This window comes from Myxine glutinosa, chromosome 1 (assembly GCF_964187855.1).
Source record: "Myxine glutinosa chromosome 1, kmMyxGlut1.1, whole genome shotgun sequence".
Lineage (NCBI taxonomy): Eukaryota > Metazoa > Chordata > Myxini > Myxiniformes > Myxinidae > Myxine > Myxine glutinosa.
In genome coordinates this window covers 289,370,341-289,477,840 of record NC_136261.1, presented here as the reverse complement: position 1 = coordinate 289,477,840, position 107,500 = coordinate 289,370,341, and the positions used below count along the sequence as shown (strand labels likewise).

Sequence of the window (107,500 nt, the reverse complement as noted above, 5' to 3'; positions counted from 1 at the left end):
GGCAAATGAAAAGAAAATATAGGATGGCTAAGGATAAGAGAGAAGGGGAAATAACCAACAAAACACACAACGCATTTGCCCCATTTCCCTGAAAACAACAGGTGGGGAATCTGTCCATAAACCAACGACATAACCGATTCCAAGTCGTACATGTTTGTGGAGATTCTCTCCCTGGGAGATGTACCATCACAATACACCAACACCGATCAGGTTATCATGTAACATAAACTCTCCAGTTAGCACTAATCACTTCAGTTATCGACAATCCTAAATGCAATAGATAAACCACAATTGCGCAGCAACGATTCTAAACATAAACTGCCAGGATGTATACAAGGACAAGGACAATTACAACTACCATTTTTGCCTGGGAAACGATGGCAATCCCCCCAGCATATTCCTGCTAATGGACATATTCCCACATCCACAGCCTTTATAGACGAGCACACACGGAGAGTTTTCTTTTTCTCATCTCAAGATTTGTCTTTTATCCCATCCACAGATTTGTACATTTGTTGCTTTTCCATTATTCCTGCATCCCAATGGCAGCAAAACAGTCCAGGATCACAGAAATATTTAATGTGGAGATATAATCAACACTCCCTTTCCCCAAAAAGATAAACTTTTTTTTTGTCTATCTGCTAGCCTGTCAAACAAAATTGAAAATCATTCTAAACAGGAAACCAAGTCAAACAGGTATGAAGAACGAATGTTAGATAAGGTGGTGTATAAAGAAATCAAGGTGGTAAATGGCCAGAATTTTTTTTTTTTTTTTTCTACAAACCTTCAAAATCTTTATTTTATTTCAATTAAATTAATGTACTTGAACACAAATCGCCTTTTTGGCACTTTTAAAACCCTTCCGTTTAGTAGTACTTGGACAAATTACGGCATTTTACATCTCTGGCAATCAAATTTGCCGCTCGTAGATCCCACCCACGTCCTTGTTTCTCAAGAATGTGTGGTAAGGTGTTCTATGAACTCAACTTTTGGAAGTGGAAAAGGTACTTCAAAATCCAAAAATATATTTTTTAGCCACGTCGCAGGCGCTGCTCATAGAGTGCCCTCTGCTGTTGTTCTTGTTCTTCTTGTTCGCCGCGTCGCAGACGCTGCTCATAGAGTGCCCTCTGCTGTTGTTCTTGTTCTTCTTATTCTTATTCTTATTCTTGTTGTTCTTGCAGAGAAGACAAAACCTCAAAGCTCCACCCATTCTGGGAACCATAGCTCCACCCATTGTGGGAGAGGCTTCATATAAACAAATATCCACCATTTTATTAACTCGCATAGCTTTGAGGCCTGTTTTGTAGGCCCGTGGTGTCTTGCTCTCTCACACAGTTTTCTTTCAAATCAAATTCGATATATCATTTCATTTTTCAGTCGCTAACATAGTTTTAGACTCGGTTGAAAAAAAACGGGAAGAAAATCCGATGAAAGTTGCCCTTTATAGAACGAAATGAATTCTCAAAGGCCTGTAACTTCAAGTCCATTGAGATTTTTTTTTTTTTTTTTTTAATCGCGGCATGGTCAGTCATACACCGCCCGAAATAACAGACGGGAAAATGCCGAGATATATATATTTTGTTTAAATCGCGTCATGGTCAGTCATACACCGCCTGAAATAACAGACGGGAAAATGCCGAGATATATTAAAAATTCGTCCATTTGACGACAATCGTCACGATGAAATATTTAATTTATACGTCATCACAATAATGTGGAGAGAGGAGCATAGCTTCGTTCACGTGTCGCCACACATGGGAAATTGCCGAGATATATATTTTTTTAAATCGCGGCATGGTCAATCATACACCGCCTGAAATAACAGACGGGAAAATGCCGAGATATATTAAAAATTCGTCGCCACACGGGAAATTGCCGAGATATATTTTCACTTTGCACAAAAATAACATCAAGTAATCGAATCAATAGGAATGTCCTGTGCCTATAACATCGACGTTATAGGCACAGCTGCATCTAGGCATTGTGTAACATCGACGCGGCTTTTGTTTTAATTAAAACTTTTTGTACTTGTTTTAAACAACAAATCTCTTAAAAAGTGTTGCCTGGGTCCAGAGACTTAAGAGCCCCAGAACCATGGAAAGTATATTTTGAACAAGACCAGAAAAACTTTTCGGTTAAAAACGGTTCCATTACATTAAACTGTCCTTGCCACAAATTTCGCACTTAATCCGATCAAGCCCATTGAAAATAGAAACCTTCAGTAACCATTAAACTCAAGCAAAAACTCCCAGCAACAGCTCAAAGATAAAAAGCATGATTCATCACAAAATCTGAAAAGGGAAATAAGAGTTGATAAGCATTTATTAATTCACAAGACATATATCAATTGAAGCTCGAGGTACAGAACTTTTACATCACCAGATAGTAAAGAAAATACAAGCTTCTGGTGTAAACGATGACCCCACGTCCAGGCAGTGTCAGTTAAAATGTTTGATTCTGTTACTGAACATTAATTGGGATTCCAAATGAGGAAGTAAACTAAAAATCCTACTCATTGGCAATCAGTTTGCATAGAATTATATATATTTAATGTAAACATTCAAACTATTTAAAAATAAATTTTATTTCACATTTCAGCTAAAACAGGATTTATGTAAGAATTGCATTTATGAGGGTGGGCCCTTTACTGCTGCTGCCTTCTTGGCCGCAGTCTTGGCTGGTTTCAACTCCAAATTGGCGGATGCCTTGGGGGGCTCCTTCGGGGCCCGACGGACAGTCCTTTTGGCAACTTCGACATCTGGATCTAGCTTTGCAACAGCATCAACTTTCTGCTGCTTGCTCACTCGTTTCAACTTCACCACAGGACCAGCTTTGACTTTTGCAGCCATTTTGTGATCCTAGGATTAAAGTTTGTCAATTACATGGGGAGTGCAAGGATGGTTATGGCATACACATGACCCGCATATAAAGCACTCACTTAAAGGTGATAAAAACCTTCAACCTGCTGGCCTCTGGTCCAAGCGGCATTATGCTGCCAGATATGAAACGCATGAACATTACAACTTCAACGCCAGTGACGTGTGAGGCGAGATCTTACCATGTCCTTCGTTGAAGCCACTGTCTTTTTCTTTTGCACAGTCTTGGTCTTTACACGTTTCGGACTCCCATTTTCTTTCTTCGCCTCTGGAAATGTTCAGTAAAATTGCAACCAATGTTTGACTTGACAAGTAAAAGCAGAAAATTTTGGAATAGAGTACATTTGTCCTCACCTGTAGTTTGTTTGCCTTCAGCCACATGAGGTTGCCGAGGTTTCTTCTCCGGAGGTGAGGGCTTGGCAAGCTATAGGGATGAATTTGATTTAGGACAGTAATAGTTCCAAAAGACTTAATATTTAGAGGATAATTGAACAGAACATTCACTCTGCCACTATTACAATTGGCAATCAAACTGTTTTAAACTTGGAGCAATCTAAGCAATACATCAACAACGAGAACACTCAATGTCATGAGATCCACCAAGAGATTTGCCTCCACCCACATTATAATAATTGTACCAAGTTTGATTTAAATCCATTCAGCTGTTCTCAAATTATCACATCGTTACCTGGCATGACCTTCGGCCTATTGATGCCATAATCCAATCAGTTCATCTTCACATCATATACAATATATTGTAACGGATTTGGGAAACCCTGCACTTGGTGTAATTATTGTAAATATCACCCTCTGTAAATAGTAATTCTTTGTAAATACCTCCATCAATTGGTAAAGGTCAAAGGTCATCCCTTTAGCTAGTCCATCGCATACACGTAGCAAATCATAGGCTTCCCTTAATAGTTATTTCTTTATTCTATGTTAGTATAAGGCTCTGTTTTTTCCACTAGTTCATTGCATTGCACCGAATCAAATAAGGTAGAATCCCTTTTTAATTGCCCAAGAAATTGTATTGCCAACCACAATTACCAACAGCATTACCTTTTCATTACCAACTGCATTCGCCGCCATGCCATGTGCTCTAACTCGGGGAAGAAGGGCGTGCCTGCCCATCGTCATCAGGGGGAGGAGTCAGCCAAGCGCCAGGAACAAGGCATGGCTTTGCCAACGCCTCATCAAGGGGCGGGATCGGTGACCCATCGCGACCAATCAAGGCCGAGGCGAGCTCACCGATGGGCGTTTCCAAAAGGCCGGCGGTTGGATCGCCACGCGCCTCATAAAAGGAGGTTGAGAGGGGCTGCTTCAAGAGGTGTGAAGGACGAGAGAATTGAAGGAGCCCGAATAGAGAGTCCTGTCACGAGACGCGCAACCTGCGGGAGTACGAGTTCAAGGGAGACGCTGTTCCAACCAGCCTTGCCACGACAAGCTCCGACGCGCTGCTGCGAGCATCCCAGTGGTGTGGACCCGAGGGTGGAGAGTCGGCGGCTGCTCGCTCCCGGCCCGGCCGTTCTGCAGTCCAACCTGAACCTTCCTCCCCTTCCAGCCATTCGTTCCTGCCTTCATTCCCCATTCGTGTAAGTCTGCCTGTCGTCTGTCTGTGTTGTCTGGGGTTTAAGTTAAGCTTGTTATAAGAATTGCACTGTGTCTTCTTCTTCTTCTGTAAGTTACTTTCGTTTCTTTCCTTCTCCCTTGGTTTCTTTGGTTTTGTACAATAATTAGTAATAAATACCTGTGTTCTTCCTACCTTTGCCTTCTTTCCTTCACATCTGTTCATTTTAGAGGTTTCCACATTGAGTTCCTGTGGTGCGATTTCGGCCAACGCTCAGGATCGGGTTTAGTCTGTTAATGGTTCGAACCACGGGCTGCTAAAACCGCTCGGCAAAATACCATCTTGTCCGCAGTTTCGAGCGGAGTTACCCACCTGCCTTGTGGAGGGATTGCCGGAGGTGTACGGGAATCCCTTGACCAATCACTTCGGGCAATCCCACCCCACAGGGGCGCGGGGTAGCTTCAGGATCGGAGACGGCCAGTGCAAATAGAAGGGGGATTAACCCCCCCTTGCTAAGGGGGAGCGCCGTCCCCGTTTCCATTATATATATATATATATATATATATATATATATATATATATATATATATATATATATACACTAAAAGGGTTGGCGTCAGGAAGGGCATCCGGCCATAAAAACTGCCTCAAAAAGAGAACCATGACAATTACATATGGGCAGGGTACAGCCCGAAGTGGAGATCGGTTTCTGAGGTTTGGGACATGGAATGTAGTGACAATGACAGGGAGATCAGGAGAAGTGGTGGAAGTATTGGTCAGAAGAAGAGTGGACATATGTTGTGTGCAGGAGACGAGATGGAAGGGAAGTGGTGTGAGAATGGTGAAGGGTAGGCAGGGACAGAAATACAGGTTTGTGTGGCAAGGGTGCCCAGAGGGCGTGAATGGTGTTGGTGTCCTGTTTTCTGAGGAGTTTGTAGAGTGTGGTGAGTGTGACTAGAGTGAGAGGTTGATGATGGTGAAAATGATGATTGGAAAGCTCTTGGTGAACGTCATCTCGGGATATGCTCCGCAAGTTGGTCGGAGCGATGAAGAGAAGGACAAGTTCTGGTGTGCGATAGAGAAGCTGATGGAAAACGTGAAAGATGAGGAAGTTGTTGTGGTTGGAGGAGACCTAAATGGACATGTGGGAAGGAGTATGGATGGTTTTGAGGGAGTTCATGGGGGTTACAGATATGGTGTGAGAAATGGAGAAGGTGAAAGGATTTTGGAGTTTGCTGATGGAGCTGATTTGTAATACTCAGTTGCAGAAAGGCGATAATAAGCTTGTTACATACACGTCAGGTGGGTTACGACGACAACCATTGACTACCTGCTGGTGCGTAGGCGAGATAGGGGGCACCTCCGGGACACAAAGGTGATCCCGGGGGAGGGGGCTGTTTCACAGCACCACTTGGTTGTCTGCGACATAAGGGTGAAAGGTGCGATGAGAGCTCGGCGGGTGAAGTACCAAGTGAGAATGAAGGTGTGGAGGTTGAAAGACGTGACTGAGGGAGGCATTAAAAGAGAGGCTGAGTATGGTGGAGGATGGTGTGTTTGAGCTTGAAAGTGGTTGGATGTCAATGAAAGATAGTCTGTTGGGAGCCATTGGTGAGGTATGTGGATGGAGAAAAGGACCACCGAGGCACTCGGAAACATGGTGGTGGGATGATGAAGTTGGAAAGAAGATTGACGAGAAGAGGAACAAGTTCAAGGAGTGGCAGAAAGCGAAGGGTATGGGGGCAGAAAAAGCAGAACATGAAAGTTAGAAGGCTGCAACGAAAGAGGTAGCAAAGGCGCAGGAGGCATGTAGGAAAATGTTCCGAGAACGCTTGGATTTGGAAGAGGGTGAGAGCGGTATTCAGGATTGCAAAGCAGATAGCGAAAGAGGTGTGTGATGTGATTGGGGTGAGTTGCTTGAAGGATGAAGTGGGACAAATCGTTGTGGACCCAGATGGAATTAAAGGAAGATGGAAGAGATATATGGAAATACTGTTGAATGAAGAGAATGAATGGGATGGCAACATAGAGAGTAACCCAGTTTTAGGACTAGCAGAGAAGATAACCGTGAAGGAAGTTGAGGAAGCGATAAAAGCAATGAAGAGTAGTAAAGCGGGATGGCCGACAGGAGTTGTGGAAGATATTTTGAAGGCAGCGGGAAATTGGGGTGTGAAGAGAATGACATATCTGCAATCTGGTGGTGAAAGAAGGCCGCATTCCAGTGGATTGGGAACTGAGTACCCTAGTCACTCTATGCAAGGGGAAAGGTGACCCTCTGGAGTTCTTGGGTTTGTTGATCTGGAGAAAGCATTCGATCGGGTTCCACATGAAGTAGTGACATGGGCATTGAGGAAGTTAGGAGTGGAGGAATGGTTGATCAGAGTAGTGATGGCAATGTACAAAAGAGCGCACACAGCTGTAAGGATGAAGGACGGGAACAGTGGTGAGTTTGAGGTGAAGGTTGGAGTGCATCAGGGGTCGGTACTAAGTCCACTACTATTTGTAGCTGTGATGGAGGTGCTGGCTCGGAACGCAAAGGATGGTTTACCGTGTGAGTTGTTGTATGCAGATGATCTGGTGTTGATTGCAGAAAGTATGGATGGACTGAAGGAGAAGATGAACAAGTGGAAGGAATGTATGGAGACAAAAGGTCTGAAGGTGAATATCAGAAAAACGAAGGTGATGGCAAGTGGTAAAGCATGTGGTGAGGTGGAAAGAACTGGGAAGTGGCCATGTGCTGTGTGCAGGGTGTCGGTGTGAACTCCATTCAATGTACAATGTGCGCTGAGTGGGATCATCAAAAATGTAGCGGTCTGAGAGGGTCATTAACCAGTGTGGCAGCTACATTCAAATGTAAGGTGTGCACAGAGGGAGCTGCAGATGGAGGAAATGTTGAGTTGGATCCTGGAGACAGCATGAAGCTGGAAGGTGTGAAAACATATCGTTACCGAAGAGACATGCTGAATGGAGAAGGTGGATCAGACTTGGCAACGGTTGCTTGAGTGAGATGTGCATGGAAGAAGTTTCGGGAACTGAGTGGTGTGCTGACGAGGAGGGGAGTGTCATTGAAGCTGAAGGGAAAGGTGTATGCTGCATGTGAGAAGTGTTATGATTTATGGGAGCGAGACATGGGTAATGAACGTAGAGCAGCAACGAAGGCTGGAAAGGGTGGAAATGCGAATGTTTCGGTGGATGTGTGGAGTATCGTTGAGAGAGAGGAAGACAAATGATGAATTGCAAAAGATTATGGGAATAGAGCCTGTGATGGATGCTGTGAAGAGAAACAGTTTGAGATGGTTTGGTCATGTGTTGAGGAAGGATGAAAGTGACTGGTTGAGAAGAGTGATGGAAATGAATGTAGAAGGAAGTAGAGGATGGGGAAGACCGAGAAAGACTTGGCTAAAGATGGTGGAAGAAGAAATGCAGGGTAAGGGGGTTAAAAACAAGGGATAATGCAGAAAATAGGGCAAAATGGAGAAGATAGTGATGGGGACCGCAAGGCTAACCCCCGCTCTTGCAGGGAAAATGGCCTGCAAATGACTGTTGTTGTGTGTGTGTATGTATATATATATATATATATATATATATATATATATATATATATATATATATATATATATCTATATCTATATCTATATCTATATATATATATATATCTATATATATCTATATATATATATATATATATATATATAATATGTACACACTACCTTGGCTCGGCTCGCTGCGCTCGCCTCACCATACGTCATTACTGAGGAACGGGCTTATTTTAGCTGTGGATAATGATTGTACCTGAGTTGCTGTGTTGTCATGATTTACACCAATCATAATACAAAGAAATATTTTGCAAAAATTTATTTGTAGTGTTTGTTATATCAGTTTTATAAGCAATTTAGGTTGAAAAAAACGATTCAAAAAACAGAAACCCTCAGCACATACATATGGGGGGTGCATGGGGGGAGGGTAGGTGCAGACTGGAAGTTTGGAACGATTGCACCTCACCACCACGTAATGAAAAACACCTCCCCGCCACGTAATTCAAAACACCTCCCCGCCACGTAATTCAAAACACCTCCCCGCCACGTAATTCAAAACACCTCCCCGCCACGTAATTCAAAACACCTCCCCGCCACGTAATTCAAAACACCTCCCCGCCACGTAATTCAAAACACCTCCCCACCACGTAATTCAAAACACCTCACCAAGTGATTCAAAATACCTCACCAAGTGATTCAAAATACCTCACCACCACGTAATTCAAAACACCTCCCCACCACGTAATTCAAAACACCTCCCCACCACGTAATTCAAAACACCTCACCACCACGTAATTCGAAACCTCAGCACCACGTGATTCAAAACACCTCAGCACCACGTGATTCAAAGCACCTCACCACCACGTAATTCAAAACACTTCACAACCACAGAAACAAAAGTTTAAGGGAGTAAGTAGGTCAGTGAGAACAGACACTGCCCAGATATGTAGATATCTATCTATAATTCCAGTAATGTGTGTGTGTGTGTGTGTGTGTGTGTGTGTGTGTGTGTGTGTGTGTGTGTGTGTGTGTGTGTGTGTGTGTGTGTGTGTGTGTTTGACCGCTGTTTCTCGACAACCACGGGTCCGATATACTTGAAACTTGCCAGGTATATTGCTGGGGACCCGAGGATGTGCCTTTTCAAGGTTTGAAATTAATCGGACAAGTGGTTCCCAAGGTATGGTCACCGTACTCGCAAGCCGTTCGCTTTGGCTTTGCGAATGGACCAAACCATTTCATGTAAATAGAGGGGGGGGTTCTACCGTACTCGCAAGTCGTTCGCTTTGGCTTTGCGAATGGACCAAACCATTTCATGTAAATAGAGGGGGGGGTTCTGTGGTCGTTACTGCCACGTGGTTTCAAAGTTTTTTTTTGTTGTTGTTGTTTGCACGCATGTTTTTTTGCACCCACGTACGGGCACGCCCTAGTATAGATAGATGACTGTACCGAGTTGCTGTTTTGTCATGGTTTACACCAATCATAATACAAACAATTATTTTGCACAAATGTATTTGTAATATACGTGATATTACATTTTATAAACAATTGCAGTTGAAGAAAAAAAAAATTCCAAGAAAATTAAATTACATTTTGTTAAACAAAATGATTCTATGATTTCTTTTTTATCTCCAATTGTTTATTTGTTCTATGCTTAATTTCAGAGTACATTGAGACATTGAACTGCATAAATTTCAATAAGAACTGGAAAAACTGAGGTGTTCTAAAACTTTTGACCGGTAGTATATATTGTTGCAGTTTTGAGATAAAGGCAAACCCCCCCCCCCCCCCCCCCCTCTTAGTTAGTTGCACCACAACATGGAGCCTCACTTAGTTCAGTTATATCTTATTGAATGATAAGTATCGTCTCCTTTACTGTGTTAGTATGCGTTGACAGGCCAGTAAGTGTAGGCCTCATTGGGTTGGAATACTATGTGCGAGGGCCTGGACAAGTCTGGGAGGCCCGAGGGAGGAGCTGAAGGGGAGTGGCCGGTAAGCGGAAAGCAGCCAATGGGAGCTAAATGGGAGTGGCCAGCGACAGCGGCCAGGGGAGGTGCTTCGAGCATTCGGGTGGGACTCCGGGAGGGGCTATAAAACCCTGCCCCGGTCTCACCACAAAGAGCGTTTTGAAACACTCGCTCTGTGGTTCGGTCTGCGCTGCTCTCTGTGGTAACGCTCGCTCTGTGGTTGAAGCTCTCTCTCTGCCCCCAGCTCTCTAGCCCAGGACTCCGGAGCACGAACGCTCTCCCCGTGGCCAAGCTCCCACCCAGCTGTCTCTGCGCTCTGTGATCGAAAGCACAAACTCTGTAGTCTGCGTTCTGCCCCTGCCCTGCGCTCTGCTGCCTGTTAATAGCGCTCTCGCAGGACGATCTCTCCCGGGGCCACAGACTCCAACGATCTCCCTGCCTCGGCCGCGAACATCAAGGGACACGCCCAGCATGCTGACTGGGGCGAACGGCACCAATGGCCGTGCTTTGAGCGCGTCCTTCTTCCTTCCTTTCCCCACGTGAGGGAAAGGGCCCTTGTCTGGAGAATTAAGTTAAGGCCGGTTAAGTTTCTACCGTGTCTCTTTGCCCTGATCACTGAACAAATTGTAATAATAAACCTGTGTTCTTTTGCTTACATTTGGCCATTCACGTCTTTTTCCACCATTGGCCTCGCGTTGTACGAAATAAAACCACTCAATCGGGTTCAGTAAGAATTAACGGCACGAGTCACGTGACACGCAAACCGCTCGGGCGTATCGGACTAGCACGACTCGTGCGAGCGTCAGCCCCCATCTTCGTGGCGGCGTGTGTATAGAAGGTACTTGGGAATTTGACCAGAGACCCTACCACACGCTCGCAACGGGGGTGGCGGCTGGAATTGCTCCGCAATCCGCCCCACGAGTGTAAAGTGGGTAGCGGCCTCCTGGACACGAAGACCTGAGGGGGAAAAGGGTTTAACCCCCCCTCTGTACGTCGACGGGCTCGAGATCCGCAACAATATATATAGATTTAGCTGAGGATAATGACTGTACCCGAGTTGCTGTGTTGTCATGATTTACACCAATCATAATACAAACAATTATTTTGCACAAATGTATTTGTTGCGTTTGTGATATTACATTTTTATAGGCAATTTCGGTTGAAGATTTAGGTTGAATGTTTTTTTTTTTTTCAAGAAAGAACCCCTCAGCACATAAATAGGGGAGGGTGAGGTGCAAACTGGAAGTTTGGGATGATTACACCTCACCACCACGTAATTTAAAACACCTCACCACCACGCAATTTAAAACACCTCACCACCACGCAATTTAAAACACCTCACCACCACGTAATTCAAAACACCACCACCACGTAATTCAAAACACCTTACCACCACGTAATTCAAAACACCTCACCACCACATAATTTAAAACCACCTCACCACGTAATTTAAAACACCTCACCACCAAGTAATTCAAAACCTCACCACCAACTAATTCAAAACACCTCACCACCAACTAATTCAAAACACCTCACCACCACGTAATTATAAATACCTCACCACCACATAATTATAAATACCTCACCACCACGTAATTCTAAATACCTCACCACCACGTGATTTAAAAACACCTCACCACCACGTGATTTAAAAACACCTCACCACCACGTGATTTAAAAACACCTCACCACCACAATTCAAAATACCTCACCACCACGTGATTCAAAACCACCACCACATTATTAAAAACACTTCACAACCACGTAAATAAAACTTTGAGGGAGTCGTTAAGTGAGAAAAGAGACACTGGCCAGATATGTAGATATATAGATGAATGACTGTACCCGAGTTGCTGTTTTGTCATGGTTTACACAAATCATAATTCAAACAATCATAATGCACAAATGTATTTGTAATATAATACGTGATATTACCTTTTATAAACAATTGAAGTTGAAAACTTGTTGGAAAAAAAAAAATTCCCAAAAAAATTCCCCCAAAAATAAAAAGAATTGGAAAATTTTTCAAACATGATACCCGGAGGACATACCGACGGGAGATATGTGCATACCATAAGTTTGGTACGATTTCAGAAAAGTTTGAGGGAGTAGTTCAGTGACAAAACAACAACACAACACACAACACTGCAGATGTATACTGAGACGCAATAGAAACTTATCACTTTTTCGATCTTAAATTACCAGTAATGACAATGCACAAATGTCATATGTGCACTTATTTTGGCAAGTCAGTGTACCCACTACAGACAAATCGGTCACACATGGTCACGTCACCTTTGAGTCGTTCTCTTCATGGCCCAGGTGCGTAACACCTGCTTTGACCATTAGCGATTGCTCAAGGGGTATGTGATGATTTTAATTAGCAGCACGTGATGTCTGGATATTGGCCTTATAAACGCCAGTGCAAAATGAACATTTCTGTCAACATGCCACGATCGTCAAGTCATCAACGGCAGCGTGCCCTGGGCATGCTGGAATGCAGACTGAGCTACCGTGAGGTGGCACGTCGCATTGGGTGCACACACCAGACGATATCGAACCTGGTGCACAGAAACACCCTCTACAACTCTGCTGATGAAATTGTTGTGTCCAAATTGTTGTGTTTTATTTTGAACCATGACAATTTTATGCTATTCCAAAACAAGTGGTAAGTTTCTATTGCGTCTCAGTATATATATATACTGTATATATATATAGAGATATATATAGAGATATATATATAGAGATATATATATAGAGATATATATATAGAGATATATATATATATATCTCTATATATCTCTATATATATATATAGAGATATATATATAGATATATATAGAGATATATATATAGATATATATAGAGATATATATATAGAGATATATATATAGAGATATATATATAGAGATATATATATAGAGATATATATATAGAGATATATATATATAGATATATATAGAGATATATAGAGATATATATATATACATACATATATATATATATATATATATATATATATATATATATATATATATATATATATATATATATATAATAATAATAATTCATTTATTTTGTATAGCGCTTTTCCAGAAGCCCAAAGGCGCTTTGACAGAGTGGAAAACATAATGCATAACAATACATGAAAACAACAATTGCAAAAAGACAAGAATCAATAGGGAAATATTTAAAGCAAAAGGAGGGAGAAGGAGAAGAGATAGTCAGGGGTTAAATGCTGTGGGTTGAATGTTGAATGCAGTGAACAGGTGGGTCTTTAGTGATGTTTTGAATGTGGTGAGTGAGGAGGAGTCTCTGATGGTGTGAGGTAGTGAGTTCCAGAGGGTGGGAGCAGCGATGGAGAAGGCCCTGTCCCCCCAGGATCTGAATTTGGTCCGGATGGAGGGGGTCAGGAGGTTGGTACCAGCAGAGCGGAGGTTGCAGGTGGGAGTGTGTCTGGAGAGGTCAGCCAGGTAGGATGGGGCCAGGTTATGGAGGGCTTTGTATGTCAAGATGAGGATTTTGTACTGGATTCTCTGGGGGATGGGGAGCCAGTGAAGCTTGTAAAGGACGGGCGTGATGTGGTCACGGGTCCGGGAATGGGTGAGTAGACGGGCAGCGGAGTTCTGAATGTATTGGAGTTTATTGGCGATTTTTGAGGGTGAACCATAGAGGAGGCTATTGCAGTAGTCCAGACGGGAGGTGATGAAGGCGTGGATGAGGGTTTCTGCAGCCGTGGAGGAGAGGGATGAGCGGAGACGGGCAATGTTTTTCAGGTGAAAGAAGGCTGACTTTGTGATCTGTTTAGTGTATTTGTCGAAGGAAAGGGTTTGGTCAAAGATGACGCCAAGATTCCGGATGTGAGGGGAGGTGGATACTGGGATACCGTCAATGTTGAGGGCAATGTTATGGGTGGATTTTGTGAGCGTTTTTGGGCCAATGATGATTATTTCAGATTTATCACAGTTAAGCTTGAGGAAGTTGATTTGAAGCCAGGATTTTATTTCAGTGATGCAGTTTGTCAGGATAGAGTGGGTGTCGGTGGAGATGGACTTGGTGGAGATGAAAAGCTGGATGTCATCGGCGAAGCAGTGGAATTGGAGACCATGATGGCGGATTAAGTGACCGAGGGGGGACAGGTAAAGGATGAAGAGGGGGCCAAGAACTGAACCTTGGGGGACACCTTGGGGGAGGGGAGCAGTGGGGGATTTGCAGTTATTGACGGAGATGAACTGGCGTCTGTCAGAGAGGTATGATTTAATCCAAGAGAAGGCAGTGCCGGTAACGTTAAAGGTGGATTCAAGTCGGGTGAGGAGGATGGTGTGATCGATGGTGTCAAAGGCAGCACTGAGGTCGAGGAGGACGAGAATGTTGAGGTTGCCAGCGTCAGAGGAGAGGAGAAGGTCGTTGGTGATTTTGAGGAGAGCAGTTTCAGTACTGTGGTTGGAGCGGAATCCGGATTGGAATGTTTCATACAGGTTATTGGCAGAGAGATGATGTTTGAGTTGAGTGGCTACAGCGCGTTCCAAAACTTTTGACAGAAAGGGTAGGTTGGAGATGGGTCTGAAGTTGTTTAGGGTGTCAGGATTTAGACCAGGTTTTTTTAGAATGGGGGTAACAGCAGCAATTTTGAGGGAAGGTGGGACGATGCCTGTAGACAGGGAGGAGTTTATTGTTGCAATGATAAGTGGAGAGAGAGCAGGGAGGGAGGCCTTGACAAAGCTGGAGGGGGTGGGTTCAAGAGTGCAGGTGGCAGTTTTCATTCCTATGAGGAGTTCAGAGAGGTCAGTAGGGGAGATTGGGGAGAACCGAGACAGGGGAAGGCAGGACAAGGGGGGGCAGGTGGTTGGAGGGGGAGCGGGTGTGGCGGTGGTCAAGCTGTTGTAGATGTTGTCAATTTTGCATTGGAACAAAGAGAGGAAGGAGATGCAGTTGTCTACTGTGAATGACTGGGTGGTGGTGTTCAGGGGGCGGAGGAGTTTGTTTATTGTCGAGAAGAGTGCTTTTGGGTTTCCGGAGCCAGAGTGGATAATTTGAGAGTAGTAGGCGGAGCGGGCATGGGAGAGGGCATCTTTGTAGTGTTGTAGGTGGTCCTTGTAGGCTTGGGAGTGAACTGTGAGACCCGTTTTATTGCGGAGTCTTTCAAGTTGGCGAGCACGAGTTCATCAGGCGGAGTTCAGGGGTAAACCAGGGAGCAGATGGGTGAAAAACTGTTTTGGTTTTTACAGGCGCAAGCTGGTCAAGGCAGGAGGAGAGTGTGATTGTAGTAGTCAGTGAGGTCGGAAGGGGTGTGGAGGTCAATGAAGGGAGAAGTGGACATTTTTTCAGAGAGGATGGATGAGAATGAGGTAGGTGAAAGAGCGTTTAGCTTACGGAAGTTGATGGTGCGATAATGTCTTGGTGTTGGGGTGGGGATGTTGATCGTCAGAGTGATGGCTAAGTGGTCAGAGAGGGTGAGGTCGGAGCCAGAGAGATGGTGCAAATTTAATCCAGTGGAGCAGACAAGGTCCAAAATGTGACCATGGATATGGGTAGGAAAGTCGACATGTTGAGGGAGGTTAAAGCAGGTGAGTAAATCAGTGAAGTCAGTGGTTATTGTGGAGTCAGTGGAGTCCATGTGGATATTGAAATCACCAAGGAGGAGGATTGAGGGGGAGAGGGAACATAGCTGGGTCAGAAAGTAGAAGTCAGACAGGAATGATGGGTGTGGTTTGGGAGGGCGGTAGACGACAGCCATGACTGACTGCGTGCGACCAGAGAGTTTAAAAGCCAGGTGTTCAAATGATGGAGCAGATGAGATGGAGATGAGGTTGGTCTTGATGTCTTGACGGTGGATAACGGCAATTCCACCACCTCGGCCCTCTGAGCATGGTTTATTGACGTCGGAATATCCATTGGGTGTGGTGAGGTTGAGTGTGTAGTAGTCGAGGTTGTTGCCAGGTTTCGGTGAGACAGAGAAAGTCCAGTTTGTTCTCCAGGGTGTAGTCGTTCAGGATGAGGCATTTGTTGTTGAGGGACCGGGTGTTGAACAGGGTGAGCTTGATGTTGTTTTGAACAGCGGGGATGAATTCAGGTGATTTAGCCAGGGTTCGCAGGCAGGAGGCGCGATTTTGTGCGTTGCCGTGACCAGGTGCGCTGGGACGAAGAGTGAGAGTGCGCTGAGCCGACCAGAGGACGGGGATGGAGTGACCTGATTGCAAATAAACAAACTTACGACTGGAGCCACGGTGAATGTACCTGGGTCGTCGGAGGAGTCCATTTGATTTGATGGCAGAGATGCATGATGGGGTGGAGCGGGTATTGAACAGAAGGAGCCTTGCGGCGGAGTACCGCAGAGCCATGCCAGGCAGGGGCAGAGAGACGAGACGGGGCCAAGGTTGAGGTGAAACAATGGTCCCAACGCACGGGAGCAGGCCCAAGGAGACGAAGGAGCCAGGTAGGTGAAGCCAGGAGCAGAGTCGGGACCAAGCAGAGGGCAGGCAGGAGCAAAGAGACGATCACGAGGCCAAGGTTGATCATGGCAAAGCGGGAAATGCAGCGGCAATCAACCGCCGCCGCTACAAATCTAGATCACGGCGGGAAACCGCCACCAAACCGCTGCGATGGTCACAACCCACGAGAGCGTGCCCGAGGAAACAGCGAGCAGGCGAAGGAGCGGGGCAGGCGAAGCAGGGAGCAGAGCCGGGGCTATGCGGAGGGCAGACTCAATGGCTAAAAAATCCGCACGACCACCAAAAAAGCAAGCCACAGACAGTGGCCCAGTCGAAGAAGCGGCGAGCATGTGACGCCTGCGTCCTCTTCAGACCGGACCGGAAGCGGAAGGATGATAATAAGCGGATGATAAATAAATATATATATATATTTATTTATATATATATATACACATACCAAATTTGCTCAAATTCATCACTTGTTCACAAGTTGTCATGGCAACAAATTATACTTAACATGACCTGACCTTTGACCTCGTGACCCCAAAATCTAATCAATTTATCTTTTCATCATCATACATACCTGCACCAAGTTTCACCAAGATCCCTTCAGCCATTCTCAAGTTATCACGGTAATGAAATAACTGCAACTTAACATGACCTCTGATATTTAACCTCTTGACCCCAAAATCGAAACAGTTCATCTTTGCATCATAATACATACCTGTGCCAAGTTTGAATTAGATCCCTTCAGCCGTTCAAGTTATAGACCTATTAGACTGGCCTTTGACCTCTTGCTCCCTAAATCCAATCAGGTAATCTTTGCATCAGAATACATATTTGTACCAACTTTGGTCAGAATCCCATTACTTGTTCACAAGTTACCGTGGTAACAGGATTTTTACCAAACATGACCTCTGACCTCTTGACCCCAAAATCGAATCAGTTCATCTTTACCTCATTATACATACCTGCACCAAGTTTGACTAAGATCCCTTCAGCATTTCTGAAGTCATCACGGAAACGAAAACCTGTCACGGACGGACAACCTTAAAAAAAAAAAAAACGCCTCTGGCATCTTCGTCGGTGGGTTAAACAAACATTATGCATTCCCTCACCAATACTCATTTCATCTCAATTTTCCACCACACCCAGGACCTTAACATCAGCAAATGTCAAAACTAAGGCACCACCAACCCTTACTGCTGTCCAATAGGACCTGTGCCCTGCTTACTGAGCAACTAGAGTATGGTAGCTGGTAGATTCAGGTTTGAATATTCCAATAGGACCTGTGCCTTGCTTACTGAGCAACTAGAGTATGATAGATGGTAGATTCAGGTTTGAATATTCCAATAGGACCTGTGCCTTGCTTACTGAGCAACTAGAGTATGGTAGATGGTAGATTCAGGTTTGAATATTCCAATAGGACCTGTGTCCTGCTTACTGAGCAACTAGAGTATGGTAGCTGGTAGATTCAGGTTTGAATATTCCAATAGGACCTGTACCCTGCTTACTGAGCAACTAGAGTATGGTAGATGGTAGATTCAGGTTTGAATATTCCAATAGGACCTGTGCCTTGCTTACTGAGCAACTAGAGTATGGTAGATGGTAGATTCAGGTTTGAATATTCCAATAGGACCTGTACCCTGCTTACTGAGCAACTGGAGTATGGTAGATGGTAGATTCAGGTTTGAATATTCCAATAGGACCTGTGCCCTGCTTACTGAGCAACTAGAGTATGGTAGATGGTAGATTCAGGTTTGAATATTCCAATAGGACCTGTGCCCTGCTTACTGAGCAACTAGAGTATGGTAGATGGTAGATTCAGGTTTGAATATCCCCCAACTACTAGTAGTTTTTTTTTTGTTTTTTTTTTCTTTGAGCAATAAGTTGCAAAAAAGGTTTGCAGATACAACCTGCTGAAACTTACAAAAGGAAAGCATGTTTAACCGTTTTTAAAAGAGCTCATGGAATGGAAAAGTAATGTTTGCCTGCACATTTGAAAGGAAACGACTGCAGGGAGCAAAGTTAACGCGGCGACATCACAACTTCAACACGGTGCTTTGGAAATGAGGTAATCCGCTTGAGAATGATCAGTGAACCTGCGCAAACATACCTCCGGGACGGCCCTGTCAACTGCTCTCAAGAGTGTGCGACAGGGTTTGTTACCTAAAATAGTTCAAAAAGCTTCTAAAATAAGCCAAAAATACTTGTAACCACTCAAAGTACTTTAGCGATAGTTGTCGTGTGCCTCTGCACAACGAAAGAGTTGGAGACGCCATATATGGTTTGGGTGCTTTTGAATGCAGATGGACAGATCATGTGGGGCTTGTGGATACACAGGATAGGTTAAGAATAAAAAAACACCAAATGATATTTACTATTACTGATGTTGGGAGTGTGGATGGGAGCAATTATAAATACAGGGCGTTTCTAAAATATTGATACAAATTTGACTTCCTGCCATTTTTGTTTTTTGACCCATACCATTTTCCTTTTCAGGGTTTGGTGGTGTTATCGTGGTATGTGTTCCCTGGAAACTCTAGCTCCGTAGCTCAACTATTCCATTGACAGTAGAGCAGAAGACAAAAGTGGTGGCTCTGTGTTATGAGACAATCAACAACCACAACAACATTTTCTGCGGGGGCAGAACCACCTGAGGGGATCACCGAGAGGTACCTGAAAGGGCCTAAGGTCACATGCTTCTGCACCTTCAATGCCAGATGGGGAATGCTAGGGCCTTACTGGTTTGAGAATGACAACAGCAGGACGGTGAGCGCTACCGGGCCGTGCTCCAGAAGTTCCATAATGATCTAGCCCCAAAGGTCACCCCAAACCAGCTCAGCATGACATGGTTTATGCAGGATGGTGCACCCCCACATACAGCTGGTGACACCATCACTTTCCTGCAGCAGCTTTTCAGAAACTGCCTCGTTGCCCTGGGAACCGCTCTGTCTACGTCAACCGCCCTACCACACTGGATGATCTGAAGCAGGAGGCGTCAGCCTACCTCCAGGCAGTGTGACATGAGACCTACAGGAAAGTTTGACAGAACTAGAGTCAGGATCAATGACTGTGAACCGTGTGACGTCAGAGTGTAACATCTGAGAGCTGGAGAAAGAAAGAGGGGGAAAAAAAAAAAACGCCTCTCCCCATCTTGGTGATTCTTTGGTGCTGGCGGTTGTTGGAGGCAGTCGCATTTGGCTCTGTCCTGGTGCTTGTTGGAGGCGGTTGCTTGGTTGTTTTGCATGGGAGGACGATGGGTGCTTGTGTGTGTGTGTGCACGCTGGAGAGATCAGAGCAGTGTTAGCAAAGAAGAATCCTGCCTGCTTGTCTCACGCCGGCGGCTGGCTATGGGTGCGATACCGCACCATATTGTGCAGGTGGTTCGAGGCGACGACCTGCAAAGCCTTACCAGCCATTTGGGGACGCAAAGCTAAGTGCTGGCCGGCTTGAAACGAAACTATTTTCTTTTATTTTCCTCCGTTTGTATACGAGTCTGAATGGAGACGTCTCAATTAGGAATTATAGTTTACCTCACCTTTCGTTGTCTTTTGCATTACTGTAAATACTTCTTTTTTTTTTTGGCAATTTTACTTTGTCCTGGTTCATTTCTTTGTTTTGTGGGTGCAGAATAACCCCGTGCGTTTCCGATCAGATAAGGCTTCAGGCCTTTCCCGCTCGCGCCAAAGAATCCCGTGAAGGGTTGAAATACGCCTCGGAGTTAAAGCTCATCCCGTCTATTCATCTGAAGCCTGTCTTCATCGGCCACGACAATATTTACGTCCACCATGGTGGACAAAGGTTATGTTTACACCCTTGTCTGTGAACACGATATCTGAAAAAGTTGTGGACAGATTCGGATGAAATTTGGTGGAAAATCTGGTGGTTAGGTGACTAGAACAAGCCGATTAGATTTTGATTCAGGTCTCGACCCAGATCCGGACCATCAGTGGGATACAAAATGTAAACTTTTCAGCCTGGTCGTGGTATGCACTCTAAAGAGTGCTGTTCTAGTTTTACATATTTCGCGAGTCGCATTCGCATCCAGAAAAACAATTGTTAACCATTATGAAATTGCCATATAAATGCTGAAATTTGTGTTAAGCCAATTACATTTGATGCGAGCAAAATTAGGTTCAACCAAATCATTGTAAACAAAGCGCCTTATTCAAAACTCGTGGGCAGTCTTCAGAACAAAGCAGTGCAGTAAAGGGACAGTTTTGGACTTGAAGGGCCATGTAACCCATTAAGTATACAATGTCACAAACCTGCAAGGTTTTCTCGATTGATCCGAAAGGGCAGACTGGAGATTATTTCAAATCTTCCAGACTTGAAACTGGAGATTATTTCAAAGCATAAACAAGGCAGTGATAAATAATTGCTTTGCATTACATGCCCCCGACCAGCCAAATAAATGTTCTTATTCCAAGCACTCATTTTGGCGTTGTATAATGCCGCGTTCGGTGTTAAAAATAATAAAAACTAGTCATGCGACTGCCACCAATATGCCTCCGCTTTGTCCCTGCCTGTGACACCAGGTAGATGCCTCATTCACTGTCCTAAAAATAAACTAGTTTGATTTAAATCCCTCCAGCTGTTTTCAAGTATCACATTTTCACCAGCCATAACAGGTTTCACATCGATCGGTGAAGCGGTTTCAGAGAAGGGATTTAAAAAGAAAAAGTATCGGCTTTCAAGCTAATATGGCTGCCAAACGTCGTGACATATGACATCAAAAATGTACACTCTGCGTATGTATGGGCAGGGGATCACGCTTGTGAAGTTTTGTGCTGATCGGATAAGGTTAGTTTTTCTATTCAAGGTCGCTTCCGAATCACGTGACCTACAATGTCATCATTTCAAACTATTTGTAGCAATGGTGTTAGATGATATTTGTAAACTTTGCATCAACAGAGTACACTTTAAGAAACAATTTAATATTTCCCTTCAGTCCAATATGGCTGCCACACCATGTGATCAATGACGTTTTCGTAATAAACTTTTAATCATCATGCCTCCTTGACACGTAAAGTTGAGTCGATCACTTTGGTGGTTTGGGAGATGTTTCTATGTTTGAGGTTAAATCCAATATGGCTGCCAAACAATGTGGCCCATGGTCATAAATTTAATATTTCAATACAAATGGGTCATTGATCATGTGCATGCAATTTCAGATTTTTAGGACAAGGCATTCGTTAAAAATATATATGGCTGGTATACCACTTCACGGATGATATGCTTTTATTACCCATTGGTGGAACCTGACAATGTGCCAAGTTTCAATTTTTCCCAATAAGCAGTTTCCGATATATATATTTTAATTATTTGACTTTACTCAAATGACATCACAATGATCATAACATTCGACACGGGTGTTGATCCTCCCCTCAGTTTCGTCTCAATTGGACATGTGGTTGCTGAGAGAAACTAGGTTTAGCCTGTCCAGATCACATTTTTGTACACCACTCCTTTCCTATGCAATCTCCAGGCACTGCATGACGTCATTGCCGGGCACCAAAGGGGGCCTGGCAATGATGCATGCTGAAAGGGAGTACTCAGTTTTCACTCCGGTTTCTTGTTTGTTTGTCCTGGCGATATATCAGCCATCCTTTGAGCTAGGAAGCTGAAATTTCGGCACAATAGTGAGCAAGTGCTTTGGCAAAAACCGCATTTTTTATTTTTTGAATAATCAATTGATTCATTATTATCGATTTATTAAGAACTTATTTATTTCCTGTCATCGGGGCATTATCTCACATCAGGCACATTGAGCTAGGAAGCTCATGGGACATGATGACAATGACCAAGTGATTTGGCTGTAAAGGCTATTTTTTATTTATTCATCAATTAATTGATAAATTTAATTATTCGATTAATGGGTTAATTTTTATTTTTTATTTTTTTTTAGTTAGATACGATATGAAACGGTGGTGGTTTCGGTATTCTATTAGCCAATTGGTTAAGAAAATATTGTATGATCATTATTTATTAGCTTTCCTACACAATTACATTCTATAGGAATACCTTTTGTTTTTCCAAGAGTTTTTCTTATTATTCTTCCACCCTATTTTTCACCTCCGAAAAACTAAAATTAATTTTCTCAGCAAACGTTGGTCCAATTGACAATTTTTCATCAAGTGATCGGCTAGGCACGTGTAATTTTTTACTGCTAATTATGACGTCACAGGGCATATGCTATGGGCGCCATCTTGGAAAACACCTTCGAATTTGCCCCGATATATCTCCGAAACAGCTCAATGGAAAAAAATTGAGTAATGGCTCATTCTAAAGAACTCTGCAATGGGACCAAAAAACATGTTTATTTAGTATTGTATATTAAAAGTGCGAACATTACGAGGTTAGAATTCATCAAACAGATCCCTTGTTCCCATGAAAATGATTTTTTTTTTTTGCAGAACCTTAGTTTAAAAAAAACTCAATGCAAAAATTTTCGAAGTCATACGTCACATGGTTTGGCCGCCATTTTTTCGTGAAAAACACGAAAACCTTTCTCCACAACGGCTGAACAGATCGAGCCTAAACTTGGCATGCATAATCGCATACCCATGACGAACAAAAAGTTCAGCAATGACGTCATGCATCACATGGTTTTGGAGTTATGACGTTTTAAAGCATAAACTTAGCATTCTATCTCCTCCATAATGTGAAGATATCAAGTGGAAACTTTACACAAATGTTCCCGATGGGGGTGGAAGTTATAACGTTACTTAAGAAGTTTTGATAAGTCACATGATTTGGCCGCAATAAATAATTGAAGGAAATGATAAAATGCTTCTATCTTTGTTACGTGCTCCTCCCCAAACCCCGCCCAAGCCCGAGCCCCAAAAGGAGTCACGGCAGAAAGATGTGCTATTATGTGCGCCAATGACCAATGGTGAAACCACAATCAATTGCTACAAAAACCAAGAATTGTATTAAAACCATACAATAATAACAGGTAACGCACATACAAGAAAACCTCACTTGCACAGCAAACACCATATAATTTCTATGATGGTATCACCAATTTCCTGAATCGATAACTCACGGTATTCCCACGTGAGCAATCGGTAACATCCCCCAAAGTCGATCCCCTTGGCTCTCGCAATCACAAGAAAAGGTCGTACTGAGACTTGAACCCAGAACAGCTAACAGTCGACGCTGCAGAAGAGCCGCTTGGTGAGGTGTCGGGCCGACGTCGGTCCGATAAAAGTTCACCCAAAAGGCGACTGGGAATTCTCACCTTCGGTTCACCAGACAATGACGCTGACATGAATGATCAGCGGCTCCCAAGCGGAGAACCGCGAAGAACCGCAAGTTCCCAAGCGAAATCCACGACACAGGAGAACCAGGCGAATGGCTGGTGCGAGGTGAAATGGCTGGTGCGAAGTGAAATGGCGGATGGGCCGGCAATGGAGGTGTACCTGCTCTCCAGCGATGATTCACTTTCGGAACCAAAAGCAAAATCCGTCACGCAGGTTTATTTGCCACAGCAATAACGACACTGTCACAGGAATCCCTTTCCTGGGGAAACCAATATCCGCTCGACCTCTCGAAGCAGATAGGCCTTCCTTTCCCGATCTGCCGCTTCTTCTTCTTCCGGTTTCGCCCTCACCCATCTCGTTTTCCTTCTGAGACATTATTTTTACCTTTGAAGACAGTTATCTCCATTTCACACTCAAACTAACAATAATAGTACATGAACTAAAAATGCTTCAAGTGAATGACAACCACAAAGACGGAAGTGACGAATCCGTAACACACCCTCCCTCAAGAAAGAAAGTTTGAACATAGTGAAAACTTTCTTTTCATGCAAAAACCCTCTAACAAACAAAAGTAAAACTCACACCCAAACACTACCAATCAACCGATGGCTGATCAACTCACGTGAGCAACAATAACTAATATTCCTCAGAAGAAAGCAACAAAACATCCAAACAACCTACAGGAATTTTTAAAGTTAGTTCACTCTGGATAAAGCATCGGCAACGACATTGTCCCTGCCCTTTACATGCTCAATTTCCAAGGTGAACTCCTGCCAAGACAAACTCCATCTCATCAACCTCTGATTTTTATTTTTGATTTTTTGAATGAAGGATAAGGGGTTGCGATTGGTGAAGACTTTTAACTCTGGATTCTCTTGCACCCCGTCTATAGGCACGACAGGACCCATTTTTTTCCGAGGCTTCCTCTCATAATATTTTTTCAGTCGGTTGACCTGACAGCTGCCGCTTTTTCTGGTCGGGAGTTGTCACCACATAATCTGTTTCATTAACCCTCCTTTCTATTGCATCGGGACCAAAATACCTCGCCTCGAGTGGCTGACTTAGAACAGGAAGCAACACTAACACCCGGTCCTCAGGACTGAAATTTATTATCTGAGATTTCTTGTCATGTCTCACTTTCATTATATCCCGTGTCACTTTCAAGTTTCCTCTCGCAACTTCACAAGCCTTTGCCAATCTGTGCCTAACCGTTGACACATACTCTACCACTGTTGACTGCGACTCCTCCTGTAGCCACTGTTCTTTCACCAATTTCAATGGTCCTCGAACTGCATGTCCAAACACAAGTTCAAAACGACTGAATCCCAATGACTCCTGAACATATTCCCTAGTAGCAAACAGCAATAAGGGTATTCCCTCATCCCAATCCTTGTCACATTCAAAACAGTACGTTCTGATCATATTCTTCAATGTCTGGTGAAACCTTTCCAAGGCCCCTTGGCTCTCGGGATGGTAAGTACTTGATCTTACTTGCTCCACTCCCAACAGGTGTACCACTTGCTGAAAAAGCGTTGACATGAAATTGGAACCCTGATCAGACTGGATGACCTTAGGTAGGCCAACCAAAGTGAAAAATTTAATCAAGGCCTTCGCAATAACTGCCGCAGTAATTTTCCTAAGAGGCACCGCTTCTGGGAATCTCGTGGAAGCGCACATGATGGTCAGCAAATACTGATGTCCAGCCTTAGTTTTAGGTAAAGGGCCTACACAGTCAATAATGACTTGGCTGAATGGTTCTTCAAAAGCTGGAATTGGTTTTAAAGGTGCAGAAGGGACTTTCTGATTAGGTTTTCCCACCAGCTGGCAAGAATGGCAAGATTTACAGAACTCCACCACATCACGTCGCACTCATGGCCAGAAAAAAATGTACAAAAATTGTCATGTCTTGTTCACTCCAAGGTGCCCGGCCAAAGGTGTCTCATGTGCCAAACTCAATATCTCCTTCCGGTACGGCAGTAGCACCACAATTTGGTAATGAACTTTCCACTCGTCATTTGCTGGCACCTCCGGTGGTCTCCATTTTCTCATGAGTATTTCCCCTTTCATGAAATAACCAACAGGTACCTTCATGGCCTCTTCCTCTGTGATGGCTTTACCAATCAAACTCTGGAGCTCCGAATCTCTGTTGTTCTTCAACAAGTCTCTTTCGGACCAGCACCGTCTGTTCAGCCTCATTCCCAGATGTCTACAACGGACACTCCATTTTCTCTTTTGGTCCAGATGCCACCTTTTCCTTAAGTTCCTTGATGTCACTCCCTTTCCTATTATCTCTTCCCGACTTTTCCTCCAATATCTCCATGGAACTCAAAGCCACATCACCTTCCTTCTCCTTCTCTTCAGAGCACCTCCTACCCATACCACGAGTCACTGCACAGGATGGAAAGACACCCGGAATTCTCCTGCTCTAACTGTGCTGTGTTATTTTCCATACTGGGCTTTTCAACCAACATCGGATTACCAGAAACTCGACCCCTGGCCAAATCATTCCCGATAATAAAAGAAATTCCCTCTACAAGAAGAGTGGCTCGTCACCCCACAGTGACCGGTCCTGACACCAACTCAGACTTTAAATGGATGACATGAAGAGGGGCTTTAACATAGCCACCAACCCCCTGTAAGAGAACAGTAACCCCCGTTGCCGTCTTCTCCGACAATGGCAAAATGCCCTCAAGCATCAAAGATTGATGTGCTCCTGTGTCCCTCAATACCCGAACAGGTCTCTGGTTAGTTAAATCCCTATCCAATGACACAAACCCCTCGGAAATAAAAGGTTTGTAACCCTCTTGGACAAGGTCGTTCTGTGATGCCATAACTTTGGCACGGGAACCTTCACAAGGCACTGTCTTCCAAGGACGATTTCTCGCATTGGCCAACGCATTCGGAGTTGCACTAGCCTGACTCCGATCCTGATTTTTCCTTTTCAGGGCGCAACATTGGGACATCAAATGCCCAGGTTTTTTGCAAAAAGCACAAGTAGGCCCGGAGGAAAAACCCATGGTCTGCCTCAAGCCCCCCGGAAGATAGGTATGTCTTGGAACTGCAGTCTTCTGATACCTAAAAGTCACGGTATCAAGTTACGGTAAATCAGATTTTTCCCCATAGTCCTCTCTAGGCCGCCTCCCTGAAAATTTGTTCTCCGAACCCGATTTAACTTAACTCCCCTGGCTAACTCGAGGCGGGAAGTTAGGTTTGTGGAACCCCATCCGGTGTGTCAAGGCATAGTCATCTGTCACTGTTGCTGCCTCATACAACTCCAGTACCTTTTTTTGCATCCAGATGCACTTTAATGTCCACGTGGACACTGTTTGAATTCCTCCACCAAGATCAATTGTCGTAAACGGTTGAAGTCTTTCCCAATCTCCTTCGAGTCACACCACCTATCAAACAGTTTCCTTCATTCTGGCAAACTCCACATGGATCCCTCTTCCTGGCATTCCTAAATTTTTGTCGGTAAGCTTCAGGAACCAAATCATTGGCTTTGAGAATGGCTTTCTTCACTATCTCAAACTGCACATTGGTCAATCGGTAAAGCCGAATAGATATCTTAAGCTTTACCCACCAGAACACTTTGTACTAACATAGTCCATAACCCCACAGGCTATTTTAACATTTGAGCCACCTTCTCAAAGTGTAAAAAGACCTTGGCTACCCCCTTTTCATTAAAGGGTGGAACGAGCCTCACATGCCTACCAACATCCCAAGAGTTCTGACTGGTTGTCAAACTAGCCGGCATGGATACTACTTCTCTCCGTTCCCCCAGTAATTCAAGCTCCTTGAGTTTAAGTTCCCTTTGATACTCCATGTCCCATTCCTTTAACTCCCTTTCGGCTCTCCTTTCCTCTGCCCTTCTCGAGTTCTCGTTCCTGTTCTGCTCTTTCCTTTCCTGCTTTCCATTCCAACTCTTTTAACCTTTCCTGGCTCTGCAGTTGCATCTCCATTTTCTGGAGCTCCATATTTCCTTTTTCCTCTGGTAACCAATCCAAGGCTACCTCTTCCCATGTTCCGTGTCCCACTAGAGATTCTACCACCAATGTCTGAATCTCTGCTTTCTTCATACTAACTCGGACCTCCAAGTTATAATATTTGGCCAATATCATAAGTTCCGATCTTTTTAACACCTGGAATTGTGCCTCGTTAGGGGACGTCGCAAACTTTTCTACTTCAAACACCATTGTGACTATTATTTAGCACCTGTTAACCATCACACAAAAAATCCCAAATTTTCAGAAATACAAATTTGGGAATGTTAGAAAATTCCAAATTTGGGAATTTTAGGAATGTTAGGGAATTCAATCCCAGATGAGCCCCCAATTTCTGTTACGTGCTCCTCTCCAAACCCCAGCCACGGTGTACCTCCGAGCCCCGAAAGGAGTCACGGCAGAAAGATGTGCTATTATGTGTGCCAATGACCAATGCTGAACCAACACCAATCAATTGTTACAAAAACCAAGTATTGTATTAAAACCACAATAATAACAAGTAACGCACGTACAAGAAAACCTCACTTACACAGCAAACACCATATAATTTCTATGATGGTCCCACCAATTTCCTGAATCAATAACTCGCGGTATTCCCACGAGCAATCGGTAACATCCCCCAAAGTCACTGTCACGATACCAGGCCAAAGTCGATCCCCTTGGCTCTCGCGATCACAAGAAAAGATCGTACTGAGACTTGAACCCAGAACGGCTAACAGTCGACGCTGCAGAAGAGCCGCTTGGTGAGGTGTCGGGCCGACGTCGGTCTGGTAAAGGTTCACCCAAAAGGCGACTGGGAATTCACACCTTCGGTTCACCAGACAATGACGCTGACATGAACGATCAGCGGCTCCCAAGCGGGGAACCGCGAAGAACCGCAAGTTCCCAAGCGAAATCCACAACACACAGGAGAACCAGGTGAATGGCTGGTGCGAGGTGAAATGGCTCGTGCGAGGTGAAATGGCGGACGGGCCGGTAATGGAGGCGTACCTGCTCTCCAGCGATGATTCACTTTCGGAACCAAAAGCAAAACCCGTCACGCAGGTTTATTTGCCACAGCAATAATAACTGTCACAGGAATCCCTTTCCCAGGGAAACCAATATTCGCTCGTGACCAATGTCCACTCGACACCTCGAAGCAGATAGGCCTTCCTTTCCCGATCTCACTCGATCCGCTCGCCCGCCACTTCTTCTTCTTCCGGTTTCACCCTCACCCATCTCATTTTCCTTCTGAGACATTATTTTTACCTTTGAAGACAGTTATCTCCATTTCACACTCAAACTGTAACAATAATAGTACATGAAACTAAAAATGCTTCAAGTGGATGACAACCACAAAGACGGAAGTGACGAATCTTACACTCTTGAACCGCTGCATTGCTCGACTTGAATTTTTAATGCAATGGAGCTCATCATGCGGAACAAGTGTTCAAAATTTCAACATGATTGGTTCTACTGTCTCGAAGCTAGAAGTCGTTATTGTTGAAAGAAACAAAACATTTTTTCTTGTCAGGCCATGTGACTCAATGGGCCACTGCCATTCTTCAGAATTGTTTCCTTTAAAAATCATTTTCGCTGCAATAATTAGACCGATTGAGATGAAATTTTGACCAAAGGAGCGACTCGATATGTAAAATATTTTAATGATAATTATGACGTCACAGGTCACGTGGTTATGGGCGCCATCTTGTAAAAAACAAAAAACTTTGCACCTCTATCTCCAAAAAAGCTGCACAGAAATAATTGAGGTTTTTTTGTTTTTTTTTTAATACAAGATCGAGGCTCGTGAAAGAGCGAACATTTATCACACAGAAAGACAAACCGACACAACCGACAAACCGACACATAAAACAAATAACATCAGGAGCGGTATACAAGATGGGGAGAGAGGGGGTAGGACACAAACACAACATTTGAGAGCAGGAACCGAGAGACATGGAGACATCGAGAGATCTGTGGGAGGGAGAGGGCTTTGGGGGGAGGCATGGGAAAGGGGGTGGGAGAGGCATAAAACATATGGACACTGCCAGGACTACCCAGGAAAGAAGTTGGAATTACAAACAAGGTGGGTCTGGGGTGAATTAGTGGGGGTAGAAAAGATCAAGGTTTTGGATGGGGGAAGATAAGAGATGGTGGTGAACAGCTGTTTTAAAGACCTGGAGGGAGGAGTGGGATTGAAGGGAGTGTGGGAGTTTGTTCCAGAGGCGGGAGAAAAGAGGAATGAAGGAGTGAAGGTGAGCAGAGAGCCGAGATTTCGGCAGTTTAACCATCAGAGGCTTGCTGGCAGATCTTGTGCGACCTGTAGGAATATTTGGGGGACAGAGCACAGAGAGAGCTGGGGCAGCAAGGCCGGAGAGGAGTCGGTAGAAGACAGAAAGACCACCTACCTGCCTGCGGTGAGTGAGTGAAAAGCCCTCAGAGATAGCTTCATCGCGGGAGATTCCAATGATTCTGAAAGCTTTGGTTTCAACAGCGTGAAGCCGAGCTAGGTGTGAGGCAGGAGCACCAGCCCATAGGGGAGAACAGTATTCCATTGAGCTGCGGATGAAAGCCTTGTATGTGGTGAGGAGCTCAGGTGTGCCTAGGAAGGACTTCGCACGACGGAGGATGCCCAGTCGGCGACTGGCTGTGCAGGCCAGCTTGGAAATGTGGTTTTCCCAAGAAAGATCATGGCAGATAGTGAGACCCAAAAGCTTGAGCGACAGAACTTCTTGGAGAGGATTGTTGAGAAAGTAGATGGGAGGGTTGTCCAGTCGATCTTTTCGGAGAGACATAGTAAGAGTGAGATTTGTCAGGATTGAAAGACATGTTCCACTTGTTTGACCAGTCTGTGATTTTGTCCAGGTCTTCAGAAAGTGAGGAGGCTGCAGACTGCCGATCTGAGGGAAGAGGAATGGAGCGGCAGAGAGTGGAGTCATCAGCAAAGAGATAGAGAGGATTTTCCAGAGAGTCGGAGAGATCATTGATAAAGACCAGAAAAAGCACTGGGACCAGCACACTGCCTTGGGGAACTCCAGCCTGAACAGGAAGGGGAGATGAGAGAAATCCATTCAGGGCCACACATTGACTACGACCAGAGAGGAAGTCCGCAAGCCATGCATGGAGATTTCCATGGATACCATAAGGAGTAGAGTTTGGTGAGCAGAGCTGGGTGCCAGACCGTATCGAAGGCACGTGATATGTCAAGGGAGGCAGCTCTGATTTCCTGTTTGGCATTGAGGACCTCCATCCATTGTTGAGACAGGAGAAGCAGCATGTCCAGAGTAGAGTGACCTGGTCTGAATCCAAATTGATGATCAGAGATCAAGCCATTGGAGAAGAGGAAAGATTTCATATCCGAAGCAATGATGGATTCCATGACTTTGCTGATAATTGGGAGCAGGCTGATTGGTCTGTAGTTAAAAGGATCTGTTTTTGCACCTTTTTTGTGTAAAGCGGTAATGTTTGCTGATTTCCAGGATGCTGGCAGATGACCTTGAGCAAAAGATAGGGTGAAAAGAACAGAGAGGGTGAGATAGAGCGGCAGAGCAGGATTTTAGGACCCGTGGGCTGATGCCATCTGGTCCAGTTGCAGAATCAGAGTCAAGGTTAGACAAAAACTCCTCCACCTTGTCAGGAGAGAAGGACACAGTCCAGGAGCAGTTGGGTTCGACTGGGAAAGGTGGGAACAGAGAGAGATGGGTTTGGGACTAAAGATTTTGAGGCAAACAGAGTTGAGGCATTCGGCTTTGTCACGTGTGATGTCAACTGTGTGGCCATTTGAGGTAAGGGAGGGGATGGAGGGGGAACAACCACCAGAAACGGATTTGACCAGACGCCACCAGGATTTGGAGGAAGGAGACAGGTTTGAGAGTTTGTTCTTGAGTGAGGAGAGATAGTGCTTCCTGGCACTCCTGAGGGTAGACACACACTTGTTCCGAGCTTGGTGGAAGGAACTGAGCTTGCCTTCAGTTGGATTAGCCTTCCAAGAGGCAAAGGAAAGTTGTTTCAGGGCAACTGCCTCACCACAAGATTCGGTGTACCATGGACGGGAGGAAGGGTAAGACAACTGAAGACGAGATGGGATAAATCTGTGCATGAGAGAGATCAGTTTGCTTTGGAAGAATTCCCAGGAAGAATTGATGTCAGAGGCAGTGGAGATGGGAGACCAATCCAGACGATTGATGGCTGCTTGAAGCCCGTCCCAGTCGGCCTGAGTGAAATGCCAGACTCTTCGACGCTGAGGAGGCTCTCTGAGAATGGCCAGAGAGATGTCCACTTTGACAAGCACATGATCAGAAGAACCGATTGGAGCAGAAGAAGAGCAGCAGACATTAGCAGGGAAGTTTGTCATAACCAAGTCTAGAAGAGAAGAAACTCCATTGGCTGAGATCCGGGTCAGGAAATTGACAGATTGTGTCAATCCCAGTGAGTCACAGAAGTCCTTTGCTGAGGTGCCATGACTGGTGAGAGAGGAACCCACACCCAACCAGGTGGCATGATGACAGTTGAAGTCACCACATATGAGGAAGAGAGAGTTGGGATGAGTGGATAGAAGTTGGTCCATGTTGTCAGAGAGTGAAATGTAAATTGAGTCATCACTGTTTGGGGGACGGTACAGAACACAAATGAACAAAAGGTGGGAGCGGAGAGGAAGCCGTAGCCAGAGGTACTCCTGGGGGTGAGGAGGAGAGAGGGCAGTGCAAGGAGAGTGAGGAAGAGAGTTTTTGATAAAGATAGCCACCCCACCACCAGGACGAGGCTCAGGTCTATCATACCAGAAGAGGGAGTAACCAGGATGAGATATTGAGGAATCAGAGACATCTTGAAGGAGGAAAGTCTCTGTTAAGCAGATCAAGTCTGGATTGTCAGAAGCAACCTGTATGGAGAGATCAGTCAGGTTTGAGCGAAGGCCCCAGATGTTTGAGGTCCATACCGTTAAAGAAGAGAGAGGGGGAGCATCGGGTACAGGACAGGGGAGGGGAGGAGTTGGGTAAGATGAAGGATGAGAGGGGGAGGTAGGGAGAGCAGTTGATAGTGTGTCAGAGATTACAGAAGAGTTCCAAGAAAGGGAAGGATGAGGAGGATGAAAGGTTTGGTGGTGAAGGGATGAGGCAGAGTGAGGGGTTGTTTGAGGGGGGGCATGGGACAGTAGAAGGTTGGGGGGGTGGAGGCATGAGATAGAAGGGAGACGAGGTGGGGAGAAGGCAACTTTGAGGAGGGGGGAGGAGGGAGAATTTGAGAGGAATGGTATGGGGGGGAGATTTGAATGGGAGGAGTTGGGGGGGAGTTTTGAAGGGGAGGAGTGAGGCGGGAGTTTAGGAGGGGAGGGGCAAGGGGGGAGTTTAGGAGGGGAGGGGCAAGGGGGATTTGGAGGGGAGGGGCAAGGGAGGAGTTTATGAGGGGAAGGGCAAGGGGGGAGTTTAAGAGTGGAGGGGAAAGGGTGGAGTTTAGGAGTGTAGGTGCAAGGGGGGGGATTTGGAGGGGAGGGGCAAGAGGGGAGTTTAGAAAGTGGATGATTAATGAAAGACGAACATTGATAACAAATTGGGTTTGTTGTGATTTTCAAGTTAGCAATCCGATTCAGAACGATGGAGGAGGGATGGAACGAATGTGAATTTAGACCATGTAGTGAGGGAGACGTATAAGATATTTAATTTCTTTTTTTTGACGTGGAATGAGTTGGAGAAGAAATTGAGAAAAGCCTTTTAAATAGGAAGAAAAACAGCGTGTTGTAATATACCACTGAATAAACCACTGAAGGGGAAAGGTTAAACATATTTAAAATAATATTTAAACAGAACCGTGAACAATCTTATATGCACAAAATACCAACGGGGGGAGGGCCGAGAGGGACCACCATGAGTCACGTGAACAGGGCAAAAGGTGGATGGCAAGGAGATAATGGGGGCAAGGAGATAATGGGGGCGGGGCGAAAAGCACCGTGATACACCTGGACAGAAAGTACAGGATGAGACAACGGCACACGTGGAGAAAGGAAAAATAAGTTGTTTTTTTTTGTTTTTTGTTTTTGGGGGGGGGGTGGGGTGGGGTGGGGATTTAAAACGTTAGACAGAGTATTACGTTCGGTGTAGAAGGGAAAACCAGAGCCAAGCAAAACACGATGTAGGGGACTTAAGTTAACAAACACCGACAGGGTTACAAGGTTGCACACGAGGCACAGAACAGGATTAATTAATTACGAGTTACAGGAAATTCAAACCAAAACTAACTATAAACAAACAATAAAGCATGGACGATAAAGTAACGAGTTGAAATTTGACAAACACACGAATGAAAAAATAACCACTTTGGATGCCCGGAGAGAAACCAAGCCTCCAGGTCGGAAGCTTCAACAACTAGGCCGCGTGGCCGCACGCGGCATGAGATACTCGACTATTTTTTTACAGGTATGAAAGATTAACCCCGATAAAACTTCCGAGGGACACTTAAAAGGTACACACACGTAAGATAAACAGTTTAGACAAGAATACAAATGTGACAATGACTTAGCTTCGAGCGTGCATGAAGATCGTGGAACAGCTTCGAAAATCCGTGACCGCCCCGATCCAAATGACCGGGGCGGTCACGGAAAATCCGTGACCGCCCCTGTCATTGCAAAGACCTCTCCATGCGGAATAACTAGACTACGGATTTTTATGTTCAGAAAATAGGCCTTTTATGTTTTGAAAAGCGAAAAAAAAAAAATTTTTATGTGAAAAAATCCCCAAAATTTTTTCCCCCGTTTTATTCATTTTTTATTATTACCAAGTTTTTCAGAAATCAGTCAAAAAAAGAACAAAAAATGGTAAGCTTTTTCCTGCACAACATTAAGCACTCTGGGCTAGTAAACAGGTAAAAAATGACGTTCAGGTACCTTTATTGTAACCGCATTGTTTGATAAGTAGAGCACTAGAAGAAATTGACAAGACCCTTTTAGGAACGGTTAAAGTAGGTGTTTGAAATCATTATCTTGGTCATGTTCTCCTTGGTGAGGCAGTGTCGGCGGTCGGTGAGGACGTTTCTGTAGACGGAGAAGGACCTTTCCACGTCGACGCTGACGATGGGGCAGTACCTCAAGAGGGGGATGTCGGCAAGCTTGACTCCAGCCGGCACACCAACCTCAGATCCGTGCTGATCTCCATCCAGGATCAAAGCCACTGTCCTCAGCACACCAATGTCGGGATTGCGCTGCAGCACCGCCTTGAACTTGGTGAGCAGGATCTCCTTACGGCAGCCTCGGATCTTTTCGAGCTCCTCCTTGGCCTGATCAAGGAGCTGGAAGGCCTTGGCCAGCTCCATGCCGGCCTCCTCCAGCTGCTTAAGGATCTTCGGGATGAACGACACGTGGGCATTTAAGAAGACCAAACTGCGCTTGATGTCCGCCTTTCCGAACAGGTCCTTGGCACTCCGGATTGCCATCGCGTCATCGTTCAGCTGGTCCACAATGTCCTTGACGGCCTCGAAGTGCTCGGCGTAAAACACCGCGGCGTCGATCCACGTCCCCCACCGAGTCAGAATGGGCTCCGGGGGGAGAGAAAGATTGGGCTGCTGCTCCTTCCAAAGGACAACACGCGACGGGGCTTTGACGAACACCTTCTTCGTCGTGGCAATCAGGTCGTTGACGTCCTTGAACATTTCTCGGAGTCTCGCAGACACGGTGGAGCGCGTGGGCAACGCAAGTCACATGCAGCAAGTCCGGGAAGAGTTCCTTCAGGGCATGGCCGGCCTTGATCATATAGGCCGCGGCATCGCTGACGAGGACCTTGAGGCACTCCGGCTTGAAATCAGGCCAAAGATAGCGCAGCGTGTCTGACTGCGTGCACGATCTCCCCGGAGTTGGTCTTCTCCAGAAACATGCACTGGACGAGGTGGGGACGAAAGTACCCCTCCTTGGACAAGCGTCCCGCGATGATGTTGGCCACATATCAACCTGCCGAAATCGGTCGTCTCGTCGACGGACAGCCAGATGGGCTGCTGTCCGAGGTCGGCACGGATCACCGCCAAGGCCTCGTCGTAGCACTTGTCGAGGTAGTGCTTTCGAATCCAGCTTTCATCGGGGATCTGGAGAGTGATGTGCTTCTCCAGGAACGACCGGAGTGCAGGGTTTTCCAATTTCGACCATGGGATGCCAGCGGCCAGCATGGCCTGGCACAGCTCGAGCCACGACGTCGCACGTGCCTCTTTCCGCCACCAAAGTCCTCCATGGTGGCTTGCGTGACCGTCCTTCTTCTTCAAGGCCAAGTTGCCCTTGTGGCGGTCTCCTCGGACATGTTGGGCCAGCTCAGACTTATGCTTCGCCCGGAAAGTCTTTTCACATGCTCGACAGAAAGCCGTGTCACTCGACACGTACTTGAAGGTGGCCCCATCGCCGCCAGCGGTGAATTCCTTCAGCCACTTGTCACAAAGAGCAGCACTCATCTTGATAGGAGACTTGTTCACACTGTGTACACTCTCACTGTAGTACACCGCCTCACTGCTGTACACGCTGGGGACACAACGCACGCAAGTGGACGCAACGTTTTGTTTTTGAGATCGATCGCAGTTAAAAATTTCGAACGTAGTTGAAAATTTCGATCGCAGTTAAAAATTTCGAAAAATTCCCTAATTTTTTTTAGCGTTGCCAGACATTTTCGACCAAACAGGGCATTTTATTTTATTTTCCCCGAAAAAGGGCGAAATATTTTTTTTCTCCGAAAATAGCAAAATAATTTTTTTGCGCGCAAAAAAGCCGTTTTATGTGAAAAATTATTTTTTATTTTTTCACATAAAAATCCAATGTGCAGGAATAACATGTGAATGATGTCATAGGTGCCGCCGTTATGACGTCATAATTCGACAAGTAAAAAAAACCTTAACCGATCAGGATGAAATTTCTTGAGCTTCTTCTTGAGCATCTCGGTATAAATTGATGCAGAAATAAAATTATGACGTAGGTCACGTGGTTCGGCCGCCATATTGTTTTGAGTGAAAAGCCTGAAAAACCCACTAAAAACCCATTTTCTCCAAAAGGACTGAACAGATCGAGGCCAAACTTTGCAGGCAGAATCGCAAACCCATGACGAACAAAAAAAGTCAGCGAGCATGAAGTCATAAGTCATGGTCTCGGAGTTATGTTTTGAAGCATAAACCTTTAAAATGTAGGTCCTCCCTCATTTTTGATACTATCAAGGGGAAACTTCAGATATCTTCTGCATATCAATGTGCTGAAACAACCTTTTGGAATTTGAGATAGGTCATGTAGTTTGGCAGAGATAAATAATTGAACGAAAATATTAAAAACAAATATCTCTTGAACTGCTTCATCGATCGACGTGAAACTTTATATTATAGTAGAAGTCATGAAGTGGAACAAGTGTGCAAAATTTCCAAGATTGGATGTACGGCCTGGAAGCTACAAGTTTTTTTGTGAAGAAGAAACGCAAGACCTTTTTTCTCAGGTCTTCGAGAGTGGGGAATGATTTAATTATCACAATGTACACGACCTACAGGCAGCGTACCGAGCGATCTCACGGGGTAATTTGAACCTCAAATATAATTCCGATTTCAGATTGGTCAATTGATGAGGTATATAAACACACGACCAAAACAGATTTGGCAAAATTCCGACTATTTTTGACGAAAATATGACAAGATCACATTTTAAATGGAGAAGCTGCAAGTTATTGTGTAAAGAAGAAACTACCTGGGCTTCTCAGGCCATAACGATTCTGGCTCTGCGATTTTTCAGGTTTATTTTCTTTAAATATCACTTTCTCTGCAGTCATTGCACCGATTGACAGGAAATTTTCACCATTGGTGCGCCTGGGCATGTATAATCTTCCAAGGATAATTATGACATCACAGATCACGTGGTACGGCCGCAATCTTGGAAAAACCGAAAATATTTGCATCTTTTTCTCAAAAAGTGCTACGTAGAAAAGATTGACACGTCTCATTGTAAAGAACTCTCCATGGAGAATAACCCATGAGAATGATGTCATAAGTGCCTCCATTATGTTTACTAGGACGTGCCCGTGCGTGCAAAAAAGCGTGCGTGCAAAAAAGCATGCGTGCAAACACCAACAACAAAAAAAAACTGAAACCACGTGGCAGTAACGACCACAGAACCCCCCCCTCTATTTACATGAAATGGTTTGGTCCATTCGCAACGACCACAGAACCCCCCCCCCCCCCGCCCCCCCCCCCTCTATTTACATGAAATGGTTTGGTCCAAAGCGAACGGCTTGCGGAGTTTGGTAAAGAAATCGCCATAGCTCGGTAACTACTTCTCCGATTAATATGAAACCTTGAAAAGGCACATCCTCGGGTCCCCAGCAATATACCTGGCAAGTTTCAAGTATATCGGACCCGTGGTTGTCGAGAAACAGCGGACACACACACACACACCACACACACCACACACACCACACACACCACACACACCACACACACCACACACACCACACACACACACACACACACACACACACACACACACACACACACACACACACACACACACACACACACACACACACACACACACACACACACACAACTGGAATTATAGATAGACTAGGGCATGCCCGTACTATATCTATATCTAAAATTATATCCCCCCCCCTCTATTTACATGAAATGGTTTGGTCCAAAGCGAACGGCTTGCGAGTACGGTGACAATCCCCCCCCCCCCCCCCTCTATTTACATGAAATGGTTTGGTCCAAAGCGAACGGCTTGCGAGTACGGTGACAATCCCCCCCCCTCTATTTACATGAAATGGTTTGGTCCAAAGCGAACGGCTTGCGAGTACGGTGACAATCCCCCCCCTCTATTTACATGAAATGGTTTGGTCCAAAGCGAACGGCTTGCGAGTACGGTGACAATCCCCCCCCTCTATTTACATGAAATGGTTTGGTCCAAAGCGAACGGCTTGCGGAGTTTGGTAAAGAAATCGCCATAGCATGCACAAACGCGCAGGAAAGCGAAAGAATCGCAAATTAGTTGTAATTAGTTTTAAAACATCGTTTAACGCCAACATAGCGGCAACATAGTTTGCCAACGTGAAATAAATGAATACGCTCTCAAATGTGCCGTCCGAGGCAGAGTCTGTTCGCCACGTTCGGCACACGTGATAGCTCGCTGCTCTCTGATTGGTTGAATCGTTTTTTGGACATAGCTCGGTAACTACTTCTCCGATTAATATGAAACCTTGAAAAGGCACATCCTCGGGTCCCCAGCAATATACCTGGCAAGTTTAAAGTATATCGGACCCGTGGTTGTCGAGAAACAGCGGTCACAGACATACAGACATACAAACATACAAACATACACACAGAGATTACTGGAATTATAGATAGATGACGTCATAATTCGACAAGTACAAAACTTCATCCTTCGAGGATGAAATTCCTTGAGCATCATAGAGGGATAAATTAGTGGAGAAAAACAATGACGATGACATAGGTGCCTCCATTTTGACGTCATAATTCGACAAGTACAAATCTTCATCCGATCAGGATGAAATTTCGTACGCATCATAAAGGGATAAAAATAATAATAATGTGAAAGCAGAGTTGTTATAAAGTTATAAAGTGTGGGGATGTGTATGTGCGTGCATATGTGGGGGCAGGGGGAGGGGGGAGGGGGTGTGTGTGTGTGGGAGGGGGATGTGTGTGTGTGTGTGTGTGTGTGTGTGTGTGTGTGTGTGTGTGTGTGTGTGTGTGTGTGTGTGTGTGTGTGTGTGTGTAGAGGGGGGGTGGATGTGTGTGTGTGTGGAGGGGGGGGTGGATGTGTGTGTGTGTGTGTGTGGAGGGGGGGGTGGATGTGTGTGTGTGTGTGGAGGGGGGGGGTGGATGTGTGTGTGTGTGTAGAGGGGGGGTGGATGTGTGTGTGTGTGTAGAGGGGGGGTGGATGTGTGTGTGTGTGGAGGGGGGGTGGATGTGTGTGTGTGTGTGTGTGGAGGGGGGGTGGATGTGTGTGTGTGTGTGGAGGGGGGGGTGGATGTGTGTGTGTGTATATATCCAAAGGGGGTTGTATCAAAGCATGTCCAATGAAAGTTGGGTTGTATCCAAGCGGGGTTGTTTGAAAGTGGGAAGGCGGAGGAAACCAGTCATCAGTGCCAGCAGTTGTAAAGTGGCAGTACTAGTTTATTTTAATTTTGCAATCAATTATTGTACACCTCTCCCTCCCAATACAGTCCGAGCTGCACAGTGCTATAGCTGGGCGCCACCCTGGCGACACCGCGCTGGATGATATCAATTTATTTGGCATTGGGGGCGGTGTACTGTGAATGTATCTGTACGGTACTTGTTAATATTAGGGTTTAGGCCCACTGCAGAGCAAGCCAATTTGGTCATGGTACCAACTAACAGGACCGAGGCCTAGGGCACTTCAAATATACCGTGGAAATCGGAATGCCGACAGGACAATCGGCTTAAAATACCATTCGAAGAAAACCATACTCCAACATGCAGCACCAGTGCAATGCACCAACAGTAACACCCACCAATTAAAAAGTTAATTCCTTCCATTCAGATGCGGTACTTTGTATCATCACAAACATCGAACCCCCAAACAACTAAAGTCGACCAAACCACAAGCACCTTGAATCGTCCCTTGATCGTGGTTGTTCCCAAAACAGAGCCGGCGGGCCGGACGATCGCTCCGCTGCCCAGAGAGTGCCGCAAACACCGCTGAAGTGGACCCCGGATCCGCGTCGGGCCGACCTCGGGGTACTTGGTCAAGATGTGTGCGCGGATCGCCTGGAGAGAAGCCCCCTTCCTCGAATGGACGCTCTGAATGGCTTCACTCATCATCTGCATGGTCGTGGGAGCCCGAGGGGCTGGGGCTCGGGCCGGGGCTCGGGCCGGGGCCGGGGCTGGGGCTGGGGGGTGCGATTTCTGCACACCCGGATTGGCACGCTTCCGGGACATATCGCGCGTACCTGTTAAAAATAAAAAAAATCCCCCACGTGTTAACCTCCACCAAACTTATTGATATCCACGCACCTTCAACGCCATCAATCACCTGGACCACCTTTAACACCGCAATGAAGACGCAGGTGTGCATGGTTACCTCCACGTGCACCACGTGACATTAATTAATTAATTAGACTATGGAGCGCACCTGCGGGGCAGGGGGCAAGACCTCCGTTGGTGAAGTTGAACGCTCACAGTCGGGGTGGTACGAGCATTGCAGACCCGGGAGCACAACCTGAGCCTCGTGATCTTGCACGACACGTCTTGTTTAATCTCGAATCACAAAAAGGTTCTTAATTGTTCGCTTTCATTTTTGACTTGTGACGTGGGGAATGTTTCCCATTTTTCTGTCACGTTTTATTAAAATATAAATCTAAACTGTGACACACCTGAGATCCGAAGTGTGAAATACCTGTTCATCATGTGCAGGTATATGACCACCTGGTTGGAGGTTCCATCCAGGGGTTCGGCCGACAATGATGAACCCGAATCCCCTCCATGTAAATACCAGGACGGCAGTTTATAGCAGGGTCGGGATTCGAACCTAGGCCAGAGAGCTGTCGGTCACGAAAGGGGTTTTTCGGTATCTTTCTGGGGGGAAGGAAGGAAGGAATGAATAATCAAAGCCGATGACGTCAAGGCACAAATCGAGGTCCTTGTTCTGAGAAGGTAACACGCTGAAACCAGACTTCAGGATTCTGACCTGGCAACCTTGGGCAACAAGCTGATGATAAATACCCAGCACAGTAAGACGGAATTTCGAGGGAGCGGTGTGCAATAATTGATTGATTAATTGCGTAATTAAACGAAATAAATCATAAGCGTAAAATAATTAATTTCTTAATCAATAATTGGCTGATAGCATACCGAAACCACCACCGTTTCATCCGAATCTGCAACTTTTTGAAAATTAAGTAATTAATCGAAAAATCAAATAATTAATCCAATCGATTCATTGACGAATCTATAAATCAGAGATACCCTCCATAGCTAAATCACTTGGTCATTGTTGTCCAAATATCAGCTTCCTCGCTCAAAAGGTGCCTGAGACATTGCCCAGATAAGAAAGGAAATAAATAAGTACTTAATAAATCGATAATAATTAAGTAATTAATCAATTGATTTATCAAAAAATATATATACTGCTTTGACAAAGGACTTGCTCACTATTGTGCCAAAATTTCAGCTTCCTAGCTCAAAGGATGGCTGATATCGCCCGGACAAACAAACAAGAAAACAAACAAGAAAACAAACAAACAAACAAGAAAACAAGCAAACAAACAAGACGGCATGCATGCCACTCGCAAAATCCACCCCCAGCCCCAAAAGAAAAGTTACCATGGAGACATCAAATTGTCCATTTCATTAAGATTCAAATGGACATCTTAATCACTGCTCTGACTATTCGGATGAAAATAGATTATTTTTCAGATGAAAATGGATAATTTTAGAAGTTTGACCTGAAGTTGACCTTTGACCTTAAAACTAGTTGGTTTCCCAATTTAGTGATGCACTCTACGATTGCTGTTTAACCCTAAAGTCGATCAGATGAAAATTGACGATTTTTCAGATAAAAATTGATGATTTGAGGTTTTAGAAGTTAAAATTGATACTCTTAATCAAGGCTCAGGTCAATCAAATTTAAATAGATTATTTTTCAGATGAAAATGGATGATTTTAGAAGTTAAAATTGATGCTCTTAATCAAGGCTCAGGTCAATCAAATTTAAATAGATTATTTTTCAGATGAAAATGGATGATTTTAGAAGTTAAAATTGATGCTCTTAATCAAGGCTCGGGTCAATCAAATTTAAATAGATTATTTTTCAGATGAAAATGGATGATTTTAGAAGTTAAAATTGATGCTCTTAATCAAGGCTCGGGTCAATCAAATTTAAATAGATTATTTTTCAGATGAAAATGGATGATTTTAGAAGTTAAAATTGATGCTCTTAATCAAGGCTCGGGTCAATCAAATTTAGATTATTTTTCAGATGAAAATGGATGATTTTAGAAGTTAAAATTGATGCTCTTAATCAAGGCTCGGGTCAATCCAATTTAAATAGATTATTTTTCAGATGAAAATGGATGATTTTAGAAGTTAAAATTGATGCTCTTAATCAAGGCTCAGGTCAATCAAATTTAAATAGATTATTTTTCAGATGAAAATGGATGATTTTAGAAGTTAAAATTGATGCTCTTAATCAAGGCTCGGGTCAATCCAATTTAAATAGATTATTTTTCAGATGAAAATGGATGATTTTAGAAGTTAAAATTGATGCTCTTAATCAAGGCTCGGGTCAATCAAATTTAAATAGATTATTTTTCAGATGAAAATGGATGATTTTAGAAGTTAAAATTGATGCTCTTAATCAAGGCTCGGGTCAATCAAATTTAAATAGATTATTTTTCAGATGAAAATGGATGATTTTAGAAGTTAAAATTGATGCTCTTAATCAAGGCTCGGGTCAATCCAATTTAAATAGATTATTTTTCAGATGAAAATGGATGATTTTAGAAGTTAAAATTGATGCTCTTAATCAAGGCTCGGGTCAATCCAATTTAAATAGATTATTTTTCAGATGAAAATGGATGATTTTAGAAGTTAAAATTGATGCTCTTAATCAAGGCTCGGGTCAGTCAAATTTAAATAGATTATTTTTCAGATGAAAATGGATGATTTTAGAAGTTAAAATTGATGCTCTTAATCAAGGCTCGGGTCAGTCAAATTTAAATAGATTATTTTTCAGATGAAAATGGATGATTTTAGAAGTTAAAATTGATGCTCTTAATCAAGGCTCGGGTCAGTCAAATTTAAATAGATTATTTTTCAGATGAAAATGGATGATTTTAGAAGTTAAAATTGATGCTCTTAATCAAGGCTCAGGTCAATCAAATTTAAATAGATTATTTTTCAGATGAAAATGGATGATTTTAGAAGTTAAAATTGATGCTCTTAATCAAGGCTCGGGTCAGTCAAATTTAAATAGATTATTTTTCAGATGAAAATGGATGATTTTAGAAGTTAAAATTGATGCTCTTAATCAAGGCTCGGGTCAGTCAAATTTAAATAGATTATTTTTCAGATGAAAATGGATGATTTTAGAAGTTAAAATTGATGCTCTTAATCAAGGCTCGGGTCAATCCAATTTAAATAGATTATTTTTCAGATGAAAATGGATGATTTTAGAAGTTAAAATTGATGCTCTTAATCAAGGCTCGGGTCAGTCAAATTTAAATAGATTATTTTTCAGATGAAAATGGATGATTTTAGAAGTTAAAATTGATGCTCTTAATCAAGGCTCGCGTCAATCAAATTTAAATAGATTATTTTTCAGATGAAAATGGATGATTTTAGAAGTTAAAATTGATGCTCTTAATCAAGGCTCGGGTCAGTCAAATTTAAATAGATTATTTTTCAGATGAAAATGGATGATTTTAGAAGTTAAAATTGATGCTCTTAATCAAGGCTCGGGTCAATCAAATTTAAATAGATTATTTTTCAGATGAAAATGGATGATTTTAGAAGTTAAAATTGATGCTCTTAATCAAGGCTCGGGTCAATCCAATTTAAATAGATTATTTTTCAGATGAAAATGGATGATTTTAGAAGTTAAAATTGATGCTCTTAATCAAGGCTCGGGTCAGTCAAATTTAAATAGATTATTTTTCAGATGAAAATGGATGATTTTAGAAGTTAAAATTGATGCTCTTAATCAAGGCTCGGGTCAATCCAATTTAAATAGATTATTTTTCAGATGAAAATGGATGATTTTAGAAGTTAAAATTGATGCTCTTAATCAAGGCTCGCGTCAATCAAATTTAAATAGATTATTTTTCAGATGAAAATGGATGATTTTAGAAGTTAAAATTGATGCTCTTAATCAAGGCTCGCGTCAATCAAATTTAAATAGATTATTTTTCAGATGAAAATGGATGATTTTAGAAGTTTGACCTTAAGTTGACCTTTGACCTCAAAAATAGTTGGTTTCCCAATTCAGTGATTCAATATGCAAATGCTGTTCAACTTTTAAATCGAATAAAAAATGACGATTTTAGAAATTTCCTGTCAAGATGACCTTTGACCTCAAAATCAATAGGCTTCTGAGGTGTGACTCCCTCTACAACTTGGCAAAGTTTCATGACTTTCAGTTTATAAGTGTGATCTGCAGGCGAGTGACAGACAGACAGAATAACAAAATCGACTGACCAATATACTTGAAAAATCTTCGATTTTGCAAGTCACAAACGGAGTGTAAACTGAGAACACCTCTCGGCGCACGTCATCGCCGGGTTCCGAAGCTTCAGCGCCCTGTGATGACGTCATGCAGCGCCTGAAGTTGGAATAGCGAGGGGTGGCGTACAATAGTCTAGAGGAGACCTCACTAAACTTCGATACATTATGAACACTACCTCTTGATGGATAATTCCCCCCCCCCCAAGTATACAACCGAAAATCCTTTTAGCTTTAACTATCTATAGCTACTTCATTGGCATTGTCCTGTCGGCTTACCTCCCTCAAACCTCCCTACCCTTCCCCTCAATATCTATTACCACCCCCAGATCCTTCTTCCACGTGACAGACTCCATTTTTATGATTCTAACCCATCGCCAGCACATTACATTTATTTACGTAAACTGCATCTGCCATTTTTTTGCCCAATCTATTAAATATCTCGACTTACCTGAATCCGATCACCACCCTCTCTGCTATCCACCTTATCTCCAAGCTTTGTGTCACCTGAAAATTTAGAGAGCCAACTCTTAACCCCACTATCCAAATGATTGATGTAAAATATGAATAGCAAGAGGGAGAATTGCTTTGCAATGCATGTCCCCTACTGGTCCTAATGAATGTTCTCGTTCCAAGCACTCATCGATTGTGAGCCATATACAGTGGAAGGCAGTTTGTTTTAGGTATGGAAAGCTACAGAATAAGTTGCAGTTTCTGTAACTTATCATAATAAAGTCATTTACCAAGTTTTAGTTCAATATGTTAAAGGGTAAGGGGAAAAATTCTGGAAAACTACAGGTGAGATGGACAGGTAGGTCGCTTAGAGTGTTGGTGTTGTCTGCTATGCAGAGCGTTGGTGCTGCCAAAGCAGTTACTCGGCCACAATCCTGGACGGGCTGCCACTCTGACTCAGGAAGTCTGGGCAGGAATTTGTTCAGTGTGCCAGCGATATCTTTCTTGCTCTTCATGACGGACACTGTGGGACCTCTAAAGTCCATCAACTACTGCTGGAAGCCAGGACACTCGGTTTAACATCCATTCGAAGGAGAACAAACATGCATGAATCACCAGCCCTGCCTGTGAAACACCAGGATAACAGTTTGTAGCTCCGTCGAGATTCGAACCCAGGCGAGACGGCTTGGAGTTAGGTTGAGTGTGCGTAGCACGAGGCCATCCGGCCAGACCACTTTGGCCTTGCACACCCTGATCAATACGACAAAGGAATACATTAAGAACACAGTTTCAAAATTTACTTTTCCCATTCCATTTACAACAGAATTAACAGGGACGGGGAGGGGGGGGGGGGGGGGGGGGGAGGGAATTAAACGAGACATGGGAACAACAACATTTCCACAAACATCTCAGCACCGCTCATCTTGGTAGCCAGAGGTCATTGCAAGGACCTCCTCACCCTCACAGTTGACACAACACCAATTTGCTGCATTCACAAGTTCAGCAAACACATAGAAAACACACACAAAAAAAAACATCTATTCAACACCTCAAAATGTGGACACATACTGTCGTGGCCAAAATTTCTTGGCACCCTTGCACTTTTTTCGAATAATGCACCATTTCTTCCAGAAAATTGTTGAACTAAAAAATATATTTTGGTATCCACATTTGTATTTCTTTGGTTTGCAGTGGAACAAAACAAAAAAAGCTGAAAAAAGTACTAAATCTTAGCTTATTCCACACAGAAATACTAAAATGGCCCGGACAATATCATTGGCACCTTTTAGAAGTTGAAAGAAATAATTCGATTTCAAGCAGGTGAATCTCCTTTACTTTTGAAATGAACTCACCTATGGTGAGTTGCAGGTGCCTGCAATATACAAATCACTCATCCGACCAGTTTAAATAGAGAAAAGGAGTCATTCTGCTGTTTTGTGTCACTGTGTGTGAAACATGGATTGAGCATGGAGAAAACAAATGAAAACAATGACCATGGAGAAAAGAAAGAAAACCAGTGAATTGTCTGAGGAGGTCAGACACAAGATTGTAGCCAAGCATGGACAATCTCGAGGCTACAAGTCCATCTCCAGAGACCTTGATGTTCCTGTGTCTACCGTACGCAATGTTATCAAGAAGTTTAAGGCCCATGGCACAGTAGCCAACCTCCTTGGACGTGGCCACAAGAGAAAACCTGATCGAAGATTGCAGTGCAGAATTGTTTGAATGGTGGAGGAAGCACCTCAATCAACTGCCAAACAGATTCAAGCTCACCTTCAGACACAAGGTAAGACAGTTTAAACTCACACCATCTGTCACCAACTCAATGAAAGGGGGTTGTTCTATAATAGGAGACCCAGGAGGACCCCACTGCTGAGAGAGAGACAAAAGAAATCCCGACTGGAGTTTGACAAAACACACCTGAACAAGCCAAAATCCTTCTGTGAGAATGTCCTGTGGACAGATGAGACCAAATTAAAGCCTTTTGGTAAAGCACATCATCCCTATGTTTACAGAAAACAAAAGGAAGCCTTCAAAGATAAGAACACCTTCGCTACCGTCAAACATGGAGGAGGTTCAGTGATGTTTTCGGGTTGCTGTGCTGCCTCTGCCACTGGGTGCATTTAATGTGTGCATGGCATCATGAAATCAGGAGATTACCAAGGCATTTTGGAGTGCAATGTTCAACCCAGTGTCAGAAAGGTGGGTCTCCGTCGAAGGTCAAGGGTCTTGCAGCAGGACAATGACCCCAAACACACTTCAAAAAGTACCCAGGAATGGTTCCAGACAAAACGCTGGACTGTTCTGAAGTGGCTAGCAATGAGTCCAGATCAAAATCCCATTGAACACCTGTGGGGAGATCTGAAAACAGCAGTTGGGAGAAGGCACCCTTCAAATCTGGGAGAACTGGAGCAGTTTGTACAAGAAGAGTTGGTCAAACTGCCAGTAGAGAGAGAGAGGTGTAGGAAGCCCATTCATGGCTGTAGGAAGTGCATCACTGGTTATTTTGTCTAAAGACTGTGCTACCAAATATTAAGTCTGGGGTGTCAATAATTTTGTCAATGCCATTTCTTTTTATTGTCAGATTTAAAACGAGATATTAAGTTCTGAATCAAAAACAAAGGTTCTGTAATATTAACAGTGAAACAAAGAATTGTGGAGACCAAATACTTTTGTCAATTTCAACTTATTTTTAGAGAAAATTGTGAGTTATTTGAAAAATGTGCAACGGTGCCAATATTTTTGGCCATGACTGTATAGCATTATTATAAATAATTTTAAAAGGAAACAATCCAGAGAAGTGTGGATAGCATTTTTAACCACAGCCCATTGAACAAATCCCTTGGAATTCACGGAATACATTGCACAAAACGGCATATGATGTGTAGCACCGCAATAATTGCCACAAAGTGAAAACGCTTACAAGTTATGTTAAAAAGTGCACTTAAAAACAATGCGTGCGTAAGTACGCGGCTCAAGGTATTTGCCCACACATCTCAAAACAGTTCAGTTGCAAAATATTTTGAGTGTGGGTATAGAATATACTTTAGTCCATCGGGGTCGTCAACATACTTTGTAGTTTGGACTTTCCTATGCTTTCTTCCTGCTAAGGACGAGTCACATTCCTGGAATTTGGTGCCGAGTCCTTCACTTGGACATTTACGCATCCTTGGAATCAGAATAACCCCACACGTTGACACTGTAATGTCAGACTTAAATTGTTAGCGATGGGTGGCTGGCGGGAATGGGTCGGGCGCTGGACCGGTGAGCTCCTGCAGCTGTAGCCTCTGGTTCCTCTCCACCTCTTCCAGTCGCTGTTTCAGCATCTTGACTTCATGTTGGTGCTGCCGTTCCTGTGGGCCAGTCACCGGTACACAGAATACTTATTTGCAACAGTTGCATCAAAAGCAATGTGCTCAGACAATTCACACCCACAATATACATTTAACTACAATAGTGGACGAAAATGTTGCATGGGCTTTACAAAGGGGGGCAAACCAGACTCGATGACGTAATGGTTAGTGTCCGCACTGCATCTGGGAGGTCGGTGGTTCAAATCAAACACTTAAACGATGGTACATGCTGCTTCCTTGCTTAATGCTCAGCATTTAAAAGGATATTGCATGGACAAACAACCCTAGCTTGACAACACTAGTGCAGGCTTGGATGGGCCTAATGGCTTCCTCCTGCGTTGAAGTTCCTGGAAAGGAAGCTCATATTATAACTTGCTGTTATCCCACAGAAAAAGAAGGGTGGTGGATCAACAATGATTTGAGGCTGTTTTCACAGGCAAAGAACAGGACAACGATACATTACAGTAGATCGTATGAATGTTGTTATACATCACGATTTGTTCCTCTTTTCTCTTGACTGTGGGGCCAACTTCCTCAGTCTGTTCAATCGCATACTTCCCTCCAGGGCTTCACGATTGCTGTTCATCTCTTCAGGCCACCACCCACCTCCCCCCATCCCCACTCATGGTCCTTTCTACCATCATTAACCCTTATCGACCCACCTCTTCCTTTCCAGGTTATTGTGTTTTCCCCCCTCTTCCCCTATTCACTTTTTAAAATAATGGTCTAAGCTTATGGAAGAGCTGGAACACAGAACATATTAGGACACAATATTACTAAAGGAACAGCAGGAGAAAGAGGAAAATCCAATTGCGGGGCAGAGGGATAAGGTAGACAGAGATGGGCAAACAAGGGATGCAGGTAATGATGAGGTGTCGGGGAGAACGCAAGGGGTGGACAAGATGGATACATCGGAAAAATTTGTGGAGGGGGTGGGGGTGGTTTAACGGGTGGAGAAAATGTTATGGCTTTGGATGGAGGGTGACCTGAGGCGGTGGTGAACAGCCGTCTTTAAGACCGGGAGGTAATAATTGGATCGAAGAGAGCGTGGAAGAATGAATGATCGTTTTAAGGCCATTTTTCCCCGCTAGAGTGGGGGTTAGCCTTGCGGGCCCCATGACAATCATGGTTCCCTGTTTAAGGCAATGTTTTTATGGCCGGATGCCCTTCCTGACGCCAACCCTTGGTCACGCTCTTACGATGCGCAGGGATACGGTGTACTTATTCTAAATCGGGGTACACACCGTGATCATTCATCCCAGCAAGCTGTTACTCAATTTGCCGACCTCGGAAGGATGACAGGCTGAGTCAACCCCCCTGGCGTTAATTCAGCGATCGACCGGGATTCGAACCCAGGATCCTAGGATCCCAAGCCGGCACCCTAACCGCTAAGCCAACACCAGGCTACGAAGAGGGCGTGGAAGGCAGTTTCATAAGTGGGAAAAGAGAGGAATAAATGAGTGGAGGTGGGCAGTGGTTCTGGTGGACCGCGTGCATCCTGCAGACGCGGGGGTTTCTGGTGGACCATGTACATCCTGTAGATACTTTGGGGAACAGAGCATGGAGAGGGCAGAGGGTACAAGACCATACATGAAGCAGAAAACAGACAGAGAGACAGACAGAGAGACAGACAGACCACCGACCTGTTGGCGATGGCGAAGTGATGGGCCCATAAACTCAGCTTCATCGCGAGGGACTACAATGATCTGATTCCATCATCATCTGATAGCTCACTGCTTATCTGATAGCTCACTGTTCGGAGTGAGTGTGTGGGATTTATCAGGATTGAAAGACATGTTCCAGGTGTTTGACCAGTTTGTGATTTTGTCAAGTTCTGCGGAGAGGGAAGAAGCTGCTGCTTGTCTGTCAGAAGGATGAGGGATGTCAAGGCAGAGGAGGCAGTCATCAGCAAAGAGATAAAGAGGATTTTCCAGAGAGTTAGTGAGATAATTGATGAAGATAAGGAATAGGATGGGGTTTAGAACACTGCATTGGGGTATTCCAGCCTTGAAGGGGAGAGGAGAAGAAAGGGTTCCATTGAGAGCCATACGTCGGCTACGAGAGTGGAGAAAGTCAGTAATCAAGAGTGGAGTTGCCCTTGGATACCGGTGAGCAGACAGTTTCTGGTGAGCAGGCAGACAGTTTGGAGAGCAATGAAGGATGCCAGATTGTGTAGAAAGCTCAATATATGTCAAGAAAGATGGCTCTTGTCTCACGACTGATATTGAGGGCCTCCATCGATAGTTGGGAGAGAAGACGCAGCATGTCCAAGGTAGACGGACCAGGTCTGAATCCAAATCGGTGATCTGAGATGAGGCTGTTGGAGAAATGGAATGATTTTATGCCAATTGTGATGATGGATTCCATGACCTTACTGATGATTGGAAGTAAGCTAATAGGTATGTGGTTAAGGGGAACTGTTTTTGCATATTTTGTAATGCTTTGGTGTTGGCTGATTTCCAAGCAGATTGAAGATGACCTTGGGTAAATGACAGGGTGAAAAGGGAAGAGAGGATGTGCAAGAGCAGAAGACAGATTTTTACGAAATGTGAGCTGATGCCGTCAGGTCCAGTTGCAGGGTCAGATTTGAGGGTTACCAGAAACTTTTCCACCTTCTCAGGTGTAAAAGACAGAATACAGGAGCACTTGGGAATGACTGGGAACAGTGGGTACAGAGAGAGGGGTTAGGGACAATATTTGGAAGCAAACACAGAATTGAGACATTCAGCCTCCTTTTCCATTTATTTGTTCCATTGCTCCTTTATACATGGTTTTCCCTTCCTGGTGTTTCAACCTCTTACTTGTGCTCGAGATTGTATCAAACTTGATCACCCACTATCTTCCTCCCCACTCACTCTCATTCTTCCCCTCGCCCCTTCTTCTTCTTCCTGTTCTCTTCCTACCCTCTGTTATGTCCCTCTACTTGTGTTTCCCCCTTTCCATTGTGTTCAATTCTGTTATGTGCTCTAGCTCTTCCATGAGCCTTGACTATGTATGTGATTTAAAAAAAATTAAGCACATGCTTCCTCCAGAAAGAAAGCTACAAGGGTTCAGTTATTTTTTTCCATCAAGACAATGACCCCAATCAAAAGGCCAAGTAAAGTAAAGCATTTATGTAGAGGAAAAAGGTCATGGTGCTCAAATGGCTTTTATGATCTCATCACCTCAAAATGATGAGGTACGTTTGAAGAAGTTTGCGGAGAACAAATATCCAAAGAACATGCAGCAGATAAAGAAATGTGGGGAGAAGAATCAAGGAAGACACAACGTGCCCCTCCCTTTATATAAGGGATCGTTTCTCTGTATGCAGCTTTAACATGGGGACGGATAATTCGTTTCTCGGCTTCTCTTGGACGAAATAAACTGCAAATTTCAGAAGTAAATGCTTTGTACGTCAAGGTAATATATTCCAAATTTCAGCAAAGTCTGTTTCCACATTCTTAAGTTGTATTAATGAAAACCCTCCAATCAACGTTGGTGTCTGTCAGTGTGTCCGTCCATCCGTCCTTCTGCCCAAAATGTGTTGGCGCTCATATCTCAAAAGCTATCTATCTATAATTCCAGCAATCTCTGTGTGTCTGTCTGTGTGTCTGTGTGTCTGTGTGTTTGTCTGTGACCGCTGTTTCTCGACAACCACGGGTCCGATATACTTGAAACTTGCCAGGTATATTGCTGGGGACCCGAGGATGTGCCTTTTCAAGGTTTGTAATTAATCGGACAAGTACCTACCGAGCTATGTCCAAAAAACGCTTCAACCAATCAGAGAGCAGCGAGCTATCACGTGTGCCGAACGTGGCGGGCACACTCTGCCTCGGATGGCACATTTGAGAGCGTATTCATTTATTTCACGTTTGCAAACTATGTTGGCGTTAAACTATGTTTTACAACTAATAAAAACGAATTTGCGATTCATTCGCTTTCCTGCGCGTTTGTGTACGCGATGGCGATTTCTTTACCAAACTCCGGAAGCCGTTCGCTTTGGACCGAACCATTTCATGTAAATAGAGGGGGGGGATTGTCACCACTCGCAAGCCGTTCGCTTTGGACCAAACCATTTCATGTAAATAGAGGGGGGGGGATATAATTTTAGATAGATATATAGTACGGGCATGCCCTAGTACATTAAAACTAGCTGAAACTTGGAATATACATCGGCCGATATGTCTAACTAATGGCTTTCAAAACAAATTCCACCTAAGTGCCATAGATTTTGCTTTAAAAGTTTGAGTCCCATCTGGGTCGAATGATTTTTCCCCCTTACTTTTCAAGTCTTTCATATCGTCTTGAATAAAGTCTGGTATGATGAACAAATGCATTTTGTTTGTATTTAAAACGTAATTATTCTTAAACCTGATTTTCCGCGTCATTACGAGTATTGTACCATATCAAATTGTTTATTGTTTGGAAATAAATATCAATCAATCAACCGATAAATACCAAATTCATTCACGGCAGATCAATTACCATTAAAGATATTTTACTTCTTATTTGTTTGGACCTTGTTTAAAACATTCGAAATTAAATTTATGTGACTGCAATAAATTCGAAAATATTTGAAGTCACAGGAAGACGTAAATTGTAAAAGCCCCAATCAGTCCGGTGTAAGGGCTGGCAGGGTGGCCTAGAGGTACACACACTCGTCTTTGAATTGTCTAGCCTAGGTTTGAATCCTGACCCAGCTAAAAACTGCCATCCTGGTGTTTTAAAGGCAGGGTAATTCATCAGTCTGTGTGCCGTCCATCAGATGGAAGTTAAACGGGCATCTCGCCTTCGGTGGACATTAAAGATCCAAAAAGCATGGGAATGGAACCAAAAACCAAGTAATGCTCTAGAAAAGTTCATATAAAGGGGTGCGCCCAATATATATCGGTTAAAATACATTTACTTCTTCATGCAGCTGTATGAATAAAATCGGCGCCCCTTTATTTCTAGAGCATTATTCTAGCTCATTATTCTAGAGCAAACTTATGCTTATTTCTTATGCTTATTTCTTATGCTTATGCTTATACTTATTTCGAGAGCATGGCATGAGCATTACTTGGTTCCTCCTAAGAACACAAGGGCAGTACAGCATGCACATGAGATTTTTTGAATGTCCCTTATTTTCTATCGTCTGGCATTTTCCACAAACCATGGAATGTCCCATGTTTTCTATAGTTTACCATATGGCACATACCATATAAAGGGGCCTTTTCTATGCCCCTGGCATTTTTCCCAAGTGACCCATTATCAACAAGCGTTATGCCTAGGTCCCCCGTCGGTGAAGTGATGCGAGTTGACAAAGTGGAAGACGCAAGGCGGCCATTTTGGGTTTTGACGTGGTGACCCAATTTTCAATAGCGTTCTCCCTTATGCGTAGATACACCCACACACCAGATTAGAAGTTGGTACTTCGCTTATTTTTCAAGATATTCCGCTCACAAGGTTCAGACATACATGGCGGTGGCCATCTTGGATTTTGACGTGGCGACCCAATTTTCAATGGCGTTTTTCCTTGTGCCGAGATACACCCACACACCAAATTACAAGTTGGTCCTTCGCTTATTTTTCAAGATATTCATCTCACAAGGTTCAGACATACATGGCGGCGGCCATCTTGGATTTTGACGTGGCCACCCAATTTTAAACAGCGTTCTTGCTTGTGCCTAGATACACCCACACACCAGATTAGAAGTTGGTACTTCGCTTATTTTTCAAGATATTCAGCTCACAAGGTTCAGACATACATGGCATCAGACATACATGGCGGCGACCATCTTGGATTTTGACGTGGGTTGCACCCACACACCAAATTCGAATGCGGTCCTTCGCTTACGCACGTACGCCCGCACGCACGCACGGACGGACGGACACACGGACGGAGGGGAAAACCATAGTCCCCCTTTCGCTCCGCGGTGCGATGGGGGACAATAAAAAGACCTGAATCAGTTTGACAAGCAAAGACAGGTCACATAAAGTACTAGTAATGTGTGAGTGCATATTGGCCTCGGGCTAAATATTTAAAGTCACAGGAAGATGTAAATTCCTGTGACTTACATACGTCCCTCCATATGTAAGCTCTGCCTCTTGCAAGGAGGAGAGAAGGAGAGAAGGGGGGCGGGGCAGGGAGGGAGGGATGCAAGCTTATGTCCACTAATGTAGTAAATCAATAGATTACAATCAATGTCTGGAGCAATGCTGCAACTGAAATACATACATCACGAGTGTAAGGGAGGACAGCAGAAGAAGTTAAATCTCTTGTTAAAGGTGTTACAGTACAAGTTTCAGACATATCATCACATCAACCTGGAGGGCAGCTCCGGAGGACTCAAAGCTGGGCATTAAGGATGTGAGACGTTGTCCAGGGACAACATAGCCAAGGATAATATTCCTGAATTCATCATGACGACGCTGCAGCTCCTTCAGGCACCGACGCAGCCGGTCATGTTCCCCATGTGGTACGTTCTTTCTGCAGGAGAATCAACATTTCCAATTTCTCACAATTAAAATTTACAAGGCCTGGCTTCAAGGTTGCTTGAATGATGCTTTGTCCACATAACTGCAGCAAGCAAATGGCCAGGTGGGCAATAGTGCCAAAGCACACTAGTACTTACTTGAAGATGTTGTTCTGAAGTTCAATTTCCTCCTTCTGTGCTTTCAGCAGCTGAAGCTTCTCCACAAATCGTTTTTCTCTCAGTTGATTCAACTTCTTCCTCTAAGGAAATAGGGCACACCTCATAGCAACCTAAACGAAGAACGTTTCCCTCAAAGTTTCAGAGTCTGTCTTTCTGACACAAACACCAATTCTACAAATTTCAGAAAATTAATTTAAAATGCAAAACTACAATATCTTGGTTGGAAGAGTCCACACCCCCCAAATAATAGCAATTGTAAATTAGCTCAGGTGTAACCAATCACCTTCAAAATCACACACCAAGTTAACTGGCCTCCACCTGCATTAAATTGTTGCGATTCTGATTATTTTTAGAATAAAATCAGATGTTCCTGGAGGTATACTCAGCTGGGTAGTGCATTTCAAAGCAAACACTCAACCATGAGCACCAAGGAGCTTTCAAAAGACCTCCAGGATAAAGTTGTGGAAAGGCACAGATCAGGGGATGGGTATAAAATATGTCCAAGTCCTTGAATATCCCTTGGAGCAGTCATGACAATCATTAAGAAGTGGAAGGCGTATGGTACCAACAAGACAATGCCAGATCAGGCCGTCCCTCCAAACTGGATAACCAAGCAAGGATTAGACTGATCAGAGAGGTCACCAATAGGCCAATGACCACTTTGAAACAGCTACAGGCCTTTATAGCAAAGACTTGTCACTATGTGCATGTGACAACAATACCCCAAGCACTCCACAAGTCTGGCCTGCACAGTAAGGTGGCAAGAAGGAAGCAATTCCTCAAAAAACCTACCTTGAGTACCATTTTGCAAAAAACCACTTCGTATTTTCTGAAGCCATGTGACAAAAAGTTTTGTGGTCTGACGAAACAAAGATGGAACTTTTTGGCCGAAATGCAAAATGTTACCATTGTGCAAAGAGAACACAGCACATCACCCAAAGAACATCATCCCTACTGTGAAGCAAGGTGGTGGCAGCATCATGTCATGGGGATGTTTCTCATCAGCAGGGACTGAGGCACATGTCAGGGTAGAAGTGAAAATGGATGGAGCAAAATACAGAAATATCTCAGAGGAAACTCACCTGCTGCCCTCTGCAAGAAAGCTGAAATTGGGACGGAAGTTCACCTTTCAGCATGACAAAGACCCGAAGCACACAGCAAAGCTACACTGGAGTGGCTAAGGAAGATAAATGTCCTTGAGTGGCCCAGACAGAGCCCCTACTTAATTCCAATCGAAAATCTGTGGCGTCACTTGAAGATTGCTGTCCATCAATGCTCCCCAAGCAACTTCATTGAGCTTGAACAGTTTTGTACAGAAGAATGTAGTCAGGTTCACTATGTTTTTTCGTTCAAAATTTTGGTAGATTAGCAAAACTATACATTTTTGGAATATTCACAGCATGAGGAATCCAAAAATTAATGTTTACATTTGCGTAGACACCTTTGCGAAAATGACACTCAGGACAGTGATGAAGATCTGTAAAAGCATATTCCTGAACGGTATAGACCTCGTAGATCCTGTGTATAGGACTTATAGTTCAATCTGATACTACCTATAACTTCCTATAACAACCTATAACTTCAAAGGACTTGCAATATCATGTATTATGTAATACAGTTATATCACAAATATAAAGACAATGGTTTTCAATTACCTTTGTTTGTTGCTTTTCTATAATCCTGAGCACTATTTTGAGGCCTTTATTGGATTCCTTGACCCAGAAAACATAGGATTAGCGTATTTAATTAAGTCTCTAGGTTGACTAGAAGCCGAGATCGCGCAAAATATGTATTTTATGGCGGCCATTTTCAAATTCCAAAATGGCGGCCATGCAGGTGTCTGTGCAAATGCCAACATTGATTTTCAGATTCTCCATGCTCTGAAGATTCCAAAAATGTACAGGTTTGCTAATCCCAAAATTTTGAAAGAAATTATATTTGTTAACATAGTGAACCTGACTATCTTCATCACTGTCCTGAGTGTCATTTTCGCAAAGGTGTCTACGCAAATGTAAACATTAATTTTTGGATTCCTCATGCTCTGAATATTCCAAAAATGTATAGTTTTGCTAATCTACCAAAATTTTGAACGAAATTATATTTGTTAACATAGTGAACCTGACTAATGGGAAAATATTGCCCAATCAAGGTATGCAAAGTTGGTAGAGACTGATCCCAACAGACTCACAGCTGTAATTGCTGTCAAAGGTGCTTCCACCAAGTATTAACTCAGGGGGGTGGACACTTATCCAACCAAGATATTCTAGTTTTGTATTTTCAATTAATTTTCTGAAATTTGTAGAATTTGATTTTCACTGGGCAATTGTGGGTTACGATGGGTAAATAAAATGTGGAAAAAGTCTGATTGAATGCATTTTAATTCCAGGCTATAAGGCAACAAAAGGTGAAAAATTTGAAAAGGGGTATATAATTTCTATATTGTATGACACCGATGTCACAATGTCAACCGATGTGCCTCCACCCACATTATTACATCATTGTACATACTTGTACCAAGTTTGATTTGAATCCATTCAGCTATTCTCAAGTATCACATTTTTACCTGACATGACTGCTGACCTCACCGAAATAACGAAATCACCTCACTCCTCACCTTTGATGCCAAAATAGAATTAGTTCATCTTTGCATCATATATATACTTGTACCAAGTTTATTTAAAATTCCATCACTTGTTCACAAGTTGTCACAGCAACATAATTTTTATTTAACATGACCTCTGATCTTTGACTTCTTGACCCCATAATCTAGTCAGTTAATCTTTGCATCATAATACATACCTGTACCTAGTTTGAATTAGATCCCTTCAGCCGTTTTCACTTTATAAACCTATTACAGACTTTGACCTTTGACATCTTGACCCCAAAATCAAATCAGTTCATCTTTGCCTTTGCATCATGATACATACCAATACCAACTGTGGTCAGAATCCCATCACTGGTTCGCAAGTTATCACGGTAACAGGATTTTTTTTTAACCTAACATGACCTCTGACCTTTGACTTCATGACCGCAAAATCTAATCAGTTCATCTTTACCTCATTGTACATACCTGCACTAAGTTTGACTAAGATCGCTTCAGCCGTTTTCAACTTATCGCAGTAACGAAAACCTATCTAGGACGGATGGACAACGGACAGACAACCCGAAAACATAATGCCTCCGGCGACTTAGTCCGCGGAGGTATAAAAATGAAGCACAACATCAAATAAACATGTCATTAAAAGAAAAAGCAACACAGGTCTGTCTGTCTGACGATTTTTGAACGCGATACATTTGGTAGGTCGTTAATTATCCAATCTCAACCAAACTTGACAGGAGGCCGAACGACCACACAGTGAAGTTCGTAGCGAATTCATTTGCCCCCCTCCCCAAGGGGGTTTTCTCTACCAAGGGGTTTTCCCTGCCAATGGGGTTGCATGTAGAGGTGTATATCAGTGTTAAGATCTCGACTTCTGTCAAACCTCGACTCTGATTCTGCAACTGGACGAAACGGCATCAGCCCACGGGTCCTAAAATCCTGCTCTGCCGCTCTTTCACACCCTCTCTCTGTTCTCTTCACCCTCTCTTTTGTTCAAGGTCATCTGCCAGCATCTTGGAAATCAGCAAACATTACCACTTTACACAAAAAAGGTGCAAAATCAGATCCTTGCAACTACAGACCAATCAGCCTGCTCCCAATTATCAGCAAAGTCGTGGAATCCATCATTGCTTCAGATATCAAATCCTTCCTCTTCTCCATTGGCTTGATCTCTGATCATCAATTTGGTTTCAAACCAGGTCACTCTACTTTGGACATGCTGCTTCTGTTGTCTCAACAATGGATGGAGGTCCTCAATAACAAACAGGAAATCAGAGCTGTCTCCCTTGACATATCACGTGCCTTCGATACGGTCTGGCACCCCGCTCTGCTCACCAAACTCTCCTCCTATGGTATCCATGGAAATCTCTACGCATGGCTTGCAGACTTCCTCTCTGGTCATCGTCAACATGTGGCCCTGAATGGATTTCTCTCATCTCCCCTTCCTGTTCAGGCTGAAGTTCCCCAAGGCAGTGTACTGGGCCCTGTGCTTTTTCTGGTCTTCATCAATGATCTCTCCGACCCTCTGGAAAATCCTCTATCTCTTTGCCGTTGACTCCACTCTCTGCCGATCCATAACGCATCCCTCAGATTGGCAGTCTGCAGCCTCCTCACTCTCTGCAGACCTGGACACAATCACAGACTGGTCAAACGTGTGGAACATGTCTTTCAATCCTGACAAATCCCACACTCTTACCATGTCTCTCCGAAAAGACCAACTGAACAACCCTCCCATCTACTTTCTCGACAATCCTCTCCAAGAAATTCTGTCACTCAAGCTTTTGGGTCTCACTATCTGCCATGACCTTTCCTGGGAAAAGCACATTTCCAAGCTGGCCTCCAAAGCCAGTCGCCAACTGGGCATCCTCCATGGTGTGAAGTCCTTCCTTGGCACACCTGAGCTCCTCACCACATACAAGGCTTTCATCCACAGCTCAATGGAATACTGCTCTCCCCTCTGGGCTGGTGCTCCTGCCTCACACCTAGCTCCTCTTCACACTGTTGAAACCAAAGCTTTCAGAATCATGGGAATCTCCCGCGATGAAGCTGATTGTGAGGGCCTTTCACTCACTCACTGCAGGCAGGTAGGTAGGTGGTCTTTCTGTCTTCTGCCGACTCCTATCTGGCCTAGCTCCCCCAGCTCTAGCTGTGCTCGGTCCTCCAAATATTCCTATAGGCCACACAAGATCTGCCAGCAACCCTCTTCTGGTGAAACTGCCAAAATCAAGACTCTCTGCTCACCTTCACTCTTTCATTCCTCTTTACTCCCACCTCTGGAACAAACTCCCTCACTCTCTTCAATCCCACTCCTGCCTCCAAGTCTTTCAAACAGCTGCTCACCACCATCTCTTATCTTACCCCATCCAAAACCTTGATATTTTCTACCCCCGTTAATTCACCCCAGATCCACTTTTTTGAAATGCAGACTTCTTTCCTGGAAGTCCTAGCAGTATCCATGTGTTTTATACCTCTCCCACCACCCCCCCCCCCCCTTCCCATGCCTCCTCCCTCCAAGCCCTCTCCCTCCCACAGATCTCCCGATGTCCCTGTTCTCTGCTGTTGTACTTGTGTGCTTCCCTCTCTCTCCCCATCTTGTCTCCCGCTCCCTTTATTATATGTTTAATGTGTCCGTTTTTTTTTGGGGGGGGGGGGGGGGATTTTAATGTTAGCTCTTACACGAGCCTCGATCTTGTATACAAAAAAAAAGAAAAAAAAAAGATCGCTTTACCATGGCATTTTTCAAGGCCGCATTAACAAAACTAATGATAATAGCATAAGTTATTACAGAAAAATATTTATACTAATAATATCCCACCTCCCCAAGTGGTTTTTCCTCCTTGAACAAACGCCGTGTTAACGTGTTTAAATAGCTTATCGTGCTGTATTCGTGGGAGCACCTCTACCAGAAGTAAAAATATTATAAACCACAAGCATGTAGGTTACCAATTTTTAAACAGTCGCTAATGCTGTTTAACACTAAACTGAAATATATTTGGAGGAATCCGGACATCAGTCAATGTTTATCACATCGATGAACGCACCTGATCGTAGATCTGCAGTAGTCTATATACACCACAAGAGTTAATAAAACGACCCTTCCTGCCTCAAACGTGGAGTTCTTCCAATGAGTTTTTCATGGCGTTTTTCCAAAGCTGCTTCTCATTACAAAACTAATAACATAATCTATGATAATAGCATAATATTAATGATATTACGAAACAAAATTCCACACTCCCCAAGGCGGTTTTGTAACTTGTGATATTGCAGCCCCTCCCATGGTGTTGCCTTAGCGGTTAGGGTGCCAGCTTGAGATCCTAGAATCCTGAGTTTGAATCCCGGTCGATCGCTGAATTAATGCCAGGGGGGTTGACTCAGCCTGTCATCCTTCCGAGGTCGCCAAATTGAGTACCAGCTTGCTGGGGTAAATGATCCAAATTAGAATAGGTACACAGTATCCCTGTGCATCATCAGAGGCACCTAAGGGTTGGTGTCAGGAAGGGCATCTGGCCATAAAAAAAAACATTGCCTCAAAAAGGGAACCATGAAGTCATGGGGACAGCAAGACTAACCCCCCTCTAGTGGGGAAAAATGGCCTTAAAACGATCATTCATTCATTTCCCCCTCCCCACTCCTCTCCTTCCACCCCTGACACCTTCATGGAAGTAAATTTTATGACCGGGACTTTAGAATGGTGAGGCACGGTCTGATCTTTTCAATCACCTGATCCAACATAAGTAATAGTCATAATAATTGGCAATAATAATAAGGATAATAACATGACTCCCCCTGCCGTTCCCATAGTGAGCAGGTGTACTAGTATGAATAAAAGTATGACGTCTCAGACTGTCCGTCCAATACATCTTGTTTCCTATCTTCTTTCTCACCACTTCACGTATCATTAACCAAACTTTGTCGGCATAATCATTAATGTCTTACAATTTGTCATGGGATTGTTGCTGTGATACAGCCCTGCTGTCCTATCATATTCCATACCAAGCAATTACCCATCCTTGATGGGGAGATCCGTTTGTTTCACATAGTCATAGATTTGTGGAGGTTAAAGAAGAAAAAGAAAGGGGGGTGGGGGAGGGGGGCAGGGGAGGAGGCGGAAGAGGAATCAGGAAGTAATAAAGTGGAAGAAATTTCGATGGTAAATCGGCATCCATCCAAAAAACACGACTCTCGGTAAAACCTTGTTCTGGGCCGCAGCAGCACGCCTTATCTTGTTCTTCGCCTCAGCGAGTCGCTTGTCCAACTGCGTATTCCTATCAATCAGGTGGTGCTTCTCTTCAAGCCACTCCACTTGATGTATTTGCATCAGCCTAGGAAAAACAGTACACAATTGAAATGAAATAAAAAACACAAATTTTTGGCCCAATTGCATTGCATTGTCGTCACCATCACATTGGTTAATTTGACACAGTTTTGTTTGGGGTTTTTTTTTTGGTCTTCCACATAGTCAAAATGGTGGCTCAATCGTTCTGCCCTTGCTGTTTGAGGAACTTCATATCATGAAAAATGATAAAAACCAGATCCATTGTATATTGGGTGAGGGATTGATGAGGGGTGGGGCTCTGGAAGGATGGCCTAGACCTAGAGTCCTAGAGGTATGCACACTCATCTTTTAGCTGTCTAGCCTGGGTTTAAATCCCGACCCAGCTATAAAATGTCATCCTGGTGTCTCACAAACAGGGTGAGGCATTAATGTGTGTGCCGCCCCTCAGATGGAAGTTAAACTGTCTGTCAGCTTTAGTTTGTGGGCATTAGACGTCCCACGGTGTCCTTTGCAAAGAGAACACGAGCTATCACTGGCACACTGAACAAATTCCAAGTTCCTGTTCTAACCTACAGAGGGCGTCACATCAGCAGTACAGCCGCACCATCAACCAGTGATGCTAATCGCAGCCACGTGCACTCGTGCAGCATATGAAATAAGAAGAAGAAGAAGAAAGGGGCTGGGGGATATAGAATTCATGCAGTTAACGTGCAATTTGTCGAGTGGTAGAATTCTCAAGCTGGACTTTAAAAAGTCCTCTAAATAATCAGCAGGAGAAATCGTTTATGGAACTTCCTGAACATGTAATTTTCTAACAATTTAATTATATGACCAGCGACCTCCAAGGTTGGTCTTGTTTCATGGTGTCTAAAGGCCTGTATGGCGTCATTGGTCTTCGAAAGGCCGGCCTGCGTGGTGACATAGTTTCGCCCACCATAAATATCTGCTCCTCACCTCTCAGCCTCAGTCTGTGCTCGTTCAAGCATGGCGGTAAGGTGCTTAATGTCGCTGTCCTTGTGCCTCGCAGCCTCCTGAAGCCACCCGTTTTCCTGGCTCAGCTCGTGCTCGGAGGCAGAAAGCTTCCGTATGTCCTCCCTCACTGCCTCCAAGTTCTGCACACATGAGCGGTAACTTTCAGGAGAACAGATGCAATACAAACACAACATCCGAGACTCGAACCTGAAAACGAAGCATCAAGTGAATATCCCCAACACGATAAAACATGTTACCTTATCTCCCAACTTGTTCTTGGCATTTGTATCACATTTCTGCCTTCAGCTGCTACATTTCCTTTTGCATTTTACTGTCAGGGATCTTCCCAATTTACAACCAGTTGTTTTTTTAAACTCCTTAACAGGAAATCAAAGGGTAAGAACACTGTGTTGTTACGTTTCAAAGTTAAGCACAGTACCTTATTTAAGGACTCCACCTCTGTCTTGTCGCATTTCTGCAGATCTGATCTCGTTTGCTGCAATTCATTCCTGTAACAACCACGTGACCATTTACCAACGTGCGAGGATGCATGGTGTAACTGCGACCAACAACAGCAACCACACAGAGTAGTTTATGGACAAAACCAGCAGCGACACGCACGCTTGGGTGGGATGAAAGTGTGGTCAACAGTTGACTTAACAGAATAAACCTTTTCTCACATCATAGGTTAACTTACCGCAGAGCAAGCACTTCTCGAGTTATCATCTCCTTTGCCGCTTGACATGCAGTACGCTCTTCCTCCCAACGAGAACGCTCAGCCAAGAAAGATGCCTCACGATCTTCAGCCTGGCTCTGCAGCATCTCCAGCTCGAGTCTGTGGATTTGACTGGATGAGCGCTTGAAAACCAGATTAGTCTATGTCCGAGTATGTAAGGCACAAGTGACATGATAAACAGAGGCACCACTCTAGTAGCGAAACCTGGTACAGTATTAGCAAAGGATAGTACAAAGAGTGGGATGGCAGGATAGCCTACAGATATGTGCACTTGCCTTTCAGCTGTCGAGCCTATGGTTGAATCTCAATGCAGCTATAAACGGTCATCCCAGTGTATCGAAGGTAGGTTGAGGCATCGATGGGTCTGCCGTCCCTCGGATGGACGATAAACAGGCATCCCATCTGCCGGCAATAGTTGGTGGACGCTAAATATCCCTACGGCATCCTTCGTGAATAGTAGGCGAGCAAACGCCAGCACCCTGAACTAATTACAAATTCCTGCCCTGACTTCCTGAGTCGGAGTGGCAACCCGTCCAGGATTGTAGCCTCGTAACTGCTTTGCCAAAACCAACACTCTGCATAGGGTATGGTACATGATGATGATGATGAAGGCTAAAGCATTAAAACACGTTTGGGGTGTGGGTGGACTTTAGTATTCCATCAGCTACTTCAGTAACAGCCCTGCTTGGTCTCATCTTCTTGTGAGGTGGGATGGGCGGAGGGGGGTGGGGGTGGGGGGGGGGGAGATGTTGCTCTTCTTTGGCCCAACTGTTTCATGAACCAACGAGCCAGGCCTGATGTTTGACTGAACTTTATTTGGACAGGAATTTGTAATTCTTTCATGGTACCGGAAAGACAAGGTGGTGTCTTTAGTCTCTAACTACTGCTGGGGTGGCAATGGCAAACCACCCAGTAAAACCCTTGCTAAGAAACTGATTTGACTGCACAAAGGCTCTGTAACGAGTATGGGACATCATGTAAGAGTATGGTACATATTATCAGTATAAGGAAACATTTCTACCATTCCTAAGTCTAAATAATATAGTGATGACAGTGTACATACACCTCTCAAAATATAAACCATGGTATTGTTCCTTTTCTTATTTGCACTTAGACTTCATCTATCATTCTCATTAAATAAAAAGCAGGAGCCGCTTTAAAAGCACGGGGTTCACCGTACCACTCCAAAAATGAAAATAAAACAAGATAAGAAAAGTTTTCCCAGCAAAGGGCCATTTCCAATTTTGAGACACTCATGATCCAAGATGGCAATAGGCAGAACAGGCTATTTACACTGAGCTCACAACAGGCACCTGCTGGTTTCTCAGCGTGAGTAACCTTCACCTTTCGAGATGACATGTAACAGCTGAGAATATCAAATAACTTTTTTTAATGACAACCTTATGGTTTGAGTGGTGGCGAATAGGTTATGCGTTTTGAGCGCTGTGTATTCCATTACTTTTGCTGTAGCAGTGCTGTGTAACGAGCGCTCTCTTGCTGCTGGGCGGAATGCTCACGCTGAGTCGCATCCTTGGAAGCAGCCACGAGTCGTTTCTCCAGCTTAGCTTGCTCCTCCTTCTCAAAGTGCAGCTCTGTTCGCAATGCTGGCAAGGAATCACCAAATGAGTCAAACTAAGAGAAAAGCAGAGAGGTAGCCACAGTGCCATGGACCACCACTCAAAAGAGGCAGTGTGCAGTGGTCACTGGGTATGTTTCAAAAGTTCATATCAATAAGTCTTGGGCAGCGCCGATTAAGAATCAAGTTCTCAATGGCAAAACAAAATGGCTTATTCCAAACTTAAGCAAACAAGCCCTTTTATTCTATACATTGTGACAAAGCTGAACCCACTAGCTTTAGCGCAAGATCAAAGGTCATGCAAAGATTATATGTGTTTTGATCTTGTGATAAAGATCTTGCATTTTGATCATGTCTGAACTCCTATCCACCTACAGTACAAGGCCTTCATGCACAGCGTGATGGAACACTGCTCTCTCTTCTGGGCTGGCTCCTTTGTCTCATATCTTGCTCAGCTTGACAATGTGGAAACCAAGTGCTCCAAGATCATTGGAATCTCCCGTGATGAAGCTGAGTCTATGGGTCTATCACTCTCCCATCACAGACAGGTCGGTGATCTCTAGTTCTTCTCCCGCCTCCTTTCTGGTCTTGTATCCTCTGCTCTTTCCATTATTTGCACCTCCTCCCCCCCCAGACACACATGGTCCACCATCTACCCCCTTCTGGTTAAACTACCTAAATCTGGGATCACTGCTCACCTCCACTTATTCGTTCCTCTTTTTTTCCCCACCTGTGGAACCAACTTCCACATTCTCTTCAATCTCACTCTTTCCTCCAGGTATTTAGGACGGCTGATCACCGCCATCTCAGATCATCCCCAATCCAAACTCATGATCTTTTCTACCTTTGCTAACGCCCCCCCCCCCCCCCCACACCATCCCAATCACTCCTCCTTCCAAATTTCCAGTTTTCCCTTCTGAGAGTTTCCTTCTGTATCCACCTTGTGCACCCCATGCATCCTGTCCTGACCCGCATCTGTAGGATTCAAAACATGCATTTCATGCAACGATATACATGGAAGGTATGGTTCTTCTTTTCTAATCAGCACATGGCTGCGGGTAGCTGGGAGCACAGCTGGACCAATGATGTAGTTCCCACTGTAGATTACAGCAGGAACTTGGAATTTCTTTGTGATGGTGGTGATAACTCACCTACTCTTCACAAATGGCACCGTGGAATCTGACATTCACCAACCAATGCTGGTAGATGAGACGCCCAGCTTAACATTCATCCGAGGGACAGCACACACATTGAGGAATCATTCTGCTTGTCAAACACCAAGATGACAGTTTATAGCTGGGATGAGATTCGAACCCATCCTACCAGCTCGAAATTATGATCTATGTTATTTATTATTTTTAGGACCTCACTTTTAAAGGAAGAATTATTTTCAAATTGTGATGACAGCAAGGAAAGTCACACTCATGTAGAAGTAGCAAACCTACGAGTGCTGGAAATGCTTGTACAGTTTATAATTGGATCAGAATTAGTATTTTGTTACGAAGTAATGTTCCTATACGGTGCAAATTTAATGCAACCACTTTTATTTCCCCCCCCTCCACAATATTGAGGCACATGGAAGAGCAAGGTGAAGAAGGGTATGATATTACAGGGAATAATACAGTGGCAACAGTTGGACGCCCTAAAAGCAAGGGAATGAACGAATCAGAAAAGACGAGAGGAGAGAGAGAGGGAGGAGAGGAGGGTGGGGGCCGGGGAGAGAGAGAGAGAGGTGGGGGAAGGAGGAGCAGGGAAGAGTGAGAGATCCCACTTCTTCCCCTCTTGGCCTTACAGTTGGCCTTACAGTATAAATCTATTAAAATTTTAAAGGTCAAACATAATGTTCTGTTCTTATCACAGCAGAAAATATATTCATGCGAGATGGTTCTTGAAACAATGGAAAGACCAAAAAAGACCCGGTGCAAGGTTTCCAGAGACCTTCGAGCTGATCTTGCACGTCGTCCTTCTCCTGCTCGAGCTGGGTGCGACACTGGGCAGCCTCGAGGTGAATGCTCGTCACCTCCCTCGTATGGACGTGTTTCATTTCTTCCATCTGAATATGCGCGAAGGGCATGAAAATGCACACACACACACATGAGACAAAGGTACAGTCGTGGCCAAAAATATTGGCACCCTTGCACTTTTTTCAAATAACTCACAATTTTCTCTAAAAATAAGTGAAATTGACAAAAGTATTTGGTCTCCACAATTCATTATTTCACTGTTAATATTACAGAACCTTTGTTTTTGATTCAGAACTTAATATATCCTTTTAAATAAGAAAATAAAAAGAAATGGCATTGACAAAATGATTGACACCCCAGACTTAATATTTGGTAGCACAGCCTTTGGACAAAATAACTGCAGTCAAGCGCTTCCTGTAGCCATGAATGGGCTTCCTACACCTCTCTACTGGCAGTTTGACCCACTCTTCTTGTGCAATTTGAACTCCAGAACTCCAGTTCTCCCAGATTTGAAGGGTGCCTTCTCCCAACTGCTGTTTTCAGATCTCCCCACAGGTGTTCAATGGGATTTAGATCTGGACTCATTTCTGGCCACTTCAGAAAAGTCCAGCGTTTTGTCTTGAACCATTCCTGGGTGCTTTTTGAAGTGTGTTTGGGGTCATTGTCCTGCTACAAGACCCATGACCTTCGACAGAGACCCATGTCTGGACATGACCGACAGAGACCCATGAGAGAGACCCAACAAATACATATGTGGATACCAAAATGTTTTTTTAATTTCAACAATTTTCTGGAAGAAATGGTGCATTATGTGAAAAAGGTGCAAGGGTGCCAATATTTTTGGCCATGACTGTATGTATTTCTTTGGTTTCCAGTGTTACGAAACAAAAAAAATCTGTAAAAACTACTAAATCTTAGCTTATTCCACACAGAAATCCAAAAATGGCCTGGACAATATTATTGGTACTTTTTAGAAGTTGTTCGAAAACATTAGATTTCAAGCAGGTGATTCTCCTTTACTTTGGAATTAAACTCACCTGTGGTGAGTTCCATGTGCCTGCAATATAAAAATCACTCATTCGACCAGTTTGAATGGAGAAAAGGAGTCATTCTGCTGTTTTGTGTCCCCGTATGTACCACAATGAGCATGCAAAAAAGAAAGAAAACCAGAGAATTGTCTGAGGAGGTCAGACACAAGATTGTAGCCAAACATGGACAATATCAAGGCTACAGGTCCATCTCCAGAGACCTTGATGTTCCTGTGTCCACTGTACGCAATGTTATCAGGAAGTTTAAGGCACATTGCACTGTAGCCAACCTTACTGGACGTGGCCGCAAGAGAAAGCTTGATCGAAGATTGCAGCGAAGGGTTGTTTGAATGGTGGAGAAAGCACCTCGATAAACCAAACAGATTCAAACTGACCTTCAGACACAAGGTACGACAGTTTCAACTCGCACCATCCGTCTGCAACTCAATGAAAGGGGGTTCCATGGTAGGAGACCCAGGACAGCAGTTGGGAGAAGGCACCCTTGAAATCTGGGAGAACTGGAGCAGTTTGCACAAGAAGAGTGGGTCAAACTCCCAGTAGAGAGGTGTAGGAAGCTCAATCATGGCTAAAGGAAGCGCTTGACTGCAGTTGCTTTGTCCAAAGGCCGTGCTACCAAATATTAAGTCTGGGGTGTCAATAATTTTGTCAATGCCATTTCTTTTTATTTTCTTATTTAAAAGGATATATTAAGTTCTGAATCAAAAACAAAGGTTCTGTAATATTAACAGTGAAATAAAGAATTGTGGAAACCAAATACTTTTGTCAATTTCAACTTATTTTTACACAAAATTGTGTTATTTTTAAAAAGTGCAAGGGTGCCAATATTTTTGGCCATGACTGTATAGTTTCCTAATCATCAGATGGCTTGGTGCATTCATTCTTATGAGAAAAATTGCTTTGATTTACATCGTTTCGATATTTGTCGCACTTTTGATGAACCCATCAGCGACGTAAACCATGGTCTAACTACATACACCTCCCAAGACCACTGCGCAGTGAATGATACTTCGGTCCATATCCCATGCAATGCACATTGATGTTAGTCATGTAACTGTGCGCATCGCTCTTTAAAATCGACTCCATCCTGAAAATGTGGCAGAAACCCAGCCAAACAATAATGAGCAAGTTTAAATTAAAATGAGAAAACATCAAGCACAGTTGGGGCACATTCCACTCAAGTCACATGAATTTTGCTCATTGTGTCCTGTGCATATTCTAAAAATAAACCCATTGCCATTTCGAAATGTATTCTGCCATGTGAAAAGCCAGTGTGGGCTGATAGGATAGCTCAGTGCATTTACTGTCGAGCTTTGTACTTTAAGGGTTGATTCATGGCATTACTATAAACCATCATCATGGTAATTTGCAGATAAGGTGTTGCATCAATGAGTGTGCTATCCTACAAAAGGGATGTTGTGCCATTTGCACTGCCCACTTAAATTCACAACACGACTAATGATCCCAGAATACCTTTTGAAAAAGTACGTCATAGCGTGACGGTACTTTGGTCAAGCTCGAAATTTCTGTCGTGGCCTATGGGGGGAGGGCACCGCACAGTGGCCTAGCTGCAGCCGCAGAATGCAACCATATCAAGGTGACACATGTGTGAGAATCTCCTGCCAGAACGATAACTTTAAAATCTATATAAATACAGTACTGCAATGGCTGTCATGCAAAACCGATGGTGAAATCAAACCTTGGCGAGCTGGGCTCCGGTGTCTCTCTCGGCATGGCGTAGTTTGGTGGACAGATGCAGGTTCTGCTCCCGGCATTTGTTCTCATCCCTCTTCGCTTGCTCAGCGTGCTCGCGGGAAATTTGGCCCTCGGACTGCAGGTACGCACAGGACCGAGCATAGTGCAACTCGGACCTCAGGCTCGACCATAAACTACGGCCAACTATTTAATCTCAAAATAAATTGAAGAAAAAAATAAAGCACACAAAAAGGTCAAAGTTCTAACCCTAATATCATTAGAGTACGTAGTTGAATGATGTATAAATTAATTAATAGCAATGGAACAAAAATAAAGTAAACAGATCAGGTTATGTCATACGTACATTCGGAACCACTTCTCACCATAAATTAAGAAAATAACTCGAGTCGACACAACTTCAGTATCTCGATCACCAGGGCCAAGTTATCAAAAATAGCTGTGACAACAACAACAACAACATGCATTTTAAAGGCCATTTTCCCTACTAGAGTGGGGGTTAGCCTTGTGGTCCCCATGACAATCTTCTCCATTTTGCCCTATTTTCTGCATCGTCCCTTGTTAACCCCCTTGCCCGCATTTCTTCTTCCACCATCTTTGGCCAAGTCTTTCTCGGTCTTCCCCGTCCTCTACTTCCTTCTACATTCATTTCCATCACTCTTCTCAACCAGTCACTTTCATCCTTCCTCAACACATGACCAAACCATCTCAACCTGTTCCTCTTCACAGCATCAATCACAGGCTCCATTCCCATCATCTTTCACAATTCATCATTTGTCTTCCTCTCTCTCAACGATACTCCGCACATCTGTCGAACCATTCGCATTTCCACCCTTTCCAGCCTTCGTTGTTGCTATTCGTTCATGACCCATGTCTCGCTCCCATCAATCATAACACTTCTCACACATGCAGCATACACCTTTCCCTTCAGCTTCAACGACACTCCCCTCATCATCAGCACGCCACTCAGTTCCAGAAACTTCTTCCATGCACATCTCACTCTAGCAACCATTGCCGAATCTGATCCAAAACACTGATCTGATCTGATCATGATCTGAATATGATCTGATCCAAAAATAGCTGTGACGTCACAAAGTAATCACAGCAGCTATGTGTGGCAATCAACATTGAGCTATTCTCTGAAATCTCTATCCCACCGCTTGTCAAGTACAAAATAATCAGATAAACTTCTCCATCGAAGTTGAGCTGCATCCTGTGCTGAAACAAGTATTGCACCATTTTTGTCGTAATTAAAACGCACAGGTTGACTTCATAAGATTCTGGTACAGGTATTCAAAAACTCAAAACGAGTTGTATTTAAAGTAGAAAAATGGATTTTAACACTGGATGAAGCCCAGTATATTTTGTGTGTTGGCTAAATATACAGGAAAGGGCTGGCAGGGTAGCCCAGATGTATGGACTATGGACACTTGCATCTGAGCTGAGCTGTCTAGCCTGGGTTCAAATGTCAACCCAGCAAGAGATCGTTACCCTGGTGCTTCACTGGCAGGATGATTAATCGTTGTGTGATTCATCCCTCAGATGGACGTTAAAATTAGGCATCCCATTTGCTGGAATTAGTTGGTGGACATGAAAGATCCTGTGAAAACCCTATGAAAACGTCTAAGTGAAACGTAAGCCAATTATCACCGGCACACTTTTATTAAAATCACAAATACCTGCTCTAATCTACAGGAGGCAATGCATCAGCGACACAGCTGTGCTCCCAGCAATGATGCAAACCGGCAGCCATATGCTGCATAAAAATGAAGAGGAAGAATGCACATATATCGGTGGTTAAACCATGTCACCAAAACATTTGCTAATTAATGGGGAGAGGCAAGACAGCTCTCAACATTATTGGAATCTCCAGGCAAGAGCCTGAAGGATTAGGTTTGTTGCATTCACAACATTGGTAGGTTGGTGGTCTTGCTCTTTTTTCGTTTTTTTACAGCTTCTGCTCCAATATTGTTCCATCTGCTCTCTCGGTACTCCGACCCTCCCCAGAAACTCTTCTCCCCAGTATTCCTTACTTCTCCCGTCTGTGGAATCTCCTTCCAGAGGCCGTTCATTCACACTCTTCCCACCATGGTTTCAGGAAGGCAATGCACCGCCACCTCATGTCCCCCATCCCGATTTGTGATCTTTATTATCCACATTAACCCTTCCTAATCCAACACTCTTCCTCGTTTCAGTGTTTTCTCCCCTCCTCTAAGTCTCCCTCTTATTAGTCCCCTACCGGTGTACACCGGAGGGGACTATAGGTTTGCACGCCGTCCATCAGTCCGTCAGTCCGTCAGTCCGTCAATCCGTCACGCAAAAAACAGTTTTCCAGACTTTTTTTCTAAACGCTTAATGCTAATGATTTCAAACTTGGCACATGGTTTCCTCATGATAAGATACAGATCAAGTTCGAACTTCACGACGTTTCGATCATTTTTGACAAAGTTATGGCACTTTGAACTTTGGGAATTCTGATAATTCTGATGATCCTTCACTCAGTGCCATTTTAAGTTAAATTTCCTTTAAAAACCAATTTCTCTGCAATAATAGGACCGATTGAGATCAAATTTTCACCGTAGGAGGGACTCGGTCTGTAGAATATTTTAGTGGTAATTATGACGTCACAGGTCACGTGGTTCGGGCGCCATATTGTTTTTCGTGAAAACACGAAAACCCCTTTTTCTCTGCAACGGCTGAACAGATCGAGGCCAAGCTTTGCAGGCAGAATCGCATACCCATGATGAACAAAAAAGTCAGCGAGCATGACGTCATGCGTCACAAGGTTTCAGAGTTATGACGTTTTTAAGCATGAACCTTTAAAACCGAGCTCCTCCCTCATTTTGATCCAATCGAGGGGAAACTTCACAAATCTGTTCAGCATGTCAGTCTACTAAAATGTCATTTTGGAATTTGCGATAGGGCACGTGGTTTGGCAGATATCGTTAATTAAACGAAAATATTAAAATAAAATAAAATGGATATCTCTTGAAGCGCCAGTACCTCAGACCGTGAGTTGGTAATAATTTATATAATTCACACAGTGCAATACGTGCAGGCCGCTGCACAGAGCGACCTTGCGGGCTTATCAACGAGGCGAGGTGTGACACACGTGTCTCAGCATACCTCAGATCAAGTTTGAAAACCAGCATCAACCGTGCATAAATTTGCATATTCGATCATTTTTGACAAAGATATGGCACTTTGTTTATTCTAGATTTCTCCTCAAGCCGCAACGTGCGCCCTCAGCCTCGTCTCGCGAACGTCAAAAGCGCGACACAGCGCGCTCTTTCAGGAGGGGCGGAGCCAAGCCGAGCAACATATATATACACATCGATCATTGATCTTGAAAAACAACGTATTTTGTCGTGCTTCTGCTGACCTGTCTGCGAGGTGTATAAATCGAAGTCCCGAGTGCGAATCACAGGTGAGCCCGTCCTGAGGTAATTAGTGATTGGGAACGATTCAGAACCTGTAGGTAAATAACCCTTGGTAATTTCCCCAACAGTTTTCCGGACTACAATTTGGAGTGCGGTAAGTCAAAGCTGTTAATATTCCTTGTGTACAATATGCTGTAATCGTGGACTGTTCTTTAAAATGCTTTCCTCGAATAAGCATCAAGTCAAAAACGTTTTCACTGAATTTTGTTTCCATTGACACATTTCTTCATATCAGGCAAGAATATATTGAATTCACATAGTTTACCAATAAATCAACAATACATCTAGAGAGGTTGGAGTGTCACTTTACCATATGCTTCTGTGCGTATCATCTGCGTGAATACTTCTTTAAATATGTATCTGATACTTTGCCCTCTTAGCAGTATACAGTACGCGTCAGAAGTAACCTAGCTTCCACGGTCCGCGGATAACCTGGTCAGGATAACCCGGTCAGGATAACCCGGTCAGGATAACCCGGTCAGGATAACCCGGTCTCACATCATCCGTGCATAAATTTGCATATTTAATGAGGTTCGTCTGTCACACTTTGGTTTCGTGCGATATCCACCAAACATTGGCTGATTTCAACAAAATTTTGTACACACGTGTCTCAGCATAACTCAGATCAAGCTTGAAAATCAGCATCAACCGTGCATAAATTTGCATATTTAATTAGATCCGTCTGTTCGTCTGTCACAGTTTGGTTTCCGTACGATAACTGCACCAAACATTGGCTGATTTCAACAAAATTTTGTACACACATGTGTCTCAGCATAACGCAGATCAAGTTTGAAAACCAGCATCAACCGTGCATACATTTGCATATTCGATCATTTTTGACAAAGTTATGGCACTTTGAACTTTGGTAGGGGACATGTATTGCAGCGCAATACTCAGAATGCTTGTTTTTCTGTTCGTTCTTTTCGTCACTGCTTGTGCCCAATTGTTGCCCTACCAACCTAGTGACAGCTCTATCTTGTTCTTCCATGAGTCTTGCTCTTGTATAAAAGAGCGGAGGAGAAGAGGAAGCAGCACCTTGTCCAACATATAAAATAGCGGTATGTAAGAAACTGCTTTGTTTTCAAATTGCAGCTCCAATCTATAAATGGCAACAGTAGTGCAAAAACAAGCAGTTTGTGAGGAAGTCATCAAGCATGGCAAAAACTTAGCGTGCAATTTGAACTTATAATCAGAATTCTGTAAAGAATCACTGCAACTATTCATACATACAATACATCAATAAAATCAGTACCCCTCAGTCCTTTTGAAAAAAATATTTACATGTTCCCATGTCTTTTTTTACTGCCCTGATTCACCATTTTTGTCTGATTGAAAAAAATTATCATTTCCCTGTCGGTGTGGATTAATTTGAAGCAACTGTTACTTAATATTTTTTCTCTCCGAAGAGCGTTTCCGTGTTTCAGGGTTTCAATGATAGACAGCATTCGCCTATTATATACTGTATAATCGATAGATAGAATCATCAGGTTCATTGCAAAGTCTACTTTGATAGAGGACCTACCTCGGCTATACTCAATGCAGCCTGCGTGTCTGCCAACTGCTGTGCTAAGGTTCGTCGCTCTCCTTCAGCCCTGTTTCTGGCGTCATCGGCTCTTGCCCGGATTTCAGCCAGTTCCACCTCTAAGCTCGTAATTTTCTGGCCCAGTATGACTTTCCCAGTCTCCAGGGCATCAGCACGTCGTCTCTCCTGTGCCACTGCTCCTGTAGACAGGCGGCTGCGTAGCTCCTGGCACTCCTCATTTATCTGGTTAATCTGTGGAAATAAAAAGTTAGAAGATAAGAAAAAAGGAGGAGTGTGAGATATAATCAATCCACACCGGGGGTGGGGGGGAGTGGAGAGGGTGGGAAGGGGGGGGGGGACCGAGGGCTGATTGAATAGATACAGTTGGTCATGGCAAGTCATCGGATGCTCAAGATCTCCTGCCCCAGATTTATCATACATATACACTGCCAAGCAAATAAAGATAGTACTGTGACCAATATACCACATATAGGAAATAAACGCATTAATAAAAGAATACTAACAATTTGCCCACATCTTTTGTTCTTCAGAGCATGAGGGCAAAATGTTCTTGCAAATGATTAATACCAAAAAATCACCTATAATGCCATTCATTAGAGCGCGTACTCCCGCCGTGGGTGGCCGCTGCTGAGCCCTATCTTCCAATGGTAAAAAATCCTTCAAAAAATTCCTGGATCCGGAATAATATCCTGAACTTCACCAAAAACTAATCAATTCTTCCTTATCCCAAGGGCAATCATCCCACCAACTTTCATCCAAATCCGTTCAGAACTTTTCCAGATATATTGTTCACAAACACACGAACATACGAACACACATACGCGCACACACACACACACGGACACGATCGAATGCATTACTCCCTGGCGGGAGTAATGAATTCCACTCACCACTCTCTTTAAAAGAAAAAGGATGAACATGAATGCTAGCTAGGCATGATGCGAGACTTACTGAATAGAAAGGTGTGTGATTTATGTTTATCGTTTTTTCATCAACATTCAACAAAGAAATCAAAAGCTTGTGAAATATGTGAGAACCAAGATATTGGGATTTAAATGTAATAAAGAGATCAGGAGAATGTTTGGTGCCTCAACATAAGGTAATGTGATCACTTATAAGTCGCCTGTTCTCGAGCTCAACTCTAAAACAGGGGTCAAATTCAACTAAATAGCGACATTCTGGTGCCTTGCCAATAGGGGTGCTTTCACTTGGAGCACAAAGGCTTTCAGATGGGAAATTAAAAGTCGGCTATCCTGTCCGCACATCATATGCAGATGTTATGTGAGGATATCCTGGTAAATATTCCAGTTTTGGATAAACTGGTCTGATCAATGAAATGGCTTTTCAATCCTGCCACATCTCGCAATGTCATTCTGTCACTGCAGGATCGTCAAACCAACCCAGCTATATATTTCCATGCATGGTCAGCCACTGGAAGAGGTTCAGTATTCGAACACTGAAGCCTCATCATCCACATACGATAATTTGATTGAAATAAAATAAAGATTTTAAAGGTCGTAAAAAAAAAAAAAAAAATCCGAAGTTTACCATCGTTGAGGCAGCATCTTTGACACCACCTTATATTTAACACTTTACTTATTTAGTTCTTCATATATGTTGTTTGTGTCGTTTATGACGATCTTAAAAATAAGTTTCCTGTTTGGAATGATTTTCAATATTGTTTGACTGCCAGACATGCACAGGCAGTAAAACAAGTATCTTCTCTGGGGCCCCCACCTTTTGGGTGGTATGAGGAATAGATCAGTGTAATACGAAAGCTAAATCTTGAACAGTTTTTGAAATATCATGTACACAAGCCATGTTACTGAGATAGTTGCTACAGAAACATAATTCAGCCAATCACAGCTGTGATCTATTCAGGTTGAGATAATGTCATGAAGAATCCTGCAATATGAAAGCTAAATTTTCAACAGTTTTTGAAATATCGAGTACACAAAATTAAATGGACAGATGATCGGTCAGTCGGTGGGTTGGCCGTACGAAGCTCATTTTAATATCGCCTGTCACCGACCTGTTCTACATATAAAATTGATGCTCGACTTGTTCAAACTGAGATTTAAAGGCCTAAGTCGAATTTCTGGCAACTCGGTATCCCACTAAAATACGCAATTTGGTGTCTGTCTGTGATTTTTTGACCGCGATACATTCCGTCATTACTTATCCAATCTCAAACAAATTTGACAGGAGGACGAAGGGTTACACAATGAAAGTTGTAGCGCATTCATTTTCCCCCTCCCCGAGCAGGTTTTCCCCTCCATGCCATCAATGGGGTTCCATGTTGAGATGTATATCAATGTTAAATAAATAAGATTTTTCGTGCCGTTTTTCCATAGATGCTTTTAATAACAAAATTAATGATAATCGCGTATTCTTGATGTTATTTCAAAGCAATATTAATACTAATAATGTCCCACTTCCCCAAGGAATAATCCTGCAATGTTAAGGAATTCAATGTTTCCTGCAGTGATAACGTGTATAAATAGCTCAGTTATAATGGCGTTTCCATGGGAACAACGGCTTCTACAGGAAATATAATTATTGTAAACCACAAACACTTTTGATTACCTTTTTAAATGGTCGATAATGCTGTTTCACAAAACTGAAATATATTTGGAGAAATCCGGACATTAGTCCATGCTTATCACGTCAACAATCGCTCCTGATCGTAGATCTACTGCTGTCCATATAACCCCCAAAGGTTAATAACATAACCCTTCCTGCCGTTGTCATGGAGTTCACAGAAGTAAATATTACTTTCGGGAATTTAGAATGGTGAGGCACAGTCTGATCCTTTCAATGACCTGGTCTAACATGTTATAATGTCATGCACGTTCTGATCCTTTTAATGACCTGATCTAACATGTTATAACGTCATGCATGTGCTGATCCTTTCAATGACCTGATCTAACATGGTATATCATGCACATTCTGATCCTTTCAATTACCTGATCTAGCATTTTATAATGTCATGTATGTTTTGATCAAACATGTTATAAGGTCAGGCATGTGCTGATCCTTTCAATTATCTGATCCGTGTTATAATACTATGCACATTCTGATCCAACATGTTATAATATCATGCACGTTCTGATCTAACATGTTATAATGTCATGCACGTTCTGATTTTTTCAATGCCCTGATATAACATGTTTTTTTTTTTGTTTGTTTTTTTGTATACTGAATCGAGGCTCGTGGAAGAGCTAAAATGTTATAATGTCATGCACGTTCTGATTGTTTTGATGCCCTGATATAACATGTTAGAATGTCATGCACGTACTGATCCTTTCAATGACCTGATCTAACATGTTATAATGTCATGCACGTTCTGATTGTTTCAATGCCCTGATATAACATGTTAGAATGTCATGCACGTACTGATCCTTTCAATGACCTGATCTAACATGTTATAATGTCATGCACGTTCTGATTGTTTCAATGCCCTGATATAACATGTTAGAATGTCATGCACGTACTGATCCTTTCAATGACCTGATCTAACATGTTATAATGTCATGCACGTTCTGATTGTTTCAATGCCCTGATATAACATGTTAGAATGTCATGCACGTACTGATCCTTTCAATGACCTGATCTAACATGTTATAATGTCATGCATGTTCTGATCTAACATGTTATAATATTATGCACATTCTGATCTAACATGTTATAATGTCATGCACGTTCTGATTGTTTCAATGCCCTGATATAACATGTTATAATGGCATGCACGGTCTGATCCTTTCAATGACCTGATCTAACATGTTATATCATGCATGTTCTGATCCTTTCAATGACCTCATCTACCATGTTACAATGTCATGCATGGTCTGATCCTTTCGATGACCTGATCTAACATGTTATAATGTCATGCATGTTCTGATCCTTTTAATGACCTGATCTAACATGTTATAATGTCATGCATGTGCTGAGCCTTTCAATTACCTGATCTATTAATGTGTCTTTCACTGAGGAGAGGCTTCCGTCTGGCCACTCTGCCATAAAACCCAGATCTGTGGAGTGTTGCAGTGATGGTTGTCCTTCTGGAAGTTTCTCCCATCTCCACACAGAATCTCTGGAGCTCAGCCAGAGTGACCATCGGGTTATTGGTCACCTCTCTTACCAAGGCACTTCTCCCCCGATTGCTCAGTTTGGCCGGGCGGCCAGCTCTAGGAAGAGTCCTGGTTGTTCCAAACTTCTTCCATTTAAGAATTATGGAGGCCACTGTGCTCTTGGGAACCTTCAATGCAGCAGATTTTTTTTTTTGTAGGCTTCCCCAGATCTGTGCCTCGACACAATCCTGTCTCTGAGCTCTGCAGGTAGTTCCTTCGACCTCATGGCTTGGTTTTTGCTCTGATATGCATTGTCAGCTATGAGACCTTATATAGTGTTACGGATTCGTCACTTCTGTTGTTGTGGTTTTCATCCACTGTAAACATTTTTGGTTCCATGTACTATTATTGTTATCGTTTAAGTGAAATAGAGATTACTATTTTCAAAAGGTAAAAAAAAGTTAATGTTTTAAATGAAACCGGAACCGGACGACAGCGAAGAGGAAGAAGAAGAGAAAAAAAAGAGGGCAGAGCGAAGGAGTTCGACAAGAAAGCCGAGCTGCTTTGAGGTCTGGAGCAAACGTTGGCGAACGAGCGTCATGAGTGAACTTTGGGTTTCCCGGGAAAGGGATTCCTGTGACAGAGGTGTCATCGCTGTGACAGATAAACCTGCGTGACAGGTTTTGCGGTCGATTCCGAGGAGAATCGTTGGAGTGCCATTATGTCTCGAGAACGGGCCGTTGGCCATTTTGACTCGCGCCCGATTTTCGCATCGCTCCAGGTTTTTCACCTCGCTTCAACCATTTTCACCACATCCAGACGTTAATCTGGTGTGTGTGTGAAACGTGGATTTTGAATGGGAAATTACGGTTCACCGTACCAGAAGGTGTGATTTCCCTGTCGCTTCGGGAGGGTGCCTTCGCCCATCTTTGGCAGTGTGACTGTCAACCGAGCGGGATTCTGGTTTCGATACGACATCATTCTGACGATCACTGGAGCGGATCGACTTTGGCTTGATGCCGGGATAGAGACATTGGGAATGTTCTTGTTTCACTCACTTGGAGCACAGTGAGTTACCTTGTACGAACTGATGGTACCATCATAGAACAAAACAAACAACAACATGCATTTTAAAGGCCATTTTCCCTACTAGAGCAGGGGTTTTGCGAAAATCCACATGCGAAATTTGCATTTATGTTTATTTAAATTATACAATGGACTACAAAATGTAAATGTTTCATGATATTTGTTATATTATATCACCTTTATCTATCAATATTGTTGAAATGAAGATCAAATAGCTGTATGTTGAAATATGTTGGAAAAAGGCAAAACTTTACATGGGGTGTACTTACTTTTTCACGTGACTGTATATCAGTGTGTGAAATGAAAGCATGTATTAACATGATGCCACACAGCATTGATCCAACCTTATTCCTCCAAAACATTTTTCTTCCAAAAATATATACAAGTTGAAATTAGATAAAAGTGTGGACACACAGTTATCTTTGAAGATACTAACAATTCAAACATTTGGCTTGTAGGCGACAGCACAGACTAATACTGGTGAAGCTGGTCAGAAGCAGTTTGGAAAAAAAAACAAAAAAACCAGCACATTGACAAAAGAGTGCACCAATAAGATATTAAAATGAATAACATGAAACAATACAAGAGATAAAATAGAACTCGATAAAGAAACAAATAAATCTCAGGATTAACCTCAGTCTGATGCTTCAAGCGATTCTCTTCCAAAAGCTGACTCTGCTCTTTCTGCTGGTGGTCAAACTCTGCCTTGAGAAGAGTCGACTCATATCGCACCTTGTTGAACTCATTGCGATAGAAATCACATTCCTGCATGCACACCGTACAACTTTCGACCCCAGGCCCACCAGAGTTCCGTCATACAATGGGCTACACTTGCATAAGACAGTTGTATCCTAAGCCCATACGGGTATAACAAAATACACAAAAACTTCTTGCTTCGGTCATTCAACTTATCCAGGGTCTCCAACAGCATTTCACAACAAGAAAGTAAATGTATGAAAAGTTGAGGCAAAGTGTCAGGTCATGCAATGAATTTGAGGCAGCCAAACCTGCTCCAGCTTTGTGCAAATTTCTCTCAACGGAGCCTCCAGCTCGTTCTGGAATTTCACTTTAAGCAGCTCCAGCTTGTGCTCAGTCAAAACCTACAAAATTGGGTCAAGGAGAAAACAAACAAACAAAAAAACACAGTGGTAAAAAAAACAATGCGCATATGGTTACAAAAAAAGTAAAATCTAATCCGTCCACACTTTCAGGATTCCTTTGGATGTGTGCAGCCAATTGCTAAAACATTCCTCTCACTAATTCAGATGATTCTATTTAATATTTTGTCTTCCACCAAAATTAATAACGAGGAATTTTGAGCTCACCTGGAACATGGTTCAGTTGAGGTAATAGCATCACACGGTGTCCAGCAGTCAGTCAGTCAGTGAGTCAGTATGTAAACACTCGGATCTTCTTCTCCCAAACTACACAAACAGTTTTGATGAAACTTGACCACAACATTCATCACCCGTGATGTACCAAAGTTTGCTCATGGAATTAAAAAACAAATCGGGTCCAAAGGGCGTTTACCCGGGGTCAAAGTGCGTCAAGGTTTGATCCTCCCTCTCCCCCTCCCAAAAATAGGTATTTGCTTTCTTCTCTGAGACGACACACACCATTTTGATGAAACTTGACCACAACCTTCATCACACGTGATGTTAAAACTAATAGCCATATTTTCACAAAGCTTTGTAGAACTGAGGACCAAGGCCTCCTGATGCCTTACAAATCTCACCAAAAAATTGCATTTGAAGTCGGTCAATTTAACGGTCAAAGGTCATTACGATTCCGGGATCGTTACTTTTAACTTCTCGAAAATAATTAAGCTGACTTAGATGTAACTTGGTAGGAATCATCTCTGCATGGTGCTTTCACAAGTTTGTTCAAACCATCGGCTAATTTACATATTCCATGGGTCATCCACGCCTACCAGTGGTTCCCTAGTTCTTCCAGGTGAGCCCAGGGGCATTGCCCCAATTTTAAAGTACAAAATGGGGTTAAAGGGCAGCTGAAGACAAGTGTGGGCCCATTGAGGAAAAGCACAGGGAGATTGGTTAGTGATGAAGGTGAGATGAATGAATGAATGAATGAATGATCGTTTTAAGGCCATTTCCCCCGCTAGAGCGGGGGTTAGCCTTGCGGGCCCCATGACAATCATGGTTCCCTGTTTGAGGCAACGTTTTTATGGCCGGATGCCCTTCCTGACGCCAACCCTTAGTCGCCGCTTACGATGCGCAGGGATACGGTGTACCTATTCTAAATCGGGGTACACACCGTGATCATTCATCCCAGCAAGCTGGTACTCAATTTGCCGACCTCGGAAGGATGACAGGCTGACTCAGCAGGCTAACCCCCCTGGCGTTAATTCAGCGATCGACCGGGATTCGAACCCAGGATCCTCGGATCCCAAGCCGGCACCCTAACCGCTAAGCCAACACCAGGCAACACCAACTAAAGATGAAGGTGAGATGGCAGACTTAATCAATTTTTTTTTTTTTTTGCTTCAACATTTCCACAAGAACAGTCAGGGCGATTTATCAGTAGCTGAGAGAGTCTAACCTATGAGGCGAGGAGAAACAGGAGAGCTAAGAGAAGACAAACCCCCGGAGCCAGATAACACGCATCCGAGAGTATATAAAGCACATATAAATGCTCGTGGCCTTCATGGCAAGATCTGTTAGCCGTTGGAGCACAACATGAAAATAGCCTGAGGGGACATCGTACATACAACACATGCTTCCAAGCTCACTAAATATTCACAAATTTCAACATATTGCATGGAGCAATTTTAAATGTCTTACAGTAAAAATGCTTGTGACATTTACATGCCATCAAGGAATTGGAAGGAGGTGAATCAACGACAAATATTACAGCAGTGGTAACCGCTGATGAAATAATTGCAGAAGAGATAGAGAAATTGTATCAGCTAGAAATAGGAAGTATAGACATTTGGCAGAAGTGCAATTTCAACCTCTGTTGCTGACAGTGAAGCACTTATTCATCCATGTTAAAGGGCTGACAGGATGGCCTAAAGGTATGCACACTCACCTCTAAGCTGTCTAGCCTGGGTTCACATCTCGGCCCAGCAATAAACTGTCAACCTGGTGTTTCACGGGCTTTGCCGATTCATCAATGTGTGTGCCGTCCCTCGGATGGGCGTTAAACTGGGCGTCCCATCTGCTGGCATTAGTTGGTGGATGTTAAAGATCTCACGGTGTCCTTTGCGAAGAGTCAGCTAGGATCGTCGGCACCCTGAAAAAATTACTAGTTCCTGCTCTAACCTAGAGGGTACTGTATCAGCAACATAGCCATGCCCTAAGCCAATGATGTTACCCCACAGCCTAGTGCGGCATACGAATGAAGAAGAATCTCAATGCTAAAGATCCTTCAATGACAGAAACACCCTTTAGCAGAGTATCCTTGGCCAACTGATGAAACATGTCTGCCTCCCTCCAAAAAATTAATTCTACTGATGAATGAGACAGTTATCGGACCTGCTGGATTTGAATTTTAAAAAAATTTAAAAACCACCTTTAGAAGCCATTTTTCCCCGCAAAGCGGGGGTTGGCCTTTTCGGGGACCGTGGTTGTTGTTGTTTTTTGGTCCCCTTTTTGAAGCAATGTTTTACGGCCGGATGCCCTTCCTGCCGCCAACCCTTTTTGTCGCCTTTTACGACAAGCAGGGAATTACCAGTGAACTGGTACTCAATTAGCCGACGTCGGAAGGATGACAGGCTGAGTCAACCCCCCTGGTGTTAATTCAGCGATCGACTGGGATTCGAACCCAGGATCCTAGGATCCTAAGCTGGCACCCTAGCCGCTAGCACAACACCAGGGCCCAGCAATAAACTGTCAACCTGGTGTTTCACGGGCTTTGCCGATTCATCAATGTGTGTGCCGTCCATCGGATGGGCGATTTGAATAACTACTCAAATTCAGAACATTCGGAGCTGAGTATTCAGACCTGTTCTCGTAGTTCCTGAACCTCATTATTTTTCGCTCCCAGCTCAGCACGAAGCTCTGCAGATACTTTCTTCGACTTCATATGTACCGTGTCCCGGTCGACCCGAATTCGCTCCAGATCTGCTTGTGCATCATTCAGCGCCAGCTGTAGCCTGAGGGGAAGGGGAGGGGAGGGGGGGGGGGGGTTGCGGTAAAACGAATCATTTGGAAAAGCTCACGTGCTCCAATATGCTCCAATATATTACCCGGCATTGCACTTGACGACACACCACGCCATCAGGCTCATGCTTTTCATCATTTGATTACACCATTCGATTCCTCCGCAACTGAGTGGCTCCATGATGGTCTCAGTGACCATGCAGTCAAGCAGCCCAAGCAAACACGCTTAGACCTTTTTAGGTGCAATATTGCATTGCCTCACAGCAATCAAAAACGTGGCACGGCAAGGAAAATGTGTCGCGCCCACACAACACTCAAACAGGCTTAACTGTGTCCGTGAATCATACAAGTGAAAAAAACAACAAATTCGTCTATTGTAAGAAAAGGTCAATGGCAGATACACACAGAATCGCTTCCTTTTGTGAGGAGACAGACAATCGGTTTATGCAAATTTCTAAAGGTTTGGCCAGAACAGTGTGTCTTTTGTGATAACGAATATTCATTGGATGTCAACCACCTTTACATAGCACAGCTAATGACACCATTCACGTCCCATTGGGGCTTCGCTTGGTGGAACTGAGCGGGAAAGAAGTCGCGTTAACACCTGTTGGCTTGTTAGAAACATGGAACAGACATGTTATGTAAAGTCAATTGCATGGCAACGAAACCACATGAGGAATAAGAAACCGCTCAGGCAATTATAGCCCTTTCTTCACCTCCAAAAGGCAGGATGTTTGCTGCTTACAGTTACGTACAAGATTATAATACTCATCGGATCAGAACAAAGCAAAGGCAAACAGCAAATGCTATTTTACAGCAAAATAGCAAATTTATAGCAAAGGCAAATTGCAACAAAGCAAAACTCAAGAGCTATGGTGCTCAAAGGATGTCCTGGGTTAGGCATGATAAAAATAAATAAATAATAATCACCTGGATTGTGTTTTACATAAAAATCATCATGATGCAAGGAAGTAAAAAAAGATTCTAAATTGACTAAAATATATAATTTGACGTGTTTGGCATTCCTTGCTGAGTACATACAGTCGCTCATAATGCTGTGACCTCCAGGTTGAAAACACATAGACAATGCTATTTCATCTATCGTCTCCTCGTATCCTCGACCTGTAAGCAAAGTATCCACAAGTTAATTTACGTGCCCAGTGAGGGTTGTTGAATAACTAATAAATAATTGGATTTTGTCCGTTTGTACTTATATGCAGAAGATGAAGGCTATGGTGTAATTGACCTTGAGCATGTAAGCCTCTCATTCAACAACATATGTATGAGCACAGACGGTACAGTGTACTAGGTGTGAGAGGATGAAGATAGGAAGGGGCATGGATGTGTCCAAGGCATGGATGTGAAGTTCATCTTCTTTCCTCTTTGGGTTTTGCAGGTTGTGGAACGTTCCACGTGTTTTTCCCTTTTTCATTTTGATGTTGCTTAAGTTTTGGCTGTATTTTGCAATGAGAAATAAAACATTGCTTTATTGCATGATAGAAGTGTATATGTAATCATAACAAGCGTTACGCCTAGGTCCCCCGTCGGTGAAGTGATGCGAGTTAACAAAGTGGCAGACGCAAGGCGGCCATCTTGGATTTTGACGTGGCGACTCAATTTTCAATAACGTTCTCCCTTATGCTTCAGTCACATTTGGCTCGGCGGCCATAGGGTCTAAAAAATCTACGGCCACTAGCAATTATAGGGCGGCCGCAGTATTTTCACGGTCACACAATGTAGCAGTCACATATGTTTTTATTTTTCGGGTAGCTGCATGGGGTATTTAGAAATTGTGGAGACCGAAAACGTGGGGGTGCCGTACGGTCTTTGATTTGATGTCGCACGGTGACCTTAGGGCGTCCCTGCGGCGGCCATAGAATTTTCAAGGCAGACGCAAGGTAGCCTCAAGGTGCCCGCAAGGCGACCACAGGGGGGCCCTAAGGCGAACGTGCGGCCAGACGGACGGTAACGAGTGGGTATATATACCAGTTCTTTTTCATATGTATAACAGCACTTACAGTTGTCATGGCTACGGCTTGTCGAATTGCTATGGCCAACCTAGAAATGAAAAAAGTTATAACTCCGCGCTATAATTCCACGGTGACCCCTACGGCCTGTAAAAGATAGCCATACGCCCTAGGGCCACCTCAGAAACTCTGCGGCCGCCGCACATTTCTGTCAATTTAGGGGGGGTACGGCCGCCGTATCCTAGCCGTAGAGCAAATGTGACTGAGGAGTTATGCGTAGATACACGCACACACCAGATTAGAAGTTCGTTTATTTTTCAAGATATTCCGCTCACAAGTTTCAGGCATACATAGCGGCGGCCATCTTGGATTTTGACGTGGCGACCCAATTTTCAATAGCGTTCTTCCTTATGCGTAGATACACAAAGACACCAGATTAGAAGTTAGTAGTTCGTTTATTTTTCAAGATATTTCGCTCACAAGGTTCAGACATATATATGGTGGCGGCCATCTTGGATTTTGACGTGGGTTGCACCCACACACCAAATTAGAATTCGGTCCTTCGTTTACGCACGCACGCACGCACGTACGTACGCACGCACGTAAAATGTCTCCCTGAATACTACCATCTTGCACATATTTCGGGAACATGCCAATTCTGGAGTTTGATGAGGGTTCAAATACGTTGTGGGAACAAAATTGCAGGAGAAGCAAAACACTGGCACAAAAGGTGATGGATCATTAAATATGGGGAAAAAACAAATAATACAACTATGCACCGTGCGTACGTATACATGCACAACTCACCTGGAAAGTTCCTCCTTTACATTTTGATAGTTCAATTTATGGCGCTGGCAGCGCATGCGCTCATCGACGAGCAAAGTCTGCAGGTCAAGATCCTGCATGACTTCACCAGTGAGACATGTGGATGCGGCGGCAAAAGGTGGGCCACCGAGATCCATGGGCAGCGATGAGGTAATGCTCCTTCTAGATATCTCCTAATAGGTATGCTATACCAGGAACAGGAAATTAAGAAATAAAATATATTTAGTAGGTACAAGGGGTGTTCATAAAGTTATCAGAACAAGATACAATAGTCCAACAAAGATAAACTTTTGTTTGTTTTTTTCAAATAGAATAGTGTTTCTAATTACAATCCATCATTTACAATCATTCATCATACGGAAAAAACTTTAGGTTTCTGCGAATTTAATAACTCGGTGAAAGACGACAGATTTTCAGACACAAACTAGAACAACACTCGTTAGAGCACATACCTCCGGACAAGCGGGACAGTTTATGTTTTGTATCCCACTGATAGGCCAGATCTGCATCTGGACCTGAACCAAAATCCAATCGCTTGTTCTTGTCACCCAACCAACTCATCCACCAAGTTTTCTCACAACCTGTCCAAATCGTATTGAGATATCATGCTAAATATCGTTTTTCGTTCTATCTCTCAATGAAAAAGAATAACTTTAAAAAAAATTTTAATCTCGGATCCGGATCCAGATCTTCACCAAAATCAAATCAATTCGTCCTTGTCACATATCCAACCTCTTCACCTCCAGTGGCAGGGGTAAAAAAAGAATAAATTAAAGCTTTCTTCTACTCTCAATCTTCCCTTATTTTTTTCCACGACCCCGAGAAAAAAGAAAGAAAAAAACACATTTTAAATGAGGGTGTAATAGTTGGCTTAATGTGCAATTTAATGTTTTAACATTTCCTGGAACGGTAAGAGTGGAGGTCATGACATTTTCATTCCAAACGACCCTTTCCTGTATGGCAAAAGATTTGAAGTACGGTATATTCAAATTTTAACTACAGCGTAGAAGATGGTGCACCATCGCAAATCCACACACTTCACACCTAAAGCAAGCTTGGAGGATGGCAAAAGGTTCCACCAGAAATGATCCAATATCAATTTTTTAGCTCACCTGGAACAAGGGGAAATTATGCGATGGCGCGTTGTCTGTCCGTCCGTTCGTCCGTCCATAAACACTTGAAACTTCTTCTCCAAAACCGCTGATGGGATTGCGAACAAATTTGGCACAAATGATATTTGTTGTGTTATGACTAAAGTTTGTTCACGGCAAGAAAAAAAAAAATCGGGATCTAAGGGGGTTTACCAGGGTCAAAATGGATCCAGGTTTTACCCCCCAAAATAGGAATTTGCTTTTTCTTCTGAAACCACACACACTGTTTCGATGAAACTTGACCACAACCTTCAAAACCCGAGCTGTACCAAAGGTTGTTCATGGCATTAAAAAAAGAAACTGCCCCTTTGGTGGTCTACGGGGGGGTTTGCTCCCCAAAATAGGTATTTGCTTTCTTCTCAGAAACAACACACGCAATTTCGATGAAACTTCACCACAACCTTATTCACCCATTATGTAGCAATGTTTGCTCGAGGCATTAGAAAAATTGGGGTCTTAGGAGGTATATGGGGTTGGGGGAGGGGAGGTTGCCCCCAAAATAGGTATTTTTTGCATTGTTTAAAGTCTTATGATTATATTGGTATGATTCTACATGCTGCCCTGTCTTCTAGCAACCATTGAAATTGGTTTAAAATATCCTTAGTCGGTGCAGTATACTGTTTATTCTACCAGGTGAGCGCCAGGGGTATTGCCCCTATGTTTTAAAAATCCCCCAATGTTGATTGCATATACAAAGTTTGATTAAAAGATGTTTTACAATGTGCCTGTAATTGCATTCTTTGGTATTCAAACTTTTGACCCCGCCCCAAGAGACAGAGCCCAAAAAGGCACTGCTCTCGTACCTTGTTCCCATGTGTTGATCATAACTATCAAGCTTGGTGAATTGATACCCCAACCATTTAGGAGGAGATAGCATGACGGACAGACAAGGTGAGGCTGATTATAATATACCCCCATTTTTTTTCAACAAGCGTGGGGACAAAAAGTTAGTTCAATAAGTGAACAGGACAAATTAAAACAAGAGGGAGAATTGCTTTGCAATACATGTCCCCTACCAAGTTTCAGTTCAATATGTTAAAAATAGGGGGGAAAGTCTGGAAAAATTACCCATGTATAATATGTGCTATTTTCTAAGTCCAAAAAGGCCATAAATCCATGAAAGATTGGTGAAATGCTACAAAACTCAAACTTGTTCTGTAACTTATCATAATAAAGCCATGTACCAAGTTTCAGTTGAATATGTTAAAAGATATGGAGAAAAGTGCAGAAAACCACAGGTGGGATGGACAGACAGACAAGACAGACGGAGAGCAAACCTATCGCCCCTTCCAAGTAGGGGACTAATAATTTCATGCTATTAAAAATGTTACAAAGTGTGATAAAATTTACGAACGTGTGTGTAAATAAAGTGGCATAATTCACTGACAATCACAGATAAATAGTCCTGACAGGATGGTGCAAAGCTGTCTGTGCGGATTGACTATAAACTACCTGATTGGTGCTAAGTAGAATCACAAAATGCAACTTCTCTCGGATGGACGTTAAGCTGGGTTGTCAGTCTGCTGGCATTATTTGGTGAATGATAAATATCCCACGGTATATTTTGACAAAGAGTAGATGCGATATCCCAGGCAACCTGAAACATTCCAAATTCTTAGCCTAACCTACAGAGGCATTTCAGCAGAGGCATGGGGTCATGTCCTCCAGAAATGATGATACCCGCAGGCCTAACTCATAATTGACACCCAGCCTAACACATAGACGATACATTGAACAGACAGGCAGACAGAAGTCATGACTTTAGGAGCTCATGCCACTTCACTGCCTTTCAAGTAAGTGGCCAAGATGAAGAATGTCTTTTGATAAATCATCGGCCATTGACTCAATAAGTCAAGACTTCGAGGATTTTACTTTACACAGGTGGAAAAGTACCAGCAACATTACAGTCATGAAACAGTCTCAATAGTGCCACCTGTTGGCAAATTGGCTTGGTTTCTTATTTTGTTGCACATCTTTCTATTTTGCTCACGAAGGACCTTATTTATATAAATTATGCATGGTATCTGTCTGGATTCCAAACTCATCTCTCACCGCTGTGGGAATCACCAAACTTTGTAGACAATGAAGAATGTCGAACGGTTCTCCTTATAGCATCTAAACCTACCTTACAACTTTTACTCTGTTCCGCAAAGTCAAAAGTAGACTTTGGTCAAAGCAATCACCATGCTCGTTGACATCACATCATTGCGGTAGGTGGAATTTTAAGCCCAACCCTCACGGGATCGTTGTTATATTTCTATGGCCCACCCATCCTATCAAATGTCATCTCATCGTATCACCTGTCCTTGACACATCAGCAGTCACTAGTTGTACCTATTAGGAAAGTGTACGTATTACATCAATTCCAACTAGAGTTCATAGAAGCCTTACCCCAAAGAGTCTTGAGAAAAAGGACATGGGAAGGGTCTTTTCAGCTCTTGCTTTGCTTTTCTGAGCACAATCTATATTTCTTTGTTCGTGAACTTTGAACAAATAAAAAGGCGTGATGGCAACCATATGAAGCCGATGGGTCAAATGGAAGTCCAGAGCTGAACCTTCTGCCAACTCATCTTGGAGAAACTGATTTTTGGAACGATCTTTGAGAAAAAGATGCACTTAAACAAACAAGTCTTTTGGACGAAGTTAGCTTTGTCATTGCTTCGCTACGCGCCGCCATTTTCCTTTGAATCTTGCTGTTATTCCACCTGCCGCCATTTTTGCATGTGGCAAATTTGATTGGTCGAGACAGTAAAGTTTTGCCCAAATACTGAGAAATTGGAGGTTTTTTTGAAGGGCAAACAAGGCCATTTGTGTTCTACAGGGTTCAAATATATAATGTAATCGAAATAAAAAGGTTTAAAGACTGTAGAAAAAAAGAACCCCAAACCATTTATTCGGTAGTTTACAGCTGCTGATTGAATCATTTACACCATATTTTGACAGGTTAAATTAGTTCTTCATGCTTGTGTGTTGTTTTACAATGTCCCGCCCTCTCACAGCCCTCCTCCCCCCTAAAAAAGTTTCCTGTTTGGAATTATTTTCAATTTTTAACTGGTGAAGATGTCCTTCCTTCCATCCTCGATCAAAAATGAAGAAGAACCTTTTACCCATCGTGTTTAAAGGGGAATCCAAACACTCGACACTAATCTATCGATACCTTTATACCCTATAGGTATGATGCGTCTTTTTCCGATTTATAACATGGGTAATTTTGTGATTAAAAGTCAAAATCTTCTTCTTCTTCTTCAAGATTAGCCGTGATGCCACAACATTAAGTCGACTGCCACTTCTGTATTGTTTACGGGTTACATTGCAGTACAATTTAACTCAAATGGCGAATACTTTTCGAATTTCTACAAATATATAGGGTCAATGCGTCCTTGGTGGTTGTCCTAATACAAACAAAGATGGTTTCATGCTACACCAATGGCCGAAAGATCCGAGGGTTGCCAGAAATTGGACGAGGTTTGTTTGAAATACCCGAGTGTGGATGGGGCCTACAAAATGGTCGCTTTGGTGTTCAGAACATTTTACAGAGAACTGTTATGAAACAAGAGATGGCTATATGTTGTGGTTATCTACCACGATTGAGAGGGGATGCCATTCCCAAGATTAAGGGGGATAAGCAGCTGTCGATGGAAACCAACACCATCCAGCACAACTGCCCCCCTCTGCCAACTATTGGGGATGCCTCTTTGTGGTGATTGAACCCCTCAACACAAGTTGGGGGCCAAATCTTCCCCATTCTTTCCTGCTGCCCGGATTCGTCGGGGAAGCGTGGTCATGGTCAGAGTGCCGATTGGTCTCCATGGAACGGCCCTTTCCCTCGTGTCTCTCTAACTTTGACTTGGTAAAGGCAGGGGTACACCATCCTGGATGTGGGGGATCACTGGGTCGCTCCTGGGAGATTAATCAACCGTCTCCGTACTGCCAGGCTTGTTCTAGAGAACTGTTCGGGGCCTACCACTTCTATACCACTACTACTACGACTACCACTGCTGCTGCTACTACTACTACTACTGCTGCTGCTGCTCTGCTAGCACTACTACTGCTGCTCTGCTAGTACTACTGTTATGTGCAATCGATGGATTTGCGCTATCGACCGATCGTGCTGCGCTATCAATGGATCAATCGTTCGCACAGGCATCGATCGATCGCGCATAACAGTACCGCTCTTGGCATTCATCACATTCGATCATGAATTTGCCGTCATCTGGACAGCGTGTATAATTTCTCCCCTTTACCTTTTCATTTCAACTTGCTTTTTGTCACTAATGTAAAGTCATATAAAAATGGTTTTAAGTAAGTAGCGTATTAAAAAGACATTTTATATAGAAACGATTATAAAATAATAGAACGTTGAAAGGCATATTAAATGAAGAAACAGAGTTTCGCTTTGGTTTTTACCAAAGCGCCTTCCGAGCCGATTTCAACATCCGTGTGCCGAATCCCCAATGTGATCGCCAAGGTATTTCTCCGGGTACAGTGTGGTATTTCCATGTTTTCCCATGTATTACTTCAGCTCGTGATTGTGGTTGACGTTGATTTGTGTTCCATATAGAAAGTCTAATTGTTCCTTCCCTTCCTCATGTGAGAAAAGTTACACACTATTAATATTATCTTATTGAAGAGCAACGAGTTTCCAAAGGGAAGGAACAATTTCTGGTGGATCCAGGGGGTGGGGGGGTTCACTGGGTGCATGTAAACCCTCCCACCCCTTCCTACCTCTGCCCTACCCTACCTATGGACAGAGGTTGTTTTCACCGCTATCAATTTGTGTCCATGCAGGATATCTCAAAAGGTTATTGACGGATCTGGTGGGCAAGTTGAGTGTTTGACATGGACGAATTGATTTGAATTTTGTGAAAATCCAAATTCGGATGTAAGAATTATTAATTTTTTAAAAGTGATTCTTCGCCATTGAGAGATGGGGCAACGGTAGATCGCACAATATTTCAAAAAGATGTGGATGGATTCGGCCAAAGCTTGTTGGGCAACTTGTGTGTGACAAGGAAGAATTGATTCGATTTTGATGAAGATCAACACCTAAACCCTGGTGTTGGGCTCGCGGCTAGGGTGCCAGCTTAGGATCCCAGGATCCTGGGTTCGAATCCCAGTCGATCGCTGAATTAACGCCAGGGGGGTTGACTCAGCCTGTTCATCCTTCCGAGGTCGGCAAATTGAGTACCAGTTCACTGGTAATTCCCTGCTTGTCGTAAAAGGCGACAAAAAGGGTTGGCGGCAGGAAGAGCATCCGGCCGTAAAACATTGCTTCAAAAAGGGGACCAAAAAACAACAACCACGGTCCCCGAAAAAGGCCAACTCTCGCTTTGCGGGGAAAAATGGCCTCTAAATGTGGTTATTTTATTTTTTATCCGAATACGGATTCAGTTATGAGAATTTTTTTCATTGATTCTTCACCATGGAGCGATTGGTCTAAAAACGATATATAGAATGATATTTCAAAAAGTTGTGGACGGATTCGGACAAAACTTGGTGGATGAGTTCAGAGTTGGTTAAGCGACAAGAAGAAGCCGGTTAGATTTTGGTTCAGGTCCGAATCCAGATCCGGTTTATCAGTGGGGGATACAAAACATAGACCATGTTCAACCTGGCGAAGGTATGCTCCCTACCGAGTGCCCTTCTAGTTTGTCACATGATCGTTGTGCGAGATATCATTGGACAATGGACAATCACGTGCATCTTTTTCTTTCACGCATCAATTAATCTGAGCCACGTTACTTTTCTCCTCTAGCTCTGTGTTAATTCCTGATACGCACTACGCAGTGTTTAAATTTGGCTCCTAAGTGAAAGGCAATATTTTCTGGATCGTCTTCTTCTGGACAGTAAAGCGCAGTACAATCCTGAACTACTTCATCAGGTAATTCAAACCTTCAGTTGTTACATCGTCCATTGCTATGACGATCTAATGATCCGTAATGGCGACTTTAGGTTTAGTACTCGGATTATTTTCATCACATTTTGTGCATGTCCGTTCAACGTTCTTGTTGATCTGTATCGTAAATTTTTCTTTTTTACTTACATCATTGTTGTAAAGATCCGTCGCAAAGATTCCAAAACCTTCAGCTCTTCTTTAGACTCAGTTAGGACAGGGCCTAGGCCTTTTTGTCAAGTACAGCAACTCAATTTTCCTAAATTTTCCTGTGGATAAAGTAAGTTGATGGTTGGATATCACTTTCTCCCAAAAAAATAACTGGTTTTTCCTCGACTCATTTGCTATTTTTATTGTTTTGTGTACTTGGGTGTGACCCTCATGGAGATATTTTCTTTGTTAAATGTAAATAATCAAACATCCATGATGGATCTATCATTTAAAAATCGTCTATCACAAACAAAACCCGAGTTCCCACTTGGTGTGTTGAATCGTGTATTTTAACTACAAACAAAAGTTGCTTTCTCAAAGTAAGACATGCATTGATTTCTGCATATTGCAGGCCATGAGCTGCCTCTTTGGACAAAAATGCCAACAAGAAGGCAAATGAGCCTCATGCTAGCTAGTTTCAAGTTGTACGCAACCTTCAGAGTCCCATCTATCATCTTTTCTGGCCCTGGAAACCGAGTCGCCCCCGGCACCATCGTGCAGATCTCCACATTTGGTGCCTCTCCTCCAATGATACTTCTGCCACTGCTGGGTCTGGCCAATGATTTCGGACCTGCTCATTGAACCACATACCCGCTTAACTGAGCACACAGAACGGGTCACGCAGGCACTGCACCTCATCTCATGTGTGATCTCCTCACAGGAGTCATCAGTGAACTGGTGGATTTCTACCAAGATGGCCTGCCATGGTCAATATTAGTTGATACAGAGGTGCGCTGTTGTCAGTTCGAGTGGAAAGGCAAGTCAACATCAGAGGTCCTAAACACAGCAGCAAAAACCCTCAAACAGAGAGACAGATCATTCTTCCTCGACATCCACTGCCTGATCGTCTCTTCTGCACGATGCCCATAACATCATGTGAGTGTTAGCGGTCCATTAGTTGACTGAGACGTCTGCAGACAACAATGTGTAAAGATCAGAGGAATGGACTGCTACTAACACACATTACTGTCCTTCCTTCGTGTGCCGAATGGACGGATTCAACGTCAAGAAAAGATCAAGGTTTTGGATGGGGGTAGATAATTGATGCTAATACCACTAACACACATTCACTATGGTGTGAATTTAGATATTGGTTTTTTTTTTTTTTTTTTTTTTTTTTTTTTGTATACAAGATCGAGGCTCGTGAAAGAGCGAACATTAATCACACAGAAAGACAAACAGACACACAAAACAAATAACATCGGGAGCGGTAGACAAGATGGGGAGAGAGGGGGAAGGACACAAACACAACATTTGAGAGCAGGGACCGAGAGACATGGAGACATCGAGAGAACTGTGGGAGGGAGAGGGCTTTGGGGGGGAGGCATGGGAAGGGGTGGGGGGTGGGAGAGGTATAAAACATATGGACACTGCCAAGACTTCCAGGAAAGAAGTTGGAATTTCAAACAAGGTGGATCTGGGGTGAATTAGTGGGGGTAGAAAAGATCAAGGTTTTGGATGGGGGTAGATAAGAGATGGTGGTGAACAGCTGTTTTGAAGACCTGGAGGGAGGAGTGCGATTGAAGTGAGTGTGGGAGTTTGTTCCAGAGGCGGGAGAAAAGAGGAATGAAAGAGTGAAGGTGAGCAGAGAGCCGAGATTTCGGCAGTTTAACCATCAGAGGGTGGCTGGCAGATCTTGTGCGACCTGTAGGAATATTTGGGGGACAGAGCACAGAGAGAGCTGGGGGAGCAAGGCCGGAGAGGAGTCGGTAGAAGAATGTGAGTGTTAGCGGTCCATTAGACCTTTATGTCTAATAGACCTTTATGACTTGATAGCAAACATGTGATCATGTTTGATGACTTTGCAAGGCAAAATCCATGGGGAATGGATCTTCTGGACATCCTTTAGTGAAGAGCTAGTGGACAACAAGAGCTAACGATGTTCAAATAGTAAACCGTCACTTCACTCAGTAGGCCGGCCGGCACAAGCTTTCATTCATCACTTTTGGACAATATCTGTCTTTTAGCTAAAATTTGTCAAGTGAAAAACCTAGAAGACGAATACATTGACTGGAATGAGGCTTGGTGGTAGATTTTGCGATCTGTGAATATTTTAACGTCAAGTGAACCCCCCCCCCCCCCCCCCCCCCAAAATTTCTGGATCCGACCCTGCGCTACCCAGATGACGGCAAATTAATGATCGAATGTGACGAATGCCAAGAGTGGCACTATTATGCGCGATAGACAGATGGATACATTGATAGCGCAGCGCGATTGGTCGACAGCACAAATCTATCGATGGTGCATAAGACTACTAATACTGCCCTACTACTATTACTGCTGCTGCTACTATCACTGCCCTACTACTACTACTGCGCTACTACGACTACTACCCTACAACTATTACTGCTGCTGCTACTACTACTACTACCCTACTACTATTACTGCTGCTGCTACTACTACTACTACCCTACTACTATTACTGCTGCTGCTGCTACTACTACTACTACTACAACTGCTACTACTACTACTGCTGCTGCTCTTACTGCTGCTGCTACTACTACTACTACTACTACTACTGCTCCAATACTACTGCTGCTGCATCTACTACAACTACTGCGACTACTACTACTACTACTGCTGCTCCACTACTACTGCTACTACTACTACTACTGCTACTACAATACAACGACTGTGCTAGTACAACTACTACTGCTTCTACAACTGCTACTACTACTACTGATGCTGCTACTACTACTACAGCTACTACTACTACTACCCTACTACTACTACTTCTTTATTACTACTACTGCTCTTCTACTACTACTACTGCTGCTGCTACTACTCCTGCTTTACTACTAGGCTACTGCTTTACTACTACTGCTTTACTACTAGGCTACTGCTTTACTACAACTGCCACAACTACTACTACTACTACAACTACAACGCGAAGGACGATTCGTGAACAAGCTTTGACCAACTGACGTCACATGTGTCAGTAACTTACTAACAGTAACACTGTTACATCACTACAGTAAATCAGAAGTCGTAACCTCCGACTCCCATGATTAAAATGGACACGGAATGCCTCTCAATAACATCCAGATCCAACTCCATCCAAGGGTTCATGCTGTGACAATCGTGGATGTTGAAAGGAAATTTAAATCCACTTGTTCTTACATATTGAGTCATGACATCAGTGTGCAGGTAGATGTAAAAACATATGTTCGATAAAACACGAGTATCGCTTCACGACTGAACAAGTATTATTATTAACTCTGTTTCGTATTTACGGCGAACACGTCCAAGCCGCGCGATTCTCACATCTCACCAGTTTAAAAATGGCGCTTCCGCTTTGGATGCTAATTGCTAATCCATTTCCTCCTTTTTCTTTCTTCCTCCTCTCAATCCCTTTGCGAAACACCTCAACCTTCCGCTCAAGGCAACCCGACGATGTGTTGTTAACGTGCAATCATCTCTTGGGGCAACGAGATTTAAAACCCAATGTCCTTCTACCACAGAACGCCCAATGGGTGCGCTCCTCCTCTTCCTCATAAATTACACGTGAAAACTCCTTCATCGTGTAATATTTGAAGTAAAATTTTCTTTATATTATATGAAGTATGTTAGAGTTTTTCCGCTGGGTTATTAAACTCCACGCGCTTTTATTATCATGTACAGGAAAAATAATGACAGAAACCTTTTGCGGCATTTAACGTTGCAAAGAAACTTTACACCCCTATTAAACTTTCACCCGCTACGCCGCAAGAAGGGAGATAATGGATTTTTTTTTTTTAGTTTGGAACTTAGTCCATTAATAATATGAATTTATGCTCTAGCCAATTTGAGTTGGCTCACTTACACAAATCACCCACTCCGCGAGTAATTAATGTCAGCGGCTCCATACCTACCCGTGACGTCATACGCTAGGGTAATTCCGTATTGAATGTGATCACATTGACTCTCATTCGCACCATAACCAAATAAAACGCTTTGTTCCATCTGAGAAAGCTCGATATCGATTACGACAGGAATCAGCGAAGTATCGATGAACACATGCGGAGAGGCGCCATCTATTTATTTATTACGTATGCAAATATAGTGGCAATATTGACTTACCATCTTCCTTTATATTGCGCTACCAGGTGGGGGTCGGCACACCAAGTACCACGAAGAGCCATTTTTTCAAATTCTGACAAAAATGAAATATCTAGTCTTAAGTGCAGCAATGCACGTAACCCATATTTGAATAATTTAATAAGAGGTTGTCCACAGAAGTGGGTAGATTTGGGGGTGTGTTCCGTTAGCAAGTAGCTTGCCAAGCGGCTTACTCAATTCAAAGCGCTCAAGCAAGCACTCCAACGGAACGTAGCGCTCGGTACCGCTTAACAACATGGCGGCTTCTAATGTAAACAATGATATCATGGTACTCGAGGAAATTCTGTCCTCTTGCTTCAGTTTATTGCCGGATCTTGCCGGTTCTTGCGGCATCTTGCCGGATCTTGCCGGTTCTTGCGGCATCTTGCGGCATCTTGCCGCAGCTTGCCGCATCTTGCCGGTTCTTGCGGCATCTTGCCGGATCTTGCCGCATCTTGCCGGATCTTGCCGCATCTTGCCGGAACATGCCGCATCTTGCCGGATCTTGCCGGTTCTTGCGACATCTTGCCGGGTCTTGCCGGATCTTGTCACATCTTGCCGCATCTTGCCGGTTCTTGCGGCATCTTGCCGGATCTTGCCGCAGCTTGCCGCATCTTCCCGCATCTTGCCGGATCTTGCCGGATTTTGCCGCATCTTGCCGCATCTTGCAGCATCTTGCTGGTTCTTGCGGCATCTTGCCGGATCTTGCCGGTTCTTGCGGCATCTTGCCGGATCTTGCCGCATCTTGCGGCATCTTGCCGGATCTTGCCGCATCTTGCCGCATCTTGCCGGGTCTTGCCGCATCTTGCCGGATCTTGCCGCATCTTGCCGGATCTTGCGGCATCTTACCGCATCTTGCCGCATCTTACCGGATCTTGCCGGATCTTGCCGGTTCTTGCCGCATCTTGCCGGATCTTGCCGGTTCTTGCGGCATCTTGCCGGATCTTGCCGGTTCTTGCGGCATCTTGCCGCAGCTTGCCGCATCTTGCCGGTTCTTGCGGCATCTTGCCGGATCTTGCCGCATCTTGCCGGATCTTGCCGCATCTTGCCGGATCTTGCCGCATCTTGCCGGATCATGCCGCATCTTGCCGGATCTTGCCGGTTCTTGCGACATCTTGCCGGGTCTTGCCGGATCTTGCTGCATCTTGCCGCATCTTGCCGGTTCTTGCGGCATCTTGCCGGATCTTGCCGCAGCTTGCCGCATCTTGCCGCATCTTGCCGGATCTTGCCGCATCTTGCGGCATCTTGCAGCATCTTGCCGGTTCTTGCGGCATCTTGCGGCATCTTGCCGGATCTTGCCGGTTCTTGCGGCATCTTGCCGGATCTTGCCGCATCTTGCCGCATCTTGCCGGATCTTGCCGCATCTTGCCGCATCTTGCCGGGTCTTGCCGCATCTTGCCGGATCTTGCTGGATCTTGCGGCATCTTGCGGCATCTTACCGCATCTTGCCGCATCTTGCCGCATCTTACCGGATCTTGCCGGATCTTGCCGGTTCTTGCCGGTTCTTGCCGGATCTTGCCGCATCTTGCCGGATCTTGCCGCATCTTGCCGGATTTTGCCGCATCTTGCAGCATCTTGCAGCATCTTGCCGGTTCTTGCGGCATCTTGCCGGATCTTGCCGCATCTTGCCGGATCTTGCCGCATCTTGCCGCATCTTGCCGCATCTTGCCGGTTCTTGCTGGATCTTGCAGCATCTTGCCGGATCTTGCCAGATCTAGAGACGTGAAGCAATGCTTATTTTCCCCTCGTTATTCCACTTTATTTCGTTGATGAAGGCTGTATTTCAATGGACCAGTACACCCGCTCCCTACGGGAGAGGCATGAGGAAGTGTCATGTTATCTGTTGCATATAAATTACAGTGGAACAGAGCATAGCAAAAGTGGTGCTTGTGGAGTGCGGATAGCAGCAGATCGTTGAGTCCTCCAACTGGCAAATCATGCCGGCGTTATGGTGGCAGTCACTTACACCACATGTGTCGTTTCAAACATTATTTTTGCCATAACTGCAGCAAACCTGGGCATATATACAACATGTGTCGTCTGACATTCCAACATGGTACAATTCACCACATAATTGATTTGGCTTTCATGCTATACACAATTGAGGACTTTTAGAAGGCTGTTGGGTCTATGTTTAGAATCTACCTTGGACCTAAGAAGTTTGGACCTAAGACCTTGGCTTGGACTGATAATCTAAGAACCTACCTTGGACCTAAGACTAGTTTTTGGGTAGATGAATTCACTCTCTTGAAGGGTAACTGGAACTCGAGGTTCCCTTCTAAGTTGGTGTGGGCACCTCGTGTCATGACGTGGATGAAGCGTCGGTCATCGACAGACATAGCCTCAAAGGTATCCTGTGGTGTTTCTCTGTAAATGTTTTTTTATGGTTGCATTCTTCTACCGACTTCTTCTTCTACATCTTCTACCGAACATCTTCTTCTTCCGAACACCGAACACTGAACATCTTCTACCGACTCCTCTCTGGCCTTGCCCCCCCAGCTCTCTCTGGGCTCTGTCCCGCAAATATTCCTACAGGTCGCACAAGATCTGCCTGCAACCCTCTTATGGTCAAACTGCCAAAATCAAGACTCTCTGCTCACCTTCACTCCTTCATTCCTCTTTTCTCCCGCCTCTGGAACAAACTCCCTCACTGTCTTCAATCCCCCTCCACCCTCCAGGTCTTTAAAACAGCTGTTCACCACCATCTCTTATCTTCCCCCATCCAAAACCTTGATCTTTTCTACCCCCGCTAATTTCACCCCAATTCCACTTTTTTGAAATACCAACTTCTGTCCTGGAAGTCATTGGTGTCCTTGTGTTTTATACTTCTCCCTCCACCCCCCCCCCCCCTTCCCATGCCTCCTCCCCCCAAGCCCTCTCCCTTCCACACATCTCCCTGCTCTCAAATGTTGTGTTTGTGTGCGTCACCTTCTCTCCCCATCTTGTTTTCCGCTCCCGCTTTTTGTGTGTTTTGTTTGTCTGGTTGATTTGTTTGTGAAGTAAATGTTAGCTCTTTCACGAGCCTCGATTCAGTATACAAAAAAAAAAAAAAAAAAAAAAAAAAAAATTGTTCTGGCGAAGTGCAGAGAGAACCTCTTTCACATGGATGTGGTTTTCACATATTTCGGTCTGGGGTGTGTCGGGGTGTGATCGAAGGACGATACTGTTAACCGAGATGTGAGTATACCTTTCACCCCACTCATGCAGTCCTGGGCAGAGATGGTCCAACAAAGGTGTGTGCGCTGTGCCTATGGTGCTCCTCTCGGCCAATTTCGCCATTCTCTGCCTTTGAGGGGCTCCGTACTGTTTCTCCGATGAGGATGATGCTGCTGACGTCCTCCCTCAGCTCTGGAACGTTGACCGCCAATGATCTGAGGTAGGGACACTGTTAGCACAGTTGAAACAAACAAACTATCAAACAAACCGAAATGCAATGCCTCTCCTCTAGTGAAGGCAATAATAGTTCTCACCTGCAGAGGGTGCTCTAGCAGTGTAAATGAAGCAAAGGAAACGGAAATGTCAGGTCCTTGGATCCACATTGAGGCCAAAAGTATTTATCTCCACCCTAATGGATGCCTCATGCATGCATGCTCAGATATTTGCATGCCCATCTGATCATAGGCGTTGGAACTAGTTTACAAAACCCAGCAAAGGGCTCCTGTCAATGAAATCCTTGGGGAAGACTAAATTTGGACAGTGAACATTTGGATTTATAAAAGCAAATGCAGCAAAAGTTTTTTTAAAATAAACATTTCCCTTGTGAGCAAAAGTTGAGTTCAAGGGCAGGAGTTTTTGAAGCTGTGGTCCAAGTATGCTGAGATTTTTCCAAAAGTAAATTTCATAAAGGATCTGCACATACAGTAGCTGTGATTAAGCCAGATTATATATGTTCCATCAAGGGTTGAAGAAAACTGTTGTGAGACCTCATCTGCCTGTGCGACGTGCATTACGATATATGTTGCCTTATATCTGCTTGTCGACGTCAAGGTAGCATTCGAAAAGAGTATGCCTACGTGCATCAGGATCTATTACTATTAGGGTGTATTAGCAGAAAAGCCTCCATTTTTGGGTGGTGTATAGGCAACGAAAGCGCTGCCTCGCATTCTTCGGGAAGTTTATGTTTAGCAATGTAAAGGTAGGTCATTGCAATTGTGAATATGACAGGTTAGACGATGTAATCGGCATGAATTGCATGAAAAACAAGAAAGAGCAATCAGAGATTGCAGACCTCGCCAGGACGTGTTTCAGTGGTTTTGAAGGCTTTTGTAGTAAAACAAATATGGCGGCCGAACCACGTGACCGATGACGTCATAATTATTTTTTTTTCTCCACCAATCTATTCCGAGATGACGCTCAAGAAATGTCATGTGGATCGGATGAAGTTTTGTACTTGTCTAATTATGACGTCATAATGGAGGCACCTATGACATTAACATATTTAATTCCACATGGAGAGTTCTTTACAATGAGCCATGTCTCATTTTTTCTATGCAGCGCTTTCAGAGATATAGAGGTGCAAAGTTTTTCCAAGAAGGCCCCCATATCACGTGACATATGACGTCAGAATTATTTTAAAATTCTCCCTTTTGCATTCTCCCTTTTCTCCAGGTGGAGGTGCACCTATGGTGAAAATTTCGTGACAATTGGACCAATGGTTGCAGAGAAAATCACATTTATTCTGTGCGGACAAACAGACAAACAAACAAACGGACTCAAATGCAATACGCTCTCCTCTGGCGAGGGTAACAAAATGCCAGTGGGTGGAGTTAGCCTTCCGACGAATGACGTCATTGTGCGTGGTGTCAGGCCTGCTGTCCAACCAATTGGTGAAAAGAGAGAAACAGACGGACAGACAACTGCCGCAACTTTAATATGTAGAAGACTATGCAGTGGCGCCAACATGGTTGTCAGTGACACAGCGGTGCCCCAAGATGTGATGCAACCAGAAGTCAGCTCCTGCATATATACACAAGAATGAACCTGATGCACTGAAGTTCTTTTTCCCAAATAATAACGCCTATGTAGAGACAATTGCAATCACAGATTCGTGCTGTAGGCACAAACAAACAAATAAATAAATAATTACAAGAGCTTCATTGAAGAAGGAGGCCATTTATAGGCTCATCAAAGTCTGTGCTTCTATTACCAACCTATGGTTATTTGTCTGTGATATATCCTTTTTAAGCAAGGATCCCACGGTGTCCTTTGCGAAGAGCCGGCGACTTATCGCCGGCACCCTCAACGAATTACACGCTAACCTAGGCATCCCCGTCTGCTGGCATTAGTTGGTGGACATTAAAGAGAGAGAAGGGTGTCCCACGGTGTCCATCACAAAGAGAAGGTGATCTATCGCCAGTACTATGGCCAACCTCCCGATTCCTGCCCAAACCAGCAGAGGGTGCCACGTCATGGCACAGCCACGCCCCCAGCCAATGATGCTACCCCGCCTTGTGCTGCATGTGTAAGAAAAGGTATTTTAGTATGGCCTGCAATACCCCCTCCCACCGGTAGTGGCTGTATGCCATACATATATTTACGTTGAGAGTATTTGGAAACTTTTCTCCATCCTAAACCACCGGGAGTATTAATTTATACGGCGTACAGTAGGGCAATGCCATCTGGAACAGCTGTCCGTATGTATGTATGCATGTATGTATGTATGTATGTATGTATGTATGTATGTATGCATGTATGTATGTAAGCATGTATGCATGTAAGTATGTATTCATGTATGTATGTATGTATGCATGTTATATGTATTGTTATGAATTTTGGGGTAGAGTGATGTATACATCAGGTAGATCTGTGTATAGTTAGGCAGTTAAGAGGAAGCATCGTTCATTTTTTCAGGAAAGCACCAAATTTGGCACAGATGTAGTATGGACCTATACAATTGTTTCCTGAGGGGCGCCCAAAAATTCAGAAAATTCAAAAAATCCAAAAAAATGTCATGGATGCCGTGAAAAAGGGGAGAAAACGGGTATTGATTCGAACTGTAGATTCTGATATTGTGGTCTTGGCAATAGCACACTACTTTACCTACCAGTCACACGGTGTGGAGGAACTCTGGATTGCCATTGGCACTGGTAAAAGCTACCGCTACCTTGCCATCCATAAAATTGCCACCGGCCTTGGCCGCAGGAAGTCCGTCTTTGCCATTATTTCATGCCTTCACTGGCTGCGACACAGTGTCATTTTTTGCCCAAATTGTGAAAAAGACAGCCTGGAAGTTTTTTTTTTTTTTTTGTATACAAGATCGAGGCTCGTGAAAGAGCGAACATTAATCACACAGAAAGACAAACCGACACATAAAACATATAACATCGGGAGCGGGAGACAAGATGGGGAGAGAGGGGGTAGGACACAAACACAACATTTGAGAGCAGGGACCGAGAGACATGGAGACATCGAGAAATCTGTGGGAGGGAGAGGGCTTTGGGGGGGGAGGCATGGGAAGGGGGGGGGGGGGTGGGAGAGGTATAAAACATATGGACACTGCCAGGACTTCCAGGAAAGAAGTTGGAATTTCAAACAAGGTGGATCTGGGGTGAATTAGAGGGCGTAGAAAAGATCAAGGTTTTGGATGGGGGAAGATAAGAGATGGTGGTGAACAGCTGTTTTAAAGACCTGGAAGGAGGATTGGGATTGAAGGGAGTGTGGGAGTTTGTTCCAGAGGCGGGAGAAAAGAGGAATGAAAGAGTGAAGGTGAGCAGAGAGCCGAGATTTCGGCAGTTTAACCATCAGAGGGTTGCTGGCAGATCTTGTGCGACCTGTAGGAATATTTGGGGGACAGAGCACAGAGAGAGCTGGGGGAGCAAGGCCGGAGAGGAGTCGGTAGAAGACAGAAAGACCACCTACCTGCCTGCGGTGAGTGAGTGAAAGGCCCTCAGAGATAGCTTCATCGCGGGAGATTCCAATGATTCTGAAAGCTTTGGTTTCAACAGCGTGAAGCCGAGCTAGGTGTGAGGCAGGAGCACCGGCCCAAAGGGGAGAACAGTATTCCATTGAGCTGCGGATGAAAGCCTTGTATGTGGTGAGGAGCTCAGGTGTGCCGAGGAAGGACTTCGCACGACGGAGGATGCCCAGTCGGCGACTGGCTTTGGAGGCCAGCTTGGAAATGTGGTTTTCCCAAGAAAGATCATGGCAGATAGTGAGACCCAAAAGCTTGAGCGATAGAACTTCTGGGAGAGGATTGTTGTAAAAGTAGATGGGAGGGTTGTCGAGTCGATCTTTTCGGAGAGACATAGTAAGAGTGTGAGATTTGTTGGGAGGCATACCTTGGGAGGCATACCCCAGCATCACGCAGACCTTTCATGCTCTCGCTTATAGGCCATCTGTGGACGCTATTACTATGGAACTACAGAGCATAGAAAGATATGTTGCCATCCTCTATGACCGGACTACCGAGATAAAGATAGTGAATGACATGCGCCGACACTTGTTCACGAAGAAGGCAAGAACAATTGATCACATTCCCCCAACAGCAGACGCCTTCGAACAACACCTAAAACGTGCATGTTTTCAGGCTGGACACGTATGGAGTCAGGCACTTGTGCCCTACCCAGAACTTCCATCACCAGCTGATTGGGGCTGGATGAAAACAGGGACATCTTGGACACAAATTTGGACCACAATACCACTGATACAGGAGGCATGTTCAGAGCTTACAAGCTGCCATTGTAAGTCGGCCTGTAAAGGCAACTGTAAATGCTCCAGGGCAAATCTGCCCTGCACATCACTGTGTGACTGCGATGGACAGTGCTTGTAGTACTACACTTCTGTGCGAGAGCCTCCACCTTTCAAGTGCCCACAATATTTTAAGTTAAAACTGCAAATGTGTGTAACTTTGATTAATTAATACCATTCCATTGTTATCAGAGACCAATAAAACAATGTGTATCACTTGGAATTGAAATTTTACCTAAAATACTATGAGAGATTCAAGGAAAATGGAAACACCATGGCGGCCATCTTGAAATTAAAGATGATGGATGCCAATCTTTATGCAATTGATCCCATTGGATTCAGAGACCATGAAAACATGGGGTAAGACACTGGAACTGTGGTGTTATCGCTCATAGTATAGAAGTTATTGAGGGAAATAGGTCACAGAGGGTGGTCTTGTTGAAATTCAATATGGCGGCCACCAGGGGTTCTGAATTTTTGGGCGCCCCTCAGGAAAACAATTCCTCAGGCGGGGTTTTTCCACCTGCACAGGTGGAATTTTTGGGCGCCCCTCAGGAACACAATTGTATAGGTCCATACTACATCTGTGCCAAATTTGGTGCTTTCCTGAAAAAATGAACGATACGCCCTATTTTTCGGTCTTAACTACCTACGTAGTAGGTATCATGCTCCGACAGTCGCAAAAAAGAAGAACCATCTCGATGTACATAAGCAGGGACCTGTCTAGCCCGAATGTCGGATTGAGGTGTATCTTCATCCCCATTACGAGGAATGGGGCATGTCAAGTAGTTATAGGGATTATGTTAACTACTACCTTGTTAATCAAACCTCTGTGATTTTTCCTTTGTCCCGTATGTCAATGCACCATAGACATTAGTTAGGCCCATTAGTGCACACACTAATTAAATCCCCCCTACAATAAAACTCTCCGGAAGAACAGGCAGGAAGCGCCCGCGCATTGCGCCGGCATGGCGCTGGAACATCGAGCAGGCAGGCAATGGACACGCCCAGAGGAGCAGCGATTGGACAAGACACCACCAATAGGGAGACGAGGCAGGACGTAGGCTGCCGATTGGCAGAGTAAGGAAGGACTGGTGATTGGCCAAGGGAGGGGCAAGAAGCTTCCCTCGGATTGGTGGAAGGAAGGGAGCAGGAAGCGGCATACTTGTTGGCCACCGACCGATGACGTGAGAAGGAGAGCGCGAAGTGCTCGGGCAATGGTGAGGGACTGACGGGGGAAGAACATTCGAGAAGTCGAGAGGCGACGGACTGATTGGAGAGAAAGAGAGCTGACGCCATGAGACGGCTCATAAAACA

At 43.8% G+C, this 107,500-nt stretch overlaps 2 protein-coding genes across 4 annotated transcripts; both read right to left on the bottom strand.

Moving 5' to 3' along the window:
* Positions 1-2,627: 2,627 nt before the first annotated feature.
* On the bottom strand, positions 2,628-40,534 carry LOC137412352 (uncharacterized). Its single transcript, XM_068097650.2, has 4 exons — positions 40,205-40,534; positions 3,231-3,300; positions 3,059-3,144; positions 2,628-2,858 (listed from the first exon to the last, which is right to left on the bottom strand). The coding sequence occupies exons 1-4, from the start codon at positions 40,532-40,534 to the stop codon at positions 2,628-2,630; spliced, it is 717 nt and encodes a 238-aa protein (XP_067953751.2).
* Positions 40,535-46,046: 5,512 nt separating this feature from the next.
* On the bottom strand, positions 46,047-97,945 carry LOC137438772 (centrosomal protein of 83 kDa). 3 transcript variants are annotated; one of them, XM_068134122.2, is made up of 16 exons: positions 97,692-97,945; positions 87,149-87,351; positions 84,217-84,367; positions 81,261-81,353; positions 80,887-81,018; positions 75,077-75,328; positions 70,101-70,232; positions 67,330-67,444; positions 65,275-65,419; positions 63,777-63,914; positions 63,519-63,588; positions 63,062-63,219; positions 62,024-62,153; positions 55,212-55,312; positions 54,904-55,066; positions 46,047-48,618 (listed from the first exon to the last, which is right to left on the bottom strand). In XM_068134122.2, the coding sequence occupies exons 2-16, from the start codon at positions 87,301-87,303 to the stop codon at positions 48,487-48,489; spliced, it is 2,067 nt and encodes a 688-aa protein (XP_067990223.2). In that variant the 5' UTR covers positions 87,304-87,351; positions 97,692-97,945; the 3' UTR covers positions 46,047-48,486. The 3 variants fall into 3 exon arrangements, with proteins under 3 accessions (XP_067990223.2, XP_078623431.1, XP_067990249.2); XM_078767305.1 differs by having other exon boundaries at positions 87,149-87,339; positions 97,692-97,926; XM_068134148.2 differs by lacking the exons at positions 84,217-84,367; positions 87,149-87,351; positions 97,692-97,945 and adding an exon at positions 81,579-81,706.
* Positions 97,946-107,500: the final 9,555 nt, after the last annotated feature.

What these genes read in the sequence shown, in the direction of transcription:
- LOC137412352 (XM_068097650.2), bottom strand. Translation starts at nt 40,534, where the DNA reads ATGTCCCGGAAGCGTGCCAATCCGGGTGTGCAGAAATCGCACCCCCCA. An exon ending in TGAAGGCAAACAAACTACAG is followed by an intron (nt 3,145 to 3,230) that starts GTGAGGACAAAT and finishes GAACATTTCCAG; the next exon opens with AGGCGAAGAAAGAAAATGGG. An exon ending in TGGCTTCAACGAAGGACATG is followed by an intron (nt 2,859 to 3,058) that starts GTAAGATCTCGC and finishes CTTTAATCCTAG; the next exon opens with GATCACAAAATGGCTGCAAA.
- LOC137438772 (XM_068134122.2), bottom strand. Translation starts at nt 87,303, where the DNA reads ATGGATCTCGGTGGCCCACCTTTTGCCGCCGCATCCACATGTCTCACT. An exon ending in GTAAAGGAGGAACTTTCCAG is followed by an intron (nt 84,368 to 87,148) that starts GTGAGTTGTGCA and finishes CCTTCCCCTCAG; the next exon opens with GCTACAGCTGGCGCTGAATG. An exon ending in AGGTGGAGTCCTTAAATAAG is followed by an intron (nt 63,220 to 63,518) that starts GTACTGTGCTTA and finishes TCATGTGTGCAG; the next exon opens with AACTTGGAGGCAGTGAGGGA.